The following is a 143577-nucleotide window of genomic DNA, read 5'->3' as shown; positions in this document are numbered from 1 at the left end:
CTGCCTGTATGAGCTGCAGCCAGAAACAAGAGACTCTTTCTGTGTGTGCTTTCCCCAGCTGGGCACGTTCAGTTCTTGGACTCGGGTTTCTACAGCAAATATTCTCCTCTCCCAGGGAGTTCGGAATTCATTGGCCATAAAGATCGTGGATCCTCATGCCATATTGCATTAATGAATAACGAATACAAAGGATTTCTATATGCAGGATCCGACGCGTGGATAAGGGCAGCATTTATCCATCCTGCTCTGGCCTCTCTGCACCCAGCTCAGCCTGAGTGGCACAGGCTGTGGAAATGGAAGCTGGAGATCTCTGAGTTCTACATTGTTGTGGATGAATGTTTTTGGAAGCTTTGAAAACCGACTGAAGTTTAAATTATTTTAAGACACCGGTAATATAAATAATCTGGGTTCCTAGCTTTTGGTCTTTGCTGACCCATGACAGGCCAGGTTTCTTTCCTGATTATAAACTCTTTCTCTGACCACATTCAATTAAAGAAGGTTGGTTTTTCCTATGAATGTTTGGAACAAACCTCTCTTCTTACAGAAATGTATATACTAGAACTTTCCCAAAAGCTAATAGCTCCTCATGGCACTGAATAGCTGAGTACCGTACCAAGTCATACCAATGTTTTCACAGCTCCTCGTTTGCTTCAGCTCAGCAAGCCACAAAATCTAGGAAATGATGGTTGGAAGGGCCCTCTGATCCCACCTGCTGCTCCGGACTGTTGCCAGCATTAGGCCATGGTTTTGGTTCCACAAATAAGATGGGCCGCTTTGTCCTGCGCTATACCCATCCAGTTATTTCTTAACCAAAGGCAGCTGTGCTGCTCGAGCATGATTTGCCCTTCATAAACCCATGCTGATTTGTTCTGATTCTCACCTTGTTCTTTCAAACCCACGGGTTTGAAATTCACCTTTGGGTGGATTCTCTCGGACCCCATACATTCAAATACATCTGACTTCTCTGACAAGTCCCTGAACGCTCCTTCCTCCACTTTTGGCTGCCCTTTTTCCTTCCCATGATGGTTTTGACAAGAACTTCATGTACCTTTGCTTTGGTTTCACAACAAATGCATCAATAATAAACCCCTGCCGAAACACCGCATTTTCAAAACACAAGCTGAAACAAATCAATGTCTCCTCACATAAATACTGCCAAGTCTGAGTCCCACTGCCACCATTTTACATCTTCCAGTCTTCCCATGGAGCAAAAATGCTTAATTGTGGTTTTGGTTTTTATCTCTCCCCAGCCTTCAATCGTAGTTATGGGATGCATGTTAGATGTATTTACATTGAAAACTTAGATAGGAGATCTCAGAGCTTAGTTATGCCCTATCACAGTGCTGTATATACTGGATAGCTTGCATAGGTTACAAGAGATTGCAGATTATTTTTATCCCCTTTTGTCCTCAATAGTTAGCAAAAAATTTGGGCATTTGCAAGTTTTCCTCTTGCGTAAGGGGAAAAGGACTGACAGTGGAGTCAATGAGCAGATCCTGTCCGTTCACAAAGGACACTGAATGTCCCTTGTTCCCTTCCATGGCATTAAATATGAGACAAGATTGCCATGCAGAACTGCCCACACTGTGGCTCTTCTGATCAGCACTCAGATCCAAATCCTCCCTCTACTTCTTCTGACAAAACTATATTCGCAGTATATTTTGCAATGCTATCACTTTCCAATTTCATGGTCTTTCTACAAATACAGTTTATAAACCAGTCCGTAGCTTTTCCGTGTATTCCACATGTGCCTGTTTCATATGCAGAAATACTTTGGGGTTTTGGCTGGTGGCTGCTATCATTTGAGCTATGTGGTTTCAAAAATGTCTTCTTACAACTATCCTAGTAAAGGAGTGGCACTTCTGCTTAGTCCATAATGTTACATGACTGGAATTCATTATATGGTTTTCTCTGCTTTGCTTTAGCTTGTGAAAGAATGCATTTGCAACACAGTGCCCCGGGCAGTTCATCAGCACCAGGGCTCAATCCCAGCATGACAGACATTACAGAGTCATGGAATATTCAGAGATTATATTCAGGTTACAGACACTGTGTGTATATCCTTATCCATCCTAGTGATGGTTCTCCTGGCTCCATGATTAAGATAAAAAGTGCTTCCAGGGAAAGGAATGAAAGGAAAGGGGATGGAAGATGCCTTTTGTGGTAAATTAATGCAAGCCTTGAATACTAAAATGGGATGAAGTAATGTGTCTTTTGAAGTTTGGCTACATGGAGGGAGAAAAATCTCACATGTAGGTTTGACCTGGTTCAAAGCTTTAACTGACAAAAGGCCTAAAAAGACATGAAATGAAATTCCTGCTCTAGATAAAAATGGTCATTTATGTTTAATGTAAGATGTCATAGGTACAAAACTAGGCACAGGAAGATTCCCTCTCTCTCTTTCCAGTCCTCCAGGACATGAGCAGAAACCAAAGTCCTCACTGCATGGTAGAAAGGAGAAGAGTGAAAATGCAATCAAGATGCTCATTTTTCAGAATAGATTTGACTAGAATTACTCCTGTTTCCAACAAATAGCTCTGCACTGTCAACAGGGTGATCTATGACCATCCTTTCTGTGGACCCTACAAAAGGACAGCGGGTTTCCAAAGACTGAGGAGGAAGATGTGGCTCTAAACCAATGTTTCACCCAGACTGGGTGTTTTTGAGTAAGGTCCAAAAATGTCAAAAGGAAGGTAACCCACAAGAACACAGCATCTTAATGAGCAAGTCTGTAACATTTTGGCAGAGAAAACTATCTGCTACTACTAGTGCAAAGATTCAGAGCTTTGCATGACCCGCAGAGCCAAAGAAAGCAAGCATAGGTTACTTTAAAGATTTTAAACTGAATGTAAAAGAATAACACTTCAAATCAGACATATTCCAGTGGACTGCTTTCCTGAAGTAAATCTTTGGACATCAGTGGGTTACTCCTTGTTGAACTGAAAGAAAAGTTCTGCCTGATGCTCTTAACAGTTGTAGCAGGACACAAACATCTGGGTCCAATTCCCCACTGATAGGAGCCCTTCGTTACCACAGCTGTAAAATACCTATTTCACAAGAAAGTTAGAAAGCCAGCATGAAGTGCCTTTTTGTGCTGACAAATGCCATTACAATGAAGTATCACCTAAACTCAAGTCTCGCCAATTCCCTTTGTTTCCAATTTTCACACACACCAAAGTCTTAAGCAAAACAAGTCAGTAATGTGACAACAGAAGATAAATGTATAATGCATGAACACCAGAGGAAGAGAGTTAGAAAGCAATTGCAAGTACAACGAATAGGTCCGTTCCAGAATGGGAATAATTAGCCCTTTAATTAAACTTATCTTGCTGCTAGACAAGAGCAATGCTCAGCAACACCTGGCCTGGAATGTTCCCGTCTCTGCAGGCAGCAGATGGAGCACACAGACATGATCCACCTCCCTCCTACCAGGGCCACGGTTGCCTGTGCCAGCAATTAAGGTCTGGGACAATGTCTGAATTATTGTGAACCCTGCCAGATATTTCCTCGTCTGATTTGTTCCCGGTAGGTAAAGCAGGACTTTTCTTGCTGCTGACAGTCCCCTCTTCCTTACCTTCCTCTCTGCCATTCTGAGACACGCTCCCCTTTTCATCCTTGGCAACACAGAAATAAACTCAGATTTTGCAGCGACTTGCATGCGAGTATTTCTCAGAGACCTCAGCAGGGCTTTGCTGGAACAAACTCACCCAGGTGGTAGTCAGTGCAGTCCTGAAGGTGTTAACCTCCAAGATGACTGCTTCTTGGACCCTTTGGTACACTGATGGGGAAATCACTGAGATGTCAGGCCTTGAGGAGTCCTTTTCACGTCCCTCCTGAAATCATCACAATTAATGACAGAAACAGGGCAGCTAAAAGCCCGTCTGTTTCTGTGACCATCCTCCAACCAGCAGCCAGCCTGGGAAAAACAAAAAGTAGGAGCAAGTCAAGCAGCCTTAGCAAGATACGTAACAACATATTTAGTATCTAGTGATAACATTATTCCCACGTATCAGGATACCAGAACCCAGGCAAACTTCCATCTCCCATTACTGCATGGCAAACAGCTCCTTAATGTAACCATATGCCATATGAAAAAGTATCATCTTTTGTTTATATTAAATTTGCAACCTGATAAATCATTATGATGTCTTTCATTTTCTCTTGTGAGAAAAACAATGATCAAGTGCTCCCTACGTGTTTCCTCCTGGCAGCTCAGGCTTTTATTCACTTCTATCACAGCAGGGATTCCTTTTCCAAGCTGAAGAATCCAAAGTTCGCATCTCCATACAGCGTGACTAATTATTTTGTGTTTTTACATCACCTTTGTTCCCCTTTGCTCTACCTTTTCGATTCCCAACATGTATTCGAGATAAGAGGACAAAGACATCACGGTCTGTTCAAACTGTACACACACCAAAGGGCAAAACCAATGCATGTTTCACCCCCCTAAAACATGCAACTCGGGAAGGCTTCCTGGTTGGTTTGCAGTGAAAACGTGCATGAATTTTCCATCCACTAGATTCAGTTTTGATGAGTGATGTTCTTTATCTGAGCATTTAGTCAAGAACCAAATAAAAGATTCATCCAGCGCTCTTAGTGTAATTATTTTGCCTATCCCACATATCTACAGCATCCATCACAGCGGGACTTAAGATTAAATGGCACAAGGAAAGCAGTTTCTGTCGTAGCACCATCAGCACCAAAGGGGACTCTTAAAGTCCTGAAAAGCCAAAACTTACTGCCTTTAAAATCTGGATTGCAAAACCAATGAGAAGAAGAAAAGTTCTGTAAGGATAAGGATAGAAACACTGGGAAATGTAAGGCTCACATTGAGGCATTAGAGTAGGTTGAATAATAATAAAACTAGACTCATTAATATGTTCACAAATAAGCATGCCAGATTTCTGGGGTGACATTAATCATGGCTCGCAATTATTCACTTGAAAAATCAGCATGAGAAAATGAAACATGATGTTTCATCCATTTTAGTACACGTTCATTCTGTGAAAATTCACACCAGAATTTAGTGACTATTATTCTCTTGTTAGGAAAGGTTCTCTCATCCTATGCAGCAACATTGATTTGGAGCCTGTTAGAACTAACCGAAAGAGAAAAACAGTGTTCTTAGGTGAGCTCATCCAATTCCAAGAAGGAAAAAGAAAGGCATTTTATTAATAAATTAGAATATTTACCACTAGACAGAACAAAGCGACTGAGTTTCTAACTGATTCTTCACAGGAAGCATTTTATTTGGAGCACTACGTATTTTTCAAGCGTGAGACAATCATTGACCATAAACAAGAGCATAATGGCTAATAAAGTGATCTGTAAGTCAGCTGTGTCCATTTGTTGGAATATTCTGCTTTGTTATGTCCATTGTTTAAATGGAGGAGGAGACAGATAAAGTAGAGAAAGGCTCTACACACAAACCAGGCAGCTGGAGATAAGTGGCTGATTTTTGTACTGAACTAAATTCACCATTTTGTTACTGGGATGGAGATATTTGCAGTTCAGTTAACATTTGTGCATCAGCAGCTGCAAAGATTGCACCCCAAAGCCCACAAAACCCAATACTTTCAACTCTCCAACACAAACATCTGCAAACACAGCGTAGTCGGGGTCAGATGTCAGGTTTTAAGAGAAAAATGTATTTTTTTTAAGAATTAGCCAAAGGTGACTTTATTCACACAGACACAGAAAGGGGGGGAGGGGGAGGCAAAAACTCAGAACCTACATCTTTCTTGCAAGTATTTCTGGCAGCATCCTTGAACCATGATCCCTGTCAATGGTGTATGACCAGCGTTCCTCAGGACACAAAAGGAGAGGTGGCTCCATACTCCAGAAGTATTACATCCAAAATGCCAGTTGTGCCCCTGGATAACCAGGAGATGAAAGCTGATTCTGACCACCAAGCAATAAGGACACCATGGGGTGGAGGTAAGCAGACGGTCCTATCTGAGAAAAGGACACAGCCTCACAAAAGCATCTGTTGGATCATGGATCTATTCACAGTTCAGACCTTGCTTCCAACCCCTGTCCCCTTGCCACATCTCCCTTCCTTTGGCTGCAAAAGCCTCCAGCAGAACCCAGCAGCCCAAGGAGACACTCTGCCCATAGCATCCACAGTCTGAGCACAATTAGAAACACAAATTGACCATTACGTCCTTTATTAATCTACTCTAATTTTTATGGTGTGAAAACACCCAATTCCACTGCTTTGGCTACTGGCCCCGAACATAACAAGTTACATGGGGCTTGTCTCATCAAAATATCATCATGTCTAAATAGAGGATCTGTCTGAACCACAGTGAAAATGAGTAATGATCACAATTATGGGCCGTATAACAGTCCAATAAAATCTAATTAAAATGATCCACATCCCATCTGCCAACAGCACATAAGCAACACCATCCATTGGGGGGGACGAAGGGGGAAGTAAATAACACTGTCTTCTTTCTTTAAAATACCAAATATTTCAAGATGAAAAAGCTACGTATATTTTATCACCAGCGCCAAACTGTGCTGCCACAGAACTTCTGTGATGACTCGGAGCAATTCCTTGCCCTAAAATTATGAGATATTTTGGGGGCTGCTCCATGAGAGAGCATCCCATGAAGAAGTTCCCTCAAAACAAACTTCTCAGCAGGTCTGTGCAGTTTGAGTCCCTAGGCATATTTTCAATTGAATTTAAGCACTGAAAATCCAGGCTTTTAGTGGATCTTAACGACGTAAGTACATCTGTACCAGAAATGACTTTGGGGCATCATTCCACTGGTTGTTCTATTCTCAGGACAGCAGGCAAATAAAAATAGCATCATGTCTTACTTTCCATCTCCAAATTTGGAACCTTCCTGGGCTTTCTACAGCCGGTAATAAAAACAGTTCAAGTGACTTTCCACCTCCCTTTCTCAGGCATCTGTTCTCTGCTTTGAGTCTGTGAAGTTAATACTGTGCTTTCTGATTACACAAACTATGAGGTTACCAATAAGAAAAGTTGTCAGTGGGCAAAACTGTATCACCTTACTACCCAAGAGCAGAAAACATTTAGACTAACAACATGTTCCACTTATCTTCCTATATGTTTAAGGGAATCAAATGGAAAATACTGAAGTTTAGGGGGAAAAAAGGGTGCTGAAGCCAGATTTAGGATGGAAGCTAGAATACATTTCTCACTCGGAGGTGCTATGAAGTGCAGTACAAAGCCATGACTGGAGAGAAACCAGGGTGAGAGTAAAGAGGGAGCAAGCTGGAGATCAGGAAGTGTAGGTTCTTCAATGCACTTGAGATGTCTTTAGGAATGGTGAAGATGACCCTCACTCAGAGTTTGAATAGTTTTCCCATAAGAGAAGTGAAGTAAAGCTGGAGACAGCCCACCCCAAACTGCAGGCAGCAAAAGCTCATGCTAGGTTTCAGTACGTTTGTCTGACTGTAGCTTGAGCTTTGTTACAAGGAACTAACCACCTTTGGATCCAGATGCTGTCTAGAACCCACCTTGCGACAGACCTAGGGAATAGCAGCAAATGTGCACTGCTTTAGCTGAGCTATTCACCAATGCCAAAAGTTAGGATCACTCTTTTAATACTTACTTTAATTGCATTTGTGTTCTGTAACCGATAGCTTGATGAAAGGATGAAAACTCCTCCATTTCTCCATAGCGCAGCTGTTCTTTATGGTTGGCTTTGGCCTTGCAAAGTAGATGGTTGCTGGTGATTTGATCTGCACCCTTGACCTGTTGCCGATACCAGCATTCATCCAAGCATGGATAACAGTCTGCAGCATTGATCCTTGAAGTTAATCCATTCTGAGCATTTCCTTCTGCATTTACAAAAACAGATGCAAAGAAATAGATGTGATTCAGTCTAGAAGCTGTGGGACCATTCCTTAGTTCAGTGGGAACTCAGCTTTCACTCCAGCTCTGGTGTTTTCATTCAAAAGAAATGTTCGCATGATATCATCCTAAATGTATCTTGCAACCTCATCCTGTTATCACTGACTTGAGAACCACAGCCTTGGCGAGCTCCTTGAGTGCTTGTCCCAGGAGCACACGTGCTGTTGCCCATCCTCTGTTCTTCCTTCACATCAACCACAACTGCACTCTGCGTGCTAAGTCCAAAAATATTGCTTTCATACTTGAAGTTAAGAATGCTATCTCTTGAAATTTCATTCAACAATCAATCTGTGTATATAATCCTATGAACGTCTCTATGTCAAGACACCAAAGCCATCCAGAAGTTTAAGTTTCCTGAAGAGGAAGGTATGCAAAATGAAAATGAATTTTCTTCTACCTGAGTACCCCAAAGATGGAATCTATTTTGGCATGATCTACTATTATTCACCATTCATCTGCAAAATGTTTCTGTCTCAGCTGCCCCACTACTGCAGACTTTTAGCACCTTACTGCTTATTTACCTAATTTTGGGCCAAGCTGAAGTAGTGCAGTTTTCTTTTAAAGGATGCTGAAGCCTTCACAGCTTTACTTTTACTGTGCTTGCTCAAACCTCTATAACCCCTGATTGACAAAGAAGTTCAGGAATGCAGAGACACAACAGTGGTCTCCAGGATAAGTGTTTTGATAAAATGAAAGAGGCAAAGTACATATTATGCACATCACCTCTGGGAAACAGTAATCACAAAAGTTATTAAACATTCTGTCAAAGGCTCTGCAGACTCCTTTTCTCTTTTGGTTTTGTTAGCAATAAGGCAGCTTGCTAATATTTGTCACTTTCAAATTCATAATTTACTACTCAAAAGGCAGCAAAGATACATTATATTTTCATAAAAGACTATGAAGTTGTCCAATTTTCCAGAGCTGCAGGAGGACTGAAACGCTGTGCGGTGGCACAGGTCCTTTCATGCATTATGAATAGGGTGATTTTACAATTCAAAGCAACAGTTCTCACCTTTCCCACTGCCTGGCACGGCTGGGCACTGCTTTAGGAGACACTGCATCTTTCAGGATCAAGAAATGCACACCCCTTATGAAGGCAAAGGGACTGATGAGAGACCGATTGAGGCACTCAAAATGTAATTACTGTGTTTGGGGATGGGATTTGGTGCTTTTGTCCACAAATCTCCTCTAGCAGGAATAACAGTACTTCAATGGTCTGAAAAATTGTGCTGGAAACTACTGGGATCCAAGTTTTTACTGCTTCCTCTGAGTCGGTAACCTACAGCAGAGGCAGGTGAGTTTTAGAACCTCTCTTGGTGTATATTGATGGCATCAACGTAGAGGATTTGGCTACCCTAATTCCCATGGCCACGGGATATTATCTTTAAGTTGCTCCATTAGTTACCATACTTTACAGATTAACATAATCTCTTTGGATGTCCTCGTTACAACAGGCTTTAATTGGCTTCTGGTGAGGACATTCCTTTTGGCTTGATCTCATGGAGCCTCTGCTGTAAAACTGGGAGTTGCATTCACAATACAGCTCTTTCTGCAGCTAGAACCCAGAACTCAACAGGCACCCCACTGCCATGAAATGCTTATCAACTTAATATCCCTCAGACCTACACACATCATATGCTTAAAACAAGCTGAAAAGAGTTGCTGGTTTGCCTACTGCCTGTAATCCAGCCTCAGTCTTTTCCAGTTCTTGAAACAAAATCTCACATCTGCACACTCACTGAAGCCAGCTTTGCCTGACACATCAGAGCAGAATTCTATTTTTTCCAAGCTCCATATAGACATAGAGCAGTTTCTTACTGTACCGTTAGCTCGGATTGGCTTGAGGAAGGTTTATTTAAATTCTTTCGGGGAAATTGGAGCCCATAGACACTGAGTTTGCTATCCGTATACATTCCAAGAGACACGCCAAGCCTCATCGCATCCTGCAAGAAAAGCTCCCACGTGAAAATTAAAGACAGGTTCTGAAAGCTCCCTCTTCCTGAAGCACTGATTTTGCTACACAGTTAATTCTGCAAGATTTGAAATTCTACTCTCTGCTTTAACGTCCTCCTTTTCCTACAGCCTTGAAAATGTCCACTGACAACCATTCGTGATTTCCACTATAGATTTAATCTTTTTCCCTGTTTTCTTCCCTCCCATTTTGAGAGAGCTTATTTCCAAACCTGTATTTCGTACACTAAAAATACCTGAAATAATTCCAGATCTTAAGTCTGCTCAATAGAAATATTTATTGATGAAAAAGTTCACTGTAAATGGGTCCACCTATGGAGAACAACAGCAAGCAAATAGCAAACATATAGAATGGGCCATATGACATACATGCATAATGGGAGGGAAGAAGGAGCTGTATTTGCAAAACAAACATCTGCATTTCCTATAGCACATGTAGGTCCCCATGTTGCCACAGAGAGAGCAGTGAATTATGCATCCTTCTATGGCCAGAACTATGGGGGGGCTACAACCACATGAAAAGGACTGGAAAGACCAAGCGGGTAAGGGAGAAGGAAGGTTTATTACATCAAATGAGATTCAATACTAACACAGCTCACTGCTATAGATCCTGAATCCAATATCCTACATGAGACGGATAATGATATAGTCAGTGGGAGGTCCTTCCAAGAAGGGGAAATCTGCAGTTATATTTTTATACAAATATTTTTTATCCCTTTCTATCTTGAGCCTTTGCAGAAGAGATGGGACGTTTGTCTCATCTCTGCTTTTATCACATGCACACACACAAGAGACCAAAGCCAGAAATCTACATGAAAGTGGCATTCTATCAGGAGTGTGAGAATCCAGCTACAAAAAGGAGGCAATGGAGTTTCCTTGGTCATACTGGCTCCAAAATTAATTCAGGCATTAAATAAGTATTGAGGTGTAAAGGGCCAAATTCCCAGCTTGTGCAATCGAAAGCTAAAATAACTGAAGTAAAATTAACTCCACTAACTTACACCTAAATCCCCTGGCTTATTTCTGACCCATCCACAGCGACCTTACAGACTGCCTCCACATATTCATATGCACCTTTGCATATGAATAACAAATTCCCATTTTGGAACAATCAGGACAGCAGAGAGAAGATATCCTCAGGTCCTAGGGAACAGTGCTAAGATTACATAGGGAAATTTAAAAGATATTAAAACAGGGTCTTTTGTGTACATTCCCACCAGCATGGTTTCCATGTTGGCTCGTTGTGCAGAAAGCAAAAGCAAAGTAAGATGGCATTGGTCTGATCATCAGCACGAGCTCAGCAACAGAAAGGCTCCAATACTTGCCAGCACAGATCCAGAAGCACAGTAAATATGACTCAAACAGTGGTTTACAAGTAGTTTCCAGGACAAGTGGATCTATGTGTACGTATTACACACCAGTGGTTGGCCCAGATGATCGTGGTGGTCTTTGCCAACTTTAAAAATTCTATGATACATTAGGAGCTCACTTAGCTGTGTTCTTTTTACTGTATAAAAATAACCAGCTCTAACAGCTAAGTCACATATAACACAAAAGAGAAATTATGTTAAAAAAAAAAAAAAAAAGGATGAACTTTATCATAATAAAGAAAGGCATCCCCTTTAACTGACCTGCAGCCAGAAGTAAACTGAGACCCTTCCTTTTGATCAGTGCAGGCTTGTTTTTAGTACAACACACTAATGTTGGCTTCACATTTTGGCATTCCCCAAAAAGCTGAGCTGAGGTTGCTACTGCAGTAAGTTATATCAGCACAAACACGTCTGTCCAATGGCACATCGATACAAACAGGACTTCTGGTCTCTGCTTTCCGGGACTCTGCAGACACCACTGTGTGCAAAGCATAAATATTTATATGTGACGTGTTTGTGAAGACGTGTGCGCACCCAGGACCAGCCAGACCTACTTAATCAGCTAGTTTGAAAACTTCATTGCTTTCAGATAAAAAAGGAAATTGTATTAACATATCAATAGTATATCCATGCTGAGAGAGTGATTACCCCTCACATCTTCTGGATATCCAAGCACCCAGACCCAGCTCCATTAAGGCCCTATCTAAAATATTCTGTCTCGGCATCTCTCATTTCTCTCCTACTCTTTCTTCAGACTTTCTTCTCTCTTATCTCTGCCATTCCTCTTTACCCTCTTCCATCTGTCTCATTTCTCCCCTTTCACTTCCCTTGTTCACCCATCTTTCCCTTCCATCATTCATCACTCCCTTGTCCTCCTTTCCCTTCCCCCCCCCCTTCTCTTTCTCCCTTCCCCTCCTGCTCTCCCTTCTCCCACCCTATTTCTCTAAGCCTCTCTTCGCTTGAAGTTTCCACCTTGTGGTTGTGTACTGCTGACTTCACATTTGCTGTGGTGTGAACTTCACATCTGTGAGTGGATGACAGGAAAGATTAATAACCCCGCGCTCCCCTTCTCCTTGACTGTGGGCCTATCTAATGAATAAATATATAAATAAATAACAGAGCTTAAAAATCACTTAAATAGAGACCCAGAGCCTGAGAGAAAACAGCATTTTGCTGAATCTAGACTTTAAAATAAAAATAAAAACAGCAACAAAAAACCCTGCAACCTCTAATGATCTCTAGTTTACATACTCTGCATTTTTTTTTTCCTGAAATACTTTATAGGGGGAAAAAAGAAAAGTTAGAGGCAATGAAACGAGCCCTTCCTCCTGAGCCAATTAAAGGAAGAGTGGTTTAAAGGCAATGATATGGAAGACGTAGGAAAAGCGTGGTAAGTCACCCAGACACCCTAAAAAACGCCAAGCTGTCACACATGGCATCAGCACAGGAGCCATCAGTAACGATGCATGGTGTCATGGTGCTGGAACAAGGCCTTGCCCGTGGCCAGCTTCTCCATGCAGGACAAAAACTGCCTTTTGCTCCAGACCTGATCACACCACATACAGCAGTTTGCCCACATAGGTGGTTCCCTTCATGGTTTAGGATTCGCTACTTTAGAGTCAATTCTTCATTTCTAAGTTGATCTTTTGACTCAGTTAAGTCTTAAAAAAGCCAGAGGTGGGCACAGTGAGGAGCTCTCATCACCTGCTACCCCCAGCCCCAGCATCATAGAATCACCAAGGCTGGAAAAGATCTCCAGGGTCATCCAGTCCAACCACCCACACACCACCAATGTTTCCCCACTAAACCATCTCCCTCAGTACATCTCCACATTTCTCAAACACCTCCAGACACAGTGACTCAACCACTTCCCTGAGCAGCCCATACCAGCATCTGACTGCTCTTCCTAATATCCAACCTGAATATCCAACCTGAATAGATTGGGAGAATCCCCACATCAGCACCTCTTGAATATGTTGTGTTTTTTTCACAAGCACAGGGGAAGGAGAACAGAGGTAGGAACCGTCATGTTTATACATGGCCTCAAGAAACAAAAAGCCACTGCTCGAAAGTCCTAATGCAGCTATAATTCAAACTCTGTTTCTCACAGGTGGGCACCCCGTGTTCGCAGCATCACTGTTTCCTGACTCCCATGGAGATAGACCTGGCCGTGGTGAGCTGAGCCCTTCAAATGACACCACATCAGCCACCACCATCACACCCCGTACCTCTTGCAGCAGGCAAATCTGGTCATCCAAGCACCCATCTGCCTTACCGCGCTAAGGCTGTTAAACTAACTTTAACAGATAACTGTAATGATAATAACAACTCATGTGACAAACATAAGCCAACCTACCTTGTTTAATTGTGTTGAGGAGGTCAGCAGCTGCCCATAACCCGTGGTCTTCCAAAAAGCAAAGCACGGACAAATGGAGCACGTGGACATGGAGCACATCCCCACCAACACGCAGACACCTGGGGGCTTTCACTCGTGCAGATTTACCTGCTAAGATCCCTCCAGTCTCGTGGGAAAACCCTTAGAGAGAAGATAGATATCCTGACATCTTTACATAAATATGCATGCGTTGCGCACGTTATTTAAATGGTAGTTTTAAGATTACTGTTAACGAAGAAAAATGCTGGCCCTAATCCTGCAGTTTTCCTTCAGTAACACCCGTGGCTGTGCCCTGCAGGACCAGGCTCCACGCACTTCATTTCGAAATGCTTTTCCTGCCTTCTCATTTCAAAATAAAGCCATTTTTCCCCCTTGAAACTTCGCAATATCTGTGAACAATAAACTGCTCCAAAATGACGGTGACCTTCAGGTTTGAGATTTGAAAAGAATCCTAGAAGGGAGAAATAAACGCAGTGTAAATAACCACTGGGTAATTAAATTTATTTTTTACATAGCATCAAAGTTCAGAAGAAAGAGAATAACAAAGAATCTCTCCTGCAGACACGCACAAAGGCTGTGCCTGTATAATTAGTTATCTAGCAGTAACCAAAGTCTTGTTTTATACGGATTGATTATTTTTGAGATTGCATCTTGCAAATCTGGATGAGAAATGCTTTTTGTTGCAGTGTTCAAACATGAAGACGCCTTTGGTAACACTACAGGCTGAGGATCCCAAATAGATATTTAATTTAGATTGAGCAGGACTCTCATGCCACGGCAAACAAATCAGTTTATTAATGAAAGCCTTTTCATTGATGTTTGATGGCTGTAATATCTACGGCGTTACTGTTAATCCAAAATAAATGCGTTTAATAATCAATTGATATTTGTTTATCGTGCAATAATTGTCCTATTAGATGAGAATTAAATGCCTATTAGGACATGTTAAATTAAAGTGTAACTAAGACTTTTGAATAAGGGTGTAATTAATAATTCTCTTGCTTCTTGAAAAGGAGTAGCAAATTAATTGTCAAAATACTGTAATGTAATGCTGTGAAACCCCACAAAAGAGGACTTTGAATTAAGTACAAAGAAGAGAGAAATGTTCCTAAGAGCAGATTCAAAACCCTACATTATAATTATTACATTTAGCACATTTTCTCTTGCTGGATTTTAATAAAGTCTGTGTTTTTTAATCAGACCATTTGATGCTTCGGAGAAGAAAAAGAGAGGAAAGGAGATGGTAATTCTCTCAGCTACTTGCAGAATCGCCGCTCTCGGTCTGAGTGGATTTTTCCTTCCAAAGGCAGTTCTGTGCTACTGGAAATTCCAAAGTTATTTTTTTCTTTCTAATTCCTTATAAAAGCAGGTTTGCTTTCAAAAGAAAGAAAGAATAAAAAAAAACAACCAACAAAAACATTAGTTAACTCCTTGACCTTAATTGCAAACATATCCCTTCCCGTAAGCACGGCGCTTGATCGAAACGCCAGCAATAACCGCGTGAAGGCATCCATCAGTTTCATGCCTCTGCTGTCCTTATTTTTATTGTTATTTCCTCCCCCCCCCCCCCCCCCCCCAAGTTGCAGAATGCTGCTGTTCCCATCCCAAGGGCTGAATCGGGCTGTGCTGCTTTCAGGGAGCTCAGGGCCATGTGCTGCAGGGAGCGGAGCACCGGCACAGCCGTGTAGGAATGCAAGAGCAGATGCAGAGCCATGAGATGGCCCTGCAGCAGCTGGGGGACACAGCACTGGGTTGGGGCTGGGGGGAACAGAGCTTCTGCCTTCCAGCCTTAATGCTTGTCCATCATTAGGACTGTCTGTGCATCCCCAGTGTGAAGTGAAGCTGTTTTGGAGTTGAACTTGTATATCACCAAAAACACACTGGGTTCCTGCATTGCCCCTGGTGCATGCAGCCACAGTGCTGGCAATGGGGCATAGGGCAAGGAGGAGGCAGAGCAGCTCATTTTGAGCTAGCAATAGTCATGCTTTATAGAGGAACCAAAAAGTTAGAGCAAAATGATGCCTTTTTTACTCACTGCTGCTCAGGAAGCTGCAGCCTCATCCACTCCTGACAGTTCCCTCTGTGAGCCACATTGAGATCCTAACATTGCTCTTTTCCTGCACACTTCAAAACAGAAGAAAAAAATTAAGAATAGCAATTTGGTTAATTTCCAGGTCCTTTCAGACAGCTTTTAGAAAGAAATAATGCTCACCAGTAAGCACCCAGTAACAAACAAAATAACAACCAAATCTTCCCTTGCCTTAGGAAGCCAAGCAACAAGCACGGCTCTTTTTTTCCCCTCACTATTTGTGAGGACTTTTAGCACAGGATCTCCTGGCACAGATTTGTCCAGGACCCAACAGTTTGGTTGAGACTGGGCTGGAAACACAAGATTTCAGGTTACTCTTTTCGCTCCAGGATAGACAGTACCGGTTGGCCTCCACCAGCCCAGAGAAACAGGGCTGAAATGTGCAGGAAAAGGATTAGTCTCGGAGCAGCCAGCACGTAACAAATAGAGGGGCGCATACAAACAGCAGTCTGTTCTAACAGCTTGCAAATAGGAAGAGAATAACTTCTATGAGCAAACCATTCAGCTCTACCTCAGACCAGATTTACCTTCCAATGGAGCAACTGCAGCTCCCCGTAAAGTTGAAGGTGATTCCAGCATCAGGCTCACTGCTGAGCACATCAGTGTGGGAATAGCAGAGACCCACTGCTCTGGGAGCCTGTGCTGAGTGGTTCAGGTTTCTAATAAAAATGTGAACTTCCACAAATGAGAAATGTACATTTTTGGCAACCAACAGTGCACACCCCAGCCCAGGAGCACTTCATAAAGCAGTCATTAAATGTTTGCTTGCATTGGGTAAGTAATTAGCGAGCCATACAACGGGAGGCTGTCAGCTACCACGATCTCATTGTCCTCTCTGCGTGCAAAAAATACATTTCTTGCCACTAGAAACTGCATGCAGGCACGCTGCTTACAGCCCAGCTGCAGCAAGTTGGAGGAACCCCCGCATCCATGCCATACAGTCACAATTAAGCACGCACATCCTGCCATAGCACAGTCAGCCTGCACAGCTCCGGGGAAGGCAGCACCTCGCAGGTCTTCACATCCTTCAAGGAGGGGAAGCAGAGATGAGAGGAAGGAGGAAAAGCTCTGATTTCCCACAGCAGAATACTGAATGTATCGTTTTGTTCTAGAGAGATCATTTAGGATTTTAAATGCTGCTGTTTTAATTGAAGAATCTGCTTTTTTCTTTTCTATTGCACCGCTGGTTTAAACTGTCCCAGCCAAATGTTCACTGATCAGCACGGATGAGGAGCACTCCAAAACATCCTTTATTTCCCCACGCACAGAGGAAGGCCAGGGCTCAATATCTGCATACAGACCTGGTGAGGGTTGAGCTTCCCCACGCAGCCAGGTGCCATTGAGAAGAATTACACGGTGAGCACCGTCCCTGGGACTGCAGCCTCCCAGGAGATGGAGAAACGTTCCCGTTACAGTTTGTAAAGATGAAAACGAAAGTTCTGACCTTAAAAAAAAGCAGAAGGGAACACCTTTGGTTGGCAGCTGTAAATTCCACTTTGCAATTACAGCGTTGGGAACGTTTACCATTTGAAAATGAAGGTTAAAAAAAATAAAAAATAAAAATTAAACAGAGTGAAAAATTAATAAAAACTGTAATTTCAAGGTCTCCAAACAGCTTTTTAGCCGTGAATGCAGGCAGGCTCTCCCTGCAGCCCCAGAGCTCCACCGTGTGGCCCTGCTGCTCTGAGGCAGGCAAAGGAGTTAGAAATAAAAAGTCATTTTGTTATTAAATCACTCCAAAATGCAATTCCTTTTGCTGGCACCCCATGCAGAAGCAAGGCAGAAAAACAGCCAAGAAACTGGTTTTTGCTCTACTTTTCTGTGCAATGTCATCTCCTTTTTCCTTAAGGAAAAACTCTCTACTTTTTCCTACCCCACAGCCCATTGCAAGACCATTGCCAACAGCAGGACCTAAATTAAATAGATCTGTGGTCTGGAAGAGAAGGCTGATGGGCTGATGAGGGCACGTCATGGAGTGGGGAGCCCAAAAACATGCATGGAAGCCACTTTGGAGCTGCTCACCGCGATTGCTTTGCTTTGCACAAACATTCTCCTTAATTCTGAATGCAAAAGGATATTTGGGCCATTCCTGGGTTCTGCAGTCCTCATCTGCTTCTGTTATTTACTATTTTACAGCCTTTATGCCACATAATGTTTCTGTATGCCAGCCACAGTGACAGCCTACCTTGCCTTGTCCCCAGACTGTCCCATCTGCAGCACGGCCGTGCTTTACTGCCATGGGAAGCTCCAAGTGAAAGTAGAGATGCTGAGGGGAAAACAGAGGGGATGACCAAAGAGAAATAACAATTAAGAAGGCCTGACTCATCCATCTGATAGAGAAAAGCTTCCAACTCTGCCATCACTGTTTCACTATCACGACATGCAGTTACACTGCAACTGAAAACCTTGCTCAGAGTTCACTCAGACTTGGGTGACACAGACAGGACTACTAGCACAGACATTTGTAATATGGTTTTGGTTTTTGTTTTCCTAAACCAGGAACAAAGAAATCCCAACTTAATCGTTGCTCTCCCACTCTGAAACAAGATCCTCCTTATGCACCATTCATCTAACAGGAAGCCATGCACAAAGGCAGATCTGCGCTCTGCATTCAGGGCAACCAAGGGGTGTCCCTGGAGATACAGTTTTGGAGGCTCATCAAATTTTTGGGCCTCATTAACTTAAAATTAAGCCTCCTCCCCCCCCCATAAAAAAGAAGTGAATTCTGTTAGAAACATCTCTATAACATGGCAAAGGTAGCACTGGGCCTTTAGTGTCACAACATCAGCCATGGAAAACCAAATGACCCACATCATCACTCAGCCCCAAGCCATCAGCATCAGCCCCACAAATGGCTGAACAGGCAGATATTCCTTGGGATGGCTGAAGGTTGTCCTATGGGGAACAGCTGGGTCACCCACAGCTAAAAACAATCAGCATTTTCCTACATACGATAGGGATCTTAGGGAACACACTGTCAAGTCAAGGGAAGGGCTAATGGCCATTTCTCCACATCCATTTATTTTCTGTTCCTAGGTCATGCAACCTTTACTCACGCTGGCACAGGGCTTTGCTTCTTCAGGGCTTCCATTGGGACTGCTGTCACTCTCCTGGATTAAAATATGTATTTATACAAAGAGAAGGAGGGAGCAGCAGGACATTGGGGTGCAGCTCCAGAGATGGTAGAGGATATCCACAGAAAGGCCAGGCCACACCACCAACAGCTCAGAGTCCTGCATTAAAGATACAAGACAAGGAAAGGGAGAGTGCAGCGTAGATAGAAAGGAAAAAGACAGCAGCTCTCAAAAAGGTGGGTGTTCTAAGGGGATGTTTCAGAGCTCCAAGGTAGAGAAGTGGAGGCAAATTGCAGGCAAACCTACTCCCAGGTATGGATTTGTATCTCTCTTTCCTGCATTCATTTGTACAACAGACTGTGTGTTTCAAAATACTTTCCATTAAAAACAAAACAAGAAAAGAACAACCACCAAAGAAAAAACAAGAGGATACGGGAGCTGACTGACATCTTATTTCTCTGTGTTTGCATTTTTTTGCCATGCAGGGCATAATCTGGTTCTTAGGGAGTTAATGCACCTGCCATTTTGGTGCTGACAAGCAGTTTTTCAGCGGAACATGGAATTTTATTTATTTATTTATCTAAGGAGTCCTGAAGATTGCACTCGGGAGACTCCTCAAGTACTGCCAATAACGCACAGGTACCAACACATGTACGTTTTTTGACTGCACTATGATTGATGGTGCTTATTTGTGGCTTGCTGCCTAAACCTCTCTCTTTTTTTTTTCCCTTTGCTTTGTATCTGTCTCCCTTACTGGGGCTTTTCTGTGTATGGTGGGTTTTTTAAATAATAAAGACACTTTAGCTATTCGGGCTGGGGGGGGGGGGGAGAAGCAAGGGAGGAATGATTTATCTGGTGCCTCTGTTGTCTTTCAGCTTCTCTGCTCTGCAGAGACTTTCAGAGCAATGGGCAGTTGGTGGGGGAACAGAGATGTCCTGGCAGGAAAGCTTTGGGCAGGGAAACCAGAGCTGGGGGCACAGCCTGGCCAAACACACACACTATGGGGGACACGGAGCCCCTAAGGGGATCTAGGCAAAAATCAGCCCTTGTTTTCCTGCTCCTTCCCAGTCTTCACCTCCTTGAAGTGGTGAGTCTGGGGATGAGAAGCCCATGCAGAAGACAAACCAGCAGAAGCCTGGGAAGTCCCCCTAGAGCAGACACCTGAATCTATGGAAGGTGGATGGACAACCATTAACAACTGAGCCCTAATATTTCTAAGGCTTACAGCAAACACACAGGGACCGAGGAGCTGGGTGCTGCTTCTCCTTCAGTTCCACAGCTGCCCAACTGTTCCATCACCCTTCCTAAGCCTCTCTGCACCTGCTCAGTGCACTGGCAAGAGGCAGGTGGGTGTTTTCCATTGCCTTGCACGCAGGTTAACAAGCTACTTCTCTTTCAAAGCAAGAAAATTGATCTGATGAGAGCTTAGGCATGAAGTGCCTGGCTCGGTGCCGCAGGGACCAGCTGCACAGCCGGATTGGAAAAGACAAACACCTTGTCCGTGTTGCAGCTGAACCCTGAGCAGCTGCCCTCTCCATGCAGGATGGAGTAACACTGCAGAGCAGAGCCAAAGGGAAAAGGTGGAAGAGAGCTGATTTCCCACTTTGTCAGCTTTAAGGGGACAATGAGACTCCAGGACAGAAATTCAGGCACAAGCAGAGGGAAGGAAGGACACAACTGAGCATCTCACTGCAAAGAGCTGAGGACCTCGGTATCTCTGTAGCATCATGCCCAAACAAAGGAAAACTGAAACAGATGGAGCAGAACCAGTGACACAGGATATGAGTCTGGGAAAGATGAAAACTTCTTCCCAGACTTTTGCAAGTCAGGAACAACTCCAGGGCTAGCACTATGCCTTTAAAGCTGGCTGGTGAACAAGCAAAACACCACCCTGACTATCACGCAAACCCAACCAGAAGCATAAAACATGCATATAAGGTTCTTGTTGTCCTTTCTTTCTTCATTCATCTGCTTCCAAAAGAGATTAGCCAACAGCCAGAGCCCTTCCCCAGCTCAGCAGCCCACTGGGAGCTGACTAAACCCCACAGAAGCTCTGGCCATCCTCCCTTGAAGAGGTGTTGAATTCCTAAGGGGAAAAGTTATTGCCCAGTGCCTCAGGCCACCTACACCAAGGCTGCTGTTCTGGTAGAGGTCATGCACACAAACCCCTCCTGTACCTTCTCAGGGTGCTCCCCATGCAAATGGCCCCTCCACATCCACCCACTTCACTGAGTGTCCCGTGGGTAAGGCAACACCTCGGTCCTGCATCCAAGAGCAGCAGGTGCAAGGCCAGATCCAGCACTGCTGCTGTGCTGGGAACTGTGCCTGGACACGCTTGTTAGACTTACCCAAAAACCTGCAGTTACCGGCAGTGGGAGGCTACAAAGTGGTCGAACAGTACCATCTGCAGGGAGGAGGAAAAGCTGCACCAGGTGCCTGGCAGCCAGGAAAGCTGCGACTCCAGCTAGAGTGGGTTCTCACTGCCCAATTGCCAGCTGGTGTTGCTCACGTGAGAACAGGTTAAACAGAAAGGCTTCTCTTAATGAAATAAACGAGTAACAAAGCAATCTTTAAAACTTGCAAAAGCAACCCAAGTATCAGAATCACAGAGAGGCACAAGCAGAGCGCACTGCATGCTGCTCCAAGGACCATGTAGAGGACCCAGCGTACTCATGGAAGACGCAGTTTGCACAGTAGGTGAAGGCATAGCTGTGCAGGGATTCAGTACATCAGAGACAGAAAGACCCAGCAGGAGCATGAGATCAAGCATCTGCTCCCCGGCTGATTGCAAGTGAGGGAGGTTTTCAAAAGCACTCAGATGTCACCTGGGTGATTGAGTCACCTGGGCTGTACGCTGGCAGCAAATGACTCCTGGGTTTGTTTGGCACCCACTGACAAATTTCCTGGTAAAAGACACCTCCTAGATAGAGAACGTAATATGAACACAGCCAAAGCAAGGCTAGTTCGTTGCAAATGATGAGATTTATCCCATTAGTAAAACACTTTAGAACCCTGAATGAAAGGTGTTTGTAATCTGCACACCTTAAGATGTCGCAGTATCATCAAGGTGTGCAGCGGGGTGCCCACTGCTCCCCTAAAAGATCAATCTCTTGCTCAACTGCTTTATTTCCTCGCATAGCAGCAGAAAGTAACCAGAGCCAAGCCTGTCACCAGTCACATCAGCTCACCCAGAGCCCCAGCAGGGCATGGTGGGACCCATCAGTAGCTGCCAATAACCTTCAGAGAGCACACAGCACAGAAACCCCACCGATGGGAAACAGATATCAGGGTGACTCCATCCCCCACCCTTCCAAGCCCACAGACACTACCTGTTATATGCAACACATGTATGTGATCTGAAAAAGCTTATTCCAGGGGGAAGCTTTTTTTTTATCAGCTTTACAATATTTTAGCAAAAACAATCATCTCTAATTAATATTTGAATAGCAAAGACACTTACTGAGTTAAAAGCTAAGGCCCAGAGAGATCAGGTTGTCTATCCCTGTACCTGGGATGGGACCCCATGTGATGCAGCACACTAAGAAATGTCTCCAGCAGGAATAGGGAATCAGCCCTGCAGCAGATCTCTCTGTCAAGTCCTTGAATCCTTCCACACCTCAGTTCCTGATCTGAAATCAGAATAAACACGTGTTTTCTTTTGTCCTGCTGGTATAAGCTGCACAGTTTACCTAGCAGGGACACACTGCCCTGCAGTCCCCCATATCCTTGAGTCCTGACCTCAGTGGCTCTGTGGTCCAGGCTGTATCCAGGTAGAGAACAACCAGAGACTGTGAGCTAATGGGAGAGCCAAAGCCCACACTGCTCCTCTTCCTGGTAAACCTGCAAAGGAGGAAAAGGACACGCATGTTTCATTTGAAGAGGTGAGCAGAAAAAGGACCAGGTACAGCAGTGATGACCCCGCAGCCAGCAAAGCATTGTTTAGGGACTGGGCAATTCAAGAAAAAAAGAGATGTGCTTTTTAGCTGTTAATTTGTGGTGCTTCCCCTAAAACCACCACCACAATAATCCTGAATTGCTGCAGCTACAGCATTTATTGCACATTATGGCATCCGAGAAAGTGCTGACAGGGACAGCTGACAACTGCTCTGCGATGTAATTCACACCATAACATCAGCTCCCGGGATCCTGGATTTCTCACTGAAAAATGATGCGATGCTTTTTTGGAAATTCACTGCCATTTTACTGATGGAGCCTTGCACCAAACGACGAGGCCTCCACCAAACCAGCTCACGGTGAGAGTTTATCAGAGATTCACCTCTTTACTTAATAGATAAGCCTGAGACATTCTTCACATCATGGAGTTTATGTAGTCTACAGTCTCTTTGAGTCAGAGACCATTCCGTTGCAAAATACAACCCTTATTGCTGGTTTAAGTTTCTGCTTCGGTGTCAGCCTGGTGGAGCTCTCCTGTAGTTAAACTCACTGCTCCTGTTGATAATGATACAAAGAGTTTTCTTGAGACAGTATTAGACACTGTGTGCTCAGCTGCAACTTCAAGTTCTGCTCATGGAAAGAAGGCTTTACAGAAGCAGACAAATACTACTTTCAATGCTGGAAATCATAACCTGAATGCATTTGGAAGGAGCGCCTTCGATAACCTGGGGCTGATGGTGCTGAGTTGCAGCACACCACAACCCACTACCTGCTGAGCTGCTGCCCCATCCCACAGCAGCTGAATGGCCGTGAGCTGGAGCTGCACTTTTTGGAGGTTTCAAAGTCCACAGCAAATCTCCCTTTGCCAGAGCACGTGGAATGCAACAACTCTGCAAAGCACGTGGAAATGCTGATGCAAAATGGACGAAAATCTCTTAATGTCCTAGACAAGAAAACCAAGGCGCTGAGATCTGTGCTCCATGCTGACTTCTAAGGGCTCTCTCCCACCAGTTCATACTATCCTGACACAGTTGTATCTTTGCTGCTGAAAATGACAGCTCCCTGTATCCACACTGCGTGGTATATTTAATTCAGTTTAGCACAATTGCTGGTCCACAGCATTTAAAGCTGCAGCTCGTGTTCAGTCTGTATCAGTTTAACATGCCAGCACCATATGGCATCCTATAATCAGCAGCAGCACTGTACTTCAAACCCACTGCTGCATTTATACTATTATTGTATGCTGCACAAACACCAATATTTAGAAGGAAAAATGTCCTTTTTATTGGACTCCTGCTGATCTCCCAGCTGTGAGCCAACACACGCAAAGAGTTTCTCCTTCTTTTCTTTTGCATTCAAGAAAGAGCCCGAAGCATTGGTAAAAAAAAATCTCACATCTGAAAGGTACGTTTTGTCCTGCCCCAGTAGGTCTGTAGGACTGCGTTCAAATGTGCTTTTTTATTAGATGAATTGCATCATTAAATTACATTATAAAAACCAAAAATGCACCATTAATTTTCAAAAACAATAGTAAATACATCTCATTTCTGATACATGATTCTGCATTTAATTTTTGCCCTGGGCCACGTTTTCCTAACGGGCTCACTGTCTCCCATTATGCAGACTATACAAATGGAGCTAAATTGCTGAAGTTGGGGGAGATCTGTTGGATGGGGGCAGGGAGGTATTGGCCAAACGTCTAATGTGAAAATAAATGAATTTCTAATCGGCTGTTGCAAAAAGAAAAATTACTTTTTGATCTCGGCTCAACCAAGCAAGAACCTCCCGAGCTGGAGTAATAAGATGCAATGGCATTGTGTAGGATGCAGAGAGAGACAAAAGGCCAGACAGAGAGACAGACAGACATGGCAGTAAATTAGGTTAGCGCATTCAGTTCTGTATGAGTGGCATTTCTTAATTAAATGGACAGAAGTTGCACGGAATTCGAGCCTCATTGCTGCAGGGTCTTCCCTGCTAATGTAGTTCTGACTCCAAGCATCCATAGACCTCTCTCATTGGGGAGAGAAAGTGAGAATTAGAGGCAGCGCGTCTGTCTGCACTCCAGCATATGAGCAAGGGGACGGGAGCAGGAGAGAAACAACAGCCTCAAAACTTCCAGTTGTGCATAAACAGGGAAGACAAACCTCGCGAGAACTCTCATGAGCCCACAAAAGGCAGAGGATGTGTTTGGTTGCTGTGCTCTGCTGTAACAACGTGCACGTGGCCATTCGCTGAGATGCTGCCTACCAACTGCAGCCCCTGGTGAAACCCATTCATTAGAATGGAGGCTTGAAGTGCACCAAGTCAGGGCACAAGCAACTCCCAAAGCACATGCAACCAAAAAACATTCTTTCACTCTGCTGTTATTAGGGAAAGCCAAAGTGCAGTGTTTCCCCTTGGCACGTCACCATCCCACTGCCTTGCTCAGCCCTTCCTTCCTGCAGCTGCCTTACAACACCCCACAGCACCCCAGTCCCACCCGTAACATGCTGCAGTGCCTCACAGCACCACGGTTCTGCAGGGACAGCCTACAATGCATGGCCCAGCATCAGGAATGAGGCTGTGCTTTGCTGCATGAGGCTGGTGCTTTCATGGCTGAGGGTGAAATGCACCAAGCAGGGCCTGGACAGCCCCATCAGATCACCAGAATGGGTCCAGCTCAGCAGGCGATGGCCCCATCCCAAAGGGATGTGTCTGTACAGCCAGAGAGGGCAGATCAAGGGAAAAGAAGCTGCAGAGGGAAAGTCCTGAGGACCTGGCATCCACACTAGCCACAGTTCAGATGGGGCTCTCCTCCAGGTGAGCCCCAGCCTGGCTCCACAGACTAAATGTCCCTTGGAGGCTGCAGCTATTAGAGTGTTTTTAAGAGAGCTCCTTAAGAGTGTTTTCAATTTCAGCTGGTTTTAAAGCAACTTAGGCCAGGCACACCAAGATGTGAGAGTCCCCTGTAACCAAGAGACGTGTTTTAGAATCACCTTCCTGCTCCAACCTGCACCCCAGCCATAGGAGTGCCCAGAGAGTCCCTGTGCACCAACACCCTGAGCTCCTAAATACAAAGGAGATGTTACTGAGCCCTGGGGCTGAGAGCTGAACATTCCACAGAGGACAAGCAGCAAAGAATCAGGACCCGGGTTTATAAAGCCAAGTCCATCAAAAGAGCTTTATGAGCCATTTTCTCCTGCTGCCACCTACCCCTAGTAAAAATTACTGTGTTCTTTATGGTAAGAATGAAACCTACCTAGTAAAATTGACAAAAGCTGTGGTGTTTAGGGCTGTAACTATAGAATAATGCAGCAATATTATAAGGTAGTTATGGCTCAGTATCGTTTTACACATAAAGAGGTGGAATCCTGCTTTTTCATAGGGAAAAGCACACAATAACTGCGCAGAATTATATCAGTCTGCACTTAGCACTACCGTAAATAGTTTACAATTTATATTAGTGATCTTTTTTATTAGGGTAGTGATGAGGGGTCAGTGCAGAATGAGATCTCGTGCAGTTTCCTATCTAGAATAGCAGCCAGGTCAGAACACTTGGGGGAAGGCAAGGAGAGCACAGGACGTGATGCAGCCTGAGATAATCCTCACACTTTGTGCTGGTTTGGGGTGAAGGGGTGGGATAAGAAAAAATTAAGTGAAAACCTTCAGAAGAGAGAATGGAAATCAGAAACAAAACCAGAAAAGAAAATAGAGGAGGAGGAAATATGGAAGCAAATGGAAAAAGCCAAAGAGATCTGCTGCTTCTGTTGATCTGGTTAGCATTAATACACACACGTGCACACTGTGATGTCACTGCTTGCTCTGCCTCCCAGAGCAGGGAGATGACTGATGGCTCCGTATCTCTTAAGTTAATGACCCAACTCCTGCCCTCCATCCCCCCAGTGGCACACAGTGATGATGCACCGCTTTTATCAGCTGCTAATGGATGAAATATATCTACCACATTATATATTATATTGTAACTGCACCCTCCCATAACCTTCTCAGGCTGTGACAGGAGTCACTCTGCTCCACACCACCCGAACTGAAAACTTTTGTGTGAAATAAAATACAGACTCATACAATCATAGAACAGCCTGGGTTGAAAAGGACCACAATAATCATCCAGTTTCAACCCCCTGCTGTGTGCAGGGTCACCAGCCACCAGACCAGGCTGCCCAGAGCCACAACCAGCCTGGCCTTGAATGCCTGCAGGGATGGGACATCCACAGCCTCCTTGGGCAACCTGTTCCAGTGCATCACCACCCTCTGGGTGAAAAACTTCCTCCTAATATCCAACCTAAACCTCCCCTGTCTCAGTTTAAAACCATTCCCCCTTGTCCTGTCACTATCCACCTTGCAAACAGACATACCCCCCTCCTGTTTATGCTCTCTTTTCATATACTGGAAGGCAATATACAACAAACTGATGCAACAACTCAGTGGTATGAGTAGAATAGTGCAGAGGTGGGCACACTTACCTTGTGAAAGTGTTCAAGGTTAAAATATGAAAGCCTCCTCAGTACCTGGGTGGGAGAACTTTAAAAAGAAGAATAAAGAAAGAAATTGAACTTAATGCAGGTCACAACTAAGAAACACTCCAAGCAAAAGTATCACTCAAAAGGCTGGGAGAAATCCACATTATAAACTATCAGCATTTCCCCAAAACTAGTTTGGGCTGAGTTGCCTCTGACCAGCTGGAGGTGTGATGGAGCTGATGGCTGCCACAGGTGGCAGAGTTCAACTGTAGTGCCAGCTGGGCAAATAGACCACAGACAGCTGTAGGCAACTGGGGAATTAGGGGCCCAGGGTTTGTCATTCTCCTGCCCTGACATGGAGCAGCAAGGCTGGCAGCGAGTTGCACCAGCACTACTGCAAATCCAGCTCCTCATCTCCCTACAGAGAGACACCTTGAGCACAGCATCTAAGCCAAACGTAAAGGGAAAGCAGCCTCTCTGCTTTGGAAAGTGGCTGTGAGATCATCTCAGCCCTTCTGTGCACACAAGCTGCCCTAGCAAAATAGCTCCTAAAATGCACGCTTTCAAGTCAATGGCATCTACTCATTAGTCATTAGTGTGACAGCACATGCACCACCCCTCTTATTTCACAAATGTGAAAGAATATTTAATATGTGAACAAATATATATATATATTTAATTGAATAAAACCAATTTCAACTGCAAGGCCCCCCCAGGAGCGGGAATGGCGCTGCAGTGAGACAAGTGGAAGCAGCACAGCAACGCACTTGCAAGCATAAGTCTGATCCTCAAATGGATTTTATTTCATTTTTGAGCAGACTCTTTATTTTTAGGATGCATATTAATGACCCTTAAGCAGATTCAAAATCAACTTGTTTATTATTTCTTTGAATCCTTAATGGCATTTACAGGCAAATAAATCCAGTTAATGCAATAAAAGGATTTATCGCCCCCCAAATTTACACCAACAGTTTAATCATAACACCTTTCCATCTGACAGACTTTCTTGAGAACAATTTGCCCCACGATTTGTCAGCAAGCAAATGGCCTTGTATAAATGCTAGGAGAAAATAAATGCTAATACGTAGCACAGTCTTTCATTCTCCTAATAGCCCAGGGAGTTTAAGGGAGACAGACTTATTTACTCACAGTAGGAAGTGTGATGTAATAAATTATCACCATTATGGGCCTAAATAAGTCTCTGACAGTGATAGAGCCAAAGGTGGAAGAGAAGTGAAGGGGGACGATGGCATCCTGAAAATTTACATGTCACTAAGTGGGTGTGCAATGGCACGCATAGTAACAATAGCACCGAGGGATTCACGTTCAGGATCCATAAGGGAGCTCTGAAGACGCTCTTTACACTTTAAAGGGCCTGCCAGGGCTGTCTCTTCTGAAGAGAGGCCATTACATGAGCATCCCCTTTCTTGCATTGCATACCAGCTGGAGGAAGCTGACCTGCATCTAAAGCCTAAATCTCACTTCCTCTACCTGCAGCACATCTGGGAACCCGCCGCCTTCATGGTCAGGGTGAAGGTCACCCTCTGCCCAAGTTGTACCAGTGCAGCATCCTCGTAACACCTGGCAGCAGCCAGAGCAGGGGCAGGACTGGAGAAGCCTGCTTTGAACCCCTCAGGCTCCTTCAGAAGACACCCAGACACCATAAATAACAGGAGGTGCTATGGGCAAACCAGCAGAGCAAGAGAAAGGAGCAAACGGAAAGGCAGCATTCCCATCCCCAGACAACTCCTGCGGACCCTCATTGGATGCAAAGCACAGACAGGAGCCAAGGACCCCCAAGCCTGTCCTTGAAATGAAATTTGCTCATTGCCATAACAACAGACTTGTGTTGCCACAATAAAGACAAGCTTTGGGTACCTCCTCCCTCCTCCCCTTATTATTATCTCTTTACTTTTGCTCCTTTTTTTTTCCCCTTCTTTTCCTTGTGTCCCTCTCTACAAAGAACCCCTCATTTCTCTGAACAAATTGCCCACAGCTTGCTTTCCCATACATCACAGAGTGAGGACCGGGCCTTATCAACATTGCTCTGCTTTTCCCATCTATTACCCGGTTTGTTTGCACTTTTATCCCATCGTCCTTGCACAAGGGAGAAAACATCCATCATCTGTACATCTGCCAGCTGTCACGGGGCTGTCAGCACTGTGACAGCCAACATGACAAAACTGTTGTAACGCTGCACCGGCTCCGGGGCTTTGAGTTGAGATTAAACATAGTGCAAGAAAAAAAAAAAAGGGGAAAAAGAACAAAAAAAGAAGTTGGAGTCAGAGTATGGATGGTAACAATTAATAAATGAAGAACTGCACTTTGCGTGAAGAGGAGAAGGGAAAAAGAGCAGTGAAGAATGAGCTGATAGTGCCCTGCTTTTCTGCCCAAGCATTTAAGTTAAGCAGCATCTCACCTCTATCACCCATTTGCCCACTACTAGAGTAGTAAACAATTATAAGTCCTCAAGGTAGACAATAGCCTCAGGATGGAGGTGGGAGAAGAATCAGTATATGATAACCAGAGTATAACAACCAGACCCTCAGGACATTCATGCCCTGGAGCACCCAAACACCAGGGGCAGGGCAGAGGGAAGGCAGCAGGGCTGCTCTACTCCGAACAGATACAGCAGCGCTGCTAACAGCAGCCATCAGGCAGCACTCACAGCCAGTTTGCTTCTGAACCTGTGGGTCTCTCTTTTATAGGCAATGCTTGAAAAGTAGCCCCACACTAATTTACTGATTGATTCAGAATACGCAGGCTGAAGGTTGCAGCCTGGGGATATTAACAACTAGAGATTTTAGTCTGTACTTACATTTCAGAAGGATTCATTCTGCAATCAGAAGAGCATCTAACCGGGCAAGTGTCATTAATGGTTTCATTTCTTCAGGCCTTGTTAGAGGACAAGATGAAGTGAGCCTCAGCCCAGTACTGATTTGCAGCCAACAGTTGCTGTTGCAGCCTCCCAGATCCACAGCACAACACCAAACCCCTTTGGGACCAGCACCTCCATTCCCTTGGGCAGTTGAACTGACAGAAGTACACCAGGGTTCCTCAGACCAAAGACAGGGGCCAGGGAAGGGGAGACATCTTCCAGATTCTGGACACCACAGGGCAGATCAGTGGGCAATAACAGTTCCCAAGTGCTAAAAAGGAAAAGGCAGAGCATGAGGTCAGCAGACAGCCAAGCAGCAAATCTAGAAGTAGGAAAATGGAGGCATTTTTCCATCACATAACATGTTAAACAGTGGAAGTTACTTCCACATTGTACTGTGGAAGTCACGAGCATGCATATGTGCAACTCAGTAAATTCTCAGAGGGGAAATCCATCAAGGGGCATTAATAATTGTGTTCCTGTTGGCTTCTAAGGTCCTCCCCATAATAGATTGCTGGAAGGATACACCAAAAGAAACACTATATACGTATAACACTTACACTGTTCCACTTCTGGCCACAGTGGACCCCAGGTCTGAGAGAACAGCCACATTTTGGTTGTTTTTCAAACCTCTTATTTCCCTTATCTCTTTAAAAATAAATCACTTAGAAACAAAAGCAATTAAATTTGGTTTAAAAGTAACATTCCTTTCAATTCTTTCAAAGCAAGTATTGAATTGAAATCTTCTCCAACAAATACATTCAGGTGCTATTAAAAATCAAAGTGAAAAAGTAGTTCATTGGAGATGGCAAAGGCTGTATCAGAACTGGATGGAAGCTCGTCTGTCTGCACGCATCAGTTTTGCAGTTAAGTAAGTTCTTGTCCGCTTCCTCAGCATCCTGAGGATCAAATCCAGCCAAGGTGCCGCACAAACTCAGATTAGAGTTAAGGGTTGGGGAACAACAGCTATTGTAGTTGTACTAGCCAAAGAGAAGCCTGACGTGGTGGCTCTGTAGGAAATAAGGATTGTTATGGTTAAGAATGCATGGAAAAGCTTGTGTGTTCCTTTCCCCAACAACTTTTAGTGTTGCTGCTAAATAAAAATCCATTTTTATTCTTAAGGGAGCTGAGCAGAGAGACGTTGTTTTACATCCTGGCTTTTGCCACTGATGATGTATGTTCCTTTTACAAACTTATCTCTGGGTTTTTGCTCAGTTTATAAGCTAGGAGCAATCTTTCTTTCCTAAAGCTTCCTTCTCTCACAGTCTGGAGGAACCTTGAGATTTCCTGCCGGTGATTTAAAGGGCTATAATACTCGCAGGCTAGATTTGTTTTAGTGTCCATAAAACTCAAAAATTTCATAAAACAATTGGTGAAAATAAAATTACCAAAAAATGATGTACTGCCAGCAGACTGTATAATAGTTACGGGGGAAATGGAGAATATGATTCACTGGGGTATAAAAATGACAATGTATTTATTGCAGCGCAGTGACAAGAAACTAATTTGTCCCTTTTACTTTTCAGACAGGGCTTGAATCCCAATTTTTCTCTCTCCTCTGGCAGCGATGTGTTGGCTCTACAGCCACTCAGCTGCAGGGGCAGATGCAAGCTATCATGTTGCTGCAAGAAGAAACAGCAGCAAGAACTGACGCTGCACAGTTAAAGACCCGCAAAAGCTGCAGAAATACTACGGCTACAAACAAACAACTGCGACTAAAGTAGGGAGGCTTTCACACCTCAAAACAGAAATCAAATCAGCCTTTTTTGGGTGAGTGAATAAAGAGTTCAGCTCACTCTCCTCAACTCCCTTTGACTCTCAATCTCTCTTCAAGACTGGATCATCTAATAGGTACAGAAAGTTCAAACAGCAGCAAAGAAAACCCAGCACTGGTCAGTGAGAATGCTTGGCACGATCAAGCTGACAGTACAGGGCACACCGACTTCAAATTCCTTCTTTGAGGGGCACTTCCAGGTGATAGGACAACTAGAGCAAGTGTCAAGTGTTAGCAAGTTCAAAAGATCAGGTCCTGGAGAAGAGGTGAGTACTTGGATGCCTTGGACCGCACAGAAGGGTTCTCTCTGCCCCACAACAAACCTTTATGTCTATGTGTCTGCTTCCTATCAAACACAGAGCTGAATGCAATAGCTCTGGTCTATTTCCCTTTGATAACTTAGCCCCCTGCCATAAAGTGCTCCCACCAGCAGGCTTTGTTCTTGAAAGCCCCAGAACAGAGTAGGATTGAGTCCAGGAATGTATAAACCAGGTTTTGCGAGGCAAATGAGGTGGATAAACACATTGCCCATGTCATTGTCCTAAAATACACCATAAAAATGCCCTAAGTTATCTGTGTTTTGGGGATGGAATGAAAAGCTTACTTTTTTTTTTCCAGCTTGCTCAGGTCTCTGCAGTTAATAAGTTCCTGTAGATTATAAAACCCCAGAACAGGATTTCAGTGCAATTTCAATTTGTTGTTCCATTCCTTGCCATTAAATACATTTGATTTTAAGAGCCCCCGAACTCCCTTCAGTCCCCAAAGCATTGGGCACATCCTGCTGTTTGGTCCTGGCCCATAACACTGTAAGGTCTCTTGGACCCCACCAAAACCTGTAAGCACTCCTGCACAACACGAGGCACTGGACCACCTCTATGTGGACTGGTTTACAGGCTGATGTTCTGGGGACAGCTCTAAAAACATGACTGTAAGGAAATATAACTGGAAGAGGCCCTGCACATCAGCCTGGTGAGCAAAGTCTTAATTCACGTACCCAAGAACCTGGTGCTTGACACCACCCACCAACCTCTAGGCAGCAGATGTGACCAAGCCAAACAGTTTAGGAAGGGAAAGAAACCACTACTGGCCTCCTGCTGTCTCACAGACCTGACACAAAAATGCAGTGCATGGTGAGTCCATGGTGGTTATCCTCTCCACAGAGTGCTGTGATGATGAAGCTCTCCCTCTGCTCCTGCACTTGGCCGCCCTTTCTTCCCCTCGAAGAGGTTTCTCCTCAAATGTTATTGTATTTGCATTATTAATGTCACCGTCTGAGTTCCTCAGCCTACTTACAATAGCCCTTAGATCCCAATTTATTATCCAAATGCCAAGAGTCTCATTATCACAAATGATCTTTGGGAAGAAGGAGAACACGTACACGATGGGCTGAGCTTATTTGCTCAGGTGGCATCTTTTAACTAGTGGAAAAACTTACCTCTTTAAATCACGTGGCCCCAGATAACATCTATCTGCTCACAACCTGGTAACTGCTGGGAATGGGGTTGGTGATCCTCCCTGTCACAACTGGCAGCCTCCAGAACCAGGATCCATTCCCTGAGGCTTTGTCTGAAATAGCTCATATTTCTCAGTGTTAAATCAATCTCCATCTGAAAATAAAGAAATTAATAAGGAAACCTGTGAATTTCTGGATTATAGATGAATTTCCTAAAAGACGTAGGATACATGCATATGGGCCTCAAGATGAGCATGCTGTTCCTCTTGCTGTCATCTAATGTTGCTCAAATAAAAAGGAATAATGTGTTTTGATTAGATAATGAAACAAGCGACTTCATTAATTTAATGTATGCTACCGTACAGACTGCAATCCCACGACATACGGAGCAACTTCGTGATCAAACAGGTCAGTAGCAGATTGGTGGAGTCACATGATAAATATTAGTGCTGGTCAAAAACTGTGAACATAATACTTGGATTCACACATGCAAACTATTAGTTGGGTTATGGAGTACTGCTGCACACAGCTTTAAACTTTATAGAAGGAAAAAAGCTTCCATACCAGCAGGATTTTATAGTCCCAAGTTTCATGGGGAGAACTTGATAGAAAGGCGTGAACAGAGCTGAAGCAAATTCACTAAAGATGTTACACACCTCCTTAAAACTGCATGTGTTTGGGAGTTCTGCTGGGCTACAGGCCGAGCAACAGCCCTAGAAATCCTTGTTATTCAAACTGATGTTTTGCTTCAGAGAGTTTTGGTCCATGCACACACCAGCTGGCATTTCTGACAGAGATTTGCAGTGTTGGAGCTAAGGTCCAATGTCAGCATTTCATGTTTCGTTTGTGGATGGACACAGCTGTCAGGCAGACACCAGAAAGGTGGGGTGGACTTTTCAGATAATGACGTTATCTGTCCCTTCTTTTCTGGCCATGTCTCTCAGGAGCTGGGACACTCACCACCACGCAAAACCTCCCACTATCACATCACGTCCTGTCCCTTCAGAGCCTGGAGTCCATTTCCTTAATCCCAGTTGCAGAATTTCCTACAGCTGCTTCCAGCCTTTCATAGTGCAAATTAACCAAGAAAAACCATTTCTGCAGCCCATGGTTCTACTGTTTTGGCTTGCATTGGATTTGCAGCAAGTGAAGCAACTCTAGAGGAGGAGAGCAGAGTTTGAGATAGTTCTGCTGTAGCTGATGGCAGCTGTTCACCAATGTCTTATTTGGACCTGAGTTTTAGGGTGATAAAAATACAGGTGAACATCTCTGGACAAATAGCTGAGTGACTTATGCATAAGAGTAACTCCCCCACAAACAGAAAATAGCACAAGTAGCTTTAAAATGAATAAATAAATAATTGCTTTAAAAAAAAAAAAAAAACAAAAAAAAAAACTATGTTTTTCTTTGCCTTCTAGTTCCTGAGTCTTTCCAGTGGAACCAGTTCACGTTTTAAAGGCGTTCTCTCGAACTGCAGTTAGTAGAAATGCTTTAAAACAGAAGCCAAGATTCTCCAGCAGCCATTTGCCTCCAGGAGCTGGGACTATAAACACAAGACCAAATATCTCAGTAAAAGTACAAGCAGGCAACGCTGTCTCCTTTCCAAAGCTTTACAAGGTATTAAAAGCTCTGGTCACTAGAGGATGTAAACCAAATACTGAAGAATCTGTGACTAGAGATCCTATGACACAGATTGATTTGCCCAGCTCTAATTTTATGGATGAAGCTCAAAAAACAAATATGCCATGTAAGGGGCTATTGATCAGCTCACCTGGGGCAAGTAATCCTTGTATCGATGGGCACAGGCAGAAGTGAATGAGTCGTGTGCCAGGTCAGTGCAAACCCCAGCACTGGGCTGGGCTTTGTGGTTGTAAGATCCAGGCAGGTCCTCTGTTCGACTTCATGGCCAGATCCAAGAAATTCTAGCTGCTTTTTCTCTAACTGCTTCACAATTCTCTTGGAAGGGAAAAATAATAAGAAGATGGAGAGGGGAAGCTGGCTTTACTGTGAGAGTTTCAGACCCAAACCACCTCAATGGTTCTGCTCCATTTGCCAAGAATATTGATTTTTGGTCAGCCCAAAACTCTTTAATAACCCCCAAAGTGCCACAGAAAGTTGTTGAATTAAATTGCAGTTCATCTTCACCCAGGATTCGCTCTGTCTGAAACCTCACATGCTCAACAGGAGGAAGGGATTTCCTCTTGCAGGGCTGGTGTACTGCAAGGAAAAGTTCATTGTAAGATGGAAGAGTTCAGGAAGAAGATGAAGGATCACAGAGCTGGAGGTGCTCAGGGGTAGGAGGGCCCTGCCCAGGAGCCCTGTTGACTTTTAAATGAGGTAGATCAAGAAACACCTTGCACAACTGTAGAAGATGCTCTCCTTTCTTCTCATCTCTTTCTGCACCTAAACATTGTGCCACTTATATCCATCCAGTAAAGACTGAGCAAAAATACGAGCAACCAAACAAGGAAATGCATTCTGTAGGAACATCTCAACACAGATAAATGCAGGCTGAGGTCCTTTTATCTCTGTATATTGAAGATGCACTCAGAAAGTCTCATTCCTGGCCTTCTAATAGAGCACAAACCTCCCCACTCCTGGGTCCTGAATCCTCAGTGCTTTACATACGTCCCTTCATCACATTTTGTTGATATACTTCGTTTCTTGAATACTTGTTACCTTTACAAACCACAGCACCAAGACACATCCAGTCCCTGAGCGGAGATGCTTGAATTTGCAGTGCTTTCATCTAAGTTGTAACTTCAGCATCCTTGGATGAGAAGGAGCAACACAGGCTGTGTGATCACAGCTCTTCCCAAAATATCATTCAATTGAATTAGGAAAGGACTGACTCCTGTTGCTCACCAACCGATCTCTGTTTCTAGATGGAAGAGATAGAGACATCACTTATGAAGCAAAGGACAAAGGACTCAATCCACCTCGTTATGGAAGTCTGGGAGATCAGCAAACACTTTCAGCATACCATACTGCTGTCCTGCTGCGTGTGCTGAGAACTGGAGCAGGTGGAAAGAACTGCCGAGTCAAATCCTGACTGGCTTTTCTTTCCCACTGATGTATTAATCACATCCTGATTAACAGGTGACTTCAATAAGCACACTTCGCTAGAGGATCTCCAAGAGCCTTGCCACCAGTCATACGTTTTACATGATTTCTCCGCACTGTTCTGTGAAGAGCAAAAAGAAGCTGGGACCGTAGGACAGCATAAGGAAAGAGCCTCGGCTCCTAGGCCTGTACTGCACATCAGAACTTCTAAAGCTTGGCTCATGGCACTGAGAATAAGCAGCCAGCCAGTCCACTTAGGTTACCCCCGTGTGCACTCAGAGTCCTAAAAATAAAGCTGCAAAATAAAAGCTCCCGCCTGCTGCACCAAAACACAATGGGCATCAAATTGCATTAGAATGTTTATATTGAGGAAAATTGCATCCTGCAAACTTAAATTATCTCTCTCCTCCCTCTCCCCTCCCACCTGCCACGGCCCATTTCCTATTATATTTTTCTAACAAACCAATAGATGCTTGAAATCACGGAAAGCCATAAAGAATTGGAATCAAATTAAGTCTACATTCTAACTGCATTAGGTGCTGTCAAGCATAGTTTACTCACTTTTCACAGTTCTATCTAGAGGCTAAACAATTTTGTACCCTTTCTCTACTAATCAAAACTGATTACTCTGATAATGGACCCCTGACGCTGAACACTTTATGAAGGTAAATTATGCCATATCGAACAGGAAGGGGAATGGAAAAATCACCCAGAGATAAATAGGCCTAAAGATGCATATATTGATCTTGCACTCATTCTTTCTCTCTCTTTCAATGCCTGCAATGGCTAAAGGTTTAATCAATACTTTCAGTGCTGTAACGCCATCTTTTATAATACCATCATAATTGGCCGTTAGCACAGCTTGCCCTCAGATTGGCTTGTGCTGGGCCTTTCAGAGCCAAGGTCTTTTGTTTCTTCCCATCCAGGGCACATAACTGCTGGGTGGGTTGAATGCAGCCCGGGCATTCTCCAAGTTAAGCCCACCTGGTGCACCATGGCAAGGAGAAAAGAGATGCTCAGCCATCAGCTGAAGCTGTTGGGAAATTCAGCCAACAAGCATCTTCTAATTCACTTACCAAAACAAATATTCAAAAGAAGAGAGATTATGGTCAACCACATGGATTTTTGATCCTGAAGACACAATATAGCCTTACTGTTCTGGAACTTCAAACCTCTTACCATTTAGGTATTGCTCAAAAGAAGAGGGGTGGGACATCTTGCAGCAAATACAGGCCTACTACAGAACGTGCAGTCTGCTCTTTACTACATGGTTGTGGCCAGGAAAATCCAACTTCCATACCCATGTAGTCATTTAGGGTACTTGTTGCAAGTGTGCAGCCTTTAACGATTAGCTTACAGTTTATTTCTGTGAAATAAATACAAATATTCAATTAACAAAAGTGCGCCTGTGCAGATATCAGACTCTGTTCTATTTCCACACATCCAGATTTCTCATTTATGTACGTCTCTGTGAAGCACCAGAGCTCTGTTTTCCACCCATTACAGCTGGCCTGGACAAGAACCATGGAACGTCCAACTCTAAATATTGGGGCAACTGCTTTGATGTAGTCACCAAAGTGCTTGACCGAAGGAAGGACTGTCATAAAGCTACATCTCAACTCATACAAATCATCGTATGCTCCAGATAACCTCAAATCACCTTTGGCTCTCAGAAGACAAAGTGACTGTTTAATTCAGTTGAACTTACTAAACAAAAAGAGAGATTTGAATTAGCAAGGATGAGCACAACAACTTGGATCAAGACCTGAAAAGTCTCCAACGTTGACAGCTCCCCAGGTCTCCTGGAGCCGGCTTCTCTCAATACAACCAGCTCATTGGCCAGCCTTGATTGATGCAAACAGGGATCATGGCATCACCTCAGCACCCAGCCAGATACAGACCCCAACACAGCCATCCCAGCGCTGATGGACAGGGCTGCTCACAGAGGCTCAGCAAGACAAATGCCCTCCTCCATGAGATGAGATGCCTACCCCACAAATCACTGCTCTCTTCCCCCCACACCTTCCCTTCCCTCTAACCCTCTTCCATTACTCATCTACTGGAAGAAAATGCAAAGAGTAACAATAATTAGACAAGTACAAATAGCTGGGCTGTGCCATGGCTGGCCGTTGTGCTAAATAACGGCCGTTGCCATACCAACGGGTGGGCCGAACGGCGGCCTAACGCTGCTCACAGGCTCTGGCAGTGGCACATCATCTGTTATCCATTCCTCAGCCTGGCCTGGGCCACAGGGCACTGCTGGGTCCCTTCCAGTTGGTTGGACCTGCTGCCTCTTACAGACGATGTGCCAGAGGACTCTGTGCTGGCTGCAGGTCAAGCCGCAGCTCAGCTCTGCTTTGAAGGGGGAGGATGGGGATGGAATAAGCCCACTGAGATGCTCATGGGCCATTCATGTCAAAAAAAAATATCCTCAATAGCTTGGTAAATAGAGAGGGCTGTGTGGGAAGAGCTGGGCAGCCATATGGCATTGCCCAGGTTGGCTGGAATGCCCAGACGCAGAGGGGCACATATCACATATCACATCCACTTCCCAATACCTGTACACAGACTGACTAGACAGGGTCTCTCACAAACAGCCAGAAGTTGTAAGACACTGATGAATCAGCAGGGAGAAAAAGCTGCATAGGGATTGATGACCTTGGCCTTTGAGACAGCAGAAAACCTGCTACATTCCTCACCATTCCAGCCATGGGTCCAGCACAGACATCTTGCTGAAACTTAAAATGCTTCATGATGTTACAGACACACAAAAAAAAGGAGATCAAATAATGCTGTCTGTTGGATCTCTGAGCCCACATAGCTGAACAAAAATCACACGAGGTAGCAGCGCTTACAAGAACTCAGCTACACAAAGGTGGATGCTCTGGTGGAAAGGAAAGCCTCTTTGTTTCAAAAGCAGACATAACAAGCTTTCTCTGTGGTTCTGCTAGCAAAATTAACAACAAATCAAGTCCAGGCCATTCTGGAAGAAGCCCATAGCAGAGGAGTGATGCTCTTTGAAGGTCAGTACACACCTCCCAATGCACATGATGCTGCAGGGCATCCCAGATCCAGCTGTAGGTGTCCCTGTTCATTGCAGAGGAGCTGGACTTGGTGACCTTTAAAAGTCTCATATTACTCCATGATCTTATGATGCTTCTACATATCACTACCTGTCCAACCCTGTAACACCAGACAGCTGACAGCAAGAAGTTTTCACCTCTGAAATTCTGGTTACCAGCTTTTCTATCATGCAAAGCATCACATGATGGAGAGAGGAAGAAGTTAAACTATTGAATTTGATTTTGTTAAACTACTGAAGAAGTATTTTGTGAACAAACAGCTGTTCCATCTCACGGTGAAGGTCATCATTTTTTTTCCCCTCCCTAAGTTTTTATTTAAGATTTTATTATGAGGTTTAGGGTTCACATATTGATTTAATTAATTTAATCTCTCTTTGCTCGCTGATCTGTCCTTGCTGCGTATAAAACAGTCAATGTCCCAGTTGAAATCTGCAATACGTTTCTAATGGTGATATTATCCATCACAATAAGCTCCGCCTTCTGGTCTTAGGGCCTTCAGATCTGAATTTTAGGTGCAGCTGTTTCTAGTATCATAAAGAAAGCTGATGAAGAGAGTAATGAGGTTAACCTTTCTTCCTGGAGCTGTATAAATTCCCTTCTCTGTCAGCTTCCTTCCTTTGTGGTCTCTTCTCTTCCCCCACTACAAAACCTCTTCAGGAGAACCTGGCAGTTTCTGTGCTAAAATTATTCATGGTGCAGATGCTTTTAGGATGCTACAACAGAGAGCTCACATTCACCTTCAGCGAACAAATCGGTGTTTGTTTTGTCTTCCTTTCCCTTCTTTACTCTACAAGGGAGGTGGACAGAAGCCATGAGCACCACCACCAGAGCCATGGAGAAGGAGCACTGCAGGAGCACTCACTTTGTTTTGCCTCAATCCTGGGCACGATTGCAGCCTGAGATTCATGTTGGCCCCATGGAGCCCTGCAGCCCTTCCAGATGCAGCCTTCAGAGCCACCAGCCCTCCCCAGCATCACTCACTCCTTGCTCCCCTCTGGAACAAGACCTACTCAATTTGCAGCCCCCCCATTTAACACCATAGCAAACCTTCATGCATTCCAGCTCTTCACCTGTGCCTCTCTGCAAAGCTGCCTCGTCCCCTTTGCACTGAATGAGACAAAGAAGATGGTTAACAAGAATTTTTGCAGATCCATTTTGTTTTTACTTTTAAGACCTTCGCAAACCAACTCATCTGCTCTCATGAGCTCCTTGTTGATACGTCTCACTTTATTAGTGACTTTGGCCTTGAGCGTCTCAGCTGTTTGATCAATACTGCAGGAGGTCAGTGATATTTTCTCACTTTTAGTGGCTCGCTGCCTTTAACTTTGTCACCTGATGAACAGCACTACCCCTGGAACGCTTATCTCGTATCGATTTTCTCCAGGCTCCTGCTGCATTTCCAGCCATCCCACCATTTCCCCCCCTGTCACCGCATGCCCATTTAATGTTAACTTATCCCCTTTCTCCCGAGCTCCTCGTTCTCACAGAGGATTTTTTTCCCTCCCTCACACACACACTCCAGGAGATAGTCAAAAAAAACCCATTTCCTTTTTCCACCTCTGACTCTTTGCTGTCCTTCAGCCCACGGTTGTTTGCCAGCTGGGCACCCACAGCTCTGCATTGGGATGGCTCAAGAAGAGCAAAGGCCTCAGTGGAAACCCCACATACTGTGTCTCCCCATGGTGCACACCTGCCCTCAGCTGAGCAGAAAAAATCATAAGCAAAAGTTTACCATCCTCACCCAGAGCAAAACCTTTTTGCTTGCCTCGGTAGCATGGAGAACAAAACAGCGTGCATTTCACATGGGATGGAAAACCAACCAGCCATGCCAGCAGCTTCCAAGTGCAGCTCACTAAAACAATGTTGACTTAAGCCAAGTCCAGAGGAGGTCTTAGGAAGCCCCACAAAGCACAGGGCATTCGGTCACACCATAGAACACACTGCTCTGAAGCAGCTGGAATATGGGAAAGCCTCTCCAGCCATGTCACTGGCAGTAGGCAGCTGGTTATAAAACTAACCTGGTACTGCCCAAGGAGAAAGCTCATTCCATGTCCAGCACTGGGGAAATAACACAGGCACAGAAACCACTGCTCCCTCCATCCTGCCTCATTTGCAGGGCTTCAGGGCTCCTATTGCACCAGCATTAGCAGGTGGGTAAGGGCAGAGCACCACTCACATCACAGATAATAGAACAACCTGCATTGAAAAGGACCACAATGATCATCTAGTTTCAACCCCCTGCTGTGTGCAGGGTCATCAACCAGCAGCCCAGGCTGCCCAGAGCCACATCCAGCCTGGCCTTGAATGCCTGCAGGGATGGAGCATCCACAGCCTCCTTGGGCAACCTGTTCCAGTGAACCATCCTCAGCTGAGAAGTGATTTCTGCTTAGAGATGAAGAACTTCAAAACAGCTCCAGGTACAAACGTACCTCCATTTAAAATGAATTAATAGAACACCACCACAATTCATCTGGAGTAAAAAATAAACTAAAAAATCCATAGCATCCGTAACAGTCTCAGTGGTTTTGCATTCCTTTGATATTTAGCTTTTAAATTTTCAGCCAATCAGGAAAAGCAGAACAACATTCCCCCCCCACACACACACACACCATCCATGATTTACACAGCTCTTCCTTCAGCCCTGTTAGAGCCACAGCAATGGGGGAGAACCTTGGATTTCACTGGTCTGGTTCCACTGTGACTGCTACCTACCTGTGGTTTTCAGCACTAGAAGTCATGAGCTCAGAGATGGTGAAAGGTGATTGCTTACCTTGTTCTATTCTTACTGCAGGCCAGAGGCTTGAATTTCCCTATTTATAGGCAAAGAGTATGGTGAATTGGATGGAAAACATGAATGAATAAGAGTGAATACTGCTGTGCTGTACAAAGGGAACTCCACTCAGGAGTGGGAGAGGAATGGCAGATGGTGACAGAGGGCATCTCTCCCAGCACAAGGATGTCTGTCAGAGCCTGCCCTCCCACCCAGCTGATGCCACTCACTCCCTAACAGTTACAGACAGTCTGTGTCTCTTACTTCTTTATTCCTGGAGCAAGTCAGGACACCGCACGTTTCCAGGGCATCTGGGCAGCTCGTCCTCCTCCAGCCTGTAAGAAGCTTTGAAACCCTTCAGGTCTTCAAATGCCCCCCCCTCCCAGCCACCCTAGGTGCTCCCCTTGTCCTTCAAGCAGTTGTATCCATGCTCCCATCCCTCCGTGAGGCGTACCCTTCTCTCCCCAGCATTAGACTCTCAGATTTAACGTACACGCGCTCTTTTACTCATCTAACAAGTTTATTCCTTTGTCAGGTGCAGCCTCATATCAGAGGGGCCGTGTCTGAGGTGGCGACACAGGGGATTTATTGCTAGAACAGGTTTATTCCTACAACACCTACTCATTTATGCAGGCTCCCTCCTGCTTGGCATCCCTGTGTATAGCAGCAGCTCCCGGCAGCAGTGAGCCTGCATTGCCCTCCTGCGGCCAGCCGGCTCCGAGAGCCCGCTCATTAATCATAGCAGCAGGAGTGTAAAATTCAATTTTACCTCTCCATTCATTCTGAGATAAGTTGAAGGCCGGCCTTGTACATATAAACCACACTTTACTTCATCAGAGCCCTGGTAACAAATGGAGTGTCTTCTTCGGGGAGTTTAACCATCAAAAAACACCGCGCCATTTAATTCCACGCGTGCCTAGGGTCAAAGCAGGAGCTCTTGGCATCAGCAAATGCTTCAGCCCTCAGCTGTGCAGTAAACTATGTTTTAGAGATTGTTCCTCAATACGAAATGATCAGTCCATTTATCTGCTCAAGCAGCCTGTCTCTTTGTTCGGTCTCCCAATATTTTTTCCGCTGACCTGATCTGGACAATAAACCAGAGTCATCTTAAGATATTCACTGTTCAATTTGTTACTTGAGTGCCCCTGAGCCCAACTGTCCCTGCTGCCAGCACCGCACACAGCCCAGCACCCACCACCACACTGTGTCTGCACTGGAGTCCCCAGCCCATAGGGGGAACCAGCGCAGTGACATCACCCATTGTGCCCAGCTTACTGGCAGGGGCTCCCCAGTTGCACTAATTGCACAGCCCCAGTCCCTGCGACATCCCAAAGCCCCCACATGGTGCTCTGCTGCCTTCCCTCTCACACTGCATATACAAGCAGCACTCACTCAGGGATGGGGTCCCTCAGCTCCTTGGGGTGCTGCTCACTGGGCTGCACTCACACTCCTTCCTCAGCGCACACTGACTATCTGCTGCAGAGAAAACTGATGTGTACCCAGAGGATGCAGAGTCCCTCTTTATCTTTGAGTCCCTCCAGAGGCAGTGAGTTTTACCACCTTCTACTGAAGAAGAAATCAAAGCCTCGCTGCAGGCTCCTAAGTGAACACATCAGGCATGGAGCCATCACCCAGAGCAGGGATTTACTGCCAGTCCATCCACTCCTACAGACATAACGATGAGTCTTCCAGCAGCGTGGTGCTGAGGTACCACAAGCTAAATCCAGCAAGGCTCCCACGTCCTTAGGGATCTCTGTACATGTACAATCAAAGGTCAGTTACATGGTGTGACCACATTTGTCTGCCGCAGAAGGACTTTATAACCTGTGTGCACAACTGTATCTGTGTTGGACATCAGCATGCCACTGGCGCCTGGATTTGCAATTTGGAGCTGGCTCATGGGTGTCTCTTTCACCTTACTGGCAGGGCTCTTGAAACTCAGTTCCAAAGTTTTCATGATGCCCCAAAGGCTGAACTCGCAGCCCATCACCACAAAGTCACTTTTCTTGGCTGTCATAGGTGGGTTCCCTCCAAGTGGGCTGAACGTCATGAGCCTTATCCCTTGGCATCAGCAGACCCTTTGCATTGCACTGAGGATTCCACACCTACACAAGGCTGCGGTGTCCACTGCAGGAGCCAGACGTGCACAAGTCAGACCTCGCAGATCCCTGACTCACCCCCAGAGCCCTTTCATGCATGTAGCTGTAAATAACTAATGCAAGTTTACACTACAGTGATGGAGGGATTTAATCTTCAGAGACGTAAAAAGTGCATCCAAAACCACAGAACCATACTGGCTGTTCAGACAAGAAGTTTCTTAGCGAAGCTGCTCCTCATAATCATTAGTTTTGATTCACTTGCCCTTTTTCATTACACATTTGCCTCCATGTTGCCCCACTTAGGAGTCCCATATTGCCTGTTTGGCACTGTGCGAGCACCAAGATGTTCACAGCAGCCTGCTGATAGCAGGAGCTTTCTCAATGCTTCCCACCTCCATTGCATCACACCAAGCACTTCAACCCAAGCAACACAGGTGCAGCAAAGCAAACAAGTCATGCCTGAGGCCTCACACATGGGTGGCACTTTCATTGCCTCACAAAGGCCCAGGGAGCTGGAGTGCTGTAAGCATGCACGTGTGTGCACAGCACAGCCATGGAGAGGAAGCTTGAATGGCTGCATAGCAGCAGAGGGAGCCGTAACTGGAATTCTTCCACGAAGCCCAGCCTGTCTGTGCAAAGAAGTACAGATCATCTGCATGCATGGGGCCCAATGGCCTCCACCAGGCTGGATTCTGGCAGTGTGAAGATCCATGCTTTTCCCTCCAGTGACAGTGGGTCAGTTCCCCATGCACATTCCTGTTCCCAAGTGGAAAAATGACAGCTGGTTTTAATTGGTAAAGAAAGAAGTTGGAACGTAAGGAATGAAACCAGCAACTACATGTCAGAGTAGAATCTCCATTCAGATCCAAAGACGGCGCACTGCCTTGATGGTTCCCACCTGCAGCACAGCAAGGTGGATTCGCACATCTGTGTCTGTGTCAGCAGCTGTGCAACCTGCAAACAAGCAGCACAGCCCTCAGCTCCAGGAGTGCAGGTCAGTGATTCTTTCACAAGATACAAACACTGCACAAATGGGACCCACACAGCAATGCTCTCTGCTCATCTCTAAGCGGCTTATGGGAGTTCTGTTTCCCACCAAAGAAGCCAACAGCTCAGCAAGCAGCAAAAGTCAGAGGAGCAAACAGGCAACGCACTGCTGTGAGTCGCTACGTGAACCAAGGATGAAGTTCTGCACTTATCTGCAGGAAGGTGCAGATATCTCTGCTGCTCTGCTCTTCCCTACAATCAAGGCTCCCAAAAGAACCAGAGGTTGGCCCAGCAAACCTTTGCAGTCAAAAATATTCCAGAATACGGCTACAATTACTGAAGAACTCCTAACACGTTGCAGCAGTCTTCCCTCACCCATGCTCCCCATGTTTACATTCCTGCCCTGTTTCTCCATTTGCTGGAATAGGAAGCCATTAACTTGCCCATAAGCTAGAAAATCAACAGACCTAGACTGAGTCACATGGATCTCTGGCTCTGATAAGACCTTTTCAGACTAAAGACACACACATAGTCTGATTTAGCACCATTTTCCCATGCTTATCTGCACTATGCTTATTGCAACATACACATAAAACTAATCCATCTTAAAAAATAAGTTTCATATCTTGAAGCTTAGATAACCCTGCTCTGTGCATGTAACAATAACAGACAATTATTCCATGGCACATGCTAATACTAGTATTCTACTACACAGATATTTTTATCATAAAGCACTGAGAAGAGCAGATCCCCAAATATGTGATGTAGTTGCTTAAGAACTGGTCTTTCTTCAGATTAAACAGAGCTGTGACTGTTTTCCTGTCCATTTAACAGAATCCTTTTTGATCTATAAGAAACACATTCCAAATAACATTGACTTCATCAAATTTCTATTCAGACTCAGCAATATCTCTTTCTACTACCGACAATCCCAAAGTCAGAAACACTGAGTGCACTTCCTGATGGGTTTCTGGAGCATGGCTTTTTTTTTTTGCCACAGTAATTTGAGACTAATGGATTGTAGGCTTAGATTTTAGAAGTACTTTCCTCTTCTTCAGCGGCAGCACAGCTTTATTCAAACAGCGTTTTAATTCCAGACGGCAGCATTTTAACATCAACCCCCAAAGGCCAGATTTTAAATCTTTAAACTGTTTCATAAACTTCTTTTCATTCATCTTCAAACACCGCCAGCCTCCCCCGCAATAACACACCGACTGTTTCTCCAGCAGAGCCAACAACAAGGCAGGTATCCACCTGCTCCATCAAAGTTACTTACAGCACAGAGTTACGTACAGGTCTAGCAGAGAGCTGCAGGTCACAGCTGTACAAAGTAGAGAGATTTCTAGTCCTTTCAAGTTTTGGGTCTCTGCCTTCAAGCACCTTCAAGGGGTGCACGTTTCTGATGATAGCAGTGCTTTCTCTCTAAAGATACCCTATACAGACACCAAAAGCTCTTACCTTAGCCTGCATCTCACACAAGTTCTATGCGTTCTACTTGTGTATTACCTCTGGCAATACCCCACACTGTGAATGCAAGTCTCCACTTCTGCTTTTGTTTACAAAGACCTACTGTGCCTATTGTTACACCAGTACAACTGTTCACAACTTGGCACGGAGCTTTTACATCCCTGGCTGTTCAGCTTGGCAAGAGTAACAACCATTCCGAGAGAGAAAATGATGTGCAGCTTCACAGCCAGGCAGAAATACACCTGGAGGAGAGAATCAGCCCAAGTTCCCCAAAGAATCAAGTGGCAGCGGCCATCCACCATGTGCACATCCACCACGTGCACATCCACCACGTGCCCATCACCATTCAGACCAGCACCACTATGCTAGGGAATCACCTCTAGTCTCGCTGAAGTGAGGCACTCTCAAGCTTCCTTGATACAATGCCTTTATTTTTCTTAATATTTCCAGAGGACGGAGGGACACAGACGTTTTAAAAGTCTTCATATTCAGTTCTTTCTCTGATCCTTTAAGAGAAAAGAAAAACAACAACAAAATTGAATTGAAACTCTTTAGTAAGTGCCAACAGTACTCTCAGCTCTAGTTAGGAGACAATCCCTGCCCCAAAGAGCTTCCATTCTAAAAGAGAGTAATACAAAGGTGAGGCTCACAGTGATAATGACAAAGAAGGTGATACGGTTTGTAACGCTGCTGGTGCCACCCACTGGGACCAGAGCAGCTTTCTGCGCTGACCATCATGGAGACACTGCACACAATGGAACACGCTCTTTCTGCACTGGTCAGACAGGAGAACATAAAGAATCATCCGAACAAGTTTCCAAGGCAGTCCTGTGATAAAGGAGGCATTTACTTTACCTAGGGATTTCTGTCTATTTACACACTTCATTCTCTTTTTTCTCAATTAAAAAAAGAAGATTATGGCTAACATGTCAAAAGCATTCATCAAATCAACTGCTTTACAAAAATAAAGTTTTTTAGACATGTTCATAAAATAAATATCGATAGAAAAAAATAAATACATGTATACATGCTATCGTGTTAAAACACACTAAAATACAGGTCTTTACTGAAATGTAGCCATGGAATCCTGGTTAAAGCAGCAAACATTCAGAGTGTTTTGATCTTACAGTAACACGTGCAGCCCCAAGCAGCAAAGGACATATTCTTAATTAGAAAAAACCTTCCAAATAAGAATATTTTCATCTCTGCTCAACAAGAGGCCCAAACCAATGCTCTCTGGTTTCCAAGCAGTGAGAGGTTAACAGTTTTTCTTCTCTAAGGAGAGTGGAGAAAAGAGTGAAGACTCATCAGTGAATCTGAGTAACTGCGAAGATGTGTGTGGTCCCTTGATTGAGGAAAAAAGTTAATCCTTCCTGAAAAGGTTGAGCCACTCTCCCCCACCTTCCCCAGATAAGGACTCTCAAATATGCTTGTACGGAATTGAGACGTTATACATACTGTGTTACTTACTGAAGGACAGGGAGCAAGAGGCAGCTCAGCATCAGGCAAGAGACTTTTACTGCTTGGGAGCACAAGCTGCACCAGTTCAGCATGGTCTAATGTGAAATCAATGTTTCCATGGCAGTCCCTTGCATTCCAAGGGCTAGTTCACTGCCCTGAGCTACCTGCTGTCAGGAGTCAGTCTCAGTTTGGCCGGCAGTAGTCACAGTGCTCTAGGTAACAGGAGGCAGGGTACCCCATTCCCCACTCTCATAAGGCAGACATATCAACTCCAGGAAATTCATTTCCCTTCTTGAAGGTTTTTTTCTTCCTTTTTTGTGATCCTGCATGTCCTCTTTTTTTGTTTTTGTCTTTTTAATAATTATTTTTTTGTCTATCTATTTAAAAGGAGCAACATGCCTAGATTAACAACAGTGGTCAATTAGGCAAGGAATAAAATGTCCACAACGCAAGCTCTACATAGGTTTATAGAGTACTGGTCATGCACAAATCCCTACAGATCCTGGCAGGCATTTAACATTTAAGTTGATGTAAGATCAAGTTGGTAATGAACTGACTGCTGGATGGGCTGTAGCCAGCTTCAAATCACTGGTAGATTCTGCATCTGCCATCACGAGACTGAAGTCACATCCAATCAGTGGTCATCTACTTTCGCCCTTTTTGCTTTCAAGGAGAGATGCTGCAAGAAGAGAGGAAAAAAACCCAACACTCAGCATATGCACCACAATTAGACAAGTTCAACTGGAACGTTTCTACTCATTAAACCCAAATTAAAACAAATGCAAAGATGTCAGACCACCCTTCCCAAGCCCTTGTTTATCCCTGATACAGCTAAAATAAATCCACGAAATCAAACAGCCTCCATGCGCCCAAAAGTAACCCCTCAGCTTGGTGTTAAACATCTTCAGGTACTCCTGTATTAACTCCAAGCACATCAACAACTCAGCACTTGAAGCAGCTTGTCGGTGTGTAAAAACACACTGAAGGGTACATACATTCCCAACAATGCATCTACACAGACACCAGGAACAGGCATAAAGAACAAGATTTTAACAAACACATTAACACTAAGGCTACAGTTTCCCTGGACCTTGGAATCCACATGCTCTGAAAGATAAAGGCACACAATCATGGAATGAAAACATGAAAATCATCTTCTTAAACCACTGCAGAAGTTGAAATGAGACAGAATAGTCTGAAAACACAAATTGTAGGAACAAGTCTTGACAGAGAATCCTATTCAGGTTCAATTGGGCTTTTTTAAACCTGATACAGGAATTCAAATGATCCCATTTCAGGGATAGCAAAGTTTTATGTCTGATTTTCAAGCACTTCTATCTATACACCTAAGCCTCCTGACTGATGAGGATAACTGACTAAACCAAAAGAGGTGTTTTCCCTCAAAACTAGCTCTACCACCAATACCTTTCATCTGCTTTAGGATGAACGTAATGCTTTTGCCACATTGCAAGCTAAGTACAACTTTATTGAATCAAAAAGGCTGCAAGCATGAGAATCAGGTTCTGATGTGATTTTACAGAATATCTACAACAGCTGTAGCACTTCAAGACAACTCTCCTCTTCCAAAAAGCAATTCCATTTTGCTTGAGTGAGTCACTGAATCACATGTCCCAGCACCACCTATTTAAAGGAAAACCTCACACCACACTGTAGCCCATGGAGAGGTTATATGGTAATAAGATGTGTTATTTATGGGATATTACAACATGTAAATATGTGAGTCAAAAGGATGAACTGTTCCAGTAGCAGATTCAATACAACAGGAACGCTGCCTCAACACCACACCTGCAGAGTATATCTGACTGCAGCTAAAGGCTCAAGGGTGTTCCTGAACAGTCATTACTAGCTTTATCATTATAGAGTAAAAGGCAGAAAGTATTCAACTGCTTCGTAGATATATTTATAGCTGGTAAATGTCTACGCAACTGAGATGAATTATCAGAGCTCAACATCTATTAAACAAAAAACTCCTCCCGTCTCAATTACATGAACAATGTCCCTATATACTGTAGCCACATAGATACATTCTATCTCATGATGCTCCATGCAGTTCAGTGCTTTTCTTTTTTCCAGAAAGCCCAGGAAGTGAAAGCAAGCAAGCATGAGATGCTTAAAGAAGTCAAATAACAAGGCAGATCAAAGTATAAATCAGAAACAGTATTTTTTGCAATACGGCTGCTCAAATGCAAATAGATCTCTCGTTTTGCATTAGCCTGCTATGCAAGTGCCTTTTTCCCCTCAGCATTTTGGAAGTAGTCCACTAATTCATAACATAAAGCTCAATAATTAATATCTCACGGGAAACTCGCATGCAAGATCAGTTTGGTAATCTTGTCTGTACAGAATTTACTTACAATGCAGTATCTGCAGCTTCAGCATGACTAATATTTAGGTAATATTTAATGCCAATCCAGATCTCTCAACTATCAGTGAGAATAAGACTAAACTGATGAGTTTGTATGGGACAGAGTTGATAAAGAATAGTAAAAAATACAATTGCAACTGTTAGGAGATGAAGTGGAGGACAGAATCACAGAATGGCTGAGTTTGGAGGGAGCTCTGGAGACCATCTGGCCCAATCCCTGCTCAAGTAGTGACACCCAGAGAAGGGTTCCTATGACCACGTCCAGGTAGTTTCTGAAGATCTCCAAGAAGGAGACTCCACAACCTGGCAACCTCTGCCAGCGCTCCGTCACCTGCACAGCAAAGAAGTGCTTCCTGACGTTCGGATGGAACTTCTTGTGATCCAGTTTGTGCCCACTGCCTTTTATCCTGGCACTGGGCACAACTGTAAAGAGCCTGACTCAGCCTTCTTCACATCCTCCCTTGAAGTATTTATGGGCTTCTCTTTCTTCTTCCTCTAAGTATGTATACTACACAGCAAAGCTTGCAATTAAGGTTGTACAAACAGCTGCCCCTTCCATGTTTTTAACAGATCAGAGGCGACTTTTTGTAGTAGATAATCAAAAACAAAAGGCTTGGGATTTGCACAAACATTTACAAAGGATACAAAGACTTGTGAATGATTGTGCAAAGCATGACCACTGTCAGTCACACTGATGGTCGCAGAAGAAAAGCATGACCACTGTCAGTCACACTGATGGTCGCAGAAGAAACCCCAAACGCCTATATTTAAGTGTAGAATATGTCAAGATTTCATCTTTTGGAGGAATATGTTGTTCTATAATTTCTCAATCACATCTGTTGGTTGGATAACAGGGCAAAAAAGCTTTCAGGCATCAATTTACTATTTTCTTTCTTTACATTAAAACACTTATAAAGAAAAAAAAAAAACAACTTAATTTTTTTTACTATTAAATAGATGGAAACAATAACAAAGCAAAATAAATTAAAAAAAATCACTGAACAATTCAGATACAAAGCTGTTAATACAGCAGTGGTACCGTTTGGGCTTTATGCCGATTCCGTACCGTTCCTTGCTGGTAAAAATGAGGTGCCAGTTCCACGAGCCATGAAGATTCAATGGCAGTCACATCTCTCATGTAATACTTGGCAGTCTGTATGACTTCGTTGTACACGACCCTAGGAGAAAGAAAAGAAAAACATGTTTGTGCTATAAGGAAACAAGGGACAGAGGTGATTAACATCATATTAAGATACACATACAAACTGACATATAGCACTCAAAGCATGATAAGGAAGTCTGTAGATTGTGCAGTAATCTCTTACCTCTTTTTTCTCCTGGGTTGTTCGGAGTACTCTAAATTAGACAACCTTTAGACCACCATTAAAACAAATTCAGTGCTACAAGGACACACCAATGCAAGGTATAAAAAGAGATAATGGGACTAAGGAGATTCATAGCGAATACTTCAAAAGAGAATGTTAGTTATTCTGTGCTGTCAGGAGGAAGGATGCCAAAGACACCAAGAGCCTGGGAGCACAATAGGCTGGGCCCAAGCCACAGCATGAATATCCCTCATGCAGAAAGAAGAGATAATGATTAGAGCAAGAAATCAGCTTTAGTTGCTGCCAGGACATACCCTGGAAGAGATTTAGAAACAGTCAGCTATACGGACTCAAACATCCACGTCCACATGAACAGTGAGGACAACCTATTTCTGAGGATACCTTAATGCAGGGAAAATCATTTCTACCAAGGGAATGCAAACCCACACTCTGAACAATTAGTCACCAAAGCCACAAGTCATTATCAGCCTCCTACACACAGGAAAGCTGCCACAAGTTTTGTGGTTTCTCATTAATTGGTATTTTGCTGTCAAAGCAGAGGAATACAAACTCTTCTCTGCCAAATGGAACAACACAACTAAAGAGAAAAAGGAAGAAGAATAAGAACACATTTTACATGTATCTGAAACAGATGGAGAACTGAAGCCTTCCATACAGAAGGTGCTCCTAAGCAGCTGGAATTAAGGTTGGCAGGTATGGTAACCTGTAGGAATCCTAAAGGATTCTATGAGAGCACAGGATTCAAGCTGGCAGTGTCAATCCTATGTGGCCTTGGAAGGCAGCTCCAAGCAACAGTGCTGCCATCAACAACAAACAGGTGGTTTTCAAACATTTTGAATCACAAACTATATGCATTTGCCCTCTCCTAGGAAGCCGTGTACAGGCACTGCAGCACCTATTGGACAGTGCATTTATTTATTAGGCCTAATAAGAACAATGCTAGCTCTATCTAGGTATAGAGACTGCTCACAGAACAAGCAATAGCACAAGACACAGCACCTATTAAAAATAGTCAATTTGCTCTACAACCTCTACAGTCTTTCTGATAGGTAGACATCACTCTCTTTCTTTGATTTACTTGGACATCACCCACAGAGTTGCAAAGGAAATACCATCCGAATTCTCTCTGTGGGAACCATGACTTTCTACATTTATTCCTCCACTGATAAAGACAATCATAAAAATGTCTGGATACCAGGAATGCCTTATAAAGATCACAAAGCAAGCACAAGTTGCTTTAACTTACCAGCGTGGAGGTTTCTCTGCATACAGTACTGAAGTAGGGTGGATATGAAGTTCATGGTCATCACGGATAGTCCTTAAAAGGAAGATTTATAATTTAGAATTTGATTAATTTCATCCCCAGTAAGAACGTTAATAAGAGGCAAAAGTGAAAGAAGTGGAGCAAATTAATAAGATTTCTATTTAATGAAGAAGCTTTCGGTTAGAACCGGGCCTAAATCCTGGCCAAAGAAACAACTGATAATGTAACGATCTACACTAAATGAAGAAGCAATGTTCCAGAGTTTTATTCAGTGCACTGGAAGTGATAGAACAAATACATGGTGCTTGCTTGCATTTACACAAGTTAATTACTGTTAGTAACAGATTACCCATTATCAATAACTCATTATTTATATTTGACAAAGACAGACATCAATGCAGTCTGAGCATACAAACCTCCAGAGATGTAGTAAATCAATTGCCACGTGTTTCTTACTGCAAGCATCCAGAAGCACACTTGTCTGCTAATTGTGCTTAGATTTACCCAATCAAACAAGCTTTTCAACTAAGCAAAAGTTGTAACGAAACTGCATGTATTACCTGTAAGCTCCAGTAGAGTGGAATTTAGCTGCGTTAGCAAAGAATCCAGAAACGATGCATCTTAGAACAGGATCTGGATCACCTGAAGAAAAGAATTTTTCTGTAAAAATTAGTCAATGGAAAGATGAAAAATCCCTTAAGCATCATTTAATCATCTCAGACAACTTCTAATGCTGCATCAAGCTTTGATAGCAAATGAAGCTGGAAGGAGACGAGCCCCGCAACCTCCTGTAAAAAACAGCAGTTGCCACTGATGTCTCCAAAAAGACAGATACAAAGTCCTTAGGAGCAGCCCTGTGTGACAGCTAAGTATTAAAGTCAGATTGTTCACAGCAATTAGGGATGAGTGCTGAAAGCCAGCCATAGCATTCATGTCCACACAGCACAGCTAGCAATCAGAGCTCAGCATCTATGCATCATCACGAATACAGCACAAAAGGACAGTTTTCTAAAGCCAGAAGAAGAAATGGGGTGACCTTCTTATAACTTCTTTGTAAACTTGTCCTTTAAATCCTTTAAATTCAAGGTTAATGGTGATAATCTCTTGTTGGAAAATGTAACTAATAAAGGTTGGCCTAAGAGCTAATTGTAAAAATACACCAATTTGCTCATTCAGTCATTTTTAGGAAAAAAAAATATGTATGGCTTTAATTAATGTTATTTTTAGGCCATGAAAAAAAAATATAAGAAAGGCAAAAAGCACATTGGCAATTTAGAAGCTACCCTCAAAACATACGGGACAAAAGATTTAATAGAAAACGAAGGAAGAAAGAAGCAAGCTTTCACCTTCACTGGACTTCTTTGGCACCTTAAAGCGTACAAGAAGCTTTTTGAGCTGCTCTCTTACAACAGAAGCTCTAACAAGTCCTTTGTAGTTCAGAAAGTGCTCCTGACACCACTGAGAACTTTTGCTGTGCTGTAGAGTAAGGAGAAAGAAATTACCATGAAAAGCCACCAGTAAAACAATGATCAATCTCTTTTGGATCACAGTCTTTATGTTTTCTTTTGTCTTCTACAACGTCATTTATTGTCCTTTTTGCTGAAAATCATTTTACACAGCAGCTAACAAATGTAGGTAGCAACAGTAATTACAGAGCACATTGCAAGCAGCCCCTAAATGGCAGCGTAAATCTCAAAGGGACATTTACTATTCTTCATTTCTTTCTTTATGTGGCAAAAGACAAAAGCATCCATCATTCTATTTCCATACACAAAAGCATCGTATAAAAAAAAAAATCAGTCTGTTCTTAATCTCAAAATGTAAACAACATTTTCTTTATCCTGGTTTCATTGGCCTCCTTCTCTAGAAACCAGCACTTAGTCCAAGAATCTCTGCATTCAGCTGCTTTAAGAGACACGTGCAGACTCAAAGTCAGAAGGGCAAAAGTTTCATTTAGTGCCAAATTGGATGGGAAGAAGAAAGCTTCCTTTTTAAATACTTGAGTAGTTATATTGGTTCAACTCAAGACTTTTACAAAGATATTGTTATAGAAGTGCTCCATATCAGCAAAATAATGAAGCAGTGTTTTAAGGAAAGACAGCTAGAGTTGGATGTAGTTTATCATCAGTAGAACTCAAATATCTCTATAAAAGGGATGTAGGAACACAAATTTCTCTCAGAATTTGAACACAAAAATCCCCATCTCTGAAAATATATTTAAGTACCGATAAGAATCCCGTGCCGTATCTAAACTACAGAATTCTTTCTGTTCTGTGATCAAAGGAACTACAGAAGACCTGTGGCAAAATAAGACCAGAGTATCTTTTAATGCTGAACTATCACATAATAGACTTGGCAAGCCCTTAGCTTTGAGGATTCTATATCCAGAACTTCAGAACAGGGGATACCCAGGTTCTTCACATTCCTTCAAACCCACATACACTTGCATTGACTTACTTTGACAAAGGCTTCATAAACATTAAGCATAGTGAGATGATCACCTTCCTCCACAGCAAACTTTCTGTGTTGCCTGGCCTGGAGGAAGATAAACTTGTTTTAAAAGCAGCCGTGTTTCATCACCTCAGTTTCTATAGTCACCAGGAAATACAGTGACAATCAGAATTCTAACCATAAAGAATAGTTCTTCAACACAACATCTGTATTCTACCACCCATATATATTGAGGTGGTGTTCGTAGATGTAAATTAGAAAAATGAACTGAAAATAAATCCCCAAAATCTAAGAGAAACGCATTAAAATTAGGCTCCAGATGCCTATCAAAAGTTCAGTATCACCCAATACTTTCTTTTTTGTTCTCTGAAAAGGAAAGACTTGTGGAAGTTTGCTTAGTTGCTCGGCTTGTTTTTATTACCCTCCTCCTTCTTTAACAACATCTTCTGCTGGCCAATATAGCTTTATAACCCTTCACATTTCTGGTCCTCAGAAGGAGTCTGTTTATAGTAGCAAAAGACACGTGGACCCCACTGTTACTCAGTTTCCCCTTTAACATAGAACCATTAGGTACAGTTCAAAGCTTTGTTGCATTTCCGTATGAATTTGCACACATCAATAAAATAGTTGGTGGAAAACTAGAAATACAGAATGCACCAAAAAAAAACCAACTAAAGTATGACTGAACTTACAGCTTGCAATTTTTGATTTGGAGGGATCAAGAAGATGTTCTGAATCTGCATCATTGCAGCAATTGTTAAAATCTCCTGGGAGCAGCCAAAATTACCTGACAAGTAAATGGAGAAATTCAGTAAAGGAAATCCTCTCCCATTCATCTTACTGCCACGCAGAATAGAGGAAAATGAATTCAAAATGGATACATGTTTATAGCATAACAACACAAAGTATCTACTGTGAATGTTCTCATGGACAGTTGAAAGAATAAACTAATCTTAATTTGTTATGTGTTAAATGTTGGTCACTGTTAGAGAGGCCCATGAGTTTAATGGCTCTTCTTACTAAACTCTACACCAAGACGGAACAGACTGCATGCTTCAAATGTAGCCTATATCTAATAGCATGCTACTATTACTAGAGGCAGTGTCCACTACTCATCACAAGACTATGAAGAGAACTCTGTTTCTTTTTCCCAACCTACCTGATTCCAGAAGCATCTTTGCAAACATGGGATTCAGAGGAAACTCTGCTATTCTCATTCCCAGAGGCTCAGTTAAACGGCAGTGCATATCCAAACCTGTAGCACACCGATAAATGTATTGGTGATCCAGGTAACATTGTGAGCGAAAAATACTGCAAATACACCTAGGAACATTGTCAGTTTTCTGAGTTACATCTGTTTGGATCATAGAGAAATCATTTCATAGCATCTAAACCAGAGAAGCACAAATGATTCTCTGCAGCATATCCTGCTTTGTGTATCAGTAACTGAGCTGCCAGCCATATTCCAGCTGTAGCCTTTTTACAGGAGCTGGAGTGGTACAGGTTTGAAGGCATGGCAGCTTGGTTTTCAGAGCACAAGAGAAGCCAGACAAGGACAAAGTGATGGGAGCAAAGCATCAGGACACTGGAGCACTGTAGATTGCATAAATAACCACACCAGAGCAGACTGAGGAACCATACATAAACATGCTATTTGTCAGACCGGGTGGTGGCAAAAAGCCACACAGAGAAAACCCAAACCACAAATCAAAGTCAAAGGAGGACAGCTCCAACAGGCCGTGTCAGCACACCCAAAGCCACAGCTATCTCTGTCAAACATTTACTTTCCTCTATTACTTGATAAGACTTTTATTGAACTTTTTATGACAGCGCAGTAAGTCGCACAGCACACCCCTACACTAACACAAGATACTGCACCTACTGTAAAAATATTTTCCTTGGAGACAGGTACAAAATGCATCTTATGTGTAGTGATGAAGTAAGGGATGATTAGTTACCATTTGACCAAGGCTTAAGTGCTATCTTAGAACATGCAGCACCTAATTTAGAGAAACGTAACTGGGTTCCAAAGTAGGGAGGAAGAGAAATCATCATCCTTTTAGCTTTCTACAGGTATATTAAGCCATAGCCTATTGATTTCTGCTGAATTCCTTAAGTGTCAGTGCAATTATGTATGGACATACACAGCTGGTGTGCAGATGTCTTTGTAGCAGTAAGCCTGGATTTACAGGGAAGGGCTACAGTGGACACAAGTTTGGAACAGAAACAATCTTAGAAGCAACTGCTGTATACAGCTATGGAGGAAATCAGAGCTCTGCTTGGATAAAGACATTGAAAAGATTACTACTGAGCATGTTTCAAGCACCTTGTCACTAAAAAGCTTCAAATACAATCACTAGTAAGTGATGGGTTAAGCGAGGAAAACATCCAGTTTTAAACCTGGCTGGACAGCAACAAAAACAAATCTTCAACAGAATACTGGCTCTGAAGTAAAGCTATAAATAAAATCACTTCTTGCCTGCTTATCCGCATTCCCTTAAATTATGCTTAAAAATAATAAACTCCAGCTGACAACTCCGACTTTCAAATGGGCATCAAAGGAGAAGGCTGAGAAAAGGTGCCCCCAAAGTAATCTGTTCGCATCACTGCAAAAATAATCAGTCTGAGAACAGTGATGTGTTTATCCAGCAGAACTATCTCAGCCTGCACAAGTTGCTCCGTAGGGTACTGACCCTAAGCTGCACGTTTACATGATATTACAATGCAAGTGTTGAAATACAGGTTCATACTTGCGTAAGAGAAATACAACCCTTACTGTACTTGCCAATTCCTGGGCAGCTTTATCTCTGTAACTTATAGAAATCTTCATGAAACCAGCAAAAACCTGAAACTTCAGTGAAAGTCTCAGAGCTAACCTGTGTCACAGGCATGCGTGCATTTCTTTCTACCTCAAACACCAACATCAGAGCTTCTGTTTTGCTACAGAAGGTGGACAGCCAGAGTAACAGCTCCATGCTTTCCTGTGAAACTACTGTGAGTTTAATGCTTTTGCCAAAGCAGCAGACAGATGATCAGTGAGTTTACTGACCTTTCCTCTCCATCTCCCTAAGGTGGCTTTGGCTGCAAATTCATCCTTGCAATATGCCTCAGAGCCAGCAAGAAGGCACTTGTTCCAGGCCGAAATGGCTGCCAAGAACCTAATGCCTCAGGTGGAACCCTCCTTTGCTAGATGCAACTGAACCAGCACAGAAGAAAATCCCAGCCAACAAGCTACAGCTGCATGAGAGTAAGAATCGCACCACCTGCCACAAATTACAACATAGCATTCATAAATGATGTAGAAAATGGCCACAGACCACAGGAAGCTTCCAAAATTTACACAAACTCTTCTTTGCTATCCTTTTCCTCTTGTTTACATTATCACAGAATCATAGAATTACTGAGTTGGAAGAACTTTACAGCTCCCCCAGCCCCATCCCTGCTGTATGCTGGCTCAGGCTGCTCAGGGCCCAGCCATGGCCTCGGGTACCTGCAGGGATGGACACCCACAGCTCTGGGCAGCAGTGCCAGGGCCTCACTGCCTCCTGAGTGAAAGAATCTCCTCACAACTAACCTAAATCTCCCCTTTTAGTTTAAAGCCTTCAAAATCATATCAATGAAAGGGTCCAGAAACTAATGCTTCACACCTGTTGTGCCGAGCTATTGGGAAGCACACTTTGTTAGATTTTGAATCCAGTCTCCAGTGGCTTTCTGCTCTCAATCTCAAGTACCAGATTGTACTTACAATGCGTAGGCAGAGTCAAGATCAGATAATGAATGTAACAACATTAACAGAAAAACTGAAAATGCTTTCTACGCTTCTTGAAGTCCAACCAAGGAGGAAATAAAGTAGCAATTATATTGAATATGATAAGTTCTCTTTTGTGGTCAGACTGATTTTAATAATACGGGTGTCACACCTTTACTTCCAACTTGTTTTCTTCTTTATATTTGTTTATACTTGAAGTTTCCATCACTGGTATGGCAACACAAAATGAAAGATTGAATATCCAACAACATAAATGCATATACGTGAATTTAGTGTCTTACTCATCTACTGGCCTAGTTGGTGACCTACCTCCTTTCATAGCTTCATAACACTCTGTAAGAACTGGAGAACACAAGATCTGCCTGAGCAAATCAAGTCAACACTATCATCAGCTCAGGGCTCCGTTCCTAGCAATGGCAAATACTTGGTTCCCTCATGAAAGCACAAGGCAATGCAGAGAAGATAGCTATAAGATCTGCTTTTGCATGATCAAAACAGATAAATTCTACTTTATACTCTATGCAGTAGTTCCTCCCAGAAGGTCACTGCTGCTTTTCCTTGCTTACCTGTGTGAAGTAACCATTGAATAAAATAAATGCAGAGAATGCTGAAAGTACATTTAAAAAAAAAAAAGAAAAAAGCTTCATCTGACCTAGGCTGCCATTTCTGCTCTGAAAAGCAAGTCTGACTCACAATTAACGCCCATCCAATCACCAAATCCAAATAAACAACTTTTTCTCACAACTCCCATAAGAAAACTGTAGGTAAAGCGAAGTATAATATTCTCACCTCCTAAAGCATACAGTAATTCTAAAGCTTGTACCATTGACTGTGCAGGAGGTGGCTGTGGAAAACAAAAACATGGATTGTTTAAAGTTCTCACCATAAAATGTAACATTTTTCACAGAAGTTCTTCCACAAAATCATTCTAATGATCTTTCTATACACACAAAATGAAAAGAGTTCTCAGACTCTTCCTGTCAATCTCCTATTGACCACCAGTGCTGCAAGTCAGAGCCATCTCAACAGGTTCAGGATCATCACTATGACACTCTCAAGATCCTACCAGTATACAGAATGAGGCCAAGCTATAGAAAGCAAGCTCTCTTTATCCAAAAGCAATGATGAAATCAATTACTTTTCAGCTTTCTCTTCTACTCTTTTCTTTATATAAGAACAGCTAGAAATCTTAGAAATCCAATAACTGGTATTGCTTTCTTTTTTGTTTTTTTTAATAAGATGGACAAGAACAGCTTTAGTTCTGTAGATTCTCACCCCCCCCCCCCACAAATTCAGTGCAAATCAATTAACTATAGTTTCACAGAATCCCAAAGACTTTTTCTTTCCAAACTGCTCTCAGCTTCTCCAAACTCGTAACAGCAAATTCTAAAATACAACAGCTGTTGTTTCTAAGTTGTCACATATTATTTGCACTAGTTGATGCCTAGAAAGATATTTGCCACCTGATAGTGGTCAGTGAGGTCTAATTCCCGAATCAGCAAGGCAACAGTTACTGGTTCAGTGGGTTACCAACATGTCACCTAGTGATCACTGTTGGCATTAAAGGAAGATGACAGACTTCACTGTACAGAACTCACCGAAAGGAAGGGGAACCTGAGCACATTGTCAATTCCCAGAGCCTTCAGCTGCAAGATGACAGGTGCAAGGTTACTGCGCTGCATCTCAGGAACAGTGGACTTGGGCAACTTCTCAAAGTCTTCCTCTATCACAGGAGAAAGCAAAGATATTTGGGATTGGGTTTCAGCTCTTCCTGTGTGCAAGTCACCATGACAAAACTACCCAGTTCAACTTAAAACTATTGACTATGAACACTTAATAGGTGTTAAAAGAATTAAAAGAACTCCTTCTCAAAATGACATTATTTTAATGATTGAATTTTCAGTTACTTTAAGGTGAAAATTCTATATTTATCTACACTTGTGATTCTGTATTTGACCCACATTTCAACATTCATTCACTGGACACACAAGCTTAGGGAACAAACCATGTCTGTCTTTAATATGGTAACTGCTGGCAAGCACATACACTTTTCGAAAAGATATGCTTGATCTCTCTAAGTCTCAAAGCTTGGTAACATCAGAGGGAACCTGAGGCACATAAGCAACTGCAGTGCTCAGCTGTAAAGCCTTTTCCTATCCAACAGCTGAGAACAGAGGCAGTTGGATTGTAGCATTTTGAACACTGCCGAGCAGCTGACAGATTCATTTATAACAGTTATTTTTGTACACTGCCAGCTTCAATACTTCAAGGCAGCATTTGAGGTTGGCACCTATTGCTATGGAGACCACATCAGGAGGCTTCCCTCCATCAGCTGACAGGCGTCTGCAATCCTTTGTTAGACATGCAGTCCAGCAGACACTTCAGTCACAACAGAGTGTAGCTCAGGTGGCTGTTTGTTAAGTGATGCAAATCTTTAGAAATCAAAATCACTGAAAGGCAAAATTCTGTGCAGTTGTCACTCTGAAAGATATATCAACACTGCAAGTTTGCAATTACTGAAGTTTCCCTGCTACGTTCATATGTCTGTTTCATAAAAGGATCCCATTTCCAGTGCTTAGCAGGTATGAGCAAAGCATTTCTAAATAAGTCAAAGGAGTAATGAAGGGAAGTAACTATCTCTTGCTGAAAAGAAGATGCAGTTTTGTTCTCCTTAAGCTAATGCTAAAGCCACTGTAAAACAAAATGCAAGTCATGTCAGCAAGCTCACCTTCCCGACACATCCAATTACTGACCTGTATAAAGCCTGTAACATTTCCCTGAGCGGTTCCGGCCTGCACGTCCTGCTCTCTGATTAGCTGAAGCTTTAGATACCGGTACCACCACAAGGCATTCAATGGCTGTTTTTGGATTATAGGCTCGAAGCTTCACAAAACCACAATCGATTACATATGCAATTCCATGAATTGTGATAGAAGTCTCAGCAATGTTGGTGGCTACTATCACCTGCAGATACGGACACAACAATGACACTGTGAACCCTTCAATCTCAACTGTGCTGTCACTAGCATCGCTGCACCGGGGCTCACATACAAGATACTTAAAAGGTCTCAGATATGACAGTTCCAGTAAACACACACTGTAGTACAAAAGGATACAGAAAAGGCAGCTGAAGCAGTTCTCAATTTGATGTAACTCTAGTTTTTACAGTTTCACAATCTATTTCTTATTCAGGTTTATCCCCTCTTCATAAGCATGGAAGAACTTGGTGTGTTCGCAAAGAAAAACGTAATCTAACTGTAAATAAAATGTTCTCAATTAGTGATCTAAAATACTCTATTTATGCTCCTCAGTTATACTGAGCTTGTAACACTGGGACAGGGCAAGAGGCCCAGGGGAGGATCAGAGCTAATTGTCTACATTCAGTATTTCTGCTCTTGTACACATGTCCTAGAATATTAAAAATAATTGCCGCCAAGTGACAGAGGGAGATTTAATCCTTGTTTCACATGAAAATAAAGTAGTAAATCTTAGCAGTTAATCATCCTGGAGAGAAAAGAGTTATTTATCACTCAACAGTCTGCAGCATCAGATGAACAGCTTCACCCATTAGACTCCAGCAGGCACAAGAAGTACAACAACTCACTCCAAGTAATTGTCAGTTTATCTCAGCCCCACCACAAGCTCTGCTCAAGTAGAAAGCTCTAATCACGACCAATTAGATGACTGCGCTTTGATGTTAAACATCTAAACAAGGCTTCCAGAAGTCAAAACAAAGCTTTTTTTTTTTTAACTCAAGTCAAACAAGGCCTAACTTCTTTCTTAGATGCAAATAGAGCTTTTACCCACACTGGCCTTAGTTTTACCTTTCTTGGTACAGAACAACTTAGTCTAGGTACCTTGTCCAGAGAGAGAAATGAAAACAGGTGAAGCAGACTTCAGAGTGCAACAAACTACATCTGGACAGAAGCAAAAGCTGCAAATGGATAAAGATAAATACGTGTGGTATGTAAAAAGACTCTTAGAGACTGAGAAGTTGAGGTAGAAAGGAGAGGGAGAACTAACATATCTTGGACTGATTGATGGTCAAAAGGGAAAGCAGAGAAAATGGTCTGGGCTCACAGTGTGAAGGAACACAGGAACTATTAGGAGATGCAAAAAGTCTCGTTCTGTAAGAGCTCACAACAGTCTCATAATGTGAACATTACTTGCATTAACCTACAAAACAGAGACAGCCCTATGGATAGTACAGATTACATTAAATTAAAACCTTACCTTCCTGACACTGCGAGAAACTCTCTCAAACACTTTCATCTGATCAGGAGAAGGCAGCCCAGCATACATGGGGAGAACACGGAGATGCTTTTTCATTCCAGTGCGAGAAAGGGCCCGAGCCTGTTCTATAAGCATAGAAACAACAGTCTCCACTTCTTCCTAGAAGTACAGCAAGACAGACGAGCATGAGAGTGCTTTCACTTACAGATATCCTACAGATATCACCTATACGAGACCAGCATCAAAATAATCCTAATATAATTTTAGCTTTTTGAAATCCAGGACCATCTGACCAGTTCCCTCAATTCTGCAATACTCTTATGTTAATTACTATTTATATTAATGTTGCTATTTATATTAGTTATGGCTGTTGTTCAAGACAGTGTCCCATCACAAATACATGAGAAAAATCATGAAAGGTGTGCTGAATAAAGTTCATTAATAAGGAAGAAGACCCGTTTTCCTCTGCATCTCTCAACTTGTGAGATCAAACTGAGGGGCTGATCTGTTCTGACTGTGCTGTAGGTCTGGAGCTGGAATGACACAGTAACAGCATTAACACCTATTGCTCAACTTTGCATTTAATCTCAGAGATCAACTGTGGCTCCCAAAAAAGCTACAAAAAAAGAATAAGGTTTAGATATAATCTCATCAGATACTCAATTATCTCTTTCAAAGTGAAATCAATAATAAGCATGAAGAATTTCTTATAGAAACATGCAAGATGCTAGTGAGGCCATTCAAGGCAGTCTGTTCTGCACTGTGGAATTGTAAGCTCTCTCTCTAATTCAATCTTCCAGGCTGCACAAGTAAGCTAACAAGCACACAGCAGAAAAACAGTTGTTGGGTTGTTTGTTTTTTTTTCTTAATCTAATCATATAGCAATTTGTTCTTCCTGTCAAAGACTTCAGATTTTAAGACTAATATACATAAAATTCCATTTGCACTAATTATTAACAGTGACTCACTGTCAAACTGAACAACTTTGTAGGTGTGACTATCACCAAAAAGCACAGTGTTCATATATTAACAAGGCCAAGATTGCACAGTATTAAATGAGAAAAGCCATCATCCCTTATCAGCTCTGAAAAATTCAGACCATTGCACCAATGCACTTTCTGAAGTCCTTGGAACCAGTCTAATCCTGCTCTCATTGACTCAGAAAGGTTCAACAACAGTGAAGAAAGGAAAGTAAGAATCTGAAAAGGCTTCACAAAGTCAACAGCACAGCACCGTAAAGCAAAAAAGTACCGTTGTCTATACCTGGCCAGTTAAAAATGCCAGTATATCACCATCATTCTCCGTCTGGTGAATTTTCATTGCAGTTTCCACAGTTGATTTGATATAATCTGGAACAGGACTGCAGAGAGAGAACACAGACTATTGTAGGTGAGGGTAGTATGGTTAGATTGTGGTTGGACTCAAAGATCTTTAGGTCTTTTCCAACCTGAGCACTTCTATGATTCTACATCTATTTGTTTAAAAAGTAAATAATATATATATATTTTATAAAGCAGCAATTCATTTTTTTTGATGCTGCTTTGAGTTTAAAAAGTCATTCTGCATATGTTCTGCTGCTATAAGCAATATCCTATTGCTTCAAGAGCTTTTTTAATGCCATTTTCTCAAGCAAATATTCTACAATGTATACTTCAAACATAACTCACATGTGACCATGTGTCTGCTCTAAGAAAAAGAACATAATTTTGAGGTTTTACATATGCTCCTATTTTATCTTTTCCATATGATTAAGGTACCCATCTGTTGGAAACATTTCCCAGCACATGCAAGAAGAGTGACATCTCCCCATGGGAAGTGAACTGACACAAACAGAATGTGATTTTCATCTCTACTAATGTGAATTTACGTGCACAAATTCGAAAGTTCTTATGAGAACTCTGCTTTAATGCTTTCCATGTATGAAACTGCAGTACTATGAAAGACGCCTTTAAAAGAGTAGAATGGAGTAGCCCAGTTGGAAGGAACCTTCAAAGATCAACCAGACTAACTGCAAAAGAACAAATCACTTGCAGAATGGAGACCACTGAAAAATAAAGCTGAGGAGGCTTTTGAGCTGCTCTATGCATTTATTTCAAAATAAACTCGGGTGAAAAAAAGCTTCTTTAATTGGTCTATAGCTTATGATGCTCCATCGCCATTGTGCTTAAATATATTCCTGCCGCTCACTTAAGTGAAAGATTCATTCAACCTTGTATGTGTACTTCTGTCGTTAATTTCTTGCTACCAAAACCAAGAAAGTGTTTTGGAAGAAGGGCTATGTTTGCCAAATTGAATGTTACACCTTGTTATAACTGGTTTGGTACATACAAGTTAGACACCCTTAATCACCACCAAAGAGACCAAATGGAAACACACCTCTGTATGTAAAAGATGTCCACTGGAAACGTTCTCCCCTCCACAGTAAGGATAACGCTGGTATCTTTGCTGGGGTCACCGGTATCATTTTGGTTAAAGAAATCCCTGAATTTCTACATTAAAATAAAGACAAACATTTCAGTTTGAGTAAACGTTTTCAACCTCACATCTTACCTAAACCTCCCCTCTTTTCATTTAAAACTGTTCCCCTTTTTCAATCACTATCTGCCCAAGTGAAAAGTTAGTCTTTCTCCTAATTATAAGCACCCTTCAAGTACTAAAAGGCTTCAATGAGGTCTCCCCAGAGAATTCTCCAGACTGAACAAGACCAGCTCCCTCAGCCTGCCATTGTAAGAGAGGTGCTCCAGTCCTCTGAGCATCATCATGAGCATCATCTCCTCTGGATTCACTCCTTCCTCTCTTCTTCAGCACAGAGGATAAGCTCCACATGAACAGAAGTGGAGCTGCCATTTAGGGTCACTTCACTTTAAACCAAAGTTGTGAGACATACCTCTGCATCCAAGGTGGCTGAAGCCACAATCAATCGAAGATCTCCACGCTTCTTTTGAATCTAGGATCAAAGAGACAAAGAACACGTAGAGTAAAAATGGTCTTCTGAGCTATAAGGCTAGAAACAAGTTTTAGAGCACGGAGTAACTTCTCCATAAAAACAGTTTGTGATCAAGGCAGCTGATGAACTGAAGCACCTTTAGCAACAAATGATCATATCAACCTGAGAAATGCGTGTGGAGATTTTTATATTCACGACTAAGAAAGAATTGAAGGCATTCAATCTGAAATCATAGTTTACTCATAATTTCTGGTGGGAGTCAGACCACTAATGGCTTTCAAGTCAGCAAATCCCTCCAAGGTCACTTCTCACAATCATCATCAGCAGAATAAAGACTGTATTTTCCATAATGTAATATAAAGAGAAAATTCAGCCTCGGAGTGAGAGTAATAGAGGATCCCATGTGTCAGATGTGTAAACAGACAATATGTACAATGGGCTGTGGGATAAACTCTCTCAAATGCGTTCACTAACAAAACATCAGGAGCAGAAGTTTAGTAAAGATGATGACAGAGGAAAACGTTACAGACCACATTAAAAAAAATAACCACCTTTTTTAGTAATCCAATGGCAATATCTGTATAAAGAGTCCTTTCATGGGCTTCATCCAGCATGAGAACACTGCAAATAGAGCAGAAAATAAGATCTATAAATGGAACGAATTATGCTAGAATCAGTATCTTCCTATATTAAATATCATTGTTTAATTTTGTTGCTGGATTATTGTTCACATTCATTTAGAAAATTACTGAGATAAAAAACAAACAAACAAAAAAGATCAAAACCAAAACCAAGAGCACAGAGGCAAACAAGAGAGAAAAGGTAGATAACAGCCAACAAGCACATGGTACGCACAGAGTGGTCTTTATTCAGGTTGCTTTGGAAAGGGCTGGAATAACCAAGGTTTATCTCTGGCATACTGCTAATGTCTTCTATATATCAGAATAAAGCCAGCTCATTGTTGATTTTTTTAATTAGTTTGATTAAAAAAAAGCAGAGTTTAAAACTAGCAGATGAAATAATTCAGACTCCACAAGGCCCATTTATGTTATACTCCAAAAATCACAGCACCAAATCCTGCTGGGTTTGGCACTGCAGCTATCAATTTTCTAACAAGCTTTTAACATAAGGAGGTCAGACTTCTGAATTATTTTCACATTTTTTAACTTTAACTTATATTAATCATACATCAGCCAAAAACAAACAAAATACCCAGTTGTTTACCAAGGTACACTTCAGCAAACGTTCAGTCCACGTTTCCTTACCTGTATCTTGTTAACAGAGGATCAGCCATCATCTCCCTTACTAGCATACCATCAGTTAGAAACTAAAAGTGAATGCAAAGAAAAACTGTAAGAAGCCAAACAAACAAACACAACAAAGCCTTGAAAGCAGTCCTAATTACACACATGATACATTTACAACAATAATTATCTAAGCTTTTGCCTAATTTTTTTTACCTGCTTTTCATTTTCTAATGATCTGTGAAGCTGTTCTGCTTCCAGCTATGGAACCTAACGACTTTGAGTCAGATGAGGTCACACTAGTGCCGTACCAGCAGCTGGTAACAACCACCTTGAGATTCTCCTCTAATTTTACAACAGTGGCTGTCAGACTAGCACAATAAAACACTATTAAACTCTAGATAGCCCCAACCATTTCAGTACACACTTGGGGTCTCCATCTGGAAAACCAAAAAGCTATCTACTCTCTTTAACAGGAATCACAACTTTCCCACTGATTTTGCAGAAGTGCTTTAAGAGTTTCAGCTAACCTTTCCAGAATAACCACATACTGTTTCACCTTAATTCTTGTAGCCTGCGGATCTGTGCAGTCATCAAAACGAATGCAATATCCAACTTCATGACCCAACACTGCACCCCTTTCATCAGCAACTCGGCCTGCAACCTGACAATAGAGATTCGTGTAAACAAAAATTAGCTAATAGCAAAATTCTTCATTATACCGTTGTTTTGTCCATAGAAAGTCAGCGTTAAAACAGAAACAAAGCTACTGCTTCAGAAGTATAACTTATTCTTAATCAGATACAAAATTCTGTTCCATGTCACAGTGCATGCTGAACATGCTAGAGGTAAATCAACCTTTAAGATGCTTCAGCATGACTTAATCTGCTTCACACTTCTTAAAACAGGTTTAGAAGTAATTTTCTGTGAAAAGCACTGTGTCAGACCCACAAAGGTTGGCCTTCAACCAGTAACAGAGTTGGGGAAGGACCACACACCAGCAACTGTGGAAGGAGTTTCAGAACACAGCTGGAATGCTATCAAGAAGAGTATGCATAGGCAGCATGCAGAAGTTGTTATTTGTTAAGCTGATATGCCCCTGAACTTACTCAGACTTTTACTTCTTTTCTTGTTATCTAAAGATGCTAGTCTCCTTTCCATAACACTGAAATTTCTATGCAAAAAACAGATAGAAAACTGGCAGAATAACTAAAAGCAGGAATAATTTTTGGAAGTCAAATGCCCTGGACCAGTTTTAAGCCAACATCTCCTTTAGCTGAAATCCTGATTTACTATTCTACAGAATATTAGGCAATAGCAGGCTATGGCTTCAGCAAACTACAACAGGCAATTAAAAGCTAAAGACAGAATAAAGCCCCAGAACACAAACATTAGTTCTATTAGAACCCCAGCGGTAAGTTTTTTCAGTCATTCAAATGACATTCTAAGCCACACTGACAGGCAGGGAATGCATCATTTATCACTCCACTTTCAGGCAAACATTCAGAGTAACTGTCAGCCTGAGTAATGCAAGCAGAACTTCAGGTATTTCTAAACCAACCACTGCTCTTCACTTGGGACAACCTCCACACTCTACCTGAGAAAGTAGGTAATCCCATTAATTGAAATTGTAAAGTCTATCTCAGTTCACAACAAAGCAATAAATCACCAATGTCTCTCATCTCCCAGCAGTATTTATGGGGTGCAGGAAGCTTCCAACTATATTCTCAAAGAAAAATCCTACTGTGCCTATACACTAAGTCCTAACCAAGTAATCCTATTTTAGACTTAAAAGCAGTACTCTAAGACATAAAAGAGAAAAGAGAAATATATTTGTTGTGAGAAATCACTGCAGTATATGCAGCATCTCCTGTAGAACTGCTCAATGTCAACTGAATGTCCTATGAAGGGGAGAAGGAAGGACACTGCAGGCAAACTGCCTGAAGCACAAGATGCAGATCACTGCTACAGACCATTTCTTTAATGACAGTGGACCTAGTAAAAGAGCACTGGATGAGGTGAACCTTTGAGGTGGACAATTACTCAGTCTAGTACATTTTTACCAGATACGTTGCAGGTAAGTTAAATATCATTAATTTAAAGAACAAAACAGGCAAAATGAGAACTACAAAAAGGCACCTCAATTTACTGCAGAAAGAGGAATTGGCAGCAGAATAAATTCAGCCCACCTGTTCGGTGTTTGGTGGCAGTTATGAAAACAAACAGCACTGAATGTTTCTATGCAGATTATTAACACAGAGTACAATTTGTTGTCCTCAGTATCTCCTCTCCTTTTCATAATACACCTTACTTACATTATGTGCTCCTAGACACACCAATTAAATGCAAAGACTATCAAATTTGTTTCTTCTTTTCCTGCACCCTCTTACCAGGGGAAGCAGCCAAAAGAAAGTTCAAGAAAATTAGGTATGAGCCACTAGAAAGAAGTATACAACCTCCTCCACTGGCCAGGTTACTGCACACAGACTTGTACCACATACCACTACTTTACTCAGGAAAACAAGTTAAAGACCATATAATCATAACTCTAGCCCAGAGACAATCACAGCTCAACCTTGTACAGTCCTAAGCTCCCTGTATGGTTCTGCTGATGCAACTCAATTTTATTACTAAGCTTCTTCATCTGCTATTCTGGCCTTGAAATTGTTGACAAGACCTAGTAATCATGCTGAATTCAGCATACAGTATCAGAATTTCTGGAAGGAAGATAAGCAAAAACCCCTATTCATTCAGGAGCTCAGAGTTGCCATTTCTGTTATTCAGCAAAAACCACTAATAAACATGAAGTTATAATGACAATAAAGTGGAAAAAACTGGACATGGAGAAACTCACTGAAACAGCAGCAACCCGACGAGGCTGTGTCACCCCAACCACTCTTCCTTCAGCTGTCCAGCCAGCTTCTGCTAGGTACTGCAAACAAATATTTAGGGAAAGAAGTCCTTATAATTTCAAGGTGCTAGCTCTCCACACTGCCTGCTTTACTGATTCTGACACAAGTTTATGCTTGACCTGAAGCAAATCAGTTACTTTCTGTGCATTACTTGTCTCACCATTAAAAACAATATAGTTTCTTTAATTGTTTTTAATTAAGAAAAATATAGTGTAATAACTACTTCCTAAGAACATCATTGTTCAGAAGGTAAACTAAGAGCAGTAGTTTGAGTCTCAAATATTAATTTGAACTACTTCATTTTTTAATGCCTTGCCTGTATTTTATAACCTCCTTGAAGACAAAAAGCTAGGCAGCACAAGTCAAGTGCTCACACTGAAACGGATGGCATTCATCATTAGCTTGGAGTTACTTAAGTTAAAAACCAAGAATAACTTATAAAAACTTATAAGAAACCCACACTTCTTTTCCTTCTCCAAACCATATTTCAACAAAACTTTAAACTTAATTCTGATAAAGTTATAAAACCATTCACTTTAGCAAAGTAACTACTATTTTATCAGCATAAATGCATAGGGTATGTTCCTTTCCAAGAGGGGAAGAAGGCTTTGTATCACAGATATTCCAGCTCTTGCTATCCAATACGAAGCTTTACTTTTCACTCCTTTTGGTCACTCACACACACACACACCCAACAGTGGCAAATTCCATTTCACAGCACAGTTCTGGGATGCTGTTTAATAATTCATGCAAAACCCTTTAGGGAATACCAGATTTTACCAAGCTAAACACACACTTACCTGAGGAATTTGCGTCGATTTCCCACATCCTGTTTCTCCAACAATCACCAGAGTTTGATAGCTCTCCACTAGATAAAGTATGTGATTTCTCAGCTGAAAGAGATGACATTTAGGCCTCAAAACCAGATTTGTACAAAAATAGGAAAGCTAACATTAGTATTTATCTAAGAAAATTCATTTTACAGAGAATGTACTGTCAAAAGTTAAACGATTCTTATAAAACTACAATTATTATGCATGCAAAATATAGTAACAAAATTAAACCTACAAAGCCCATAAAACTATTGGCAACAGCCGTCAATGAGAATAATCAATTTCAGCAAATAAAGAGAACAAGATCATGTAACAACTGTTCTATGTTGCTTTCTCAAATACAAACAAAAGCACAAAAGCCAGGCAGCATCCAACTGATCAAATATCTCCCCGAAAGAACTTCTGTACCTTAAAAACAGGCAGCTTTTGTCTTTGTTGTTCAATAGACAGAGAAGCATAAGGATTATAGATGACGGTTACACCGCTGCTCTCTGCAGGACTCTGCCTCTCCTCCGAGACGCTGACGCCAGGACCTTCTGTGCCTAAATGACAGCAGTTAACTTTTACAGCACAACCAAAATCAATGTGTTCCTTGCAAGGAGGAATTGTGTGCATAGCAGCAAATATCAAGACACCAATTTTTCTTCTAGAAAATTAATCAAAAATATTCCATATCAGCAAACAAGCAAAAAATTGCGTCAAATCCAATGTCTTTCTCCTGCTAATTCACTAATAAGAATACATATGGGAATTTTTAAAGGAAGATAAAGGAGAAAAAAAAGCACATAGGAAAAATAAACAGCAAGGTCTTAGGACCGTTACTCTTCCCTGCAGCAGTTCAGATATAGCTTCAACATGAATCTCAGAAGTATGGCCATGGGTTTCAAGCCAGCCAGCCACGTAACAGGACTTCTTTGGAATAACACGAACCACGAATGCATTCAGCCTTGCCTATTGATGAGATAAACCACTGCAGCTCTGCATTTACCTCAGTACCTGAAATTCAGTTTATATCTGCTGCATGTTAACATAAAACCAACGACAACCAAAAATACCAAATAATGCAGGCAAACCCAAAGCAAAAACTCATCTCAACAAAGGAACGTATTGTCTCTAGATGCAAATTCAACTGGAAAAATCTGAGAGCAAAGGGGTTTCTCCTGTTTTATAGTATTTGCTTGTTTGGGGCTTTTTTCCCCACTTTTTCCCATTTAAAAGCAATTCACCCCAACTCAAAGTTGCCAAGGAAGTTTTGCAGCATACAGAACAGCAATGAGCACTGACTCTGATAACCATCCACTCCCAGAATGGGTGAGGTGAGGAACAGAAGGGCTCGGGATCCCGCTGCCGCTCACAGCGCAGAATTGCTCGAGATGAAAAGGCCCTTAAAGGCGATCTAGTCCAACTCTCCTGCAACGAGCAGGGACCTTGGATGTCTGCAGGGCATCACCACTGCTCTACACAAGCAATGCAGGAGCTTCACCGCCCTTCGCATAAATCACTTCTTTTCTTATACACAACCCAAATCTCGCCTCAGCCCCCTCAGCGCAGCCCACGCCGCCCCCAGCTACAAGGCCACTCGGTATCCACGAATGGAGACCTCACAGAGGCCTCTCCTCCCGCACGCCCACCGGCAGCGTAGCCCGTGCAGTCCCCCACCACCACCGGGGCCAGAAGCGTTTTATCCCACGGAGAAAAGGATAAAAATAAGGGAAAGAAGGCAGGACCAACCCTCCCCCGCCACACAGCCGCACCGCCCTCACCCGGCTTCCAAAACTTCACCGGTCCCACGGGCGCCGCCATCTTAGGGTGAGAGGGTAACCGGAAGTGCTGAGCCCACGTGACTCAGAGCCCGTTGTCATGATGGCGGCCGGGCTCGTGGAGTGAACGGGGCGGAGCGTGGGGTTTGTCAGCGTGGGGGGTCCCACTAAGAAACGCCCGTCGTTAATTAGCGAAGCTAATTGCTTCCCTACGCACCGTGACTGGTGCCACCGCGCTAGCAGCGTTGCGACGACTACATCATCGCTATGATCGCACAAACAGCATTTCACAGGGCACAAAACCGTCTCCTTGAGGGCATTCATGGAAAGCGGAGTCCAAAATAAGGATAAAAACACGCATTTTAGATTTCTTTTTATCGGGATAAAAGCTCAACGCTATCGAACGCTTCCACTTACAGGAAATGGCATTTCTTGACAGGTATCAGACCTATTCGGCTTCTCCTATAAGATCAGGCAGTGGTAGCAGCCATAAAATACATAATTTGCTCCTCATATGAGCAGGTTCTCAGTCATAAAGCTCACTGCAGGCATGTGGAACGTGTTTATTGTGATGGTCACAATCCAAGTGTTTCTTATCGCTAAACAGAAAAGGTCATTCCAAATGAAGTCATGGCAAAAACCTTAATATGAAATCCTAACCCGTCCTGCCAAGCTGCTCAGCTTCATGGAAACAGCCATGTAACACTCGAGGACTAGAAGGTGCTGATCTGGTTTCTAGCTGATGGCTGCTCCCATCCAGTTCTGCATTATTGCCCAGGGAGGTGGTTGAGTCTCCATCCCTGTGTGTGTTTTAAGAGCTGTCTGGATGTGCTCAGGGATATGATACAGCAGGGGGTTGTTAGAGTTGGGGTACTATGGTTGGGCTGCGGTTGGACTTGATGATCTTCAAGGTCTTTTCCAACCTGGGTAATTCAATGATTATGGAACTCTTTGTAGAGCACAAGATGAAGCTTTGACTGATTTCAGGACCATACAGCAGTCCTGCTATCCGTCTTTACAGTCTTAAGCAATATATTTTTTGAAGGAATCTACATATAGAAAATGAGGTGTGAGCTACTGAACTAAGACATCGCCAACCCATGACATTAACACAATCAAAAACAGGTTAAAAAAAGAAGAACTGACAGAACACCAGAAGTTAATAACGGCTTCTCAGGCATTAAAGAGGTTTTGGTTTGTGTTTTTAAAAAGCACTTCTGCAGATCAGACAATACCATAACTCTATCTGCTGACATTGCAGAGGTGTTCAACTGAAATCACAAGTCCAGTATTTCTTTCTCTCAGCTTGAGGATGCCTTCCCTGCGGCTGGCACATACTGGAAGGCAGTACAGGACACGGACCACAAGACATGGCTTCTGAGGCTTTGCATCTCACTCTGAGTGAAGGTGCAATTCATCTCTCTATGATCCAGTGCGGCCTCATAACTAGAGAGCCATTCCTCTTAGTCAGTGGTGGAGAAACATGCATTGCATTACTGGACACATAGATTGCTTCCCTTGAGGCATGCATCCAGTTTCGCTTCCTTTTTAGATTTCCTACAAATGCTCTAAGATATAAAAACTCCATTCTCAGAAAGTTTTCCCTGGTTAAGTCCCTTGAAGCCACTGTAATCCTGACCAGCTCATCAAACACCTTATTCTTCTTGCTGTCAGAGAACTCTTTGAGGTTGACTGGCTTTGAGTGTGCATAAAGAGTCCGAAATTCCTGGTCAAAGTGTGCAACTGCAGGACCCGACAGGATCAAAATGTTACTGCTGTTCAGCTTCCCGTCCATCCATGTAAAACTGGAAAAAGGAGGAGAAAGTTCCAAGTTAATTCAAAGTAATTAGAGATATCCGAGCACTAACTGAAAATTCTCATAGCCTCATTTTAAGGCCAAACATTACAAGCAATGTGCTAGTAAGGAAAATGGTTTTAAGGCCATATGTTACAAGCAATGTGCTAGTAAGGAAAATGGTTTTAAGGCCATATGTTACAAGCAATGTGCTAGTAAGGAAAATGGTTTTTAAATGCTACTACTATTTCCTGTTTAAAGAAATCATATAAAGAAAAAAGAACCCGACACTTGCCTGTAGGAACCTGTTGTCACTCTAATGCCATCAATTAACATGAACTTTTCACGGACTTTTCCAACAATTTTGGCACCTGACCTTGTGCAATATGTGTTCCCAGTGATACTGCGAACTCTCATCAACTGTTAAAGAGATACAAGAAAGCGATAAATGAATTTCAAAGTTAAATGATTGTAGTACTTCCAAAGAAGTAACACGTGGCAGTAAACATCACTGATGAACCAGCAAATATTGCTGTGTAGTAGCACAGGATTCAGCAGACAGAAACAGTTTTGTATTGGTTTAGCCCACAAAGACAAAAACGAAGGGGCAGATCCAGACACTGATGGTGCAGAATGTAGCTTTGCAGTCCCAGCAAGATTCCACACATCCTTTTCCAAACTGGATATTCATTTTCTTTTAGTGCTCTCCTGTCCCTATAGCTATCACAAGGCTCACCTTCTCCTGCTCCAGATCAACTCCCAGATCCCTGCACATTTTCAGGAAGTGTGGAACTGAAGACTGATCCAGAAGGATGTAAGCCTTGACTTGCCGTTGGCTACAAGCTTCCAAGAGGTCTGTGAAGATATCGGTGTCTGTGAAGGAATCCATAACCAGGGCGATCATCTGCAATGAGTTCCAGAGATCATGAGGCTGTTTCCACAGTATCCCAATGGAGACAGGAGGAACGTGACATTCAATTGAAAGATCTCCCCATTCCCCCACCCCTTTATCCCTCCTGGTGCCTGCACATGGTACCATCCTCTGCAATACGTCCTTTAGTTGCTCAGAGAACCGGAGGAACATTTGAAAGACGTGCAAGGGAAGAGAAAGGAATAATAACTGTGAATGGACTAAAGCCCTTGGATGAGAATAGCATGTTGATACAGATGATTGCAGGCTACAGTTCACCAAGACACATCACTTGTTGCTGCCATCACTTTTTCACATCCCTGTGTTGTTAAATAAGGAGAAAATACACTCTGAGCTTATTGTGGACAGAACCCCGCTGTTGTTTGACCCTATTGTGGCGTTGTTTGTTTTATTTATAACAGATAACACCATTTAGGACTTGTTCTCATTTCCCTTGTGGAATTTTCTCTCGCAATTTCAGCGGAGGACTATGAAGCCCCATTGCCTGGATGTGGATGTGTGGATACATTGGGCACAAGCAACCCACCGGGAAGCCTACAGCAAAGAGCACCTTCACCTACTGCAAAAACCGGGGGCTCTTTATGGCACAGCTTCATCTCCGAGGCACCATTACACAAATCTGAGCCTTTCTGACTTAAGCTTCTCGGAGCCGTCCCGCCTGGCACCCACCTGCCTTGCGGAGCGGATCTGCCGCCGCACCGCCTCCTTGCAGCCGTACGGGCTGTCCCCGCCGCCCGGCTGGAAGTGCGCCTCCACCCGCGTCAGCCCGCGGAACGCGCCGCTGCCGAAGCCCGGCCAGCCCAGCTCCAGCGCCGGCGGCTCCGCGTCCGAGCGCTCGGGGAAGTAGGTGAGCGACGACGCGTCCAGCGACGCCTCGGCCGCCGCCTCCTCGGCCGCCTTGGGCGGCACGGCGCCCCGCGCGATGGCCTGCACCTCGGGCTCCGACAGGAAGGGCGGCAGCCGCTCCCGCCGCAGGAAGGCCCGCAGCGCCTCGGGGCCGCCCGCCACCAGCTCCTCCAGCGCCAGCCGCTGCGCCTCGCTGTACGGCCCGGGCGGCTGCGGCGGCCACTGCCCGGCGCCCTCCTCCAGGCACTGCGACGCGTTGGCCATGGCGACGGCGGCCGGCCGCGGGCAGCGCCGTTACAGCGCCTTTATAGCGGGCGGCCGCTCCCCGCCTCCCGCCCGGCCCCGCGCCCTCACCCCGCCGCCAGCCGCCCCCGCAGCGCTTCCCTGGGAACCAGCCGGGAGTTAAAAGAGGCCATAGCGCCCTGCGGGCCGCTCCCCGGGCGAGGGCTGCGGCTGCAACACGGGGCTCCGTGCCACGCAATTAAAAGACAAAGCTCCAAACCCTCCCGGCAAAGTGAATTTATTTGTCAACAGTGCATCGCTGCTGCAAGTACCAAACAACCCTACAGTGCAACTAAGTTGGTTAGTACACACAGCAAAGGTTTCCGAGTTCATTTTACAGACATTCAAACGCTGCCTGACACCAGCTCTTAAATACAAAACCGTCTGAGAGAGGCTTTGAGCATTGCTTACTCCCCAAAGTGGGAGAGAGGGACGGATGCTCTGACACAGCCTACAGCAGCAGCCAGGCCTTCACCAAGGCAGACTGCAAAGGTGGAAATGGCACAGCTGATAGGATAAAGCACAGGATAAAGCACGTCTGCCTACGCTTCCATTACAGCCCAGCTGCTCTGGGTAATTTCCCAGTCATTTCTCTGTGGGGAAATGAATCTGACAGCTGAAATGTGCCATCTGCTGGATGCATGCATCCATAAATAAGCAGGAGATACCTTAACCAAACTGATTTCACTGCAGAATTCAGGCTGGTTAGTCGCCAACATAGAGGCAGGCAGGTCTAAAGAGCAGCACAGGTCAGACCTCAGAGAGGCGATCCACCAAGCACAAACATACACCTGCTGCAGACATTCAGGCAGTGTCTCTGCTGGGTGACTTAACCTGCAGCCCGTGTAGTGTTGAAGGTATTTTCAGAAGCTCGAGTGGCTCTTGGGTTCCACAAACCACATTAATGGATAAAATAGAGACAGAGCAGGAAATACAGTAGTGGAAACATCACAGGTTATGATGTGGAATATTGACAGCAACACCACAAAACCATGACAGGAAATAAAAGCCATTATTAAGAAGGGGAAATAAATGCTGATATTGCCATTCTGAGAACCTAAAGCCATAGCAATCCTAAAAACAAAACAAATGCTTTCTAAGTCAAATATCTAGAAGTACAATAAACCTATACCACTGATGCTTCTAAGGGGAACATGCAAGTGGTTACAGTACACATGAAAAACCTCATTGCTTAAATTGCATAGTGTAAAACAAAGTGCTGGAAAGTGATGTTCACGTGTATTAAGAAGGATGAAAGTACTGGAAGGAATTAGAAGAATCAGCAGATATAAGGTGATTGCATTTTGCAACCAGAGCTTTCATGCTCTGCATTCAGTGCAACAGTCATTTATTCAGAGAGTGAAACATCCCAGAGGCTGTGCAGGCTGGCACTGATGTCTCACCTCTACTTCAGGTTGTACCTTCCCCTGTAGTGGTTCATGTAGCTTTCAGGAACGTGTCTCCTCCAGGACAAGATATCCACCATGTGGCTAAGCTTTGATCTGATGGTGGAGTAGTGGAACTGCCTCTCCTTGTGCAGTTTCTGGAAGTACTGTGCCCTGTGAATGGTTGAGTATTCAAGGGACCGGAGAGAAGACAGCGAGCTGGTAGAGCTTGTGCGAGACATCTGGGATGACGATGAAGATAGCGATCGCAGACTAGAATTTGATGAAGACTTTCCAGGTAGAAAGGATTCTTCTCTGGAAAACTTCCTGGAAAGCAGAGGGGTTTCCACATACTCATCTTCCCTTGTCTGTGTCACCGCAGCCTTCAGCAAAACTGTCGTCTGAGTCCCGGTTGTTCTTGTAGCAACTGAAGTTTGAGTGTCAGCTTCTTCTGATAAAACATTGGTCTGCATGCCGACGTTACACATGGCCGCTGCAGGCTGCTCTTCCCATGAGCCAGTCTGAGTCGATGCATTCTTACATCCCGCCATGGCCTCTGGATCGCTGAGCCACTCCTTACTCATGTGAAGATGTCCCAGGTTACAAGATCTGCCTCCAGGAGCATCTTCAGCCACATCTAGTTCTTCTAACAGTTTTTTTGGAGTACTAGACAACATGGCAAATTCTGCCCTCAAATTGCCTTCCACAGTGTATTCTTTAGAGGACTCTATTCTTTTCTCCAGGTGATCAAATATACCACTGTTCCTACAGCTTGATCGGCATTCAGGATTGATAGGATTTGACTGGGCATAAAGAATTCGGAACTGCAGGTCGAAGTGTTCAACCACTTGACCTGACAATAGCAGCAGGTTACTGCTGTTCAGCTTCCCATCAGTCCACGTGAAACTGTCAAAAACAAACCAAGATTCTCAATTAAACTCCAGCAAACTCAACACACAGTAACAGACAGCAAGACTTAGCCTAGAACCTAGAAGACTAAGCATCGTTACGCACTAATGGATCCCAATACTTGCCTGTAGGAGCCTGTTGTCACTCTAATGCCATCAATCAACATGAATTTTTCATGGACTTTCCCAATAATTTTGGCACCTGATCTCGTGTAGTAGATGTTCCCAGTGAGAGTTCGAACCCTCAGCATCTGTTTCAGGAAAAAGAAAAAGGGAAATAAACTAGCATCAAATTTCAGTTTACTCCCAAAAATCTTTGATTATTAATTCCGTATAAGAGCAACAAGATCGGCTGTGGAACACAGGAGTAAAACAAGCTTCCTCAAACTGACCTGCAACTGACGTCCTACTGGTTATGTAGTGCTAACTTTGTTAGACCATAAAAGGCTGTAGAGAGTTAACCTGGAGAGAATGGTGAGCTCTAACTCATTACTGCCCACAAAGCTGGGGGTGCCTCCCAGCCAGAAAAGCCCTCACTTGGGTCAGAATAAGCCAGGGTACAACACAGTCATGTCAGCTTACATTCAGAGGAATCAAGTAAGCTACCTGGTCACATCCTCCAAACCCGGAAGATAAAACATGTCCCCAATGCCACACCACCCTTGAGCATCCTGTTTGCTTTCCTCAGAGCTGTTTGTCTTGGCAAGCAGTTCCTTGAGCCATAGAATAAAGCTACTTGGCTCTTCCAAAATGAAACGCTTGAAACAGCCACTTTTCCAGCAGGGATCACAGGGATCCACCCAGCACGGGGGGAGCTGCACAGTATGGCTGCCATTCCTACATGCAGGCATGTGAGGTAGAAGGAAGTGCGAAGGTAAGCGTGTCTTTTCTGCATGGTTTTTGATGAGTTTGTGAGACATTTCACCCCTTTTGGTTAGAGTCCGTACTGAAAGCACCCAAAGTGGGCCTTAACTTCGGCACCTTCTTATTTCAGTGTCCAAACAGCCAGCGTGCTTCAGACTTTTAGGGAAACCCGATGATTTGCAGAGAGGTGTCTCTGACGTACAAAAGCAAAACCAAAACACCTCCACTCCATCACATTTAGTACTTACGTTCTCCTTCTCAGGACAGACACCCAAGTTTTTGCACATTTCCAAGAAATAGGGCAGAAAGTCTTGGTCGAGAAGGATATAGACAGGGACCAGGCGCTTGCTGTAGGCATTCTGAAGGTCACTGAAGATATCGATATCTGTGAAGGAATCCATAACAAGGGCAATCACCTGTAAAGAGAGGCAGCAGTTCAAGAGCTTTAATTTACACAGGACAGAAGTGGCTCAGATGGCCTCCTGCACAGCTGAACAGCTACAAACATTCCCTGTTTTCAGGCCACATGATAGAAAGGTTGCTCTGTGCCTTTACAAATCACCAAGACAACACAGCCAACTGAATGCATCTCGTAAGAGCCTGAGAAGAGCACATTCTGGGTTCCCATCCAACACCTTCACAAAAAAAGAAACACCCATCCAATCACAAGCAGATGCAGAGTTATTTTGAACAAGCAAGTCCAAAGATGGAAAGATTTTCATTCAGTGGGCCACAGACAAAGCGTTCTTACATTTGTAAACAGTCTCTGCATTCAGAGCAACACCACACACCATTTCCCAGATTCCCAGCCCTTTAACTTGGGAACACACAGCTGCGTGGGTGCAGACACAAAGGTTTGGCTTCATGACTTACTGCTGTCCCGCCAGATGAGCAACAAGAGCTGTTGCACTTACCTGCCCGTATCAGCTCACCTGGCACACACCCCCTGCTGTACACCGAGGCCCAGGCACACAGTGCAGCTGCTGTGTGTGTGGCACTGCTGGTGCTCAGAGGAAACATTTCCCACAAGAACAGACTCAGCTCTGCATTCCCACCTCAGCCCTGCTCCTTAGGGGGTTGGCCCTAAACAGGCAATTCCTCAGTTATAAAAACACAGGCAGGCTGCAATTCTAGATAAAAGTTAGCTTATGCTTTTGGGCTCCTCATGTACTGCCTCTGGTCTTCTCCACTCTGTCACTTCTCCAAGTGCCAGAGCAAGATGGAGAAAATTAAGGCACTGTTGATGAGGTGGGTAAGAAATTAAAACAGAACAGTAGGAACACAATTCCTGGGAAATACTGCTGCCTTCAAACAGCAGCATTTGAGTTCTAATCATTAGCAGTATTAGCAGCTAAAAAGGATAGAAAAACTGCACTCAAAATAAAACAGTTATAGGAGGTGGAGAAAAACCTCTTCTCCATGCTGGGCACTTTCAGGTGCCAGAAATAAGGCAGCAACTGCACCCATATCAGCCCAGAACATCCTAAGCTGGAATGCATCCTCAAGGATTACTGAGCCCAACCCCCAGCTTCACACAGCAGCACCCCAAACCCTATGGCTGACAGCAATGTCCCAGCACTCCCTGAGCTCCAGCAGCTCAGGGCCATGCCCACTGTGTTCTGGGGCAGAGCCTATCCCTGGTATCCCTGCTGTCCCAGCTCCATGCCTTCCCTTCAGGTTCAATCTCTGGTCATCAGAGAGCGGTCAGTCCCTCAAGCTGAGAGGGAACTCAGCAGTGTCTGAAGCTTTCCTACTCCCCACATTAACCCTAAGGATGCAGACACGACCAAACAGCACATCAGTCATTCATTTCCGGGGTGTCTCAGTGCTTCACCCACAAAAGCACTTCCCAGGCAAGCACCCGGCACTGAGGAGAGCAGCGTGCCTGGCTGCTGCCTTGGTGCAAAGAACATAAGGAGCAGCTCTCGGGAAATACAGCCGTTCGATGGGGCAGCGCGATGACTCAGCAGAGCCCCACGGAGAACCCTCGGAGAGGCTCTTCCTGCACAACAGCCCCTGAGCAAAGCCTGTGTCATCCTCATTCCTGCCCCGCCCAGCAGGGAGCCGCGCTTTTCAATTTCAGTGGAGCCAATGGCGCTGCCGTCGGTGGGAAACGAGCTCCTGCTGGGCGCTGCCGTTAGAGGCGATGCGTTCAATTAACGACTCACAGAGCACGGTTACCGCCCAGCATGGCTTTCAGACCGCGCTCTGTATCGGCCCAGAGCCACGTGCTGCCACAGCAGGGAGCGCTGCCGGGGGCGGCTCTGCACGGCGCTTCGGGTCTCTCTAAGGGGAGACCCCGGGCACAGCGCTACCTCTGCGCGCAGCGTCCTGCTGATGAGTAGAGACACAACGCAAGAAAACCGTCCGCGAGGCGGGAGGAGGCTTCCAGGAGCGAGCCCGGCTCGCAGTGCCAACGAGCCCGTCCTCCTACCGCGGCCCGAACAGCGGGCAGCCGTCCCGCCTGGCACCCACCTGCCTTGCGGAGCGGATCTGCCGCCGCACCGCCTCCTTGCAGCCGTACGGGCTGTCCCCGCCGCCCGGCTGGAAGTGCGCCTCCACCCGCGTCAGCCCGCGGAACGCGCCGCTGCCGAAGCCCGGCCAGCCCAGCTCCAGCGCCGGCGGCTCCGCGTCCGAGCGCTCGGGGAAGTAGGTGAGCGACGACGCGTCCAGCGACGCCTCGGCCGCCGCCTCCTCGGCCGCCTTGGGCGGCACGGCGCCCCGCGCGATGGCCTGCACCTCGGGCTCCGACAGGAAGGGCGGCAGCCGCTCCCGCCGCAGGAAGGCCCGCAGCGCCTCGGGGCCGCCCGCCACCAGCTCCTCCAGCGCCAGCCGCTGCGCCTCGCTGTACGGCCCGGGCGGCTGCGGCGGCCACTGCCCGGCGCCCTCCTCCAGGCACTGCGACGCGTTGGCCATAGCGACGGCGACCGGCCGCGGGCAGCGCCGTTACAGCGCCTTTATAGCGCCTTTATAGCGCCTTTGAATCCAAACGGCGCCGCGCTACGCCGCCAGTGGGGGAGCCGCGCTCCGCCCCCCGCTACCATTGGCTGCCCGCCCCGCCCCGCTCCGCCGCCATTGGCTGCCCGCCCCGTCTCTCATCGCCAGAGCCCTCCGCTGCGAAGCCCACAAGAACCAGCAGCATTTTGTGTTATTAAAAGAAATTTAATATATATATATATATATTTTCTTTTTTAAATTAAAAAATTCATTCTATTAAAGACGCGGGTCAGTTGCTAATACTGTCAGACATACCCTTTTGGCATGAGTTTTACATAAAACTGAAGATTCTATGCGTTGCTTCAACACGTTAAGAAACCACCTCTTCATACTTACAGTAACAATAAAGTCAGTTCCATACAATATCAAATATCCTTTAAAAAAAAAAAAGTTTTAAATATATTAGACTCTGATTGCCAAAATGCCATTTTTATACACAAAGCTGCTAATACAATATACAGTCCTTAACGTTATTTTTCCTCACATAAAATACACCTGGTCGGGTCGGGCCTGCACACTGGGATGGGGTGAGGGTTATTGCCCTGTGCTGCGCTGCCCCACAAGGCTGCTTTCGCACTGCTATAAAACCCGTATCTCTGTCCCGGTGGAGGTCAGTGTGTTGGTGAGGTCAGAACACGCTCCTTCAGCGTTGGCTCCTCTACCACAGCTGGGATGCAGCGCCATGTTCTGGGTCAGACGTTGCCTGAAGAGCCCAGTGGTACCCGGCTGATGGGGACTGGATGAACACAGCCAAAGAACAACCAATTCTGATGTACGGCCACAGACAGAGAAAACAGCACTCTGGGTATTAACAGCACTCTGAGCACGTGTTGGACTCTGCCTGGGGAGAGCTGCTATACCAAAAGAGGTCAAAAAGATTTGTTCAATTATCCTGATCCTTTCCTTTCTGTGTGTTATAAAGGGAAACGGTGATGGTGGGAGAAATGAATAAACAAAACCTTCAATACCTGGCACGCTCTGAACTGTTTTGCCTTGCAAAAGCATTTTAGAGACCAACAACAGAGTAATTTTAGCAAGTATAAGGCACAGAAATACCCAGACGCAGGGAGGACACCTTCCAGCAAGATGCACAACAGTTAATCCACAGCTCAGCGCAGACCACTGCTGTTGCTTTCTCAGTTATTCATTTCAGGTACTGCCGGCTGTGTTTCAGTGTGCAAGATTTGGGTAACCAGAGGTGCAAGATTAAACTAAAAACACTTTTGAAGTTCTGAAGTCAGCTGGGAGATCAGAAGTGTTTTCATCTGCAACCCTATGAAATAAGACCTTGCTCAGTACACCAGAGAATTCACTGCCTCCATCACAGATTGCACTGATTCCTTATTGCTGCTGCCCCGCCACACACTGCTCCTTCCCTACCAGGAGATGCTCAGCCTCTGGGTGCCCAACCACACCTGCTACAGCATCACACCAGCTGGAGTCCCTTCTTGGCAGAACAGAAGGTTGTAGGATCACAGAGCACCACAGAAGTAACACACTGAGCTAAAATCACATCACTGGGTACGCCAAGCACAGGTCCAGGTCTGAAGTCACACAGATCCCAGCAGTGGTGCTTAAGCCCTTATCTTGACATTTCACTGCTGGGACTTCCTCAGCTGAGCTCAGTGAATACACTTTATTTTTTTGCAGCTAAGGCAAGTCTTTCGATGCAGAAAGCAAGGAAGACTCTGCAAGCAGGGAGGTCATTCCCACATGCAGCTCTGCCTACAGCAGGCCAGCACTGCACTGCCCAGATCTCTGTGTGGCCTTCATGAACCACTACAACCTTAGGCTACTGCTGTTGAAGTGTGACTCTGATCTGACCTCGAATCTGTATTTAGAGCATTATTGAACCTAGAGTCACTGGTTGTAGTGTAAAAACCCCTAAATCTTCCTTTAATAAGCCAAGTGCTTGATATGCCAATCAACACAATTCATAGTTTCCATGGCTTTTTAGCAAAACAAAGATCCAGTGAATTAGCCAAGGCGCCTTCTGCAATGTGCTTCGGACCTTTCCACTAGGATAGCCTTTACTCCAACACACAGATATAGGAAGCACTACTGTTACAACACTGCTAAGTTTTACAATTAAGAGCCCTGCTCCTCAGGGTAAGCTCCTACAACGCACACCTAAGAACTTCTACGTGTTCATTAATCCCCCCCAAAGTCGGCCTCTACAAAACACGCTGCCACAAGCAGGCTGGATACCTGTTAGCACAGCATCACTCATCCCAGACCTACAACCAGCAGCTCTGCAGGCACAACTGTCAGCCTTCCCTGAGCTTATTTGCCAGTGCTCTGCAGGCACTGACCAGTACATCCAGAGCGTCACCGACACAAAGGTGCATATCTACCTCAGGTCACTGTTCCACAGTCCTCACAAGTCCTACCCTGATGCAACTTCAGCCCAAAGCCAGAAGGAGATAAAGACGTGGCTAAGAAACAAATCCTGGAGCACTTATTGATTACTGACTGCGCCACCTAAATGAGAATTGACTCCATCCAAGCAGTCAGCACCAGACTTCAGTGAACACGTTACCTTGCAGCGGTAATGCTGGAAGAGTCTATTATGGCCAATTTTACAGTTACAACACAAAGACCAATTAAGGGGATGATGAATAACCTAGAACCTGTAGCATCTTTCCCCTGACAGTAAATCAATTGCTGCTTTGCTCCAGATCACAGCTAGAATTAAGAATTCCCGGGGCTTCACATATAAACAGAGTGAGATAGCAATTAACTAAAATCTATTGGCCTAAAATGGACTGGCTTCCTACAGCTTTAATCTATCAGCAGCTCTCAGTGAAAGCAAACCTCAAACTACTTTGCACTGCTGCATTCAAGCGCCTCCTTTTCATTTAAATGGAGCTACAGAGGATTCGATACACTCGATGGTACAAAACTGCTCTGAGAAGGAGAATGGCCCAACAGTGAAGGAAGGCATTGGCTGGGCTGAATTTGCACCATGTATTTTTGCACCTAGTGAGTAGCAGCACCAAAGATTTGTACACTGAGCCCAGAGGGGGGATGGATGTAAGGAGACAACCCCCAGCACCAAGCGAGAGCAGAGGCACCTGGAAGATCATCTTCCCCCACACAGTGACACGCAGCTACACTTGGTATCATCTCAGATGGATTTTCCCTAGGTGATCAGAAGACTCGCTGTTAACAACACTTGGATGCTGTATAGTCTGTCTAGTCGCCAAATTACCCTCTTTCTACCAGAGAGTGGCTTTTCATTTCCCTTGAGGTTAAGCACAAGAAGTATTTTCTGGTCTTGTACTGTTGTGTTCCAGTCATGGAGGAGCTCAGCAGCGCTGTGTTAGAGGAAGCCCAACTTCTCTGTTTCCAACATACAAAGAACCCCTTTGCCTTTAACTGAATGAAAGTTTCAAAATAAAATAAAGACAAATAAAATCAGATCAACTGCTGCAATTTCCCAGTTTGTTCCTAAAGCTGTGGAGGGGAGGAACGTTACACTGATGTCCACCAGCTGCAGCTAAAAGGCTGATGGGTGCAAGCTGCATTTTCTGCTGCTTGGCTGAAGCACAACAGCATTGCTGCAAGTGGGATTCAATCCACTGCTGGCTTACAGAGACCCAGACAGGCTGTGCTCAGCCTGAGATTTCAGCTGCCCAAGGCAACTCATGCTGATGCAGGCAAACATTTACGTGTGCAAACACAGCTCCTCTGTGCAGAAAGAAGGTTGACCATTCACAAACTGTTCCTGTGGCCATTTTTCCTTCACCTCCACGAGGTATGCTGAAAGTTCCACCTGCTGGAAAAGCCAATGCCAAAACTGCACATTATACCTCGCAGCAGTTTCTCTCATATGCCTGAATTAACACGACCTGCATTCAAACACTGGTGTTGGTGTGCCCACCTCCCTGCAGCAGAGGCTTCGCTAGGTGCTGCAAGCTGATCCCTGACACACAGAGGCACTCAAGTCTTGTCCTGATGGATGCTGAAGCCTTCAGCACAGAAGCTGGAAATAAAAGCAAAAAAGTCTCCTTTCTTGCTGCAATGTTCAACTACCAAAGCAATGATTTAAGTTACTCATCAGCCTAAGACTTCGGGTTAACACAAGGTAACACCTACAGAGATTAGAAATGCTTTCAGGCTTTTCTGGATTAGTGTAGGCAAGCCCTTCCTCTTCGCCCCTCCCGAGCCCCATGGTTCTGGATATCCAGAAAGGTCAGAACACAAAGCACACCGCCCCAAGAATCTGTGCTGAGCATACAGAGTAAACAAACAATCAATAGGAAAGTGAGATCAGCAAAAGTCCTTTTCAGTTTTAAACAAATTTTAGTCTAAATAGTACAAATAAGTGTTTTAAATTACTTATCCCAATATAGACCTTTGTCAGTATTTTATTGCAGGAAAATTCTATTGCCAGGGCCCCTTATTGCAACGTCAGTTGTAAAGCCTGCTGAGTGAGGCCTGCTCCAGGAAGAGTTCTGCATTAAACCTGATGCAGTCTGCAGCGTGAGTTTCGATGAGCAGAGCAGGACCCAGACAGGGCGCAGTTTCTGATGGTGAGCTGTCACTGCAAGGAGACAACACCTTGCAAACTTCCTACAGCAAGCGCAGTATCTACACGTAGCATCTACACTTGCTTGTTGCTCAGCCCCTGTAGCTGCAGGATCCAGATGGATGGAAAACAGCTCTGTCCTCTTGCAAACCTCCCATCAGGCTGACCTCCCCCCTCCAGGAAGCGTGCATCACCAGGAGTGAAAATTCAGGTCTGAACTGTTACCCTCAGGAAGTTTGGTGGCTTGCAGCAAGAGGCTCAGATGCAAAGATTTTAATTCGGATCACTTCTTCTTTCCAAGCCCTCCCATGACTTCCCAAGGGTGGGGAGAGACAGTGCACCATACCTTTTTTCCCAGGGAGAAAGATGTAGGTATCTTTATTTGTTCTATATATCATATTGATGCGTATCCCTTCCTCTCCTGAGAGCCTTGCTCCACCTGCATTACTCACTTGACTTCAATGGAAGTAACTTGCAGGGTAAAGTACAGTTCAAGATGAAGGAGACTGCCTCAGTCAGGACGTCCATAACCAGACTCTCCCCTTGGAATGCAAACAACCTGGCTGCAGTGATAGATCCTACCAGCCCACTCCCTTCTCGTTTCCTCCGAGGCGAGTAACAGGTGGGACTAGGAAATCCTGCAGCACCCGTGCACCTTCTCTTCCATTTCCTCCATGGGAGCTTTGAATTTCAAGAGGGGCGGCTCCCCACTGGACACTGTGTAATACACCGAGGTCCCATTGGAGCTGTAGGGAGAAGTCCTGGATGCGATTAGGTGCGACTTGGCCTCGCCCCCGTTCTCGGCGACTCCCCCCACGCCGCTGCCAAAGTGAGTGCTGAGGAAGGGGTGGTTGAGGAGCTTGGCTGCAGCCCGCTGCCGTTTCAGTTCTGAGAGGGTCTGGTGGCCCTGCTCCTTGTAGGCGCCCCAGAACTGCTGCGTGTCGGGGAGCGCGGGGCTGCCGTAGGGCAGCACGTGGCCTGGGTTACCATCAGGGTCGGCGTGCATGCTCCACACATCCCCGTTGGAGAAGGTGTATGGGTAAGTGCTGGCAGAGGCCATGAGTCCATTCTGGAGGGGGATTTCAGAGTCACACTGGGTGCTTTTGTTTGCTAACTCCGGAAAGAGGGAAGAGCTCTCCAGCAGTGAATTCTGCAACAAGAAGACATTAAAGAAGAGCATCATGCCCCCTGTTCTCCATCATACAGGTCATCCATGTGACAGCTTCCTAATCCAGCTCACACTCACTCCTTAAACATCCCTTCCAACTGAAACCATTCTATGATTGTAATTCTATGTTTGCATGGAAGGATTAATAAATAAATAAATAAATACATGGACTGAGAGATACACGTGTTAATATAACACAATAATCACTGAATTTAAATCAAGTAACTGCAAAGCAAGATTGCAGATCCTCTGTGATTACCAGTTTGTTGGCTCTAAGGAGAAATGCATATGTTGCAATAGAGTTCTTTTCCTTCTGGACACTGTGATTCACTGGGGCCATATTTCAAACCTCCCCATGCCACAGTAAATCCAGAGCAGCCTTTCCACTGGGGTGAGATATTCCAGTTTAATCTGAATTTGGTCTTTTGCTTAAATCTCACAGATAAGGCTTATGATTTTCTTTCAGCCACCTCCCATCCCATGAGCAGCGTTACCCGCCCTGCTGCAACTCCATAAGACAGAAGAGATTCCTTACAGGGTCTGTGTTCTCCTGGTCAGACCGAGTCTCCCCAATCTCTCCAATGAGACCCGAGTTCCTTCCTTCTTCTGCTGCCCCCAGCTGCTGCCACACGATGGCCTCTTTCTCGCACTCCTTCCTGTAGAGGTTTGTCCTGTCGGAGAGGCTGGCCCTCCTTACCACCTTCCTGTTGGGCAGGGAGAAGGAGCACAGGGCTGTGAGCAGGGCATGCAAGTTCTGCTTACCCTGTAGCTCTTCTCAGCCTCTCCTCGTGCTTCCCAGCATCTCCCACTGGAATGTAACGTGAATTTAGTTTCCTGGCACCCACGCAAAGCAGACAAAGGCACTTGTGTGGATATTAAAGGTGGGAGGAATTTTAAAGAGTTTTAAAGTAATACTGCAAAGGTGGGTGATTTTCAAGGAAAGAAAAAGCGAGAAGTTTTCAAGAGCCACGGAGATGTGGCACTGAGGAACACGGTTAGCGGGCATGGTGGGATGGGCTGGGGTGGGACTTGGTGATCTCAGTGGTCTTCTCCAATTGTAATGATCCCATGATCTAACACAGCTCACCTAATGGCTCCACTCCGCAACCAGTGGAGTAAATATAGAGGGCAAAGGCCCAGGGGCTGTTTAGGGAGCTCTGTGGTCAGCAGGATTGCTTTGATGTCTAGAAAGCATAAAGACGTTTGCAAATGGTGTCTGAAGATAACATCTTGGCCACTCACCCCCGGCTGCCGGTGCTGGATGTCCTTCGGCTCAGGGAGGATTTATGTCTCATCTGAGACTTCATTATCACATCGTGCTTGTGTTTCAGCTCCAGAAGTAATACTTTGAATTCCTCTTCCTCACACAGATCTAAGGGACACCCAAAGCAAGCCACCAGTCAGAGCATTCAAACGTGGTGCCATTAACACCATGTTAACGGTTATGCCTTCCTAGTAAGTAAAACTCCAAACGCACCAAGGAGGGAAATTTAAGCAAAATACGCTTAGGCACATTTGTCTCTAAACAAACAGTGGTAGGAACAATGGTTTGGACACCTAAATGGGACCAGAAAACAAGAGCTACTCATTGTGGCTCAGCTCTGCAATGATCCAGCTATTCAGACAGGCTTCGTCCTACCTCTGGCAGCAGGCTGTGCCTTTTCCTATGAATGGGTGAGGGAGATATTGAGCAGTATCTCCAAGCTCCAAGGTGGAAGGAAAATAAATTGCCCTAATAATCAGACTGCACCTCCCCTGAGCGCAGCTTTTTTACTTAAGCCTCCAAAATGAAGGAGAACAGACAAAAGCAGAGCAGGTCAGCGTAGGAGACAAGAACTTCTGTCCTTCAGAACGAGAACATGTGGATTTTTCAGTTAAGACTCAGAACCTTTTGGCAAAAGAAAACACAGCATAAGACTGTAATACACCTGGCCAGGGCTACCACTTTGGCACTTTTACTTCCAATTTGCTCCAGGAATTGAGTGTGTTTTTCTTCTCCAGCCCCAACAGGTTGCCACACTTCATTGCATCGAGGCAGTGCTGGAGGCATATAAGCCTTAGGGCTGCACTCAATAGTTCCAGAAGTGGTACTCCAAGCCCTGCTGCTGTGGGGCACATCTAAGGCCACAGTGCAGGAGTAGGGAGGCTCCAAAGCACAGGAATAATGGATGACATGAGAGCAAAAAAGATAAAAACTCAGCGCTCAAGAAATTAATTTCTCTTTTTCTTTTCTTTCTTTATGAGTAGGAGGAACTATTTCCAGAAATAATGAATCAGGCTCTTTAAAACTTCAGTCCCCTTAAATTTCCTACAGCTGTGATTCTCAACATCTGAAAAATGAAACGCTAATGCTTCTGAAAGCACCATCTGAAGGCTCCGCTAAGCTTAAAGCAAAGAGATTCTCAACACTTTTCTTAGTAACTTTGATCTCCTCTTTTAATCTTAGCAGACTCACCTATTGGCATCTCATCCAAAGATGTCCTGGCACTCAGGCTTGCCCCATGGGACACGAGTAGCTCAGCCATCTGCATCTAAAGGAAAGGAAAGAAAGCCAGTTGACAGAAGTAATTGAGGCAATCATTTTCTGCCCCAAAACTGAAAAGCTGGCAAAAGATAAGAGCCAATGGTATGTATACTCAACTCGCCCCTCAAATTATTCTGCTATGTATATGATGTCAAACATAGTTCCCACCATTCAACCACACAGAGATACTCTCCCCAAGCTTTCTCAGCAAGAGGTTCTTTCTGGAGCTCCAGGGTTGTCATCTGTCACCGTGCAGCATGCCCAAGTCCTACCACAGATTGCTTCCATTGGCAGAGTGCTCCACAGTCTGTCCAGGCAGAAAGCAATGTCACCCTCGTTCCTGACATTTGCATCACAGTCCTTACCTGTCCCCAGAAAGCTGCAGCATGAAGAGGTTCCCAGCCATCCCAGTCCTTCACATCCAGGCTTGCCCCCTGGTCAAGGAGGACTTCAGCTGCATGCAGATAACCATTGGCTGCGGCTATGTGCAGCTAGGAGACAAGGGAGAGAGAATGAGCCACCCGCAAGGATCACGAGTGGGGTTTTTTACAGCAAATTTCAGTGGACTTTTTGCACAGCATCGGAGCCTACATTCACACAGGCAGCATGTTTTAAATGTGGCAGATTCATTTCCATCAGGTCAAAAGCACCTTGTTCCCATGACAAACTCAGCACTACCTGCATGTAATTCTGTTTGGAAAGGCAAGTGCTTAAGATCACTTACACATATGGGTCAAAAACACCAAGGGCTGCAGATGTGACTTTCTGACCAACTGCCCAGCTTGCTTTAATCAGTGCTCCCTTTGTGTGAGTGCACTTCCAATCCCTTCTGATTGCTTTCACCATTTGAAAATCAGAAACGTTTACTTCTGCGGCGACTTGAAGTTAAAGGAATCTGACTTTTTCAGATCCCAGCCTCCAGCTACACCTGTCGCTCTGGAGATATTGATAATAGACTGCTGTACTCCACCACAACACTTTGTACCTCCAAAGGGTTTCACTGTTGCTGCTGCTGCCTTTCTGAGCACAGCACGGCACTGGCTCCCACTCCTCCTCTAGAGGTCACGTGGCTTAACAAGGAGTCAGTTAACACTCAAAAGCAGTCAGACAAGCAAATGTAGGCTTGAATCTGATGCTGGGAGTTGCTAAAATTGCTAACGATAGATATCTTGTTCCAAAAGGTGCAGGGATAGGCACTAAGCTGAGTCAGCTCTGCTCATGAGCTGTACTCATTTATCCTACATGTCAATACCAAAACAGAGAGAACAATCCAAACAGCTTCCTTGCTCCTCTCAGCGACCCATCCATGTTGCTGCTGTACAACTGCCTGCCACAGGGCAGGTTCATCACCCACAGGGCAGGTTCATCACCCACAGGGCAGGTTCATCACCCACAGGGCAGGTTCATCACCCACAGGCTGCAGGAAGGTGAGATGAAGCCATACAGTTTCACTCACCAGCGTGGCACCTTGGGCGTCAGTCCTGTTCAGGTCCTGGCCAGTCGCAAGTATGTCATGGATGTCACAAATCATCACCTGCTCCGGGGCAGCCCGCATCTCATTGATTTTCTCCTGTGTAATTCCTGTTAAAATTCCAGTTAGAGAGAAGAGTTGGGAAGGGTCTTTGTCTGCGGTGGCTGAGTAAAACTGTACTCATGACTCCCAGCTGGTTGGCATGGCCTCGCATCCTTTTCAGAGGTGATGGAACTTCATCCTCATCATTATTTAGGAATCAGAGAAACTAAACAGAGGCAAGTGCCAGAACTCTATGCCAGGCACAGCTCTCTGCTTTTCCTGGGGGGCCAATCAAGAGCTGAGAAGGTAATTTTTAGTGCTACATTGGCCCACTTCTGTGTTTTGCACGTTCTCAATCTCCTTACCCTGATAGGCCATGCATGTCTCAATGACATCCAGGGTTGGCTCATCCTCACAGAGGTCATAGGGCATGTTGCCATCCGCGTTCACTGCCAGCAGGTCTGCTCCACTGTGAGGGGAAAGAGGTGTTAATAGAAAGGACCTGGGCCATCCGAAAGCAGGCAGTGACAAACACTGAGATAAACACTTATTAAACCCTGGCTGGTTTTTGCTAGCTGCCCAAATGGCCCCAAGCTTTATGTCACCAAAGCAAGATCTAAAACAAAGCCAAGGAGCGATGGATGGGGAAGACTAATTCCAAACGTGGATGAAAGGCAGCACCTCCCTCATGGGCTGGGGGAACCAAGGCACTGAGCTGCTCCTGGTCCTCACCCTCCTCTCCTGGCATCAAACACACCAGCAGCTTCCGAGTGACAGAAGTGATTTATTTGCTGAGTTTCTGGATAACCGTGCCAAGCAACTACCAGGTGCTTGTTACCTGGGCATCTGGCAGTCCTTGGATGAAAAGTTCACAAGGAACAGAGATGCCATAAAAGACAAAGGCTGACTAACAGAGGGAGCCTTCCATCTGAACAAGGGAACGTGGGCAAAAACAAAAAAAAATGTAAAAAAAAATCACCCAGTGCCAAGATTTATTTTTCTTATTTTCCAAAAGCAATAATTGAAGCCTCCGTATCTACTCTGCTTCACAGGGTAGAAGATTTCCAGCACCCTTTGAGCCACATCATTTTAATTATCTATTAAGTGGTCCTTAGTTGACCGCTGATCTATTTGGACAGTTACCAGCACTGGAAAGGCAGTGGGCAGTATCCACCCGAACTTAGATTCCAGGCCCTTTTTCATTTTTACCCCAAATCAGAGGGTGAAATCAGAGTTGCCAAAAGGGACAGATACAATGAGCCACCTACTGCTGGATGAGGATCTTCACCAGGTTGATGTGACCACACGTGGCTGCTGCATGCAGGGGAGTCCACAGCTCGTTGTCCTTGGCATTGACATTGGCCCCGTGGCTGAGAAGAAGCTTGACGATCTCTTCATAGTTGTCTATGCAGCACTGTTGAGGGAGAGATGCAGCCAGATTGGTTTGATTTTCTACTTTGGGAAGAAGAGGGCTCGTATCTGCTCAGTTGTACCTGGGCACGAGGACCTACTCTATGCTGCAGTGTTTGGCAACAAGCATCTCCAGCATCACATTCAGCACACCCAGGTCAGAAAGACACTGTGCACAACACCCATGACTGAAGGTGGCTGGTGTTCTACAGGACCTTGTTTGGGGTTGAAGCAGTGAGGGAAGAACAACACATATATACACAGCTGCTCCTCTGGGTCTTTCATACTCAAGAGCAAACACAGCAGAAATTTAAGGTAACCAGTATGGCCACATATGAAGAGATGAGCTGACGAGCTGACCTTCCCTTTTCATAGGGAAAATCCCCCGCAGTGGCACACGATGAGCAGCTCAGAAGCAGTTCATGCTTCAACCCACCAATGTTATCTGAAGAGATGCAAGCTGGATTCTCAGAACTGTGAAGGGCTCCACCTTTCCTGGATGCATTCACACCACAGCCCAGAGGCAGACTGCAAGAAGGGCCCTGACTGTCTTCCTCTGGGGTAGGTGGAATTTGCTTTGATCCACCTCGTGCTCACTTTTTGACATGAATGTGCCTATGAAACACTAGAACAAGATTTGTCCTTGTGCAGAAAGCCTGCTGGTTGGCTGTGCATTGCTGCAGACCCACGCACTGCAGCACAGGGCTGCTTACACCCACAGCAAGCATCTCGGCAGCGACAAGCACCCTGTGTGTATTTCTATTTCTGTTTACTATTTATATGGCAAAACAAGGCTCAAATCATGCCTGTCACACAGCCAAGTTATCACAGAAGCATACGCTGCATCCTTGCCTGAAAGCCACTGGTAGTGTGCATTTGTGATCATTTGGCAGCTTCTCCCTGCTCGGGGATTCAGTTAATTCTTGTGAAGGCAAAGCCCTCACCTTCATCACCTTGATCACCAAAACCGATCCTTGAAGCCCCTGAAGTGACAAAGCACTTCAGGGCTTCAGCAGCCAGCGGTGGGACACCTCTGGGTGCCCCCTAGGAGCCAGCTGACCATCCAGCTCTGAGGATAGAAAGCAACTTGTAGAAAAGATGAATATCCCAAGTCAGCGGGATTGTTTAAATGGAGAAAAGCCACATCCCAGAGCTCCGCCATTGCTTTGGGTGGAGGTGGTGACTGCCAGGTACAGCCCCATGACACTGTCCTGATGATGGCTCCAGAGCTCATTATTTAACATTTTTGCCTGGCTCAAGGTTGCAGCTCTGCTTTAAGTTCCAATGTCCCACTTACTTAGGAAAAACAACCTCCCTGAGATGGAGCGTTTCTCTTCAAAGATCCAAGACTGCCATAAATAAGAAACAAGGACAGACATCCTTGAGATGAGGCACAAGTCCAAAACAGCAACAAACCAGAAGGCCCATGTGCCCAAGCATGTATAAAACGAGGAGTGGGACAGCTCTCCAAACAATCAAGGACCCTCACATAAGTGCAGAACATTCAAATATATTACATACCCTTGTATTACATAATGCTATAAATATGCAGTAGGAAGGTGTGACTTATATATCAGGTAGGTGTGCACTGAAAACCTTTTGGACTACAAATAGAAGCCGGTGCAGAAACTCTGCACATCTGACTTGTGCCCCCTACGCAGAATAAATCAATGTCTCCTCTCTAAAGACTTGTCTTTTTGAATGAGTTTTGAGACATTTAAAATCAGCAATACTGAGGCGCTGGTGCTGAGCCCCAAAGGTCACAGGGTGGGGATAGAGCTGTAGGAAGAATAAGAAACCTTCACAGCAGCGAGGCTGCAAGGAAGGATGCAGATTTGCAGTAGGATGGCAGCCTTGTGCTTTACTGCCATCAGCTGCGGCCCTCTCACACAGACCAGCCCACATCCCTGGGCCTACAGAGAGCTGTGGGGGCTCCTCCAACACCTCTTCCATCATTCCAAAGCAATGCTCAATAGCCTACCAATGTGAATTAACGTGTTGGATCTCAGCACACTGCCCAGCACAGCATGGCAGAGCAACCCAGCTCTGAGCAAGCAGCAGTGCCTGGGAGCACTCCGTCCTGCAGCCTCACCTGGTGCAGTGCGGTCAGTCCGTCCTCGTTGCACAGGTCGGGGCTGATGTTGCTCTTCAGCAGGTAGCACACTGCAAAGAGGAAGAGGAGAGCAAGGTCAGAGAAGGTACCCACCTCCTCGGCAGCCCCAAGCACCCTGCTGGCTCCATCCAGCAGAGAGCAGCAGCACACAGCTTTTGGCCCAGCCTCCATCCAAAGGCGGCTTTATGACAGCTCTCATTTCCATGTGGGTGTGTGGAACAATTTACGTTTTCACCTTTTGCTTTGCAACAGCTGAGTGCAACCTCTGCACACTGCACGGGCTCCAAGGTGGTCTGAGAGCCTAAGGGTCTGGGCTTCAACCATGAGAGAGATCTCACTGTGGGAGGATGAGGTGCTGCCTCCAGAAGCCATCAGCCTGGTTGGTACAATGCACCCAATGCACTCAGGGGCCCCGGCGCATTAAAATACACCAAGGTTGCTCTGGACTCTTTGCATGAGTGGTTGGGTATTTGAGGGAAGCATGCCAGAGGCTTAACTTTTTGGATTGCTGCTTTGGGGAGAAAGGATAAGATTTTTTTTCCCATTAAAATGCAAATTTTGGAAGCACATGAAAAGCCATTAACCCTTAGGTAAAAGATGAAGTTTGCTCTGAGGTGCAGCTCTTCCATGTGGGTAACAGCTATAAGGCAGAGAAAGCAATCTGACAGCAACAGCAGGAACTCTTCGAATTCAACTCCACTGACAGGTCGGGATGATCCACACCCGCCCTCTGTTTGCTTTCTCACTCCTTGCCTTTTCTCCAGAGATTTCACTATCTGATGCTTTTCCCCCCCCAGATGTCAGTACCAGCAATGGCTGAGCCAGAGCTTGTAGCTGTTGCCCTCGGGACAAACACAGCAGCAAGATGCTCCATCCCCACCTGATCTGCTGGCAAGGACACAGCCACTGAGCAAAACCAGAGCTGCAAAGTAAGGAGTGCTAACAGAGCTAAAAGGGCACTGAACTTCAGTGCTGGCAATGATAACCGAGAGCAAAGGCAGTGAGCCCTGCAGCCCCACACAGCTCCCATCTGCACATCCCAGGGCAGCCGGAGGGGAGAGCTGGGAAACAGCCCGAGCAGTGCTGATGAACAAAGCTCTGTTCAGCTGAAGGCACACTTGCAAGACAGTCAAACTGAAACCCAAGTGAAAATCTGTGTGGATGCCACTGGTTTGAGGCATGTTTCCACTTGCTGGAAACAATACGAAGGCATTCAGATGTGTGAGAGAAAATGATACTAAAGAAAAAGAGAAGACAGCAAAGAACAAAACTCACCCCACGCAGCTGCAAAGCCCAAATCCTGGCTGTTTTTTCCAGCTCGGAGGCAGTGCAGGAAGCCCACATCTCTGCCCACGCACTCAGCAGCAATAAAAGCCCTGACCCCACACACTCATGCAGTGAGTGCTGACTGATAGGCAGCATCCCCACGGCTCTGCTCGGCTGTTACTCACTGCGGATGCTCTGCCATGCAGGCTTTAATTCAATCCCAGCCATTTCAGAGGCCCTGCGTACTGATGACACACAGCCCCATCATCATGTTTCGTCTGATTACGGAGATTTGGACAAGTAGATGCTGGCAGATCAACCTGCAACTGCTGCCCCTCCATGGAGAGGATGTGGTGGCATAAATGTCAGCTTTGTAACTCAGCCCCTTTCCTCCCAGCTCCCATCCCGGTGTCAGGCCACACAGGCAGGAAACCCACATTCCAGCTACAGGGACACGGATAACCTGACAGCAGCTGGTGGCTGCTGGGTGGGGAAAACATCAGCACATTGCAGGTGTGAACTCCTCAACCTCAGCACTTCTCATTAACTTCTTCCAGAAAGCTCTGTGCTGAAATGCTGAGCTCCTCCAAACCCATCCTTCACGTGGGTGGGGAGAAGGGGCTGCGTGTGGGGATTTGCTTTGGTACAGCTTGTGGGAAGAGCTTTCAAAGGTGCAGCGAATGAAGGCCTGAAAATTATCACAATGAGAGTGGGGTGAACAAATCGTTGTGAATAATTCATTGCAAATTATACTACCCCAACCATCACTCAAATGCATCTTCCATTATTCTGCCTGCTCTGCCTCTAATTGAGCCTCTCACGCAGCCAAGGTGGAGTGCATCAATCTTCAGTTTATATTTGATCATTCACATCTGTGCTGAGTCGCACAGAAAGTGCTCCCAGAGCAGCAGTGAAAATACACCCGGAGTGGATCAGGCTGTAACCTCCTCTGTCACACATCCTGGGACAGCCCAGGCAGACCCCCCTGCACACAGCCCACTGCTTCCCACTGCATGCCCCAAACCGGCCCTCAGAGGGAAAGCAAAAAGCTGCTGCAAAGCCACCCCCAGGGACACGGGCTCTCATGAATGGCTCATAAAACAAAAAGGCAACTGCTACTGTTGGGGAGGGAAACAAACAAACAACACCAAAATACACTTCTTTGGGTGAGATTCCTCCCCAAAATACACAGTGGCAAACTATCCAGCTTAGCAACCAACCTGTGTGCTCTGGGCACACGAAGGCACACAGCCCCCCACTCTTATAGACCCAGGCTTACATTGGTACTTTGCACTCAATGACTTCTTTGTGAAAGTGATGCTGAATCTCTTCCATTCCACCTTCTGGCTCCCTACTCCTAAAGGTCTCTGTTACAATCTGCTGTGCTGAGATTCTGAAGGCAGTGGAAAGATTCTCATACATTCGTGCCTGCGTTTTTGGAGTAAATGCTGAGATGTTCCACCTGCACTGATGCACACTTTTATGCTCCCACTCAGACGCAGCTCTAACCCTGCTTAGAGCTGCTCCCTGCACCGCGTGGGCAAAGCTCCCAACCCTGAGTCTGGCCAAGATGTTTGCTACGCAGTGAACCTTTGCCAGATAGACAGCACTGAGGCAATGAGCTCTTTGCCTATGGAACATCCAGCCTCTAACACAGCACGCTGCGATATTCCTGTCTGTGAGCACCGCTAAACACAGGGCAGCTACAGGATGAGCTACACTGAGCATCATCCTCCCCTCCTATATCGCATGCTCGGAGCTACCCCAGACCAGGGACAAACTCTGCAGCTCCCCGAGGCTTTCTGAACCACCAAAAAACGGCAGAAAACAAAACCCACACTCAGATTGCTTCAAACACCTCGCACACCTAAAAATAAACACAGCCCATTTTGCCTGCTGAGCTGAGACATCCACCGCGGCTCAGCCTCCTCAGGAAGGTTCCCAGCCTGCACAGACACCTCCCACCTGGTTTACAGCTGGGCACATGAATTCCTTCCAACACCCCCACAGAAGTGGGGAGGTGTGGGAGGAGGCCAGCAGAGCCCTGCCTGCCTCGTGCCACATTCACCCAGCAGTGGGGCAGCCGCCTCCTGCGCTAATGCACCACGGTCTGCTTCCCAGCCAGCCTTCATTCACACCAAGTGAGAGCTGTTGGCAACTTACACGTTTGTTTAATGCATACAGCCCAGTGCTTTCTCCCCCTCTTAGTGTCTACTTCAACCATTTTTGGACCCCTATCCATCATTGTAGTACCACGCACCAACAATGACACAGCACAGGGACTACTGCCCAAAGAGATAAAGCACTCTGACCAATGGGCCGCTGCCCAGCCCACATTTCTCTTGTCCTGTGTCTTTAGGACTTCAGGCTCACATAATCCACTCAGCGTTAGCGATGCTGAAGCATCTTTCTTTTATGGCTGCCATCCACCTGGGATTATTCAGATGAGTAACACTACACAAGCTACCCATCTGCAGCCAGCACTGCACAGAGAATGCAGCAGAAACAAAGCCAAATTCATTCCAATAGAGGAAATTAAAATTACAGGATGCTGCTGTTTGACAAGCCCTCCTAAGGACGCAGCATTGCATGAACAAGCATCCCTGTCCTCCCCTTCTGCTTGCCCTAACTGTGACATTGGTCCATGCCGGAGATACTAAACACATAAAGGGAGGCTGAAGTTGGAGATTATTTTCTCTTTTCCCATTCCTCATCTGTTATCAGAAGAACAAACAAATCATTTTGGTATGGTTTTTAAACAGACGATGAGCTCCAAGGGATGAGTGTTTTATATAACCCCAGGCTCAGCTGCCTTCAGCAGGATTGCTGCAGGCAGGCAGCCAGGAAAGCAGATTCCCCAGTATCACTGTGACAGTGACACCTGGGCTGCCCAGGAGCCTCTTCTCTCTTTAAGGAGCATTTTGAAGCATTTTCTAAGAGCTGCAACTCTCTGAAGAGGCCTTAACAAAACCCTGAAGTCAGATTTATAGAGCTACAGGTCAAGGAGACCAAGGTGAAGTTCCCCATTAGTAACACAGGAGCTGCAGCGATGAGCAGAGCAGTGAAGGGCTTTGGGGTGCCGCAGTGCTCAGCAACCTCCATCCCTGGAGGTGTTCAAGAACCGCTGAGATGTGGCACTGAGGGACGCAGTCAGAGGGCATGGTGGGATGGACTGAGGTTGGACTGGGTGATCTTGATGGTCCTTTTCAACCTATGATTTTCTTTGGAGGGTCTCCGGAGCCAGGCGAGACAGTAGCGTCCATATGGAGCTCCACATTAAGCACCTGCAACTGGCTCCTAACACACCGGGTTCAGTGTGCACACCCCTCTGCTTCACACAGAGTTAGGTGAAGGGCACCCACAGAAGCAATAAGCACTTCACCAGCACCTTCTCTTCTCCCACTGCTCTGGGCTCTTCTAGCTTTTTCCCCCCCAGAAATTCATTCTGAAGCCACAATGCCAGTGCAAATCCATCCAGACAACACAACATTAAAGACTTTCATCTGAGCAGCACAGAGGATCCCGCTTAAGTACCTGTTCAAAGGCGACTTGTGATGTAAGGGACCAAAACCTACCTATTGAGATGTGCAGCAGGCAGCACCTGTGAAGCCTATCTTAAGCCTATTAGAAAATAAATCTTTCAGGGCAAAAAGAAAAGGCAGTAAAAAAAATTGGCTTTAATAGCAATTACAGCTTAGGAAGTGTTTCAATAAAAGGGAGCAGAAGTGTCAGGAGGTAGATTTCTCCAGCTATCCCAGCACACGAGGAGCTCCCTGTTCCATTAGCACAATAGCACAACGGGCAATAGGACCTGAGGAATAGAAGTGCACAACCGCCCCATGCTCTGCACACAGGCAGCCTGCAGGACTTGCAACAGGATACTCCAACCTGCTCTGTGCAGCAGGAAATAGTTCCTATTGCTGTTTTACAGTGTTATTAGGTTCCAGAGTCAACAGCCCATTCCTCCAGCTCGTGTTTCAGGCATTTACAGGCTCAGCTCAGCAGCTGTACGTTGACCTGAGCAGCAGGAATGCCTTCAAGAGGCTCAATTATAAAACAGGAAACATTCTATTTAGAGTAACAGAAAAGAGGTTGGGCTGGAGGGGAAGCATCCTTGTGCTTTTCAAGCTGCTCTGCATTAGCACAGAGCATTTCCCCACAGGGAGAGCTGCTCCCCAAGCTCAAAGCCCCTTTCTGACAAGCATCCCCAGCTTTCCTCTGCCTGTGGCTTTTTTTGTACCTTCTTCACTCTCCCCAGCACCCACAGTGACCTTCATTAGCCCTTTTAGGTTTTTTCTTCCTTCAAAGTTTCCCCCACGTGCTACTGGATGCCCAGGATGAAGATCCTGAAGACACACCAGATCAAACCCCACACTCGTAACACAGCTGCTGCCTTGCTACAGCCCCAGTGCCTGTCCTGCTCAGTGTGCTGGGATATGCAATGCCACAGAGCCCTCTGACCCAGCCCTGTGCCATGCAGCCACAACAGGAGCTGCAGCAGCCCTGGTCTCCCAACCCCAGTGCCAGCACCCACTGCTGCCTGCACAGGAGCCAGGGGCACAGCAGGTGTTACAGCACAACCTGCTGCATCATCACAACCTGCTGCATCATCACCCCCACCTGACAGCACAGCTTCTTACTGGAAATGCTGCATGGCCAGAAAGGAAACAGCTCAATAGAAAGTCCTTTCTATAAAAAAAAGAAAAAGAAAAAGACTGTAGTTTCCTTTTAAAAAGCAAGCACTGCGGAAAGAACACTTTCACACAAGTTAAGCAGTGCCCTAAACTGCACCAGGGAAGTCCCGGCTGCTCCTCTGCAGCCCTCCAGCTGGAGCAGCCTGCAATTATTCAGCAGCGGATTTTAAGTGACGCATAGATTTGAATTTCAGCAGAGCTCTCATCTCTAGAACACCAGCAGCAAGGAGCTCCAGCCCCTCTCCTGGGATTTCACCACCAGCACTTGCCTTTTTTCACAGATGTGACACCTCAGGCTGCATTAGAGCAAAGGCTGCAAAGGTTCAGCCTCCTCTGCCAAGGTCACAGTGACAGCCCATGGCACAGCTGTGACAGCACCACGAGCCCCAGCTCCAAGCATGGCAGTGCTCCTTCTGTCCTCTGCTGTCCTCTCCATCGCTCAGCCCTGAGAACCGAGCAAAGGAGCTGAAATTATTGTGCACCACAGCAGCCTGACACCAGAACAGGCAGCTGTCCCAGCCACCAAACAGCTGCAGAGCACCCAGCCACCCGAGAGGGACCTGGCCTGCAGGCACAGCAAAGCTTTGTACCACTGTGCGCCCAGCAAGCCTAACTCCAGGAAATATCTGCACAGCCCAGCTCTTCATGCTGCAGGCCTGTTTTCAGTGCAACCAAACCCACTACTAACTCAGCACATCAGCACACTGCTGTTGGAGGCGATGGAAAAAGGAAGCAGTGGGAGAGCCACAGCGACTCCTCTCTGAGCCTTTGGCAACCACAAACCATTGTCAGAGCAGTCAGAGATTACCCCTGAAGAACATCGACAAAGGTAATCGGTGTTGCATGGAAACTGGTTCGCATGTTTAAGAGTTGGATCAGAAATTAATACCCAAGCTTGGCAGAAACGCAGCCCTTCCACAGCCACTGGAGGATTTGCAGTGAATGAGACAGACCTGGCAGCAGGCTCACAGACAAACCTGCACGCTGCCTGTTGCACACAGGGTACACAAGTAACCCCGGCACAGGGCTGAAGCTGGAGACCACTTGCCTTGTGGACCCCAAACCTGATCCTGTTGAAGATGCTCTGCTCAAAGGCCACAGTGTGAACCTGCTGCAGGTTGCCAGCCCTGCAATCCACCTCTAAGCTCCGTTATTTTGAGCATCAATAGGAGAAAACCTTCATTTCCTTAGCATTACCTAATTTCTTTGCAGAAGGTTTGCACTCCCCTTACACGAGCCCTCAGAGACTAAGAGAACAGATCTACAGGTTGCCCCAAATCCAGCAGGCCACCAGCTGGGTTGGTCTCTAATTGCACCCAAACCAACTCCCCCCGTGTTTGTGCCACCTGCACGTAGAACTGAGGACCCTCTTGTATTCCTCCTCTCACAAGCTTTACCTGAGTTCTGCTCCCTACAAAGTTGATAAGCATAACGTAAGTGCTCCCAGCAGGGCTGATGCATTACAGCTCCATGGCCACCAGGAGGTGAGCCCTTGGGGGAGCAGCCTCAGTGCCTGACATGGCGCTTGGCTTCTCCCTTTGTCCCTTCAGGTGGTCTCCTGCCTTGGGATGAAACAGATACTCCTCCACAGTACTGCAAGTCAACTGCCTTCCATTCCCTCTTCAGCAAAGAGTAAGCTCAGAGGAACGATCATTTTCCTTCCTGCAGCAGTGGAGGAAAGCTTCATCTAGCCAAAATATGCTGCGTTTCCCAAGAAGACACCATTTTCAAAATAATTAAGCCATTAAAATTCCCATCAGCTTTTGCCATTAGCAACGGCAGGGCCATTCTCCTCTCCACAGTGGTGGAAGAACTTTGCTAACTGCTCTATTAAAACCAGCTTTGTTAACGAACCATTTTATTCTGCTCCTGTTTGCGTATAAGAGAATTCCTTCACCAGCGGATTCCCCACGTCAGGGAGTTCTCCGTTATGTGTTTAATGCTACAAGAACCCAGGAGCGATGGGCCCAGCTGGGTGTCTTTCAGCCACGGCAATACAGGAGATGTGACAATGAACAGCGGATCGCCCTTGGTGCTCCCTGCACCTCTCGCACCTGTCTGGAATGAATGCTTTTGAGATGCTTCCCACGTTGTACTGAAGGAAACCCCCCTCTATGCCTTCAATCCCATCCCAGCCAGCACTGCAGCACAGCAATCTGTTTCCTCCCCTGCACCTCATCACAAAGTGCTGCTCCCAGGGAAAGCAGCCAACCAGACCAGGGCACCCAGCAAGGCCTGCATGTCATGCAAGCAGCTGAAAGTGGTACGGTTGTGTAATGGAAACCTGATCTACAAACCTCAAACCAAATTCTGGTTGTTCCCCTCTGAAAAGAGAACACATGCAGGTGGAGCTAACTGCACGCTTCTCCTGTTGCCAGTCATCAAAGCTATGACACTGCACAGCTCCAAACCCCACCAGCACATCACCTCTCCTCCAGCTTCTATAAGCATAGGGGAGACCTGAGAAGAAGACTGAGCAAAACTAGGCCCTGACTGCACAGGGGAAATGCATGCAAGCTATTGGCAGGAGACAGAGCACCTTGTGCTGGCAGGATTGACAGGCAGCTGTGGAGCTCCCTCCCACAGCATGAATTAGGGAGCAGGGGCCGATGTCCCAGCAAAAAGCTCACGGTCCTCACTGAGCAGGCGGTGCTCCAGGACTGAACAACTGCAGGGCTAAAAGCAGCAAGATGACGATCGGGCTTGGCATGAACCACAGATAGTTGTCAGGACAGACCACGTTAACCTCTCTGCTGCTGGAGCCTCGCTCCCCCATGGAGCTGCTCTTCATGAGGGATATTTCTTAAGGCTGACCCCAGGAAGGGGTCAAGCTGCAGCAGTCACCAGGATTCACCAGGCAAAGGACAGGGTGAGAGGCAGGGCCACCTCCTGAGACAGCACCAGCACCAGGCTGCTCCTCCACCAGCTGCACCTCACTGCCTTGTGCCAGCAGCAGCAGGGAGAGGGTCCTGATGGAAGTGCAGAAGATGCAGAAGCCTTGATAAGTCACAGATAAGTCACCTGCTTGGGGCAGGTGGGACCTTAAAGACCATCCAGCTCCAACCCCTCTGTGGACTGGCTTCCCCTCATTAGATCAGGTTGCCCAGGCAAACCCACAGCCTTGGGCACCTGCATGGATGGAGCATCCATTTCTCACTGGACATCAGGAGGCATTTGGTGCTGCTGAAGCACATCCCCAGAACAAACAGCAGCAAGGAGGGCAGCCCCACTGCGCAGAGCCACCCACTGCTCCGCTGCTGCATCACGCAGGGCGATGCATCTCCCTCCACCAACACTTCCCTTTCTTGAGTTTGATAAGAACTGCTGACTGCTGCTCACAAGAGCAAAACAAAACGAGCAGGCGGCAGGAAGCGGCTGCGTGAGGCTCTCTGGAAGATGCCCTCCCTGTGTCTGTGTCAGAAACACCAGGAGCACAGCGAGATGGATTCAAGACATCACACGCAGCTGCAGCCAAGGATAGATCATCAGAAACCAGATTATTTAACAAATACACAAGCATCTTTCCTAAGCCCAGGGACACACAGGGAAGTGGTGCCCACCGCTCTGAGTCACGGGAAGCGCGGTTTGCAGCCGAGCCCCATGCAAGGCACCGCAGCTGCATTTCCCTGAACTGCTCTTATCTTGTCTCACAGGAACAAGAGGCTTGTTCTGAAACTCAGCCCCGTGCAAAGCAAACAAACAGCTCACCGTATTCACCAGACCCTGCTGTGTCCAGGAAAGCACAGCAAATCAGTGCACATCAGCACTGACTGCACAGCACATCAGCACAGACGCTTTAGTGCTCCTAAAGCCAGGTGATTTAAATTCGGGGCTGTCACATGTTTTAACCCCGAGCTGCTTTTTTTCCCTTCTCTTCTATGCTTAAAGATAAGCCCCCATCATCAAGAGAGCAGAACTCATAGGAATCAGACTTCCTGAAGATGGAGGATGAGAAAACTTTTCTATGGTAAATCGGTTCAAGAGAGGCTCAGTAAAGCACGATGGATAATTACTGTTTTCCTTCTGACAGCCAGAAGTAATTGTCACCTCCTTAAATCCAGCTCACCTCACCAACAGAAAACTGTCTGAAAATGAAACAGAGCACCCAGCACAAAATAATCCCAGTGAATATTAGCTGAGATGTACAAAGTCGTATGTCAGGGTGTCACCTGCATGAGACAGCTCAGCAGCACTGCAGGTAAAGCCAAGATGCAAAGAGCCTTCAGCTGAATGAGTGTGGATGGAAACAGAGCTCCATCGGGCTGGGTTTCTCCTAACAGAGCAGAGCAAAAGAAAACTAACCTGATTAGGAAGGGGAGGAAGACTGATCCAGATTCATCTGGCAAAGCAATTGGCTATAAAGTATCGTTTATGGCTGTTATGATGGCGGCACAAAGCAGGCAGTATGTAACAGCAGATCTGGCCCACGTTTATGGGTTAGGGGTAGACCCATTGAAATAAGGACAGTCTCCCTCCCTGCAGCTTACTTTCCACATCAAAATAAAATAGGCCATAAAGAAGGCCTGAAAAAAAATTAATTATGTAGAGTAAGCGATGCCCATGGCTTGTTGGCAGTCACTCTGCCTTTGTAAGGCAGTCTTACCCACATACACACCGGCTGGAGCCTATGGCTTCAGCTCATTTTGGATGGCAGGCAGGGCTATGCCAGGGCACTGCACTCAGGGCTTGGCATCCCGCTCCTAGGAAAGCTGTATCCGGGCTGAACCAAGGCACTCCTCAGCTCCCCAGAGCTCAGCACAGGCTGTGTGTGGTACTGCATCATCCAGGAGCACAACGTACATGCAGCAGCAGCATTATGCCTGCCCTCAGCAGGGAGGCAGACCCCAGTACGAGTACTGGGAGCCACTGCCTCCTCCAGCCAACCTGCACAGCCCCAGGTGAGCTCCCCGTTACTCACAGCCAACAGCACTGCTTCCCAGGGGCTAATTTGGGTTAAGCGCAACCTCAGTGACTTGCTGGGAGTCTGGGGTCCTGCTCCACTGGTCCACCATCAACCACTCCTAATCACAGCACTGCTGTGGGGCTGCCCATTAACACAAGAAGCATTAATGTGAGAAGCACCAAGGCTGACAGGCTGAACAGCCCTGCTCTCCCCAGCCCCAAACCAATAGCTCCGTCCCTAAGGGTCAGTCAGACAGTGGTTTCAGAAGATGCTGTTCTGCCTGTGTCACACTCATCCCAGCCCATTTTGCTGCTTTCTGCAGCTGTGCCCATTCCAGGGGATGCACAAGTATCCCTGGCATCGGGTTTGCATCTCAGAACTGGGGAATGGCACAAGAAACCCACAGCTGGAAAGCTGCACAGAGGAAAAGGAGCTGCGATGCTGGTCTAAACCCTGAATCCATGCTGCAGCTCCAACACTGACCAGTGCTGGAGTGAGAGCTCTGCTCACACTGAGGAGAGCTGGAAAACTGTCACAGAAGAGTATAATTTGGGTCAGAGCTTGTTCATGGCCATTTCACAGTTACAAGATTGAAGCTATCAGAGATTGGATTTGCCATGGAAGCACACAAGGAATCCCTTCCAGTTGTCCTTTCACATAAAGCTCTACATCCACTGGCCCATCTCACAGGAGCAGGATGGACTGGGAGCACCCACAGCCCCCCCTCCCCTTCCTAAAGGCTGCTATTTCAGGCTACCAAGCCAAGATTTGAACAAAATGAAGAGTCCCATTTAGTTGCTGAAGAGTCCTGCTCTGGTCTGATAGTTCGCTAATTAAAGATGCTCCATCTGAAATGAAAGAAAATAAACCAGGTCAGAAAAGTTCGAAAGCCACAGCAAGCAAAGTAGGTTGAAGCCAGCTGTGTGCAGGAGGCATTGGGCCTGGCCTCACCTGGTCCCTGCACAGCCCACAGCCCCAGGGCTCAGCTGCAGCCCCCAGCTGGATTTCTCCTGGTCTGGTAGGGACAGCCAGCCTACAGTCAGGGTTGGAAGCAGATGATCTCTGAGGTCTCTTCCAACCCAATTGTTTCTATGGAAAGCTGGGCAGCCAAGCCCACAAGAAAACAGGGAGCCAGGGTCAAAGCTTGAAAAACATGGCTGCAAGGATGGATGCTGGTGCAAAGTACACACTGAGCATAAGAAAAAGTGACTTAAGGCAGTTTCCTACATGAATAACACTTACAGCCACTCTGCCTCATGCCATCTAGGGGGTGCAGAGGCCAAACTCAGCAATAAGCAGTTGCAAATTGCAGAGGCCTCAGTGGAAACTGCATCTGCTTGCTAGGAGCTGCACATGGGCTCTTGTTCCCCGAATTAAAAGGAGTGCAGGGTGCTTGATTGCATCTCGGCTCTTGATTACAAAGGCATCAGCAGACAGAATTAAACAGCATCTTCCTGGCCTATTTAGCATCCTTTGGGCAACGGGTTTGAGAGCAGCAAGGCTTAAGATATTTTTAATGGTTGTACCAGAATCTGATTTCCTTTTGTCAGGGCATTTGCAGTGGCTGATAAGGTTTCCCAAAAAATCTGGCCAGGCTCCAGAGGAAGAACCAAGCAGTGGAAGTGTATGCAAAACCCACTCTGCACTGGGTTACAAGGCACTGCCTGCACCAGCTGCCATAGCAACTGCTGTGAGAGAAAGAATTAGAGCATTCTTCACGGAAGCAGGAAAACTCACAGTCAATACACATAAGGATGGGGCACAAAGCAAAATAAAGGAGGATAAATACGAGCAAGTGAGGAGAATACACAGAGCTGAGCAAGAAGGAGAAGTGCATGCACAGGTATATGCGCACTGGTGTTGTGGAGGTGCCTATAAATACACTAAGATACCTAACCCCAGCCTCATTAGCAAGCATTTTAGATACAGTTGATCCTGCCTTGGGGCACAAGGTGGATTACATGACCTCCCAGGGCCTGCTCAACCTCTATTTTCCATGATTCTAGGAGGAAGAAACCTACACCAGCTGAGCAGTGCTGGCCTCGAACCAGCAAGGCAGGAATTTAAATCTGGAAAAAAAAAAATAGATTTAATCCACTTTTAAAGTTCTCCTTGACCAGGAGAGGGGGCAGAAAGCAGAGCCTGCAGCCACGCACTACCACAGTTTGCAGCCAAGGCCCTCCTGCCCATGCATGCTATCCACAAATCATGTTCTCAAGTGCAGCAGGGTAAAGTAAGCATCAATTGTGAATTGCTTAGTGCTGCAAGGAGTCTTCACCTCCAAAATATTTATTTCACCATCAACACCCATTTGCAAAGAAGTTCCATTTGGCCATGGAACTGTGCCGTAACCCAGACCCAGTGGCAAACACAGTGATGCTGCAAAACACCAGGTACCAGCAAGGGATCGCGCTGACACATTGCATGCCTCCAACAGAATTGGATTAGATATCAGCACAGCTCTGCAGAGCCTTGGCTGGGGAGGTCACAGCCAACGTGGGCAGAGAGCCGACATTTCACTCCAGGTTGCTGCTGCTTATTACACAGAAAATAGCAGAGGTCTCTGACTGAGCTGTTAGCCACGCTCTCTTATTTCTCATTATTGGAGGGGGACAAAACACACAGTTATCTGAGCATAGGAAATGGCACACACCTGGAAGGCAGCCAGGCAGGCAAGAAATGCATCGATTGCAAGAAACCCCACATCACAGCCCCACAGAACCAGGAGCTGAAGCAGCAGCCCCTCAGCCTCACCCTATGGAAGTCAGATGTGCTGCGAGGCATGACCCATTCCAGCAGCCATCACCCTCAGCCAGTCAGCAGGCAGCAATTCTCCCAGGGAAATCACAAGGACAAACAGGCTGGGAAGTCACCAGCTCAAAACTCAAGCAATAGATCAGCAAATATTAATGGGCTCAGATACAGAAATCCAGGCTTTGACATTTGGCAGCCCACAGATAACAACCACAGCGCAGTCACCCAAGGCTGCCCTACCACAATCAGAAGCAGAGCAGCCAGGAGAGAGAACAGAAAGGTTAAACACAGGAGAATCAGAGCTCTGCTGTGTGCATGAGCACCCTGAGCCCCAGCAGAAGCAGCCCCAATTTGGCTGGGCCTGGCTGGAGACACACAGAGTGAAGGGGCAGATGCACCCAGTGAGATGAGTGGGAAGGCAGGTGTGCATCTGGGGATGCACATTGTGGATGGAAATAAAAATAGTAATAAAAATCCCAGCTAGGCTTCCTATAGCACCGTACCCCGGCATATCATAGCAAGGACAGCCAGGATGTGTTATTACAGAGTGCTTTGGCAGTCGTGTTTTCACCAGGAAATACCACGTGTTGATATCTAGAAATACAGAGCAAAACCAACAACAGATAACGCACGCATTTCTGCTCACGTCTTAAAACTTCAGGATGAAAAGGATTTGAAACCAAACGATTCTGCTGACCCTGAAAGTTGGGGAGGCTGATCCACCCCAGGAAACCCAGAGATGGACTTTCAATAGCAATAACCAGAAAGAAACGTTTGCATTCCTCGCTCTTATGGAAATACTGAAATTCCAGAAAGTCATGAGGAAAAAATAAAGAGAGAAAGAGCACCCATTTGTTGTGACAACAGAGAAAGTCACGCATTCAATATTGCTCGTGCCCCCAGATGCCATCTCGTTGGCTGCCATATGTGAGCCACCCCGCCTTGGCATCAGGTTGGGAGTGTGTGAAAAAAGCCAAGTTAAATACAGCCAAGTGTGTGAATCTGCTTTTGGAAGACGTACCAGCCGCCATTAACAGAATTAACAAGATCCCTCAGTGCCAGGAGCTCCCACGCTCAAGGAAAGGGGTTTCATTTCCACGCCGATGGAGTTTAAAGACTCAAAAACCACTTCTGTTGTTGTGCAGAAGCTCTACATTTCTGACTCGAATCGTTCCCCAAACACACAGGTATACACTCAGACTGCTGGCAATAAAAGGCACTTTCTATCAATGCTCTTCAAAGGGCACATGACCCAGGAGAAAAATCTTCCGAGACAGATAAATGCACTCGCTCACAGACTTGGACACAGGAACTCCATGTAAAAAGCTTCAGGAGACTAATAATGTGGGTGGAAAATTAAGGCACCTCATAAAAGGTTTTTAGTAACAAGGGAACAGATCGCATCAGCTAGGAAAGGTTAACGAAAGCAATTTATAGACACTAATTAGGGCCTCTCTTTAAAGTGCCTTTGCCATGACAAGGTTGGTTTTATTCCAAAAAGGTAGAAAGGAGCTGCTTGGGGAAGGCTGTGCTTCTTGCACACAGGGCTTGTCACCCTCAGTATTACCGAGCACTGAGGAGATTTAAGGGTCATTACAAAGGGAAAGATGGGGGATGTGCCTGCACAAATAAGCTGTGCAATACTTATACCCTCACAGGGAAAATCTTCTCAATGAGATAAAAGCCAACCTTGGCCTGCTCCGCACAGCTCCGAATTGCCAAGTGCTGGGGTGGGGAAGGACCCAGCAAACCCCAAACTGCAAATGGGAACCACTCTGCTGGACACCAGGACCAACACTGAGCTTTCATTTCTCTTCTGGGGCATCAACTATGAGCATCTGCAGGATTCAGTTCCTCCAGAAGCACTGTTTGTCATAACTCTCTGCCCTGACAGAGTTCTGCTCGCAGGAGATGGGAGCTGAAGGATTCTAATGCTGCGCCCATTGGGACAAGTGCCCGTGGTGATGGCAGCAGGAGAAACCAGGGCACTTTCAGCACTGCAGGAAGGTGAGGCAGTCCTTTGGGTGCTTTATTTCTCAGTCAGCTCCCTGAAAGGAGCACAGCCTGTTCACAGCTAGGGCAAACCTTCCAGTCACTGCCACTGGAGCAGAAGCTCCCCCTGCATGCAGGCTGAGTGTGGAAAAGCACTTCCAGGCAACAAATACCAAACATCCCTCTAGGCAGCCTCTGGGAGCTCCATCTTCCATTTAAAGGATGCCAGCCCTTCTCTTCTGCTCTCTGGGACGTCTCCCGCAGCAGCTCAGTGATGCAGAAAGCCTGACACGACAGCCTGGTAGCAGCCACCAACCACCCTGGGACCAGCCTCCATCCATCACCTTGCAGACTTAGGAAGCCCTTGCAATTTCTTGGCAATTAGTACAGCAGCTTGCAAAGCTTTATTGCATTATAAAGCATTTCCCCTTCCTAACTATTAAAACGTAAGCTAAGCACAACAGCGCTACAACACAGCTAGTCTATGGTCCTTTCTCCTAGGCTACCTTCGTCCATCACCACCCATCTCATGTCCCACAGCAGACACGACTGGCAGATCCTTCTGGATCTCCCAGTGAACCCCTCACCCATCCAACCCATCTACATCAGCATCCTGCAGCCAGCTCAGGTTATGCCTCGGGCTGGGCTTGAGGCTTCAGAGTACTGTCATTTAGAATGGCTACAGAGTGTGATGCTCCTCCAGAGAACAGCCTTCCCAGCTCTGTGGGAGAGCACAGAGTGAGTCCAGAGATGCCCATTCTCCCCTCAAGGCTGTCCGTAGGTCCTTCATCTTCAAGTCAAAGACCCCAGCCAAGGCAGGTGACAGCCCAGGCCTGGTTCTGTCAGCAGGTCCCAGCGAGCTGTTCACAGCAGCTTGTTTGCTAAACCAGGGACTTTTTGACAGATCTGTTGCGGGAGATGCTCACAGCTCCTGCCCACACTCCTTATCAGTGTCACCTCCTTTAGCCTCGTTTCACCACCTTGCTGTTCCAAAATGGGAAGCATGGTGGCTTGGTCCTTATCCAAACAGAGATGAGGGGGATGACTGCAGGAACACAGGAACCCACTGCAGTGCCTGCTGTGGGGCTCCCCAAACCCTGTCGCCCACAGACCAGCAGGGTTCCATACAGATGGCTCCTTCTCCAAGAACTGCCCCACACAATTGTGCTGTATCCCACAGTTGGCATAACCAGGGACCTGGGGCTATTCCAAAGGGTAAGGTTGGGTTTCCCCTTCACAGTCACCACCCCACAGGGCTCAGCCTTCCTCCAGCAGGAGGCCATGTCACAGCACAGCGTGCCTTCCTGAGAGAACATTAACTGTCTCTTCAGCTCTGCTCATCCCAAATTCATTGCATGGTGCCCATGTCATCTGCTTTTCCACCTCTGGAGTGGGAAAGTTAAGAAAGTTATAAATAGAGAGAGAATATTAATAAAGGATGGAAATGGCACGCCTGCTCGGAGGTGGCTCAAGAGATGACGAGCACTAACAGCACCCCCAGCTCTAAACTTTCCTCACGTGAGCTTCTCAACTTTTTAAATCATTTATATTTTTCCTCCCCCTCCTCTCCCCACATGGAAACAAAAGATGATTCATATGCTGAAATCATCCCCAGGGACCTCCAGAAGGCCAGGAATTCACTCGCTTGGCCTCCAGCGTTTAGTAAAGAAATATTCCCAGTTTGACATCTAGCTTTGTTGCCATCCCCTCCTTCCCTTTATACCAAAGCCACAGCAGGGAGGGACAGAACCTGCCCACAGGCTGTTTGTAGGACTTAACTGACCACCAAAACAATTGAGTTTAATAAACTTGAGGCATCTGAGAAATCCAGCTGGGCAGAGGAAGCACCCATGGTTAAGGCCTACAACCAGGGCCTGCTGAGGGAAAGGCCCTTCGATTCCAAGCAGTGCTGGGATGTAAGGGCAAATGGTGATGTGTGAAAGGCCATCTCAGGAACAAGAACTTAATTCTGGGGAGATTCCTTACAGGACCAGGTTCTTGCTTTCCCCCACATACACTGCTTGTTGCAGAAGATGTTAGAATCCAGAGCAACATTCACTAGCAGAGAGACAAAACAACTGGGTAGGCTCCAAAGGCATCTTCCTTTGTCTCTGTAACACCAGTGGATCTGGAAGATCACACTGATCTCACTGCCTGGCAGAACAGCAGACCCAAAGACTGTTCCAAGTCTTCCCTGAGAAATACTTCTACCTTTCTGTGGAGCATTTGCCCTCAGTTCTCCATAGGGTTAAGCCCATTATTTTGATGTGGACTTTATGACACACAGTACACAGTGACTTGGCTGTTAGGAAACCATGCAAGAACAGTGCTAATACCCAAGACACGAGGAAGAGGTGAGGCAGACAAATCTCTCTCTTAAAGGTATCTTCACCCCTGAGGCCCAGCAGCAGTGCTGATGGCATCAGGAGAGCTCAGCTCAGCTGCCCTGCTTCTAAACAAATGCCTTCCAGATTTCACAGGTTTTCCCCCATCCGCTGCTGAAGTTAATTGGGATTGGCTTTCAGGCATCTTTTTCTTCCCTTCATTTTAAACAAAAGCAATGATACCATTAAACCAGTTCCTGAACAATTTGGATCTTTCTCTTCCGTGGGAAGCGTTAAGCAAAGAAATGATTTTCATTATGTTAAATAGGGGGAAAGAAAAAACAACTATACATCTATGTAGCTGTCAATCAATCCCCCAAGCAGGGAAGTTGAAAAGATTTACACTGACATGTACATCCCTGTGACAGACTTCTGAAAAGCCTCTAAAATAGGCAAATCCAGAAGGCAAAGAAGCGTTTCTCACCTTCTGAAAATGGAAAGTGTGAAAAGGAAAGAGATGAAAGCTGCCTTCCTTTTCCCAGATCTCGGTCATAACTCCTGCCCCATCCTGTCACTGTGCACCCACTCCTAGTGTCATTCTAGGTAATGCTGGTGTCTCACATTGCTTTGAATGCCCCAACCCGTAGCTACGCCAGAGATAGCAACACTCTAGAGATCAACACCATGCCAAGGGCAGTCCATGGATGTCAACACAGATTCACAGTGAGGAGCTACATGGACATCCCAGGTAGCCAAACAAATGAACTGCCAGATGTAAGCTCCCTACCTTCGTCCAAGTCGTTCCTCAGAGAAGCCTCCAGCAGAGCAACACTGGCTTCAAAAGACACTTTCTTCCGGTTAACAGCATTTCTCTTCTTTTCATGCTTCCGCTTCTTGTGCTGCATCTCCTTCTCATACTGTGCCCATTTCTTCAGCTGCTGAGCCCTCCGCTTCTGGGCTGCCCGCAGCCTCTCCAGCGTGGGCACCTTGTCCAGCAGCTGCAGCTCCGTCAGGAGGTCCACGTGGGCATCCATTGCTTCTGCTGGGAGACAGGGGTCAAAAGATGTCCCAGCTGGAAATGGTGTCCTACCACAGGTCCTCGGGATCGCGGCTGCCTGGTGCTATACCAGCATCCTTGGGCCAAGCTGGGAAGGGCCCATCACAGATTGATGAGAAGATGGTGGAGGCCTGAAATGAGAGGTAAGTATGAGCGATCAACTCTCACTGACCCATGCAGACAAATGATTAAGATCAACCCACTGGAAAATTCAACAGGCACCACATACCACCTCAAAAGAAGGTTCATTTAATTGCATTCTCATCACTTGTTTCTTCTCACCAGCCTTTGTGAATCCACCTCTCACCCACTTCAAATACCCAAGCAAAAACCTCTTGACTAAGTAGCAGTTCTAACATACAATACATTCACGACTGAAGCTCAAGGTAGCCCTCCTTTATGAGCAGAACAAAGCTTACGTGAACTAACAAGAAGTTCTTCCACAGCGTTTCACAGACATCATTCCTTAGACAACTCTGGAGAGACACATCCCCAGGCAGGTTTCTATCTGCCACAAGCATCACCTGTGCCCTACTGGCCCCCTCTTACTCCAGTCTTAGCCAAGGGTAGGCAAATAGGATGTGACTCCCAGGGAGGTATTACCTACACTTTAACCACCTCAGCTACTTAAAAACATGGGGTTTTGTGTTCGTTTTTTCCCCAGATATTTTCTCCACAACTGTAGCCCATACTAGCTCTGCTGTACAGCCTCCATGCTCACAGCAATGAGCACAATTATAGTGCAGACCTGGACTCGTGGTGCAACCACAACACTGAGCAGCAGCACCCACAGAGCAGCGAGCTGGGAGGCCCACGGGCAGCCACCATCATCTGCTATACAGCAGAAGGAAGCATGCCCCAGATTTATGGGTCAGCCCAACAGGGAAAGATGCACCTGAAATAAAGCCAGTGCCACAAGTGAACTGAACAAGTCCATTCCAACTATACCCACTGAACATGTACCACACCAAATCGAAGCAAGCTACAAATAACCACAATATGAGAGCTCTGAGGAGCTGCTGTGAGATGTCCAAACCATGCAGTACATCCACTGCATCCCAGTGAATTGCACAAGGCAGAGACATCCAGTCCTTTCTAATATTGCCACAGACTTCCCACAGGGGTCTGACCTCACCTATAAATACCTCGGCTCTGACAGCGAGGCATTGCCACTTCCTCCACCCGATAATTGGTTTGAAAACTGAAAACAAACAAACTCGGCCAGAGCACACAGGCAGGTTGCTTCATCCAGCAAAGGGCCAACAGAAAGCCAATGGCAGCTTCAATAGTCCCCACAGACCTTATTTTGAGAGTTTTGGGGTAGACGTGAACAAGAATAAAACTGTTTGTGTCCCATGAAAACTCAAGATTGCCAAACTAAATTAATAATAATAGTAGCAATAATAATGTTTCAGTTCTACGCAGGTACAAACCCGAAACCTTCTGAAGTTTTTCATTAGAGAGACCCCACCAAGCAATCCAAGGACTTGCCCGAGATGCCCTCCAGCAGCAGCTCCACAGAGAGGGCATCAATACAGCCCTCTTCCCAAAAGCCCTTCATTTGGAGACGGACCCCCTTCTCAAGCACAGCATTTTGTTGCTGGGAAGCTCTTCCCACCTCCCCTGAATCCAGCTCTGGCCCACGTGGGCGTTCCTGCAGGTATCTTTTCTGGCAATCTCCACCACAGTAACACGGGCTGCAGATCTGAAGCCTGCTGACAATACCTCGAGTGGCAGAGATAAGGGCAGGAAATGCCTCTCAGCATAGCGCATCGGCACTCCCACCCAGCGCTTTTCCCAGCCCGCTTCCACCATTGTTTGCTGAAAGATGAATAAATACACCCCAAAGACACCTGAACTAGAAACGATAGTCTAATTCTGCAGGTCTTTGGAAGCACAAACTATGCCTGTGTTTCTCTGGCTACCTAAGAAATGTTGGAAGCTTTCCTTGTGGACCAAATTTGAGAGACGCAGCAGGACACCGAGTTACGAGGCAAGGAGAAGCGTGGCTTGCTCTGCTTACCTGCATTTCACCTTTCCTGCTTTCACAACAGCAAAAACAGAGAGATGAGCTGCTCACAGAGGGCAATGAACAAATGGCAAAAGAGGGATGAACACCAGGAGGTATCTGCTGCTCCTTCCAGCACCAAGGCCACTTCAGCACCAAGAACCAGCTGGTCCTCCAGGCAACCTCTAAAGGTGCAAAGAGGTTCCCAGGGAGGACTTCCTCAGGGACACACAGCTTGGCTCCCAGACTTAGGCACAGGGCCTCAAGCACCCTCCATAGACAGAATCACTGAAGCCTTAGAGTTGGAAGGGAATTTTGAAGCTCATCTGGTCCAACTCTTCTGCAATGAACAAGGACATCCACAGCTAGATAGGTTGCTCACAACCTGATCTCATCTTGGTCTTGGGTGTCTCCAGGGATGGGGTATCCACCACCTGCTGACCAACCCATGCTAGTGCCTCCTTCACCACAGAAAACCTTTTCCTTGTATCCAACCAAAATCTCCCTCTTTAAATCCGAAAGATCCCCAAAAGCCTCACAAACACCTCAGCTCCATCACTGCTTTCCAGTGACCTGCTTCCCTTGCTGTGCCAAAAAAGTGGTAAGCTGACATCTCATCACACACACAGGACAGCCTAATTACAGCAAAGTTACGGGCCCAAGCATTTGTTTACCTGCAAAGCGACACAGAAGCTGGCTGTGTGGGTGGCTGCGGTTTTCAAGGCAGTGCATTTTGGTTTCTGTTTTATTTAGGGAAAAGGGTAAAAAAAGAAAGAAAAAAAAACCAACAGCCCCAAAAGACACCACTTTGTTGCACGCTGTTTCCATGAGCTCAGCAGCTCAGAGCCGAGCACATCCTGCGAGACGTGGGGCAGCGAAGGCAGCCATGCCAGGGCCAGAAGGAGGGTGAGACACACAGTATTGTATTGCAGCTGCAGGAAGGACCTGCTCCAGCAGCGTCAGAAAGTGGTGCCTGCATTGGGCAGGCAAACATGGGCAAACACAACCTACACAAAACAAAGGTTGCACTTCCTGTACAGTGTGGCTCGTTTAAGTACAAGATGCATCTCACTAAGTTCAGGAGGACTATTTTAGTCATCGGCCTCACTTGCACTACAAAAGACCCTGATTCTTCCTTGAAGAGCGCTTGCAAGGAAGAAGGGGACTGGTGATTTACATGGACAGACAGTGACTGGACAGGGGGAATGGCTTTAAACCAGAACTGGTGAGATTTAGGTTAGATATTAGGAAGAAATTCTTCACTCAGAGGGTGGTGAGGCCCTGGCACTGCTGCCCAGAGCTGTGGGTGCCCAACCCTGGAGCTGCCCGAGGCCATGGCTGGGCCCTGAGCAGCCTGAGCTGATGGGGCAAACCAGAAACAGCAGGGACTGGGACTGGATGATTTAGATTCCCTTCTATCCCAACCATTCTATGATTCTATGACTGATTTCAGCTGCCAACCCTGTGCACTGCACCCTCAACTTGCCTTCAGCCCCTGTACACAAACATCTTCCCACATCAGATACAGTGACTGGTATTTACACCCTGCAAAGTGATAAACAGAACACACTTGTTCTCCTGTTCTAGGGCTGCCCCCAGTCCATCCTACCAAGCTCTCAATACACAGACATGGCTGCAGCTACTGAGGATGAGGCCGGGTCCCTGAAAGCAGCCCCACTGTTGGTGACAGACAAGGCAGAGCTAAGACCTGCAAATCCCCTGCCACATCTCCTCAAGGAGCTGCTTAAAGCACAGCATGACACCAGCAGAGCGCACACACTTGCAAGAGCCCTTCAAGTAAGTGTCATCAAACGACTTAATTTTTACTCCACTTTATTATTTTTTTTTTTAAGATAAATATAAATACACAAACTCTAGCAGAGCAATCTTGGAACAGGACACAAGGCAGTTGTTTCATAGCCAAAGAATTCCTTTAAGTTGAGCACCTTTCAAGCAAGGGCAAAATATACAAGAGCAGCCTCTGCTGACATGGAAAAGATTGCTCTTATTCACTGGATTATTTGAGGGAAGACACCTGCAGAACTGGGCCCAGTTCTGGGTGAAACATCTGCATCCACAGCATAAAGACAAGTCAGAGGCGTGAAAAGCGACAGAAATAGCCCTCTCCTCCCCACCTCAAGTTAATCTTCTCTCAGCTGGAATTGGAAGCCAAGCACGAAAGCCTATAGCAGGGACCTGAGCACATAAGCAGCCTGCAACAGAGGCAGCTGCCCAATCATTTACTTTGTGTGCATCGGCTCCTGCAAGGAGAGGAATTTCCCCTTCACCTTCCCAACAGGACTCAGGCTCAGTCGTGCTGTTATGGTGTCCAGCCCATCACAACCCATCATCCAGCAATGAGCACCAATGAAGAAACTCACAGGCCCTTTTTCCACGCATCACCCCCAGCACTGTCCCTGCTCATCAATACAAGGTGCATTCTGCATCACAGCTTAAGTGACTGGTGAGGTTCTCCACGCGATCTGGAGAAAGCAGAGCGGTTCTTCATCACTAGCAAACAGCATGCAGAGGCAACCAGAGAGACACCAGAAAGCCACCAAGAACACAGGGTGATGAACTGAAGGACTAAGGATCAAAAGGTTTTGTTTGTTGTTTTTTTAAATAAGCAGAGGATACATCAAGACAAGAGGGACTTGTTAAGATACAAGAGGGACTTGTTAGGATGATCAGAGCCCTGAACCGAGGTTTCTTGCTTTATTAGAGCACTGAGTGTCTCACCTCCCATGTTTTGGGCAAACGGTTCATCAGAGCATCACTGATATGGATCCTGTGCCAAGAAATACTGCCCAAACCACTGCAATCTCACACACCTGTAACAGGGGACTCAGCTGCTGGGTCTGCCAAGTGACAGAGGACAGAAGACCTGCCATCAGAGGCCAAGCTGGGAGTTCAAATCGCCCACAGCTAGCACAGAGATGCACAGCACCTCCAAGGAATCCCAGCCCCAAACACTTGCTTCCCCCTGCAGTGCCACAAGAAAGTCATATTTCCTACAAACCACAGGGGAGGAGGATGCCAGGAAGCCTGCGGCGAAAGGCTGCAATGCAGCTTCCCAGCCTCACAAGGGTTTGCTATTTGCAACTGAAATGTGCAATTCTCCGATATCACACCTCGCCAGGCAGGATCTCCACACGGTGACTCAGGTGACAAGGCACAGGCAGAGAAGTTACGGATGCCCCATCCCTGGAGGTGCTCAAGGCCAGGCAGGATAGGGCTCTGATCGACTCAATCCAGTTATGGCTTCTGATAGCTAATTCTTCTTGCAGGCACCACGCAGCTCCTCCTGCACCCTGCTGTGAGCCCCACAGCATCTGCAAGGTAACCACGCAGAGCACTGAGCATTATGAACAATCACTGCCACGTGACTCCATTTCACTGCTATCTCAGAAGCAAACTGCTCCCTTCCTCACTCAGCATCTACAGCATTTTAAGCAGCGCACATCCAGCCTGAGCACACGAAAGGAAAATCAAAGCGGTGAGAAATGCTATTTGATAAAACGTAAGAATATTTCAGCCAAGAGCCCTCAGGGGACACAACTCCTCCAGGCTGCTCCAAAGCCCCCGTGAGGAAGAGAGGTCACACAGCCTCTGGGCAACAGATCCCATCAGAAATTGGGAGTTTCAGGAGAGATTCTTGGCTTTCCCACAGGTTCCTTGTATGCAAAGTGAGTAACTTAATCTGTGCCCCAATTACCTTCTTGAAGCGCAGACACCATTCGACCCGTTTGCAACAAGGGAAGTTCCACTGCTGCTCGATGCAGAGGTGAATTTGGCAGCGGAGGTGAATCAATATAAGTTATAATTCCTCACTGAACAGGAAGCTCAAAACGTAAAGCTCAATTCTTTCCCCGAGAATTAAAAACATTCCGCTTTGGGCGCTTTATCTCTGGTTCCAGATAATCTCTCTCTCCTCAGCACGCTCCTTCCGAGCAGAGGGAATGAAATACGAGTAAGGAGGAAAAGAGTGGAACAGCGAGTCCAAAGATCTCCTTTGGAGCTGATGCTGGTAACAGAAAAATGTAAGCGCCTCGTTTTCTTCTCCTCCCAACTGTTCCACCTTTAATAACGCTGGCTCTTGTTTGAGGAAAGCCCCCTCAATATTTTCACCATATATTTCCTGTGAACACCCAACCCAGCACAATATACATTCTTTTTCCCAGCGCTATTTCAACATGGGCTTATTTTCTGCGCTTCCTTCAGAAAGGCCCCCTGTGCCAAGCAGCCCTCCCCTGCCTGAGGCTGCATGGGGACACACTGCTTCCCAGCAGCAAGGGAAACAAGCCAGCCGTGATCCCCAGATGTACGCATGGTGGCCACTATTCTCCTACAGAAAGCTTCTGCCTCTGGTCCATGCAGTGCTCTCAAGGCTGCAGCTGAAGCAGCCCCCATTGACCCTGCAGTATGAAATCCCAGTCGTGCCTTTTGCTCTCAGGTCATTCTGGGCCCCAGCCACCAGCTTGGAGCAGGGACAGGGACGCGTCAACCAGCTGGAACATGAAGAACCAAGGCAGGAGTTTGAATCCAGATCAAATCAGAACGAAGTCCAAGGGTTTGGTTTCAAAGCACACACCAAACAAGCCTTGTGTAATAGAGAAAACTGTTCAATAGCCTGCAAATCTTCAGGGACCGCTCACTAATTGCATCGATTCGTCTTCTCCGATGAGGGCCGCATGCTTTGAGCCACGAGCAAAGTCCCTCTGCCCACAGCCGAGACAGGGCAGCACTTCACAGCCCCAAAGGAGACGATGCTCAGAGACAAGGAAATTGTATTCCTCCAGGAATTCATTACACACACTGCTCCCCTTTGCTCTCCCAAAGAAGAGTATCTGCTAACAAAATTTATCTCCAGCATCAGAGCAGCAGCGGGATCCCTGCCCCCAGGCAGAGAAAGGAAGATCAGAGCGGGACTTCTGTGCAAACACGAGCCCAATCCCAGCTGCCCTCGCACGATGCAGACCCAGCCCTGAGCCAGGCAGCTGGCAGGGAAGGAAAAGCACACAGCGGCGCTGATTACATGGAACAGAAATTAATTGAGGGCATAAGTCTCCCGTTCTGCTCTCCATTTATTTTTCCACAGCTCATGGTATCCGTGCGGGTTGCAACGTGGGGAGCAGCCCGGCCCATCTGTGACAGCGGTATCACCGCCTCCTGTTTGTTTTCCTGGTAAAGCTTCCGCTTCGTACCAGCCCTGCAAGGATGCACACGGAGCTGCACACCCAGATCCTCCTTGCTGACATCACATGCTACAAACTCAGGAGATTTTGAGCCTGAAAGCAGCAAGTGCCCACAAATCAGGCTGCAGGGTAGGACGTGGGTAAAAAAAATAAGGCTAATTTCCATCAGGATCTCAAAAGCAGCACTGCAGAAGCCCACACCCTTCCTGTAAGATACAGAGCGCTGTTTGCCTGCATGCTATGCTTTTTGACCAAAGTCCTTTTATTGTTCAAAGCCACTTGCACACATTTTGGCATATGGAAAAAAAAACAACAAACAAAACAACCAAACAAAACAGCAGAGGGAACTGCCCTGCTGGGGACACAACACCAACTCAGATAAGGGAATGGATTTCCCATTTGCGGCTCCTCGCTGCCCGCAGCCACGCAGCCCTGGGAGCTTCCAGAAAGAGACAAGTGCTCTCTGCACACCAGCATCCCCAGCTGCAGCGTGGATGGCACCCCATGCATGGGTGACGACAGCAGCACCCTGTGGGAATAGAGCAGTGCCAGGGTGATGCAGCGCTTCCAGCTGCTCTGCAATTGACATGGATGTGACTGATGGGAGCTGAAGGTGCCTGTTACACACCTGCCAGGAGGACTATTGATTCCGCGGGAGATGTAGGAGAAGATGCTCTTCCACAATCTGATTCATTCCTTTCAAACAGCAGTAGCATTTAATTATTGTTAACCAAATGCCTTCAGCTCTGATGCTGACTGACATTATTGAGCTCATCTATAATCATTCCAATGACCCTCCAGAGACCTTAACCACACAACAGAGAAGCCCATACATCTCCTGTTTGCTGGGGACAAGGGGGCTGCCCACCCACCAGGAGCCTGCAGGTTCTGCTGGGAAAGAAACCAGGGGAAAAACAACCTATCCACACTACAGTGCACAAAATGTTGCTCCACACAGCTCATGCATCTGAGTTGGTGGCCTACGGCACTGCCCTTATGCCCTACTGAACTCCACAGTGACCTATTTGTTCCATTACTAAGCCACGTGCCCACTGTTCCTCCATGCCAAAAATTACAGACCCTTGTCCACCTCTACCCCAGGTTGGGACAAGGAGGAGGCCCTGAGGCTGCCAAACCCACACCCATGGCACAGTGAGGCTTCACAGCAGTAATGTCCAGCAGCTACAGGTAACAGCCCACGCACAGTAATGGCAGTGAGGATCAGAACCAGCTGATACTACCACTGCAGGGCAACCATCCTCTTGCAGCCCATGAGTGTATTTCAGTGCATCTTTCAGACAGCTGCCCCATAACACTTCCAGGGGACAAATCCTTGGCATGCAGACCAGCATCAGCTCTGCGTGAGAAGCAGGACGCTGCTGACCTTGGCCAAGGGAAAGCATCTCCACCAACAGCCACACCACCGCCTCCCACCTCGGCTCAGGCTCAGCTCATTTTGTCTCATCTCAGATGCAAACCATCAGATTTAAACAATACTCAGCCTTCTGCAGCGCCAGCACCACCAGCTTCAGTCTTCAATCAAACACCCGCCTTGCTTGCAAGGCAGATTTTATGTTTCTAAAGTACCTTATTTTTAGACGCAGTTATCAAACCATACGTCACCATACATGCCCTACTTTCCATGTTTTCTGTATCTACTCTTGGCCACAGTCAGAGATGGCACATTGGCTTGACTTGTTGTGCTGACACAAAGTTCCATCAAATGTTTATCATCTATTACTCTTCAAAGATGACTTGGGATACTTTACATTAAGTTGACTGCCATCACTGTATCAGAACTGCCTCATTCCCAACACTCAGCCAGGAGGTATGCACAGCTCACAGCTGTGAGATGCTGCCAGCATCCCATATTGCTACATGGAACTGCTGCAAAGCAATGCCTCATGCTTGGGGTTTCCCCATACAGACCATTAGAGGTACCGTCACTATGCCACAGTGTTGCACATAACATCTGCAATTGGATGTTGTGTTGAGGGACATGGTTTAGTGGTTTAGTGGGAGCTATTAGTACTAGGTGAATGGTTGGACTGGATGATCTTTTAGGTCTTTTCCAACCTTGGTGATTCTATGATCCTATGGAAGGGAAGGCAACCACCATGGATGAGCAGAGCCGTGCACCTCCAGCCTCCCCTCCTGGCTGACCTCTCTCTTCCCTCCAGAAACAATGGACTTTCCAGCTCAAGGGCAAAGCGCTGTGATGCTGGGTGCTGAGCAGCCCCTCACCTGCAGCACGGCACTAAGTGCTAACAAGCAAAGTCACCAGGGAGATCTCTTGGCAACACGGGGTGAGAGAAAAGGAGGGGAAAATTGCTGCCAGCTTGTTTGTGTGCACTTAGGGTGGCATTTCCAACCCTATAATTGTTGCATAATGAATTTAGCAATGGAGTTCAAGAGCTATGATTCATCCAGGCCAAAAAAACATGAGTCAGCCCCCAAAGAATCATGAGATGTTAAAATTATATACATTTAACTTGAGCTTGACAAATCCAAAGGAGCAGCGTAACAGCAGAGCGTCTCAGCGCAACTCAAAACATCGTGCAAAGATCCACGCTCCTCCCAGCCAACACGAGCTGAGCACAGCATTGCTAATAATTTACACCCAGCCCCAGCGTGCAGCTCAGGTTATCGGCTGGATATGGGCACCTGATGCTGTGTGTGCTGTGCTGCAGAGAGGGAGCGCAGATCTCTGCAGGGGGCAGCATGAAAGAAGGCAGATCTATTAGGGAAAAGGATGACTGTGTTAGAGAGAGAGTGGCCAGGAGGCAATGCAGGGAACACCTCAAGAACAGTCAGATATTTTCCATAGGCTGCTGAAAGCATGTCCTGTGTTCTGTGCTTACAAAGCTTTCATATATATATATATATATATATATATATACGGAAAGAAAAGTCTTTCTGGAATGAGATAGGGTGCAAAGTCAAAGCAGAACAACTATTCTGGGTTACCTCCCCAGGTGACTCCTCACTCTAGAGTGACACTGCCTGTTTCTAGTTTAATTCACTTTAAAAATAGATTAGGCCAATGGTTCTGATCTGCAAGGCCATGGTAGCCAGCCCACCACTTTTAGAGCATCCTTAATTAGAGCCTGGATATGGGGACACGCAGGGCTTCGGGATGCAGATCTGACGACCCAAATTTGGGAACATTAACCTAAAGCAGAAAAGAAGGCAAGAGGGTCTGCACAGAGACAGGAGCTGATGCACAACATCCACTCCTATAGTGGCCATACGGACATCCTTCAGCTTCTCTTCTCAATGTACAACAGGAGAACAGTCCATGCTACACACTGCCAGCCCTAAAGCAAACAGTGCTGTAAGAAACCCACAATCTGTGCTTTGCATGGAAGCAAAGCCACCTTATAAAGCCATTTCTGTTTCAGGTTCATTGGAGTTTACCACTTATCAAAGTTCTGTTTAGCCTCATTAATCACAGCCTATCAAGCTCTTTCAAATGCAAACAGAAAAGAGTACTCAACAAGCACACTTCGTGTTTCAGCCCTCTCCCACTGAATTACAGAAAGGCAGGAGCTGGAATGCCCACCCACCTGCCTCCTGCTTTGCAATCCCTTCCCATGGGATTCCATCAGCTGACTACTCTGGAAAAAAAAACACATTATCTCTTCCCCTCCAGCTAGCAATATTCCAAGGCAGCACCAGCATGTTGTGTGGGAGGAAGGGCAAGGAAAGGCAGGGGCACCACTCCTGGCTGTAGGATTCAGGGCAGCCTCTGTGTGCAGGGATGGCCACAGAACCTTTGTCAAAGGCCATGAACTTGTTACCCAGGCCTCGAGAGCAAGCAGCCCCGCAGCTCAGCTAATCACATCAACTGATATACGTGTTTGCTTTGTATGGGTATCGAGGCTCAGCGTTCCTGGAGCTATTCATTCTTCTAGGGCTCTACGTGGCTCTGCTAGCCACTGCATTTACACATCGCTGTGAGATTCACAAGAAGGTCCAGCAGGAAGAAATGCATCACCACAAGAAGCATGATGTGCCCCAGCAAGGAGGGCTGCCAAGGGCTCCTGCTGAGCTCAGGCTCACACTACACCTGGCACCGAGCAGCCAAGCAAGACCCAGCAGGAGCGGACATCAGGCTGCTCGCCTTCACCCCAGCCACAAAAGCACCAGCATCTCCCTAAAAACAATACAGAAATTGTATCTACAGTTATTCATATGTATTTATGATTAGGCTTTATTTTTGTATATGCTATATTAGTTACATGTCTGCATAGATACATAGATCGTACCTACACTGACAGCTATCGAGACAGATACCCAAGTAGATACAGAACTCCCTCTCTACATGCACACACATGTATACACACACACACGTATATGCACACACAGACACACGCACACAAAGCAAACGCTACATTGGAGAGCAAGCAGCAGCAGTGTGCAAAGCAGCAAACCCCAACCAGGAGCACGGCAGTGAACCAGCACCGATGTGCAGCAGCTGGCAGAAGGGCGCTGTCGAGATGAATGAGATAGGAGCACGTGGAGAGGAGCTGAGGAGACTGTAGATTAACAGAAGAAGACAGATTTCTAGTAAGATTGCGATAAGCCTCTTTAAACATCCCTGAAGGAAGAGCCAGCTGGCAGGGCTGCCCACAGAGGTGCTGTAACTCAAGCAGCAGAGCACAGCAAGCAGCTGACCCTGCTCACACATCCCCACTCACACCTGCAGCTCTTGGGGCAAGGCAGCGCTCCTGAACCCTGCTGTGCTCAGCACAAGGGAACTGCAGAACATCACCTGGATGAGAAGGAGAGGCAGAGGAAGGTACTGGGATTGTAGCACTTCCAGCTCATACTCTCAGCTACAGCTCACTGCAAGAGCTGACCACGCTCCGTTTTTAGTACCACAACAAAAATCAGAGGAATTGAAAAACAGCGAGAGCAGCTGGGGCAGGAGAGAGCTCCTGCACAAAGAATGCAGGGAACTGGTTTGATAGCAGGCAAGATCTGCTCCACAGGGCAATGAGCTGGACTAGGATTGCCCACCGCACCACTTCTGAGCAGTTTCAAAGGAGACAGCCAGCCTTCCCCTCCTGCAATGGGCCGCCCCAAGCACAGCACTGATGGTGCAGGATCTGCCGAATGGGAGAAGGCAATTCAGTGCCTGCAGAAAGGCTGACCTCTCTCCAGCCAAGGGAATGAGCGCTGTGCAGATGCAGGCCCTCCACCTCCTATCTTCATTCGTAACCACTGAACACATGAGAGCTTCCAAACTTGAGCCACACACAGATAAAAGCAAAGGAGACTCACATCCAATATCAGGTTAAGGAAGGTCACAGTTAAACTCCCCTTCACCTCAAGAGAAGCAGAAATATTCTTCAGGATGGGGATAAGAAGGGAAGGACATCTCAGAGACCCTTCAGCCCAATTCTGCTCTTTCATTCATTTACATAAGATAAAAACATGACACCCCTCCATCCACAAAGGCTCCATTATTTCTCAGCCTCAGACTCTGTCACCAGTATTCCAGTAAACTTGGTCCATGTTTTTCTTCTTCCTGGATGAAACGTGCCTGGAGGCAACAGGCATTTATAAATTATTAAACCGAGGGAAAACGAGGTCCCAACAAAGTGGCTGCAGAAGCGACGTGGGGGCACAGGGAGCCGGTACCACTGGTACCAGCACACTCACACAGGGCTGTTTTCCAGCTCAAAAGACCCAACAAGAAGACATTGTTGTTAGCGGGCAGCCCAGGCACGCGCCCCTGATGTCAGAAAGCAGCAGCAGTATCTCAGGGCTTCATCACATCCAGCGCAGATATCTAAAGTTCAACACTTCAAACCTCGGTTCGGTTATAAAACACTCATGTGTGTCCTCCAGGCAGAAGGAAAATAAGCTTTATAACCCCACAAGAGATCTCAGAACACAAAGCAAAACCCATAAAAATAACCCAGGTAGAGAATTTACAGCATCACGCACCGTTTTGGTTCCAACTCTTAGCGCAGAGATTAAGCAAGGGCAGCACAAATGCAAAGAAGCTCTTCACATTCAGGCTTAGCACAAGGAACGTGGTATCAGCCCCTCCAGACAGCTCAGTTTGGAGTGAGGGCCCCATCCTGCCCTGCTTGAGAGGAGCAACAGGGCAGCTGGGGTCAAGGTGAGCATGAGGGCAGCGCACTCACTGTGCTGCTCCCAGGGTGTTTCTCAGGGAGCAGAGAAGGGCCCCAACGCAGCCTGTTGTTTCCCAGCTCTGTGCTCCCCTCAGCAGTTTGGGAAAGGCTACTGACTCCAAGAAACATCCTTCTCCTCCAGCACAGCCACCCTGGTGCTAAAAGAGCTCTTTCCACAAGCGCTAAGCAGAGATGTGAGCGAGAACTCGTACTCTTGTCAGAGTCACCCCAAGCATCCCCAGCACATCACGCCCCGTGTGAAGGGACTGATGCTCACCGCTGCCAGCGTCCCCCAGGACTCACACCCACAGCCTCAGCCAGCACCTCGGTGCCATTCCAGCAATTAAGGCTGTTTATATTTACACTGCCTCAAGAACATTGCATCCACACCTCAATTATGCCAAAGGGGAGAGAATTCCCAAAGCAACGAGCAAAACCCAACAGCAAACCTCCTCAGCCCCTCGGGTTCTGCACGATGAGCCCCTCTATGAAGGCACGTTAAACACCGAAGCGGGTCTCCCCTTGGAGCAAACTGCCTTAAAGAGGTAATTACGCCTTCAGCAGCAGCCGTGCCCAAGATAAGGTCGGACAAACTGGCCGAGGGATTACCCGGATCCCCCGTGCTGAGCAGCGCCGCGTTATTCCAGCGCCCGCTCGGCCAGCCCGGCTGCCCCCAACTCCGCGCCGTGATTGCGGCCACCGCTAACGGAGCCCCGCAGCCGGGAGGACCCCTCGGCCCGGCCCCGCCCGCACCGCCCCGAACGCGCTCCGCGGGGGCAGCCCCTCTACCGGCGGGGGTCCGAGGAGCACCCGGCACATCGCCGTCCCCCCCACTCCTCCCCCAGCCCCGCTCCGCTCCGCACTCACCCACGGCGGCTCCCGAGGCCCAACGCCGCGCTCCGAGCTCTCCGCTGCTCCACGGCTCCGGCTCCGCCCCGAGGTGGGGCCGCACCGGGGGCGGGGCGGGGATGGGGGGAGCCGGGGGAAGCGGGGCGAGCAGCGCTGCCCGCCCCTGGGCCGGACCTTCCCGGCAGGTGCGGGGCTGTCCCGCTCCGCCCCGCAGCATTCCGAGGAGAAGCGATGCGTGGGGCCGCTGCGTGATACGTTGTAGTTGCTTTGGGGTTTTTTTAAGGGTCTTCGGGTTTTGCCAGGAGAACGCGGCCGTCCCTCCGTCTTCCTGGGGCTGCCGAGAGCCGCTGGAAATCAGAGCAAACCCCGTCTGCTGAAGTTTGAAGGGCCGCGGAGGATATCCGGGTTAGCAGCCGCTTCGCCCCCTTTTAGTCGGCAGAAGTAGCCGAGCGTGGCAGCGGTTCCTGTTTGTCACGGCGCAAAGCGATGCAGGAGACAGTAGTATTTTTAAGGAGAAACTCCAATGCAACGTTCACATCGATCTTCCACATCGAGCGCTGAAACTGACTGATGCTGAGCACAAACACTGCTCCTTTCCCGGACAAGGAAAGTGAGGCGGCCCAGAGCCTTTGCTGGTGCCCTGGGAGCTCAGCCAACAAGCGCCGTGCTGCCCCATTCACCCTGCAGGGCCGATGCTTCACGCTGCCGTCAGATCCGGCCCCGGTGCCTTCTGCAGGGCAAATTGGGTTTCGGTAGGTTTGGAGGATTAATCACCATCAGCCCCATTTCCTTCTGGGAAGCAACCTCTGCACGGCTGCAGGTGACAGGGCAGCAGGAGGTGGCTCAGATCAGCGTGCTGTGGGGTCTGGTACAAAGCCCTAATGCAACAAATAGCCCTGGATTGGGATGTGGCTCACTCCTTTGAACTGGACGATGAGGGCTGAGTGCTTATGGGTAGTGAATCAGTGTCTCTGCAGCAGCACTGGGGTGTGGAGGAGCATCCAGAGCATAGCAGTGCTTTAAGGTGGGAGCCCCATCTGATGGCATCTCACAGAATCATTAGGGCTGGAAAGACCCGAAGATCTCCAGATCCAACCCCAGCCCACCCCACCATTCTCACTGCCCACGTTGCTCAGTGCCACAGCTCCATGGTTCCTGAACACCTGCAGGGATGGTGACTCCCCCACCTCCCTGGGCAGCTGTGCCACTCATCACCGCCCCTTCCATGAATCAATCTTTCCTAATATCCAACCTGAACTTCCCCTGGTGCAACTTAAAGCCATCACCTCTTGTACGAGTCACCGGAGACACATGGAGAAGTGTCTTAAGCCCACAAACTTGTCCGATGGATGCATTTATAAATGCAAACATCTGGAAAACAAAGCTAACGAGAAGGAATTACAACTATGTCCCTCCTCCTCAGTGCATCCACAGCAGCGCTGCATGGGAGGAATGGGAAGATGTTCAGGCAGAGTGAAGGCGAACTGTGGCTCTGGGAGCACCCTGAGATCCTCACCCACCCCGAGGCTCAGGAGTGTTGGGATGCTCCAATGCTGGCAGCTGAGCCCCGGGCTGCAGGAGAGCCAAGCAGCTCAGGATCAAGCTCTGAAGCCCATAATTCAGTTTGTTTATTGAAAACGTGTTGTAAGCACAGCTGCTTTCTGAGGCACGTATGGTAATGATGGGGGGGAGAGTCACATAAATAAACTGGCTCCGGGCCAGCGCAGTGAGTCAGTGCAGAGAGATGAAACACATCTGAACAGTTGACAGGACTGAAAGCACAAAGATTCATTTTCTGTCCTGCAGCGGGGTATGAGCATTGCTAGCAGGAAGAGAAGGGCAGCACTGTGTCTGCAGGCCCTCGCAGCTGAGAAGGTGGAGGAGCTGCAGGGCCAAGGGAGGACAGGGCTCTGCCCCTACTGCTCGCTGCAGATCAAAGCTCTCCATTCAGTTGCCAACACAAAGATTTGGAGATAGAACAGAAATGCAGCTGTTTGGTTTTTTAATGCCATCCAAACTCCTTCGGTCGGGTAATCTAATGTTTGCAACAACAACAACAACAACAAAATGGTGAAGATTTTGGTTCTGCCTTGAGCCCTTGAGTTCTTTACTTGGGTAAGTTCACTCTTTGCTGGGAAGGCCTGAGAAGAGGGTTTTCCTGTCATGCTTTGATGACATGCGGGCTGCTCGGGGAGCAAACCAGGCTCCAGCATCCAACTGAGTCCTTTGGAGAAAAAAAGCTTGGCAGAAAGCTGCAGCGCTGCGGCAGCGGGTGGAGGGCAGCGAGCAGAGCCTGCAGCACACACAGGAGGAGCTGCCAGCCCTGTGCTGAGGTCAGAAGTGTAGAAGTGAGGGCACGGCAAAACCCAGCCTGAGCTCCGTGTGCATGCAGAGCTGACATGTTTGTTGTCTCTGCATTGCACAGGAACAGCTCGTCACAGCAGGGAGCAGCCCCACGCCCTGGAATCCACAGTGCACCATCCAAAGGCATTGCCCTGCATTCCCTCTCCCCTTTATTTTATGTTTCCAAGACTATAGGTTTAATTTCCTAGGAAGGTTTCCTTTTCATGACCTTCCAAGGTCTCTTGATGTGTTATTTGAGGTTGTGGTCGCTGCCATCACAATGTGAGGCCGATGGTGGGAGGTCCTGGAAAGGCCTCCAGAAGCCCCATGCAGTTGCTGTCTGTGCTGAAACCCACCCAGCTGAGCACAAACCTCTTGGTGTCTCACAGAGAGAGTCATAGAACAGCCAGGGCTGGACTGCAAAGGAGAATTGGAGGAAGGAAACCAGCAGGAGAGAGGAGGCAGGAGGGCAAAGAAGGAAACCTGAAAGTGACAGCAGAAATACAGACTAAGGCAGGGGCGGTGGGGCAGGTTGTCCGCCTGCATCCATCTCTCCTTGTTCCTGTGAGCACAAAGATCAGCTCTCTCTAAGTAGAACGCTTTGCACCAGCTTCTAACATCCAGGATTTCCCCAGACGAAGGGTTACTGCAGGCACAAAAGCCAGGAGCGGGCCAAGAGTAAACTCCAAAGCAGAGAGCCAGGGCCAGGCTGACCTGTGCGTGTGATGGAAGATTTCACGCCCCGGCAGGTATGAAATAGCAAAGACCAACAGCCTGCAGGGTCTGAGGAGCAGAGCTGCGTGGGGCAAGCACTGACCTGAGCAGTTCTGGGGGAAGACCAGCTGGACACCACGATGATCTCTCTGCTCCCAGCACGGTTCAAAGGCTGAAAAGCTTTTGCATTATAACAGCTTTGCATCTTGTTCCTCTCCTCCAATCCTCGGGCTGCAGTTAATGCCTATTAGTTACCTTCTGCACAGCGGGGTGGGAAGATTAATTAGGAAGATTGTCTCAAGGTGCAAACTTTGCATCTGGCTGGAAATTTTGAAGGTCAGAGGGAAGCTGGTTGAACCCGGTGTCTGCGTGCCTGGGAGAAAGGCTTTGAGGGCTACCTCCAACTAAAGGCAAAGGTATGGAATGCTTCTGGTGCTGCACAGCCTCCTGGTGCTAACATTTGAGGTTGTTAGTAGGGATGACGGCTCCGAAGTACCCTCCTGTTCCAAAGGGGCTTTGAATCAGGAGGAGCCTCTGGGCAGCCCAAGGATCGATGTGTTTTTAGGGAAGAAAGCTCACGTTAGTCAAAGCAAGGTGGTGGATTTACTGAGGGGCGGCTCAACTTTGAGATAAAACAGTTATTTTCAGCTGTGTCCGCTCCCTCCTGTCAGTGAAGTAAGTCATTGCCCCCCATAATGGCCTTGAATTTCTTGGGTTTTGTCCTTGCAGAAATCATTCTGCCCATAACTCTCTTTGTGCTCAGTATGATTTTGCCCATAGCTTTGCTTTGATGCTTTCCACCCAGCTGTCACGTACCGACCTCACTAAGAGCCCTCCCTTCTCCTGCCAGACATCTATTGATCAGCAATTTATTAAACTATCTCTGTGTGCTGCACTTGGACCTCATAATGGTTCTCATCCGCCAGCCTTCTTCCAGTATAAGCAAATACAGCCCGATAAGCTGTGTACACAGAGTGCACGGTGCTCAGCCATAAAACCCCCAGTGGCACTCACACATTCGACAAGGCGGGATGTTTAAGGGCGTGCCCATCATTTGTTTAATATACAATAGTTTAATGAATGCCATCTGAGCTTGGCCTCCTCCGCCAAGAGGAAAAAGAGAAAGCAAGCAGGTTTCCTGAAGCATAACCCAAGCTGGCTTTTGGCAGACAACATGCTGCAGACCCTCCAATGGGGCTGCATGGGGGTCCCATCCCTCTGGAGCAACAGAGCATGAGGCGCAGCCAGAGCTGGAGTCGGGCAGCACACGCGGCCATCAGGAAATGGAGATCCCGGCGGGCCATGCAACTTTAATGCTGCTGCTCAGCAGAGCGCACATTTGATAGCTGAAGGCATAAAAGCCTCCCCAGGAGCAGGCGTGTCACAAGTCTTTGTCTGTCTTTTAGGGCCAGATCCAGTTTCTGCAGTTAATGAAAGTCGCCCTATTTGTTCTAGCAGGATTTGAATCAGGGCCCGAGCACGGGATGGTACAGCTGGGACAAAACAGGGATGGCATCTTTGAATGCACCTTCCATGTTCAGGAGTTCCTTCTCCCTAAGAAGGGTGGCCCAGCTGCTCAGGCACAGCATAGGCAGCAGGAAGCCTGCACGTGGTTGTCTGCTGGCTCACACACCTCGCTCCTGCCACCAGCTCAGGGTTTGTTCTGCAGCATCTCAGACTTCTTGTGCTTTCACTGAGCTTTTAGCAAACAGAGAAAGTCCTTTGGCACTGCAGTCAGCCTGGACACAGCACCAATACTGCAGGCTGAGTTACAGTACCTCTGCGTCCATGTGCACCCTGGTTAGCCGGGTTTGTTAATGTTATGGAAGAAAGGAAAGACCATCTTTCAATCAGATCCTAATGAGTAAGCAAAGCCCCAAAACAGCTGTAAGGAGAAGTGCTAATGACAACATACACCGTGCTGTAGTAGTTGCAATGAGAAAAAAAAAAAACTGCTTCTAATCAATATTAATGGGAAGTTTCCTGCTCTGAGAGCTTGAGTGCCTGTTAAGCGTCTGTCTCCAGCTGTAGCAGTGAGGTGATAGCAGACACAGCTCTCCTGCAGAGCGCCTTTCCCATACGTTCAGGCAGAAGGTTTCACGAGGAGGAGAAATACCAGGAGGAAAGGAACGAAGAGCACTGTGTGTCTGTCACAGGTGGGTTTTGCTCACACACACCTCGTTTTGCCAAGACAAAGCTATTACTCTAGTCCTCCTTAGAAGCATTGCTGTATGATCTGGAAGGGCTTCATTCGATCCAGGTGTTCGCTGACACACACTGCAGCCCCTCTTCCCTGCAGGGAGCAGCTCTGCTGGCAGCAGTGGGGTTTCATCGTGCAGTTACCAGCTGCCACAGAGGTGACTGCACAGAGAATTCACACCGCCAGGGATGAACTGATCCAAACAGAGCCTTTCCCACTCACATTACATAAGCACCTGCAACACAGAAGTGTCTGTCATTCTGAGGATGCTGACTTGTTAGAAAGGAGATGAGCAGCAACTAAACTGCTCGACTCCTTGGGAAAACACGAGGGCAGAAGGGGAGCCAGCACTATGGAAATATGAAAAGACTTGGGATTGGTTATTACAAAGCACATGAGAAGCTTCTAAGTTTTGATAACTGCTTGGCATTCCAGTGCTTTCTTTTAATGCCACCGACAGGATAAAGGGATAAAAGCCCCAGTTTGAGAGCCACGTCACCCCCTGAGCTGCCAGTGCAGGATCCCAATTGCATCTGTGCTGCAGGCTGGTAGGCCTGAACTGCAGACGTGCAGCACTGAGCACAGCCCTGAGGCGAGTGGTCAGCTGCCAGCCCCTGTGAGCCCGGCCAAACCACACCTTCCCTAAGGGCTTTTAAGAGGGATTATTCTGGAGGAGAATGAAAGAAGGGGGAATTTGCAGTGCCTCACCTGAGTGTACTTAATTTCTCAAGGCGTTACAGTATGTTAATATCACCACGCTCAAGAGAAATCCAACTCTGCAGCTTCTCTACCTTGAGAGAACTCAGGAAGGTTTGGGTGCTTCCACCTCTCCCACCAGCCTGCACAACGATCCCCTCTATCTGACCCGATGCTCTGCCATCAGCATTGCACTGCTCTCCAGGGGTTCTTGCAGGGCTTGAAGCAGATGTTGATCTCTTTGTGCTGAGGGAGCCCCACATGCAGCCTTCCCATCTTGGACAGATGCTCTCAGAACCATCCAGAGTGTGGAGATTGGGTGACCCAGCTCCTCTGCAGAAGCCTTTGCTCAGCATTTCAGGACTCTCACAGACAGCAGAAAACAGTACAGCTAAGCTTCTCTGGTGAAGTCTTAAACTGTCCTGGTGACGGGCACATGGAGGGGCTGAAAGGCACCAGTGCAGTCAGAAATGGAGATTTATATTCAGTAAGCCTTAAATCATACCCCAAGAAAAAGCAGCAATACCTGGGCTACAGCAATGTGGTGCTGCAACACTGGTGCTGGGGGAGGGGATTCCCAGCCCTGCAGCATCCTTGTGAGCACCAGAACCCCTGAGGTGTGCTGCTGTCACTCAGGGAGTGTAATGAGGGGTGTAGAAAAACTCCTCCTGGTTCTTTTACTGACCTGAACAAGCTGCTCTTGGTTTTGAATGAGCTCAAATGAAGACCCTTGAGAGGTCTGAACCCCTTGGCTCACAGCCTTTGTTTGCTCTGACCAGTTCAGCCCGATGCCACAGGAAACCTGTTTGCTCTGGATGTATAAATAACCCTGAGGACTCCTCTTTGAGGCTGCAAGTGCTGGAGTACTGCACAGTAACAATAACCAAGGCTCAGCAGCATTAAGCCTTCTGCAAGCCAGGCAGTGCCTCTCCACCTCTTCTCTGCTGTGAGAATCTTTTGCCTTCCCTCCTTTCAAAGTCTGAAGTCTCTCTACACCACACTAAGGGCACCAAATCTGACCTGCAATTCAAGGTGCTGACACTCAGTGCCCTGTCAGCTCCTTCTGAGATCACAGCAGGGCACCTCCAGCCCCAAACCTGCAACAGGACGCGCTGCTCTCAGCATGGCTGCCACCAAAAGTGCCCACAGTCAGACATGTCTGTGTAGGTCAGCACAGCACACAGACCACATCCATCACCAGCAGAAAAAAAATAACTTGAATAGTTTGTTTGTGTCCTCTCCAGCTTCACCCTTCACGTGCATTCATGCAAGACAACAGTCCCTTGCCCTTGGCAGCATCCCCAGGACTGAGGCAGCCACTGCCAGGCTTGGAAGTGAAGAACCGTGAAGGAAAGGGCTCATCTTGGGGCTGCTAGCATGCCTGAGTGATCCTGCTCAGCCCCAGCACTGCTCCCCATCCCACAGCCCCCAGCAGGTCCCTGCCTGGCACCCAGCCCCAGTCAAGCTACAGCAGTGCTCAGTGTGGTACGGACATTGATTCCCTGCAGGCTGGGGCTGCTGAGACACTTCCCCTCATCTCCTCTCCTCAAAGGCAGTAAACTCTGCCTGGGAGTCACTATTAAGGCTTTCAATAAATCCAGTTACAAGAACATTGGTTTATGCACACTTGCAGCTTTCTCTCCCATAGCTTTCTGTCTGGAAGCACACGCTTCTTACCTAAAGGGAACCCCTTCAAGCAAAGCAGAGGGGAGCCCACAACCACTGCGGGGTTACTGCCAGCAGCTCTGCAAGGCAGGGAGAGCCCAGAGACACCCAGCTGGCAACCACAGCTGGGCCCACCCTGCAGCCATTGGTCCCACAACACGTAACCAATGCTCAAAATCAACCCCTTATGATGTGAAATGCGTTACTTAACATCGCCCAACAGCATGCACAGCCTCTTCCCCATCCTAAATCTCCCCTCCTCACCGTACCGCAGCCAGCAGCCCCAGCACTGATCCCACACCAGGTCACCCTCAGAGCCGACCCTCGGTGCTGCCTTGCCCAAAGGCAGCTGGTCAGTTTTGTTGTTGGATGATTTCCTTCCCCTCCTTTTTATCTTTCCCATGAACATTTCAATTTACCTTAAGGCAGCATCAGGAACTGACAGCAACCAAATCCCTCAGCAACCCGGGCCTGACCTGCTGCAAATTTCTGCCTCTGTCAATAGTGCACAGCCACATTCCTCTGCTGAACAACACAAAGGCACAGGGATCCACTTACCTTCAAGCCCTGCTTAAAACCGGTGCTGCAAAGCCCTTTATATAATCATGAACCAAAAGTCAAATCCGTGTTAACAGGCAGGTGAAAATGCATTTTACTTGTCTGGCGAGCCTTGAGGAGCATTGTCAAATATTTTCTATAGTTCTTTCTTTAAAGGCTTACAGTTTTCCCTTCTCCTCCCTTTCCCCGCTAGGTTCTTAAATCCTTTTTTGCTCAGCAAACATTAATTTTCCTTTGTCCCAAAGTGCTAAAATTGACATCTCTGTTACTCCCACTTCCTGGTACAGCTCACTGACCATTGCTGCTAATAATGCCAGCAGAGCTGGGCGGGATGCTGGGTGCTGAGGGACCAAGGGAGCTGCTGCAGGCAAACATGAGTGCATCTTCCCATCAGCCCCACACGACTGGAGCGTGTTCTCCTCCTCTTGTGTTTAGAAGTTCAAGCAAATAATCTGGAGGTCAAGTTCTTGATCACGTTACGTCAACACCTTCTTGATGACTCTGTGCTGAGCTGTGATGCTCCCAGGGGTGAGACATCAGCACAGAGCAGCTGTTTCAGTCCTACCTGTCAGCTTCAACTCCTCCTCCCAAAAGCTTATTATTACCAAAAAACCTTTCAGTTTCATCCTTTGAGGAAGCTCTCCTTACTCTGAAGTGGTTATTCTATCCTATCTCTTGGTGGGCAAGGAACTTAAACGCCATCACATTCATTACAGCTCTGCATCTCGCATGAAGCTATCATCAAATTGCGTGGATGTTCTAACAGTTGTGGCAGTGCTATTAAGGAATGATGGCATTAAAGGCACACACATTCAAAATGCTTAAATTACACAACTCAGAAGAAGCTGATGCCACATTGAGGGAATTAGAAGGAACAAAACTAGATTTATGTCTGTTTTTAACCTAGATTGAAGCCACGGCACCTTCCCTGAATAGAGGAAGGAGGACCCTGCTTGCTCATCCTCTGGCACAGCATGGGAAGACAACACAGAGCAGGAACAGCTCAACTCCCTGCTCTTGGCAGGACTTCACTCACTGGGATTCCACTGGCCTGACAGGGATGTCTGCGCCGGCCCCAGGCTTGAGGAGCGACTTCCTGAGCCAGAAACCTGGAGCCTTTCTGTGCACATTTCAGGCAAAGACTTCCTTCAATTCAGGAGGTGGGGCGGCTCCAACACCCTTCTGGAAAGGAGACAAATAGAGGTTGGTGTGTCCTGCTGAGGACGGCCTGCAGTGGGCTCTTTCGGTGCAAAATACTCAAGTCAGAGCAATGGGATTTTGCTTGATCTGTTTTGCTTTTATAATACCCACTTCTTACAGCGTAGACAGGTTCAGGTTGGACCCAGCTCTGCTTCCTGCACTGGTGCTGCTGGAAAGCACCTGCAAGGCTGAGCTCAGCTTGAAGATGGAACATCATACCAAACCCACCCCACAAAGCCCACGGCCTGAAACAAACCCCTGCCCTGAGCTCCCATCTCTGACCATAGGGCTGCATTTGATACCCACCAAGAGCTCTTCTTCCTGACAGCTGCCTCCTGTGATTGAGTTGTCAACTGCTCATAGAAACAGCACCGAATTTGCAATTAAAAGCATCTCAAGCCTGTGCAAGGCATACAGCGTAACCAGGGCTTACACGTAGTTCGGATTCCAGCACATAAAACAACAGCAGAGGAGGTTGAAGGGTGACACAATATTATAAAGTGCGTGTTGAGCTGTGTAAACAAGCTGAGGGTTTTACAGCTTCTGGGAATTGTCTTTTCTGATGCCTTGGGAGCCTGATGTGCTGTGCAAAAAACAAAACTCACGGGGGTTTTTAAAGCGTACCCAAGAAAGCAGCAATCAGGAGTGTGAGCTGTTCCTGACAGCTCTGCCTTGCTGCCTGCAGGCCGGCATGGATTGCACGCCGTGGGCATCTCCCCCCTCCAGCAGTGACCCCGCACCCCCAGCACAGCACAGCAGCTCTGCAGCCTCCCGGCTCTCCCTCCTCTCCTAGGAAATCACACCCAGAAGAGGCAGGGCTGGGTACAAGTCATCGCCTCGGGGACAGCCCATGATGGCACACGGCTCGGCTGTCCTCCCTGCGGCACGGGGAGCTCCATCGGAGCTCAGGGGCACCTCCTGCCAGGCAGCAGAGCGCAGTGGGCAGCCAGGCTCAGCTCTTCCTGCTCCCCCCCGAGCCGCATATCAAAGCTGCCGTGAACAATATCAGCCAGGGAGCACAAACAAAGCCAGAGGAGAGGTCACAGCCGTTCCCACAACAAGAAGCTCCAGTCACAAAGGATAAAAGCAAAGCAGGAGCCCCCGGCCCCGATTCCTTCCATCCCGAGCACCGCGGTGTCCATTGCTGGGAATCAAAGCTTTCCTCTCCCCCGTTCCTCTTGCAGCGGGACACCCGTGGCCGCCTGCCACGTGGAGCGGGATGAAAGCAGCCCCGGCCCTCACACCCCGCAGGGCTCCCGAACAGCCGCTGTCGGAGCAGCACAGCACAGCACAACGATCATCGCACCAGCGTCCCCACAGAGCGCAGCTCCAGGGCAGCAGCTCCCGGCACAGCGTGGGGCTGCCACTCCAACACCCACCTGCGTGCAGAGCTCTGTGATTTGTATTCCTTAACCCAGCCTGTCTGACACGTGGGAGAGGGGCAGAGCTCTGCGATGGAGCTGGATCCCACGCAGACAGCTCCGGGCACACCGCATCTCCGTGCCTCACTGCTTACCTGGCGTCAGCCAGCTGTCATTATCGGCAGCCTCCTCTTCCTGTTGTACACACACAGCTGCGGCTCTGTCTCCTACAGGATGCAAGTGCTCCAGGGCAGGCCTGAAACTGCTGCGGGCAGCTGAGACGCGTGTCACTGCTGCCACTGCTGTGTGTGAACGTAGGGAGCCTCCCTGCAGCACGGACTGAGCGTTCCCAGGTGGCTGCAGCGCACAGTGTGCTCCTGCTGCCATGGGACACCACCGCACTGACAGCCCCAGGGTCAGCACCAGGACCTGACTGCAGGAAGCTGGTCCAACACAGCTCATGATCCACAGCGTAAATCCATCGCTGAGCCTGGAACTAAAAACTACCTTCACTCCATAGTGAGCATTTTCCAGATGGACAAAGCAAAATAAAACAAGGTAGAGTTTGGGCAGATTGCAGCACCCAGCAGGAAGGCCGAGTGTCAGCAGCAGGAGGTGCCCGGTGCCCTGCCTACACAAACAGATCAGAGCTCAGCCTCCACCCAGCAGCTCGCTCCATCACTGCAACACCTGCACCACAGCCAGAGCAGAAAGCGGTGACTGAACAAGGAGCTACAAACTGCCACCAGTAGCAAAGTTTGCCATGCGAGGTGACCTTCTGGAGAGATTTAGATCCTAAATGGGACTTTTCATGAGAAATCCACTTAGTATTCCTCTAAAATTCCAGGAGGGTGAAATCCCCCACTCCCTCATCTCATTAAGATGAAGGAATGCCAGGTATGTGGCAGGAATCTGGGGGTGAGAGGAGGAGCGGGGTATGTTTTAACCAAGCTGCGGCATGGAAAATGAAATTATAGTGATCTAAGGGTCGGGGCTGGAAATGCATTTCGTAGTGCTGAGAAACAACAGCAGCCGGGAGCATCCTGCTAATGCAACACGTCCAACCCAAGGGGCAGAAAACTGAGTTTAAAGATGACACACACACACAAAAAAGCAGCCCTGCCGCATTCAGCAATCAGAGCTGCTTTTCCTAATACTCAACAAGCTATGCAAGAAGCTTACTGAGTGCTCAAAGCCAGAGCTGGCAGATGGAATCTACCTGGTAACACCCTCTGCGAGCCTAAAAAGCCATGGCGGAATCCAGGTTACTGTGGATACAGCCTATAAAAACAGCTGGGGACACCGTAAAGGTATTTTGCTTTTGGAGTGCTGACAACAGGTTATACAGACAGAGAGCAAACAGAATGATGTCTGGAGCTGAGCAGGGAACAGCTCGTGGCTGCCAGCCCTCAGGGCACCCCCAGGGCTGCTCCTCACCCAGCAGGTCAGGCTGCAGAACAAGTGTCAGTGAGTCAGGCTCCATTTCCTGCTTTATTACCATAAATGAAGTTCAGGTATCTCACATCTTCCAAAAGCAAGGAGCTTCAATGCCGTCCTTTCCAAAGGTCTCTTTTCTCTGGGATTCAGTGGGTTTTGAATGAAGCCACGCTTAACCTTGCATGCTGTGAAGCACAGCCAGAGCCATCAAGAGCGGTGCCCTGAGCTGCCCCTGGGGATGAGCTTCCTCTTGGGTCAACAGCCTGAGCACAGCTCTTGGGAACACAAGAGCCTGGATGCCTACAAGGAACCTGACTGACAACATGAAACACGTTTTCCCCACCAGCGCATCGCTTCTATTCATTGTATTTCCTGGCAGATAGAGAAAACACTTCGTTCTTCACCTCAGTCCTGAAATAAATTAACAGATAAATCCTGTCCAAGACTGGGAATTCTGAGATCACAAAAGCTTCTGAGTCAGACCATAAACCCAGTTTGTTCCATATTCTGACGGCAATCAACAGCAATTGCTGAAGAATAAGACAAGCACAGAGTGATTCTTATAGCACTGCGTGCCCCATTCAGCTCCAGACACTAAGTGGTTAGAAGATTCCCACCTGCACCTGGCCCGACTGAGCATGAAGCATGCACCAACTCCCCAGGGTTTTATCTGACCTCCCCCCGCCCCCACAGCCCCCATCTCAGCCTTCCTGTCATCTGCAACTGTTACACAGTGTGAGCAGCCTCTACCAGCACGACTCTCGGGTTAATTTTGCTGTTATAGACGCTGAGGCACAGAAGCAAGGTCAAAGCAAACAAGCACAAACTGGCTTGTCAGGAGTAAATAGAGATGAAAATGAAGGCAGGCCTCCTGGCTCTCGATCTAGTACTCTCATTATGGTCTCTACTGCCTTAGGAAATGGAAAGCAAGCCCACTGCTCCAAAAAGGGAAGATCCCTAAGGAAGTAGAAGAAACAATGCAATTGAAAACAGAAAACATAGAAACTGATGCCACTTTGATGTCCTAAGAGCCAAGGCTGGGCTCAGACGCAGACTAAAAGGTGTGCAGCAGCAAAGCATGGGAAGCTGAGCATCTGGAAGGAGAGAGCAAAATGCAGCACGGAGAGTTGTTGGCAAAACACGGCAGCAAACTGCAGTCTGAACCACTTCAGGCCGAGCAGTTCTGTTGAAGCTCACACTCAACGAGTGGCAGTGGGAGTGAATAATGGGACTCAGAGCAGCTGCTCTGTGCCTGACGTGTCGAACCAGGGTGGAAATCCCACCATCTGACTTGGGGGATAACGTTAAATCCATTACAGCAGTCTGCCTTCCCCTGCTCATCCCACACAAGCTTCAAAAGTTCTGCTTTACGCCTGGCTGCTACATGAGCATTGCAGGCTGTCTCGGGAGGGATAATCCTATATTTTAAGTGACAGTTCACGGGCATCTCCTCTTTCTTCTGCAATGCTGTCTTACCCAGCACATTAACTATCCTGAAGATTAATAATTGGAGCAAGGAGTTCTAATGTTGGTGTCCTAGCAGAGATCTAGCAAAGAATGGTTTGTGTTTGAAGTCGTCGTGGCACAGGAAACATAAGAAGCCTTGAAGACCAAAAGCAGGCCCTGCTCA

The 143577-nt window shown here is 46.5% G+C and overlaps 4 protein-coding genes and 1 long non-coding RNA gene across 6 annotated transcripts; all 5 read right to left on the bottom strand.

The window, feature by feature from the left end:
• Positions 1 to 21624: 21624 nt before the first annotated feature.
• LOC140258979 (uncharacterized) lies at positions 21625 to 27256 on the bottom strand. The gene is made up of 4 exons (XR_011905330.1): positions 27142 to 27256; positions 22526 to 22627; positions 22248 to 22416; positions 21625 to 21690 (listed from the first exon to the last, which is right to left on the bottom strand). It is a non-coding gene; the product is annotated as an uncharacterized lncRNA (long non-coding RNA).
• A 21474-nt stretch (positions 27257 to 48730) lies between these two features.
• On the bottom strand, positions 48731 to 73390 carry DHX35 (DEAH-box helicase 35). Of its 2 annotated transcripts, none has more exons than XM_072350011.1 (22): positions 73322 to 73390; positions 71967 to 72100; positions 71526 to 71618; positions 70668 to 70745; positions 68373 to 68477; positions 67835 to 67896; positions 67121 to 67190; positions 66510 to 66569; positions 65999 to 66111; positions 64886 to 64982; positions 63623 to 63781; positions 62143 to 62353; positions 60988 to 61112; positions 60179 to 60233; positions 56780 to 56875; positions 56313 to 56407; positions 55627 to 55704; positions 54516 to 54645; positions 53730 to 53811; positions 53152 to 53223; positions 51599 to 51737; positions 48731 to 48852 (listed from the first exon to the last, which is right to left on the bottom strand). In XM_072350011.1, the coding sequence occupies exons 1-22, from the start codon at positions 73359 to 73361 to the stop codon at positions 48808 to 48810; spliced, it is 2139 nt and encodes a 712-aa protein (XP_072206112.1). In that variant the 5' UTR covers positions 73362 to 73390; the 3' UTR covers positions 48731 to 48807. The 2 variants fall into 2 exon arrangements, with proteins under 2 accessions (XP_072206112.1, XP_072206113.1); XM_072350012.1 differs by having other exon boundaries at positions 51626 to 51737.
• A 472-nt stretch (positions 73391 to 73862) lies between these two features.
• On the bottom strand, positions 73863 to 77271 carry LOC140259133 (protein FAM83D-B-like). The gene is made up of 4 exons (XM_072350165.1): positions 76714 to 77271; positions 75850 to 76017; positions 75409 to 75533; positions 73863 to 75123 (listed from the first exon to the last, which is right to left on the bottom strand). Exons 1-4 carry the CDS (start codon positions 77152 to 77154, stop codon positions 74733 to 74735), a joined length of 1125 nt encoding a protein of 374 aa, XP_072206266.1. The 5' UTR covers positions 77155 to 77271; the 3' UTR covers positions 73863 to 74732.
• A 130-nt stretch (positions 77272 to 77401) lies between these two features.
• On the bottom strand, positions 77402 to 83373 carry LOC140259132 (protein FAM83D-B-like). The gene is given in 5 exon segments (XM_072350164.1): positions 77402 to 79463; positions 79592 to 79716; positions 80578 to 80745; positions 82805 to 83263; positions 83266 to 83373. Coding segments are annotated over 5 exon segments (1746 nt in total). The 3' UTR covers positions 77402 to 78577.
• A 4222-nt stretch (positions 83374 to 87595) lies between these two features.
• PPP1R16B (protein phosphatase 1 regulatory subunit 16B) lies at positions 87596 to 129900 on the bottom strand. The gene is made up of 11 exons (XM_072350393.1): positions 129792 to 129900; positions 115306 to 115706; positions 96565 to 96635; positions 94331 to 94476; positions 93428 to 93531; positions 93006 to 93130; positions 91915 to 92040; positions 91481 to 91556; positions 90268 to 90397; positions 89561 to 89729; positions 87596 to 89007 (listed from the first exon to the last, which is right to left on the bottom strand). Exons 2-11 carry the CDS (start codon positions 115550 to 115552, stop codon positions 88486 to 88488), a joined length of 1716 nt encoding a protein of 571 aa, XP_072206494.1. The 5' UTR covers positions 115553 to 115706; positions 129792 to 129900; the 3' UTR covers positions 87596 to 88485.
• Positions 129901 to 143577: the final 13677 nt, after the last annotated feature.

This window comes from Excalfactoria chinensis, chromosome 15 (genome assembly GCF_039878825.1).
Source record: "Excalfactoria chinensis isolate bCotChi1 chromosome 15, bCotChi1.hap2, whole genome shotgun sequence".
Lineage (NCBI taxonomy): Eukaryota > Metazoa > Chordata > Aves > Galliformes > Phasianidae > Excalfactoria > Excalfactoria chinensis.
The sequence above is the reverse complement of the archived record's forward strand: the minus strand, read 5'-3'. Positions and strand labels throughout refer to the sequence as shown.

Excerpts from the sequence above, each read along its gene's own strand:
- DHX35 (XM_072350011.1), bottom strand. The coding sequence starts at position 73,361 with ATGGCGGCGCCCGTGGGACCGGTGAAGTTTTGGAAGCCGG. Across the intron at positions 67,897-68,372 it reads CGCAGGCTACAAGAATTAAG|TTTCTAACTGATGGTATGCT; the intron begins GTGAAACAGTAT and ends ATTCACTTTTAG. Across the intron at positions 56,408-56,779 it reads AAAGATGCTTCTGGAATCAG|GTAATTTTGGCTGCTCCCAG; the intron begins GTAGGTTGGGAA and ends TTTACTTGTCAG.
- LOC140259133 (XM_072350165.1), bottom strand. The coding sequence starts at position 77,154 with ATGGCCAACGCGTCGCAGTGCCTGGAGGAGGGCGCCGGGCAGTGGCCG. Across the intron at positions 76,018-76,713 it reads AGATCCGCTCCGCAAGGCAG|ATGATCGCCCTGGTTATGGA; the intron begins GTGGGTGCCAGG and ends AACTCATTGCAG. Across the intron at positions 75,124-75,408 it reads GTGACAACAGGTTCCTACAG|TTTTACATGGATGGACGGGA; the intron begins GCAAGTGTCGGG and ends TCCTTTTTCCAG.
- PPP1R16B (XM_072350393.1), bottom strand. The coding sequence starts at position 115,552 with ATGGATGCCCACGTGGACCTCCTGACGGAGCTGCAGCTGCTGGACAAG. Across the intron at positions 90,398-91,480 it reads TTTGGATGAGATGCCAATAG|ATCTGTGTGAGGAAGAGGAA; the intron begins GTGAGTCTGCTA and ends GGTGTCCCTTAG. Across the intron at positions 89,008-89,560 it reads ACCAGGAGAACACAGACCCT|AATTCACTGCTGGAGAGCTC; the intron begins GTAAGGAATCTC and ends TTCTTGTTGCAG.